Source organism: Trachurus japonicus, chromosome 7, assembly GCF_045865225.1.
Source record: "Trachurus japonicus isolate A0001 chromosome 7, Traja_1.0".
In the NCBI taxonomy this organism is placed as follows: domain Eukaryota; kingdom Metazoa; phylum Chordata; class Actinopteri; order Carangiformes; family Carangidae; genus Trachurus; species Trachurus japonicus.
Genome location: NC_140913.1, coordinates 32,712,339 through 32,856,517, shown reverse-complemented (window position 1 = coordinate 32,856,517; position 144,179 = coordinate 32,712,339). Strand labels below are relative to the sequence as shown.

Sequence of the window (144,179 nt, the reverse complement as noted above, 5' to 3'; positions counted from 1 at the left end):
CATGTTGGATTGGCCGGCCGAGAACCCGCCCACTGGCCTCGAAGCAGCTGTCCACGGAGCTGCTCGGACCTGTCACTCAACGTTTCCGCGCCCTGATTGGTCAGAGTTTTAACCTTATAACAGTAAAACGGTAGAGTTAAAAAAAAATTCACCCCCCTCAGAGTGTGTGCGGGGGTAGAAACTATCGATTGAGACGAAAAAACGTTCTGACACCAGGCTTTTAACATGTTTACTGAGGATGTAAAGTCGGTGATTTTAACATGGGGCTCTATGGGGAATGCTCCCTTCTGACACCAGCCCCCAGAGGAATTCGAGGGGATTGCAGTTTTTTGAACGCGGAAGTGAGCTTCACTTCTCAGACCGACAACTGCCCCCTTGACTGCCGTTCGTGACATGCATGACGTCGTCTGCGTTTTTACCATAGATATATACAAGGAACTCCCTCCCAAGATGGCGGCCGCAACAACGTGCCTGACAAGCCCGAATGCCGCATCTACGTGTATATATCTATGAGCTGAGCTAGTGCTACGCCGAGCTAGCCGGCTAACTTCTGCTTTAGCTCTCGGCTAACTAGATAAAATAATTTAATCGTACGGCTCTTCTAGACTTTCCAAACGTAATTGGACTGAATGGATCAAATTCTGGTAGTGAAACGAGTCGTTTCACGGGGGTTGTGACACTCAAAAAAAAATAATCCACCATTTTACAGCCGCTTCTTTTCCCATTATTGTCTATGAGAAAAACACTAAGTTGTTGAACGGTGACCCTGGAAGTATCGGTGAGCACTTCCTGTCTGCTGTAATGCAATGCATGCAGGGAGTTGCTGTTTCTTAGCAACCCTAACGTGAACTAGACACAAATGAAGCAGCCGGCAGCACTGCCTGCTCGTGTTTGGCGCTCTACTTGTGTTGTGCTTCTATGGCGGCGCAGCAACGTTAAGGTGCATTAGTGCCACCTACTGTGTTGGAGTGTGAACCAATCACCTGGTTATGTGCTGTTGCTGATCCAAACATTTCTTTTTATTTAGAAAAAAGCTCCCGAATAATGAGGAGAAACTTTGGACAGCAAAACAATTCGGGATCAAAGCATTATTCCTGTACTTCTGAATAGCCTACATATTCAGGTTCGGGTATACCCCTAGTTTAAATATTAAATGTAATATAAATATGCACCTCTGGGTCTGTGTGTTGATAGACTACAGCTTAGATTAAACAAATAGACATAGACTGCAGGGAATGACTTCTTTTCTAACTGAATATAACATGGCTGACTGAGAAACCACTGAGCTCACTTCACTCAACTCTTTTTTTCCTTAGTCTGCAAAAATGGAGCCAATATTTTCCGGACTGACAGCTGCCATCTTGAATTTTTTCCAATGGTGTGGAAACTCACTCAAGTCAAAAACATAAAGATCTTTCCCTTCCTCATGACGTGTGTGTGTGTGTGTGTGTGTGTGTGTGTGTGTGTGTGTGTGTGTGTGTGCGTGCGTGTGTGCGTGTGTGCAGCATTTGCCTGGGGGTAGGTAGCTAGTTATTATGGGTGGCTAACACTGCAGACCGAGCTAACATCTCATATCTTTATTTACAATACTCCACATAGCCTACTCTTCTCTGCAAAGGCTTAACACTCAGGATCTGTCAGTCCAACCACAAACAGACTGAGACTGGACCAATGACATGAGTGTTATTGTTGTTGTTTTAAAGCCATTAGTGTGCAGCTTTTTGTTTTAAAGTTTCACCTTCAAGTGAAACTTTTCATACCTCCACATTTAAATCATGAAGCTGCTCTAGCTTCTATATTAATACCGTTTGAGTGTCAAAACCTCAGTCCATAGAGAAATACACACACAGACTTAGCCTTAACGAGGAACTAAGCAGGATTTCTCCCGTGGCTATGCTACATTTTTTACCTTAATTAAAAAGCTCCAGACTAATTGTGATCATTAACTACATGACTTGTGACTAGTTCCAGCGAGGACGGAGGCTCTCTGCCTTCACCTGGCGTCTCATGGCTGAAAACCAACCTTGCAACATCAGAGTAGTTACTCCGTCCCAGCTCCGGTGTCCCAGCTCTCATCTCTGCAGCACCGCCACACAAACGCGCCCCGTAACTGGCAATCTTTTGTTTATGACAGTTAATACTACACAAATACACATGTTGTAACATCGTATAACGTCATCCACCGCTCCATGTATTGATTTTTCGCTGGCTTTGTTGTAAACAAATGCACATGAACGAAAGGAGTGCTAGCAAAACAGCGGAAAAGCGACTTGCATAGTTGCATAGGTGCTTGGGCCCGGATCTGAGTACACTCGGCCCCAAACTCCAGTTAATTTGATCAGTGTGAATACAAATGTACCATGCTCCAGCACAAACAAGGAAGTGTCCTGCTGCTGCAATTTCATGGAGTCATGGGATCGCCACTGGCTCCAGAATCTCACTGCATTGAGATTGCCTTCAATGAAGTTCTGTTCTGGGGATTTTGGCACATTATTTGAGGGCGCTACATACACGTTTAGCTGTGTTGCCCATTCCACAAATGCATGGTCCTTACAAGTTGTACCTCATTGTAAAGGTGACTAATCAGGCTTTCCCGAGGATACAACATACAACACCAATTAGTTTTATTAAAGGGGAGAAATGATTGACTGAAAAAAAGTTTCCAAACTTTTTTTGAAGAGTTTATATAAAACCATATTTTTGTGTATTCCATAAATGCAGCAATCTTCTTCTACTTTGTGGTAATGGCAGACTTCAAACCAAGTGTACTGCCACCTTGTTTACATATGCAGGTGTACTCGAGCGCTGAGCAAAGTTTGACCGGCGGGGGGGCGAGGATAGGGAGAGCAATTGTGCTCGGGCACGGTACAAAACAATCTAACTTAATGTGTATTTTTATTTTAACTTTGGTTCATTTTTGGCTGAACTGCATGTACAACTGACTGACTGACTGAGTGATGCTACATGTACTCTAACAGCAGGGAAGCAGAGGAGCACTTCCAGTACATAGGTCTGAATTACAGAGATGAGACTCGGTGTAAACGAACCTCATTACATGTGTAGTTGCTGCCAAACGAAGCAGAGGAAGAACTGAATGTAGGACAGGAGGGAGGGAGATCCATTGGTAATGAGGCTTTGTTCTAACACTTGTGATATTTGAAAGCAGACATGTATTTCATAATTCATATGGCTTTTCAGAGATGTTAAAAAAATAGTTTTTTTTATTGTTGATCAGTATAAAAAATGCATCAAATCTCCTTTGATTCAATGTTTTAAAACAATGCGGCACAACAACTTTGAGCAGGGGTGAACTACAGTTTTTCACATGCAACACTTGAGTCCAACTGCACATTTCTGTTTGGTTTGTGAGCTTCCTATTTCTTATTATAGGTGGTGTTATACATAACAAAACCTGACGGGGACTTTTTAATCCGTCTGTCATTATTGGACTCGAGGTCTTTCCAGGTGGAGATCAATGACATAGGCAGAGTCTCATCAAAGGATCAGCTCAAGAAATCCTATTGGAAAACATTCCTTTGTCCACTATGTTTAAGGGGCGGGACGGTGAGTGTGTGTGTGTTGATACGAGTGTGTGTCCTGTTTATTTGTGAGCAGGGATTATCTGCAGCATTCCTGTGTGCATTCTCCTCCACCATGAGGCATCTCCTTGTGATATCGTATTAATCAGTGTTGCATCAAGACTGAAGCCATCAGAGCCTATCATGGGAAAAGACTTAATAATATATCTTAAAGCAAACTAACTTCGGTGCCACTTTCCAAAGCAATAACAAAGCGAGAGATCAACATTACACGGTGTGTGTGCGTGCAAACAGGTCTGTCTCTGTTTCTGCATTAGCGCTCTTATTGAATGGGCAACGATCGTGGAGATTAATTGCATCAGGATACCGGTTGCTGCTGCTGCTGCTGCTGCTGCCTATGTGCTGCTGTGTCAGAGCCAGAGGTAGATTTGTTTGGATCATACATCATCATATGCTGCTCATCACTGGCTTGCATAATCACTTTTCATCCCTCTCTCTTCTCGGTAGCACCACAGGAAGTTGCTTTTCTTTTTTTTTTGGCCGTGCCACTGAATTGAACTTCACTGCAGAAGACAACACCTGGCCAATTACTCTGGGTATTAAATCACACAAGTAGCCTAACAAAGCCATATAGCAAGCACTTGCACACAAACAGAGATATCTTATCCTGCACTGTCAATTTGCTGTGTTTTTATAGGAACCTGACGTTATGCAGAATCTGCACTTCCGTATACTGAATAATTGGACAATTATTCGCTGTGTGGTTCGAGAATGATAAATATGTTTCCTCATAAGAGCAGAGCATTAGACCGCAGTGCACAGCAGCAGATACTTACACATAAAAGTACGACAAACAGCGGAGAAAAAATGTGCTAACTGGACTTTAAGTTATAATGCGGCACTGGAAAACGTATAGAAGCATAATTAGTGTCTCGTTATTATTCGAAATGGGGAAATCAAATCGGTTGTTAACCAATGAGTTTGTGTAGAGTCTGTTTACACCACAGTGAACCTAAACATCCTGGATAAATGTTCCAGACGTTATTAAGCAGAGGCTCGTTTGCTGAGCTCCGGCTGCAGTGCGAGAGAGAAAGAGGGGACTGTGGGGATTCGGTCAAGGAAGTAATTGGACACAACAACAACGGAAAAATTGATCACAGCTGTTGTAATTAGGAGGAATATGGGACAATCAATTTTTTTCATGTTTCGGGGCTTGCAGCTGAGACACCCACAGTAACTGCATTTCGATATACTGTGATCCCCTTAAGGTGTAGTTAAGCTGATTGTGTAATATTTTAGTTTTGCATAGAACTAAAAAAGCACAAAACACCTGCCTACACCTAAACCTACAGTATATGACCACAAGGTTAATTTGAGATATTCGTCCTGGTGGCTGTGTTAATAACAAAACACATGGTTGATTCATTAGTGGACTAATTGACAATCCAACAATGTAAACACCCAAAGATGGCATGTGCAATTTAATTCATGTATTAGGAGGAAAAAAAAGAAGAAATATTCTGAATATCACACAATAGATTGACATCAGAATACGAGTTGTCACAGTGTTAATTCTTAGTTATTTCCTCTGTGGTTTGCAGTGAGTGAAAGTCGCACTAATTAGCATAAATATGAGCAAATAATAAATTAGCTAATTTGCAGGTGTCAGTGTTTGTGCGCACCACACCTGGCTTGTTAGCGTATCTAATATAGTATATATATAAGATTAATTTGCTCAAACAACAAAAGACAATACCAAGGAGGATAAAAAATTAAAAAAAAAAAAAAGCACAACGAATGGAGGATCAAACTTAACTTAAGTCAAAACTTAACTGAAACTTAATGACAACAGGACTGTGAGAAAACAAACTGGCAACAAGACAAGGGAGACTAAAATCACACAAAGGGAGGAAGTCAGGACTGGAAACGAGAGGGAAAAGGTGAGTAATAAAACATTAAAGCAGAAGTAAGCGGAATATTTGTGTTAATATAAGTCTTAAATAGTTATATCTTCCGACGGCAATCACTTATATAGAGTGTTTGGTCTGAAACACGGGTCTGTCAGTCACTCTGCTCTGCTGTAAGCCGAGGAGAAAACTTCTTGTATACTTCCTTGTATCCTACAAGCTTTATCCAATGAGGAGAGAGAACGGCATGAAGGGCTGTGTGTGCAGCCAAGGGATGCGTGTGAATGTGGTGACGTAGGGACGAGGTTAGCCAAAACGACCGGATCGCTTACTTCTGCTTTAAGTGCATGACAAGACTGGACATGAGCGACTTAACTAAACATAAAAAACACAAATGACCAAACATGAAACTAATCAAGACATGACAAAACAAGACATTACAAGCCCAGCTATGCTAACAATGTGAACCCTAATGTCACCCAGTCTTGGCTCCAGACACGCCCACATCTTTGGATTAGCAGGAAGTTAGGGGGCGGAGTCGGACGCTGACGCCAAGATAGCGACAGCAGAGCAGTTTACTCTGAACTTCAGAAATATTGGACACGGAGGAGACTGCTTTTTGCTTCAAATTATAGTCAACAATTGCTCCATAATGTGTTTCATTTTAGTCTTGTACCCCTGAGCACTGTTGTCACTTCATATGTATGGCCTGTGCTTTTTTGTAACTGTTGAAAATGTAAATGTTAAGGCTGATTCACTGCAAACACAATTTACCTGAGGGTATGAATAGAGTAACCTTTGACCTTTTACCATGTGTTTAGTATTGTTACTGTGAACCCTAAGAACCTGTCATTTTAATTAAAACGCATAATGTTTCCTAGAGTTAAACAGTCGTTTCATATCATAGAATAGGTGTCAGATCAGAAAACGCATGGATTAATGTGATACAACAGATGCTTTAATCTACTTATTTCGTGCTATGGTGCAGAATGATTTAAAGGTGGGAGCCGCAGTAGGCAGGTGAAAAATGCTGCACTCAATAGAGATAATGTCCAACCATTAATAACTAAAAGAAGACCCAGATGTATTCTTTATCATAGAGGAGACGTATTGAGTCTGGTTGATTGTTGATCTTGATGAGAATCTCTGAAACAGACGCAGTAACCTCCTGATACCTGCGTTTACTCTGTCATGTCTTGTTTTCGTAGTATTTTTTAACATTTGATACTTTGATATCTCCTTTATACAAGCTGGAATAAAATGTTAATCTGCCCCCTACTCACCTCCACCTGCAAATACTTTTCATATAGTCTTTAATTAACACACATTTGACAAGTATAAATCGTAATTCAATATATTTTAGAAATCATTACTTTCTGATGACACACAGAATAACTTCATCATATCTCCGAGGTTCCAGACGTATCGAAGGAAGTGGAGGAAAATAATCCCCTACGTCCACAAATGGCCAGTAGGATGGAGAAACCATTAAAATCCAGCTTTGATTGATCTCTATGTTAACTAAAGACTTTTTAAAAGTTATGTGACAGGGAAGCTGGAAGACAGCGCTTTATCACGCACGTTCAATGAGTCACGGATTAAGTTGTGCTGCAGCGAGGATATCTGGCACGTGTCACGGTGCAGGAGTGAGGAGGGGAGGATAATGTCTCAGTCTGGCCTGATGTGATTTGTGCTTCAAGAAAGAGGGATAGACCTGTTATAGGAAACGGCGAGCGAGGATACAGGTTATACGGCGCTCCTCGCCATCTGTTATGTAACTCCATACATGCCAGCTGCCAGATCAAGACTGATTACACATTTGTTAACTGTGCTGCTGTTTGTTTTTGCTCCGCTGCAGATATCTCAGTGTTATTAACCCTCCCTTGTTGACGTTGTGTCTCCTGAAGCTGCCACCTCCTGTTCTCATTCCGCTCCATTTACATGTATGAACAATACTTTAGCCCCCTGCTGCATATTTCAAAAAAGGGATAGTTAAAGTGTCAAATTAGAGCCATTATTGTCTGGGATGCTGACAGTCTGTGAAGTATTGGCTGGAAGAGAGCGCAGTGGGATGTGTGTATAAATCTGAAAGGCTGTCTGTGGGTGAGCTATATGTATGTGTGCGTGTCTGTGTTTTTCTTTTTCTTTTTCTTTTGTGTCACAGTCTGCAGCGAGCGAGCAACAAGACAAAACACAGTGTGACTGGAGAATGTGCAAGGTGAGATGAGATGTGATCTCTAGAGTGAATCAAATGGTTCAGACGCCAGGTATTGACTGCCTTTGGAAGCTTAATAGGAGATTTAATAGGCCCAGACAGAGAAACAACTTACATTTTTCATGATGCTATTTCTCAGGGGGATTAGTGTTTGGACAGGCTGACAAGCCCCACACCATATTTATAAACAGTCTGTTGTGGACTCTACGACTGGAGTGTCTCTGAGGATCAGTTTGGACTGGATTCGTACTTCTTGAGCCGAAGGGGCCGGAGTACATCTCTCTGAAACTAAAACGCAGAGAGACACCTGCTCAAAGAAGAAAACAGCTCTGTGGATAAATACCTTTTTAACAGTTTATCATAGGGAGCCTGCAAAAATAGATTAGGGCTCAGTGTAAATCTCCATACTCAGTCAAAAAAGAAAAGATGAGACATGTTTAATGCAAAGTGCAGAGATGTGTCGAGTTTTTTGAAGAATTCTTTTGGGGGTTTGTTTTCTTGCTGTCGTATCAGGAGTTTGATGGAGGGTTGACATCGGTGTGGTATCTCTGCTTTCAGCTGAAGATCTCACCACTCACTTACACTGAAGACAAAGACTGATCCCAGCTCTGGGGGCTTTCACACCGACCTTGTTTGGTCGGGGTCATTCCTATGTTCCCACAGCCCTATGTTCCCACATTTCTAACTTTTGTTGTCACTGTAAAATAAGGCCCTATGTTCCCACAGCCCTTTGGTCCCACCATTGGTTGGGTTTAGGCAATGAAGAAAAGAGTTGGTTAAGTTTAGTAAAAAGACCCGGTAGAGGCTAGACAGGCCAGATAGATAGAGTCCAGATAGGTAGAGAGAGTCCAGTGGGAACATAGGCACGCTCCCGTTTGGTCCAGGCTATTGGACTTTTCTGTTTGATCCGAACCAAAGTAACAGGTGTGAAAGCTCCACAGATAGTGGTCCAAACCAAAGACCCAAAATCTGGTCCGACCAAAAGAGTTGGTCTCGGACCACAATGAACCATGGTTCAGACTTTCATACCTTTAACAGGAAGTTGTGGTGGTTAGCCTACACATGTTAGCGTACGTACGCACTACACATCTCCGATCTCTCCTGACGTAACCAGGTCTCAGTAGAGCTTCAGTCATCTTCTCCTTTCCTGCCGGTGAGGATAAAGCCTCCACATGACGAGGACGTTCATCTAAATCTGAACTACAGGCTCTATTATAGACCTGATGGTGTTGATGCTGCTATAGCAACAGGGATAATAACATTACCACGTTGCCACAAACTTGTTCAATCATTTTCCTTTCCTTTGATAACGAGCTAATCTGAGGAGAGCTTCGGTGACTTTGCGACTACGAAAGAAACACCAACCTGGGTTCCGACTTTCATTTCGTTTACTTGTAAAATCAGAACGATGATTAGGAGATTAGGCTGTTTTTCCTTTTCTTTCTTTTTTTCAGCCTTTGGTTTTATCTCAGTCATAGTTTGATAAAGACAGGGGGAAATGGGTAAAGGATTGAACCCAGGCTGTCAGGGCATGGAGCTGAGCCTAACTCACAAGCGCTCCGCCAGGTGAGCCTGAGCGCCCTGAGTCAGACACACAATGTAGTTTAACCTTAATTTACATCCAATTCTAGAAAGTCACAGACTTTTACTAGAGGCAGGTCTTTAAATCTAACTCACGGTGTTTGACAATAAAGAGATGTTCAGAGGTGTTAGAGCAAAACCCTCTTTACATTTGTCTTCCCTCTCTCCTGCTCTTTCTGCTTGGTATGTGTTAGGGTTGATTATTCCTGTTGTTTAGGAGCTGTAGTGGAGGTGAGATAGCCTGGATCAGCCCGCCTAAATACTTCTGCTCAGTTTTCATTTCCCTTCAGTACTCTGCCTGGGATTGAAATGCTTTCTTGGCTTTTCTCCTACGGAGGATTTACAGACTGAGTTGGTAGTTGGATGTTTGCGAAGCCTTTCGTTCCATTGTGGTAACGCTGCTGTCGTTGACGGGCAGCTAGCACACACTCGCTTTGCTCAGCTCATTGCGATGGGGGATGGTCGTCGTCGTTTACGGCATGCAGTGGCTTCATGGCGTTACAACCGATGCAGTGCATGATGCAGGCTATGTCACGACTGAATGTTAGCATTTGGGTAAAAGGCAGACCCAATAGTTTAAACTTCAGAGCTTCCACCTACCAGGAAGTAAACGTTTCTCGGTGGAGAGTGGCCAGTGCCAAGAGACTGGTTAGGACCAGGCTAAAAGTGAGGCTCAGTGTATGGGACGTAGCCTACTCCTCTGCTTCTCATGTAGTGCCTAAACAGCTTGGAAACTAGAGCCACTTAGTCCTATCTTAGTTTCCCAAGCCAGGTTGGAGATATAGGCCCAGTCATCTCTCATCCCTTAACAGTAGCACTTGGTTTGGAGTGGCTTCCAAAGGGAGATGCCCTTTGACGATGAAGTGAGAAATGTTAGAAGTAGAGATCTTACCCTACAAAATGGGACACCACTTAGTGTAGTCGCTGTGTTCACCTACATCACGCATAGCGACGACCTAGGAGCCACAAACGTGTGGTGCGTTTTCATTCAGGTTTGAAAATGCCGAATGAAAACAGAAGACGCCTTGTGTTGATTTTCATCTTACACTACGTTCAAGTCTGCACCTGGCCTCCCTCTGATTTAAGGGGTGGTTTTTAGGATTGAAAAGCACTTCCCCTGGCTCTTGAAAGAATTGGGACACCCCAGCCTTACATGAGAACGTGCAGGGGGGCAACCGCCATTCCGACATCCCACCAGTCCGACATAGACCTCTAATTGTCTAAATGGCAACACTTAATTTTCTATCAAACGTCCCATCATACAATAAAATAATATATATATACAAATAAAATTGCCTTGCCTTGCCATCATTCCAACAATTTCCAAATTCCTATGGTCGGAATGACAGTATTTTTTTCTTTTTTTAAGCATCCCGCCTTTCCGACAATTCCTTCAATAGGGTATTTTTTTCCTCAAAAGATTTTGCGCTGGTTGGGTTTAGGCAATGAAGAAAGGAGTTGGTTAAGTTTAGTAAAAAGACCAGATAGAGGCTAGACAGGCAGACTAGTCCCTGTCTGCGCCATGTGGGTATCAGCATGTCTTAAAGAAGAGTCACCTGTTGAGTAACACACATTTCCTTATATTGAAAGCCTTGTCGGAATGGTGGGACGTTCGCATGTCGGAATAGCGGTATGTCGGAATGGTGGGACGTTTGCATGTCGGAATAGCGGTATGTCGGAATGGTGGGATGTCTAAATGGTGGGATGTCAGAGTGGTGGGATGTCGGAATGACAGCATGTAACCGAACAACCGTGCAAAACTGAGTGCTAGGGCCAAAATCAAGTGGAAGTGGTTAAAATGGGACAAGGCCATAATCTCTCCACCTAGTCCTTGGTCAGCCTGTGGTCTCCTCCCAGTTGGTGCTAGGAACAAGCTCCTTACCTCCCCCTTACCAGATTCCCGAACCACTCGACTGGCTCCTTTCCATGCAAAGGAGCAGCAGAGGTCTACTCTGAGTCTCTCTTTGATGACTGAACGTCTCACCTTAAGTCTAAGGGAAACCCCATGCAGTCACCCTCATGAGAAATGTCATTTCATCCGCTTTTATCTACAGTAACCTTGTCCTTTTGGTCCTGACTCATCGCTCATGACCATAGAACGAGGGTAGGAACGGAGACAAGAGTGGCTTAGTACATGGAAATATTATCAAGTCAGTCAGTTTATAGCAAATTGTACTTGCGTGTTCACAGTTCATTTATTCACAGGAGTCGTGAACCCTTGACTTTTGGCTGTTGGTTGTTGGTTGGTTCCAGTAAAAAAACGATTGGCAAGAAGTTGTCTACACAAACAAATTAGCAAAATTTGAATCGCGGTGCACGTCTGAATCTGGCTGAACGACCAAACCGTAGTAAAAAAAAAAAAAAAACACCACATTAATTACATGTGGTTCACGCCTCCCTGCATAGATAGACAGACACAGACAGGAGGTTGATATCAGGGAAAATGAAATGCATACTGCGTGCAGACTCTGCATCTCTGTGGCTGAGCTGGCAGCAGTCTCAGCCATCCGACGCCCGCTCTCTCTCTCCAGGGGGAATAGATTTAGTTGGATTTTTAATTATCCAACTCTGATTTCTAAATTAGTTTTTTATGCCAAAACTAATAATCACAATAGACAGTGACAGATCTTCGGAGACTTGAATCTGCTTATGAAGAGACAGATTGTTCTCTCTCTCCTAGGCCATCAGGGATTTCCAACCTCACTTAGAGGCCTATAAGCAAATAAAAACACTTGTAAGACAATGAAATGACACAATCACACCAAGGTCTTAATTATTATTCTTGTCGGGCGTGAGCATAAGAACTGCATTCACAGCTCATTGATACTAGCTTTGCTTTAGTTATTTTGCAATTTGAAGCACTCAGCTGGATATTTCCTGCAATTGTTGAATGAAAATCACCCAAAAAAAAAGAAAGAAAGAAGAAAAACGTGTTTTTGGTGTAACTACTGTGTGTACTTGCACAGAAAGCAAATGTGCTGATGTGACATAGACAAATAAATACAAATGCGTTGATGTTTAGGAATCTAACACTGGAATCTGCAAAGAGAGGCAGATCCTGCAAGGTGGAGACAGTGTCTTCAAATCACAGCAATAAGTCTTCCTCTCCAACTCGATGAAAGCCCACCCATCCGTCCACCCACACTCAGACTCACTGTCACCACTGTCACACACACACACACACACTTCTAGACAAAACCTTCATCCTTCATTTACTGGCGCTGGCCCACTGTATAGCCCAGCCACCGCACCAATATCACTAAATTTGACCAGGCTGCACCTCGAGGCCGCCTCCACCGGTGCTGCGAGCCGAGAACACCTGATTATTACCCAAAGACAACACAGTGTGTGGCAGCCGGCAGCCTGGACAGCAGCTCCAGAGGAGAGGAGAGATAGATAGACAGATGGATATTTATTAATTCTGTGTGCTGCACAGAGACTGAGCAGTCGGCCTCACATCTCTGCAGAGTCCTCACTGCGCTGAGACTCTCTGAATAAGCACATCCGCCCGCCACTTGCAGCCGCCTCCTCAGGAGACTTAAAGCAGAAGTATGTAACTTATTTGTCTTTTTATTAGCAAAAATCAAACATTGCTTTCATAAATACGTATTTCACTTAAGTGGAATCACACCCGCATACAAATGAAAGCTTTCTCGTACCTTAGAATGAGTTGTTACAAGTCGTTACAAATACATAAGTGGGCGACGCACCGAACCGAGGCGGCCATGTTGCATCGCCATTTTTTTACATTCAGCGGCAGCGTGACCGTAGGTAACCACGGAAACTCAGCGGAGCTGTCGGCTCTGGGAGAAAGTTTTCCAGGTAGCGCCTGTTAAAACTGTCACCACTGTGTAGTGTGAGGAAGGACGGAGGCACTGGTGTTGCATTCAAGTGCAGTCAGGCAGACGGCCGTCGGCAAACCAGCCGGATGTCATTTTACTCCACCAGAGAAAGACGGTAAAACAATACGACATCACCATGACAACATGTTGTCACGCCTGTATTGTTTTGCCTCGTGCTGGCGGACCACTTGTTTACATACAGTAGACGCTTGTTCATCCTGTTACATGCAGCGTCTGTCTGACGTCTGCCCGATTTCACGTGAATGCAACATCAAGAATACGTTCCGATATGCAACCGGAATTCCTACATATTATACCTTTAATTGTTGCCGGACATTGTTTGTGATTCCTGCCAAGTTGCCAGAAACTCCCCCCCCCCCCCGTTCTTGCAGCTTTCTTCTAACCCCCACACGGCAGGCTCAGCAGCAGTAATGTCGTCCCTCTGCTGTTATTCTCATCACATCATCTGATTCATGACTATGGAAAAAAGCTGATGAGACCAAAATAAGCAGCGTCATCAGTCACATCACCTCCCCAGGGTCAAACAACGCAAAAAAAGCCGGAAAAAAAACTCCACCATGTCCTGGCCGCGCTTACGTCTTAAATTTGCTCCGATCTCCATGTCGGCCTGATGTTTTATACGGTTCATAAACTGGCACCACTTTGCATTGTATTTCATATCTGACTGTTCCTGTGGGGTTTAGTCAGGTTCGGCCCCATCGGAGTGTTTTAGACTCTCAAACCAACACTTTTAATGATTTTTCTTTGCTGGTACAGTGTGTGTGTATCCACCATTTCTCAGACACAGTCACCACAAATGAGTAGAAGTCTATCGATGATGATGAAGCAGGATTTCTGTTGTATAAGTTTGGGGTTTTTTGGGTTTTTTTTAGGAAAAATCCTACAGATTCTACCTTTACGTAAAACAACATGATACAAATATAATCTCAAGGGTTCACTATGTCAAAGCCTTGCTGTAAAAAGTCAAATATAACTATTAAAAAGAAGATGAAGCAGTGAAAATATTCAAAATGAAGTGTACACTTCAACTGATACTGGCCTTTTTCAGTAAGATTTCAATGCAATACTCCTTTAAATCTATTTATATGTCAATATATTGGATTTTTTTTTTGGTGGGCAGGTTTTTTGAGAGTGTGTAAATGGATGGTCCCAATGTTCAGCCACTGTGCCATTCAACAACATGCAATCACAGAGTTTAGCAGGCATCATGTTTACAGTATTGACCATCTTATGATAGCACGCTAACATTTAGTGCTATAGGAAGCGTGGCGAACACGTTCATTCGACTCGCCCACCTGTGCTGCAGGTCACATGCCAGATGAATGTGGGTGCACTCATTCACAGCTGTAACATGGAGCAGATGTTGATATTTCACATCCTCTGTGGTTTCTGATGTCGCTGCAGAATCAGAACCACCGGGGAAACTTTTTATTGCTGTGAAAAAAAAGCCTTGAACGTCGTCCACATTGGAGTAAACAAAAAATTTTGGAGTCACGCCATCACAAACTCATTCAGCTGGATAAAAAGGAACCGATGCTTTCCAGCTGTTCCAGTTGATCTCGATCAGTGTTTCAGTTATGCACTGACAATGGGAAATACACGAAGAATCATTGCGGAGCAGAGTGAAACCGACACGCACTTTTATCTCGTCTCATAAATATCTCTGGTGGAGCGACACAGGGAAATGAACTCTCAGCAGCGCAGTAAATAACAGCGTTCAGTGTCAAACCCGACCTGAATGCACAGAGCTCTGAGCTCAGCAGTGAACCAGACCTGAGGTGGGTTGCTACTGCTTTCTTTTTTATCCCAGAATACCAAGCTTTATTCTCACTGCATACGAGCTAATGTTTCTCTTTTATTGTACAAGTTAATATATGATGAAACTAGAAATACTGAATATTAGCTGTGCACATTGTATTCTTCTCAAAATAAGACTGCATTGACCGCCCTACAGTAACAGCTTCTTTTATTATCTCCTCTCAATGACATGCTGCAGCTGTCAGTGAGAGCGGAGCCGCTGTGGCCTTCACAATGAAGCTATCCAAGTGTAACTGACATTATGGTCTGCACTGTACAAGTCAAATCCCAGTTGTATATTGCCGATTATAACCGTAATAATAATCTGACAATGTGCTTTTTATATTATCTACTATCTTTTTTTTTTTTTTCACCCACTCTGCAGGGAAGCAGGAATTTAGGATGCAGCGAGCTGTTGAAGGACACTTGAGCAGGACGGATGATCGTTAATAATGGAGTCTGAACCCAGATTCCCAGGATGATAGAGCTAACCTGCTGCACTCAGTGTGTGTGTGTGTGTGTGTGTGTGGTATAAGGTAGTGGATGCTATGTTTCTGCCACACTGCCAGAGATAAGGCGCTGTGGACCATTACATTTAATTCTCGATTAAACACAGACTCTGTTTACTCGAGCTTGTAATTCAGTGCATGACGCGCCAGCAGCAAGGTTGCTCTAACAACCCTATAAGGCAAAGAGCAGGGGGGGGAACTTATTTAACCGAATTACAATTGTACATCAACCTGTTTTAAAAGTCACTCACCCGGGCGACAACTTTAAAGACAGACGTCCCCGGGGTGTCTCAGATTGAGACGCTGTCATGAATGAAAGGAGGTATTCATGAGGGGAAAGCCGTCGGCGTGATGAATAAATAAATACTACTGGTTCAGGGAGTAACCTGTTGTGACATGCCCATCTCAGAAAAGGCTGAATAATGATAATTAAAAAGAAAAGGAAAAGGAAGTTGGTCTTTATTACGGAAGCGTATAGAGTCTGCCAGTAAACCCGCAACTCCGTTTTATCACTTCCTGTTCCCTTGTCTAAATGTCAATAAATGTTTTTTTAATTGGATTTTGGTAAAATACCTCAAATCAGGTCTGTGGTTACCAAAAGCTTAAGCGAGTTTCAGGTTTTGTTTTTGTTGTTTTGTTCTATGCCATCGCATTTAAGCTTCAAATACAGTATAAAAGGTGTTCATATGTGAATATTATCTCGCTGAACTAAACTTGTAAGTATCAGAAACTTGTGTTTTAGTCACAGAGCTGGTTTTTGACGTCAGCCCTGGAAACACAAAGCTCTGTTTTTTGGAGTCATTTATTTTCCTGTTTTTCTGAGTACGTTTTTTTTTTCTTTTTTTCAGTTTTCGGAGTAATGTTTTTTCTGACTTAACGAGATTTCAAAATCCTGTGAGAAGCTCATTTAACCGCTGCAGTGAAGCCTCCACTTCATCATGGATCTATTAGATCCACTTCTACATCCAAAAAATACAGTCGAGCTATCCCCAGCATTGTTTTGTGCTTCATGTACAAATGGACTGATTTCAAAATAAAGGTGACCTTCCAAAACAGATTCAACTGCATAATTTGCAAGGTGATGTAGATTTTCAAAGGAAAACCAGAAAACAATGGGGATAGCTTGACTGTATTTTTCGAAGTGAAGCATATTCATATCATGGATCTAATAGTGGGGGCTCGGCCGCAGTGGTTAAATGCTTCTTGCGGGATTTTGAAATCTTGCTAAGTAATAAATAAAATAAAACATTACTCTGAAAAACTGAAAAATGTATTATTAATTACTCAGAAAATCTGAAAAAATTACTCCAAAAAACTGAGGTTTTTTTTTTTTTTTAGTGAATACAATACACTTAAATGCAGATTCGATCAGTTTTAACTCAGCAGGCGCTGCAGAATAATCAGGACTGAACGTTTCTGTGCTAAGGACTCAGTTTTATCTCCCATTAGGAAATAAAAGCAGCGAGCGCCACAGGAAGCAGAAACCTTCGGAGCAGATGTTGCCTGTTAATTGAGAACGAGCAGCGATGGGAGGATGAGAGGGGTCGCCGGTGGTGAAGTGTTTCTTGACTTAAGATTAACGACCTCCTGCGTAAAAAGGTGATTGGAGGCCGTCGTAAATAAGCTACATATAAGTTTATACCTTCATGTTGTGAGTTTGACTCCTTGTGGCTGTTGTTGATTCTTGGTTTCACTCGTTCTGAACAATTTCCAGAGATTCACTCACAGATGTTTTGAAAAGTCCGGTCGGATGCTTCAACTTTGTGTGTCATTGTGAGTTTGTTGCAGATGTAGTTGATGTTAAGATGCAGTGTTTGCATGAAAATGGTAGGTGTTTTCTTGTTGAAATCTGTTCTGTCACAAAAGTCAGACCTTCTGTAATTTTTTTTTTGGAGCACCAGACTTCAGCTGAGCAGAACTCATTTAACATGTTTTTGTGATCCTCAGATTTGCATTTTTCAGAAATTTCGCCTCATGTTTACAGATGGAGCCAGGTTTTAAAAAGGAAGGTGAGGAAGAGGGTCTGGTTGTTATCAAGAATTTAAACCACTCAAACTTGTGTTGCAGTGTTGCCTGAAAGGTTACCTGCATTTTTCAGACATTGGTTTATATTGTGTTGATGTTGTCAGTTCATGTCGCTCTTAAGAATGATTTTAATATGCAGTTTGTTTCCACAGCAGTGCTAATAACCCTAACGATTACATGTGTGAGTGGATCAGAATTAGGTCAGTCAGGTCATTTCCAGAAAAATGTTGCTAACAATAAGCAAAGATATATAAAATAAAAATATATTATTTTTCCACTGGTGACATTCCTGACATAGTGGGTTGCCTCAATGTCAATACTTTAGTCTTTAAAACAATAAATAAATAAATAAAAATTTAACCATTTCTCATTTGTTCAAAAATTATTTAGATCCTGTTTGGAAAATGGGAAAAATATGTTGCAGTGGTTTATATTTCCTTCCTTAAAAATGCAGTTTAAAGCCCCAGTATGTAGGAATTCCCCCCATCTAGCGGTGCGGTTGCATATCTGAACGTATTCTTGATGTTGCATTCACCTGAAATCAGGCAGACGTCAGACAGACAACAGACGCTGCATGTAACAGGATAAACAAGCGTCTATGTAAACAAGTGGTCCGCCAGCATGAGGCAAAACAATACAGGCGTGACAATATGTTGTCATGGTGATGTGGTATTGTTTTACCGTCTTTCTCTCGTGGAGTAAAATGACATCCGGTTGGTTTGCCGACGGCCGTCTGCCTGACTGCACCTGAATGCAACACCAGTGCCTCGTCCTTCCTCACACTACACAGTGGTGACAGTTTTAACAGGCCGAGCTGACAGCTTCGCTGAGTTTCCGTGGTTACCTACGGTCACGCTGCCACTCAACGTAAAAAATGGCGATGCAACATGGCCGCCTCGGTTCGGTGCGTCGCCCACTTACTGTATGTATTTGTAACAACTTGTAACAACTCATTCTAATACGTATTTATGAAAGACATATTTGATTTTTGCTAATAAAAAGCCAAATAAGTCACATACTGGGGCTTTAACTGTGATATTAGTAACAAGGTTTAGTTGTTACAATTGACTTTGCTGAGATTATCTGTGAACATCAACATGAACTGTTCAAATAAAACTTTACGAAGCAGAGCTGTTTTGACACTGAGCTTCTTTTTCAGACTGAACATGATTCTCGTTAATGAGGCATTGAGACTTTTGACGGACAAAACGAGTCAAAATCAGCAACTAAAGCTAAAAAAAACACACACATTTTCCTCTGTTCTGTTCAAATGAATGCACATGATGAGTCAAATCAGTGACAGTTTGATAAACAGCAGCGTTCTCTTGCTAAAGATCAAATGACACGAGCTGGATATCTGTTCCCGCCCTTGATTGAATTCTTCATGGGGAAACGTGATTAATTGCTGGATCTGAGAAATGTTACAGCGATCCACGTATGACTGCTTTTGAACCTTTTCTCTCTGATTTTCAGAGTGATTAAGGCACTTTGAGCCCTCACACACAAGGGTTCGTAATTGCAAAGCAAATGAGAGCGAGTTAGTGTTATTCAGGCCCGAAGCACATACCTTCCTTTATTTTAGACTACGGCACAGTGAGGCAAAGGTTTCAGATATTGTTTTAATAATCTAAACTCCCATCATTAAAACATGACAGATGATGACCTGGCTCTCTGACAGGTTGCTGCCAAACCAAACGCCACTAAAATATCTGAAACTCATCTCTCTGCAGTTACATGTAAATGAGTTTGACTTAAAGAGCTCTGTGTTTTCTGAGTGATCTCATTTCATCAAGGCAAGAGTTGTTTTAATTCAGCCTGTAAAGGAGTGTGTGAATTTGGTACAGATGACTTTGATGTCGGCTAAATGAATGAGTCACAGCTAGAAGTCTGGATGTGTGTGTTTGTGTGTTCATGGCCACGAAACATTAAAAAAAGGGCTTGATTTTAAATGTTCAGGAGTGATATTAAGTGAGTTATTATCACATTAACGCTATAAAAAGAGAGTCTAATTAACCTCAAGCATCAAAGCATCATGTCTGATTGTGAGATTATGGGGAAAAATACTGTAAAAACAAAACATTTTTTTGAAGTTCATGTTGAGTTTACAGTGAAATAACAACATATTTGTGACTTAAAAATTCAAAATTAAAGACTTTATTTGTCCCATGGTACTTGTATTGTATAGCTCCTGTGTGGCAATAAAAGAAAAATATCATAGTAATAATAAAATGAATACAAATAAATTCTAGCAGCAACAAGGTAAAAGGCAAAACCAGAGCCTCCGACCCGGTGTCCCACCTCTCGTCTCCATGGCGATACCGCCACACAAACGTAACGCGCCCCGTAACCCATAATGTCTTGTTGATGACAGATAAGACTACACAAATATACATGGTAACATGGTAGATGATAAATAACGTTATCCACCGCTCCATGGATTGATTTCTCACAGGCTTCTTCGTTTAAAACAGATGCACATGGAGGAGAGGAGGGTTAGAGACACAGAGGAGAAGAGACCGGACCTGGAGAGTTCAGCTTCAAGATCAAGAAAATAAAAGTTTGAGCATGAAAATAATTGAGGCTTCAGGAAATACATTGTCTGTGTCCTCCTGTGGTGATATGACAGACACAAAATGAGATAAACAAATGAGGACAGGTATTAAAAACACTTGATTAAGGAGGAAATATCATAGTTAACGTTAATAATGAACACAGACGATAACTGCAGGTGTGATACCAGAGACTGTCTCCTGTTCCACCTTCAGTCTGACAGACTGGAACAGTGTGGACACTGTGTCTTTCCACCTCCCTTCATAATGCAGACACTGGTTTCTGCTCTGCCACCACTGACAGGCGGCAGTTGACATCCAGTATAAAAATAATTCAGTGTGTGTTGCACGATGCACAGCACTAAATTAGATAATATAGATACCATAATTATCAGCCTCTACTTGCTAAAGCCTACAGTACAAATCTGAATCATGCAATATGTATGAAATTATAAGATCTGATCACTGCAATCAGCTCAAGTTGAACGAGTGGTCTGAGTGTTGTCATCGTGCCAAATGTGTCAGTACACTCCAGACTCATCATGTTGGAGGAGCTGCTGCAGAGTCGAGTCGAGTCGACACCACGGTGGAAAAACACTCACAGGCTGAGGAGATAGATGTTTCATTCCTTAAGATAAAGATGCATTATTGCAGAATATAAAAAATAAATGCTGATTTATGTTGATGTGTAACTGTCGATGGTGGACAAAGACGGCGGTGGCTCAGGAGGTGGAGAGATGGTCGTCCAGGTCCACAAGTGTCCTAGGCAAGAAACCAAACCCAGAGATGAGTCTGATTCATCATCCAGTGAAAAAAACATCTTAATATCTTCATCAAGTTACCAAAACATGTGCAGAAAATACACACAACACCACTGGAGCAAAGATTACAAGCTGCACCAATGATATGAAATGGTTCAGCTTCACTTCCTGTCGTTCCGTCCCTCCCACCTCGTGTTGTGAACGTGTGTGTGGATTTATAAAAGTTGCCGCTAGAAGGAAAGTGAGCTATTTACACAGCTAACAGTCATATTTAACACCGACATTAGGAAGGGCATTTGCAAATGTTAAGGCCTCCGCAGAATATGGTTAATGTGTAGGTACCGTTAATAACGTTACTTTCACAGTGAAAAAAACACTACGTCATATCGATACCAGTAAGCACAGCCAGTCAAATCTGTGTGTGCTAAGCAAAGTAGTTGCAAAAGTCTGTGAAAAAAAAGCTGCACAATACAAGTGGTACTCAAAATATTTTGCCAAGGTTGGCAGGTCTGTGTGTTACCAACAGCAGATCTGTGCCAGATCTTGAGTGTGTTGTTGAGACAGAGACAGGTGTGTTTTCTACTCAGGAATTTGTCCATTTTCATGTCAAAATGTTCATAAGAGATGTGTTTTTCAAGTTCAGGCTCAAGTTCAAGTTCAGCTTTATTTGTGTCCTCGTAGGGCAATTATTGTTGCAGCGAGTAGAAAAAAAAACACAGGTACAAGACACACAATTAAAAGTCCGGGGTAAAACAGTGTGCTGAAACAACAACAGTACCATCGACAAAAAAAAGCCCATAAATGACAGGGAAAGTGCATCATCAACATCACATAGGAACAAGAAACAAGAAGCAACAATAGAACCACAGAATATCAATCAATCAATCAATCAATCAATCAATCAATCAATCAATCAATCAATCAATCAATCAATCAATCAGGTACAACTCCTACACTGTTCAGAATTCAAAAGGGAAATGGCTGTAGGGATAAAGGAGTGCTTGTACCTGTTACTTTTTATACGAGGAAGTCTGAGTCGGGAGCCAGAAGGCAAAAGCTGGAACTCAGAGTGTAAGGGATGGGAGCTATCAGAAAGAATGGCATTAGCCTTCCTGATTATCTGCCCATTGAACAGATCTGTAAGTGTGCACTGTTGAACTCCCAAAATCTTACTGCTTGTTTACTTCAGTGACTATGGAGTGAAAGAATCGACCATAATCTGAGCTCATGTTCACTCAATAGACCTGCTGCTGCTGCTGGTCTCCTAAAGGGGGCGGGGTCACGGTCTACTGGTCTCCTAAAGGGGGCGGAGTCAAGGTCTGATGGTGAAACCCACGAGACACTTATACAGGAAACTGCTTCTAAACAAGAGTCTTTGGCCGTAGTGAGTGTAGATATACAGTAGAAGACGACAGATGACTCACCCAGCGCTGCTGCCCAATGACACGGCGTCGCCACACGGCCGCGCCACACGGCCGCCACGTCAGTGCGTCAGTCCGTCAGTCCGCTTGTTCCCTCAGAGCATTAAAGGGATATTTCAAATATTTTGACATGAAGCTGTATGACATCCCCATTAGCAGTGTTGTGCATCAACAGTGACTTTCCCAAAGCTAGCTAGTTGGCTGGGGTCACAAAAATAGAGCGTTTTGCTTCTCAAAACAAAATGCGTTCAAAAGAGTAACACATTTGCGTCACAAAACCGTCGTCCAAGAAAAAGTTTCACCTCACAATCTCTCCCTTCATATCACTGCAGCCTGTCGACGGCTGTGCACGTTTCCATCACCTGTTTCACTGTGTTACAAAACACACATCAAACTCTGCTGCTCCCTTGTGCAGGGTTGGGTTGCTCTCTGATTGGTCGATTTGTTTTTGCTGTTTGCTCACACACACACACACACACACACACACACACACACACACAGACAGACATCCATCCATCCGTCCCCAGTCTGTGCGTAGATATATTGGGTCTGTCTACTCTGACTGGAGGATTGCTTTATATATTCATTCCCTCTCACAGCTTACATGCTTATTGTCCATCAAAACCACTAATGCACTTTTGATTTGAGTCGTTCTTGAGCTGCCATGCCAGTAAGTACCCCCCACCCCCCTCCTCCTCCTCCTCCCTCCTTCCTCCTCGCTGTCCTGCTCTTCCTTGAGTTTCACTGCAGACAGATGACGATGACAAGACGATGGCAATTCATCTTCATCATGCCGTCCGAATTACCATTAACATGCTGCTTCTTCTCTCTCTTACATAATGCAGCCTCGTCAAACTCACAAATGCATTCAGAAGGAAAAGTACAATATCCTGAGAGGTGGGCACGTCGTTCCTGCTTAATATCATCAAGATCATGTCATAGAAGAGTGGAGGGGAAAATGATCAAATCCTCCTCATATGTTTTTAATAAGAAATTACCTCCTTTATCTATTTAATCATGTGACTAGAGCAGGAAAAAAAAGATATAGGTTTATTCTCAGGTGTGAAATGCAATAATACAAGATAAAATATGGATTTATTCTATGGGGGGAAAAGCATCTGCGACTGCTGCATTCCCACTCTGCTTTCAGATGCTTCACTGTGTGTGTCAGTGTAGGACACACTAGCCTTGAATTTATATTAATTTAAATCATATAGGATTTTCAATCAATATATGTAGGAGTGCAGTATGTATGACTTTGTTTTACTTTGCTGATTTGAGTCGATGTTTTTCTTTTTCTCTTCAAAGTCGTGGATCTGAGGCAGCATGTTTCATGTGTAAATGATGTGTGTGCTTCTGCACCTTAGTGTGAAACAATGAAACACTGGAGGGCAATCCAATATATATATATACACTAGTGTCTTATCTGCATATGCTGCAGTCTGACCAGGTACATTGTAAATTGCAGTGTTTCTTCCTTTCTTCTTCTTTTTCTTTTTTTATACCAAGACTTCTGCAGAGACAAATAAACATCATTCTGTAAACGCCACAGGGGATTGATGGACATATTGTGATTTAGCTCTTCTATTTCTTCTTGTCTCTTCCTGAGAAATGCTTTGCCAAAAATATCCAGCTTCCTCTGCCTCTCCGACGCCACCGCCGCCGCAGCTCTCCGGTCCCTCTGGATACTGACAGCTGCCTGAATTACAAAGGTAGCAATGTGAGTAATGAACCAACTGAAATCTCATCATATAGAGTGACTTGGAGTTACCCAGAGCAGCCCCCCCTGACCCTAAACCCCCGTCTCTGAGCCTCGCCAAATGAGCTTTTCATTTACTATTCACAAATCAGAATGAGGCGTGCAGCAGGCACAGGGGTGCACTGAAGAACTGCACTGCATGCAAACATGGTTTTGCAATCCTTAAGCCCAACAAATCAGCAATTCTGTTCCAAGCTCATTTGCATACAGTGCTCACATATTCTGCCGATGTGCACGGTGTGAAAGCACAAATTTCACAGCAGTCCTGTTTGTCTGATGCTCGTGAAATTGTTTATAACTTATATTTTCGGAGCAAAGTCGAGATACGTGCCTTCATGTAGGCTATACATATATATATATAAGTATATCTTTCCTGTGAAGCAAAACATGTTATTATTTAATGACCCAGGGTTTTGATCCGGCTGATGTATAATGCACCAGTATTAAAGACGGAGTTTAGCAGAGCTGATTAGAGGTGTCTGGAATATGAAACACTGAGCGCTGGATCCAGGTTGTAACAGACTTTAAGGCAGCGGGGACCAGAGTATAATGACAGCATTATATTATTAAACCTTCGCTTCACGACAGCATGAAATATGATGTTGTTTTGGAGTTTGAACAAATAAAATAACATTCTGTTACAATCATGTTATGAGAAGATAAATATACTCCCACTTATACTCGGAGGCTGTGGAGATTCAGGCGAAATGGGCCTTAAACTTTCTAATAAAATATGCATCATCTGAACACCGGTGATGTGTAATTAACACAGAATGTTCTTGTTTATCACCGTGAAGCTTCAGTTAATGTATAGTTTCATCTCTTTGTCCCCACAGACTTAGATACACTCAGGCATATTGTTGCCTGGACACAAAGTTACTGTCACTTAAACTTTAACAGGATTAAGGCCCAACTCACTCACTCACTCATCTGTACATCCAAAGAGGTCGATTGGACTACGTACAGATGTAAAAAACTACGCATAACTCGGTGGAATTTTGACTTTACTTGCATTATGTTACTATAATGTTACTTTTAGGTAATTTTAAGTATGCAGTATCATAACAGCATTTGTGACATTCATAACAAACCAAACCGTTTGAAAATCGGTTTTAAAAAAACGGAGCAAATTCTGGTTATTATAGTAGAACATGTGGCGACGCAGCGCTGGATGAGTCATCTAGTCTTCTTGTATATATCTATATACTGTATATACTGTACACCCACCTACTCTGATTTTATTCTGAAAGGCTTGACAGGAAGTTGAGATTTGTCTCTTTGACATGTCTTTCAGATGTTCGTCCACTCACCGCTACTCATTACCCACAATGTGTTCTTGTTACAAGTCGTGTCAAAACCAGTTTTTATGTTTTTGCTTAGTTCATTTGAAAGATTTGTTTGTGTCTCGACTTCGGCCCGACAGACACATCACAGACAAACGTTCTCTGTTACTGACTTTGAAAAATGTAACTGAGTTACTACATGATAAAAGCGATTAATTGTAAAGGAAAATAACTATTGCGTTACTTTTTTGTAAAATGCTTAAATATGTCAAATCACTTGGACTTCCCTGTTTTATCTAACTACTGCACAAACCAACTCACTCAGTATTCCTCCACACAGTCAGGCTCCACGGCGCGCTGTATCACTCCGCCTCTTCCACACGCCACCAATCCAAACAGCTGATAGGCGGAGTGATACATCGCATCACAGGCTGACTGTGTGGAGGGATACTGAGTGAGTTGGTTGGTTCCAGATAAAATAGTTTTTTTTCCAACCAGTTGGATGAACTGAAAATAATGTGTATATAATGTCCTACACTTAAAGTTTGGCCTACATCGTTTGATAGATGAGTTATTACACTAATTTTATTACCCAGAGTGGGCTTAAATTCAATTTTCTTTTCTGTACAGCTTTATATGGGTGTATTATTATCTGATGAGTCAAGTAACGGTGCATTTTATTGTCAGTAACAGTAACAGCGTTGTTATGTATGTGGGAAACAGTATGTTTTTGATTGAAAAAAGCAGCACCGGTATTCCCATCACTCCCTCCACCGTCCTCGGCTTCAGCTTGTGACGATGGTTCTTCTTGTTGTTGTGTTCAACTGGAGAACTTCACCACTACAACAACAAGTGTGTCGAACCTTCGGAGCAAAACTAAGACGCTCGGCCAGAGATCAGTGTTTGAACAAAGTGCAGTCATCCACATAATAGCTTTGTGAGATCACCTGGTGTCGAGTGTTTTCGACACTGTGGAGCTGAAATCTTTCGCTCAGTTTCCATTCTGACTGACTGATCAGGCAAAACAAAAGGTTGAGAAGTAAAGTGTGTAGACATGCATTTACTTTTTCTTTTATTATGGGGGAGGAAGCTGTCTGTTTTTGTTTCTTTGGTGTTCCCCTTCATGTACATCTGCTGTGTATTGTTCTTGTGTATAATATTTTCCTTATTACATGAATAAAAAACATCTAAATCTGAGTGTACTTCTAAACCTGCAGTAACCGACTGTAACCACTTGGGGGCAGCAGAAACAAGCTGTAAACAACATGGACATGTTAACGCATTGTTTATGCGTGTTTACTTGTTAGCAAAGAGTAGCTAACTATTCACACAAATAGGAGTTACAGTAAGTTGTGTTTTGAAACAAGGCCAAAGTTAATTCTCCTTTTTGCTCTAGTTTTGGCCTCCACCATGATGGACGACGAATGCAAAACGCTCCAATGTTTTACACGATCTATCTGCTAATTGTGAATCAAAACAGCGGCAGGATTTGAAAACCAACATAACAAACTCGAAGATGTTAAAATGAAGTGATAGTTTTACACTGCAAGTTGTTTTTTTCACATCACACTATCAGCTGTTAATTTTCAGAGGTCAGATGTTTATTCCAAAACTATAATTGTCTAGTGTTGATGATAGCACCTTTTTAAATCTGCTCCATCATCAATAGCTACTCACACTCAGGAGGATAAACTATGTAAATGCAAAAACTGTTATGATAATAAATGTGCTTTAAGTGCATGATTATCACAACAGCTGTGAAGCAATGAAAAGAAAAGAAAAAAAACATCCTGGGAGCTTTGAAGAAGGTCAGGAGTTACTGAGGTGAAAACTGTGATTATCCTCTGTTGTCCCGTGCCTTTTTGTTGTTGTTGTTGTTGTGGTTCTGTTGCGTTAAATGCCCCTCTAGTAACGAATCGTCATCTTCTCTGGAGTCGGGTATCGTCCAGGTTGACGGCAGAACAACAGCAGCATGACGGCGCTTTTCTTCACTCTTTACTGAAGGTGGAAATCACAGGCTTCAAATCTCACACCGGCGCCTTCTCTTCTCTATCTGTGAACGCTGCGACGGCTGGCTGCCTCTTGTTTATTTGAAAAACATGTCATTTCTTGTCTAAATGTGTTCAAAATGTTGTTGTTTTTTCTTTTAAGACAAGCAGCTAGCTAGACAGATAGGTGAGCAGTTGTGAAAACAGGAGCTGTTATTGTGTACACAGTGAAGCTGGATCAACTCCTTTCTCCCACTGTCAACACAAACGCAGCTTTATGAGCTTCACGGAGGAAGTTGTTTATTGCAAAGCTTTTATATTAGATTGCATTAAACTACACAGACGTTACTTCTGTTGTCCCACACCATAGAAAACGCTGCTTAAGTGTCCACCTCCCCAGTGTAGTAACAACAACAGTCAGAATGAATGGGAAGATTTCCACGTGTCATCTTTCAATCTCTCGCTAACCTGAAGCACGTTGTTCGTCTTATCTGCAAAGTTGTTTACTTATTCAACACCTGACTGCTGCCTGCAGTCATACAAAGGAGAGGATTATGAGGAATTAACACTGCAGACAGGGAAAAAAATAAAAATAAACACACCAGTGGCATTGTCATGTTTGGATTCAGTGGCTGCGCTTGAAGATGTAACCTGCAGTTAGAACAAACTGACACGATGCTAAAAAAAAAAACGCACATTTAAGGCAACCGTCTCACAGTGTGAAACCAAACTCAAATGTTCTTCATCTAATTAAAAATAAATAAATAAATAAATAAAAAGAAGAAGAAAAAAAAGATGGAGGTAAATTATGTCATTTTTATATAAAGGGATAGTTCAACATTTTGGGAAATTGGCCCATTGCCATAATCCCTATATAGGACTGTAGAGGCAGACTGTCAACATGTCACAAAGCTTTGGGCCACAGAAGCTAACACAGGAGCTAATGCTGCAGCGACCTCCTACTTGAAAAAGTGCAATCGAAGCACTGTATATTTTTATATTTCAATTAATCATGTCAATCGCAACTGTATAGATAAGGCTATATATATTTTTTTACAATTCAAAGAATCATATTCAACCCTCCAGTAACTATGTAAATGTACTTATTCTGTTTGGACTTTTTATGTTAATTGTATTGTTTTTGGGGACTACGGATGTAATTTAGCACTTGTGCTAAATCCGGTGTATTTACAGTGGGTACTCTTGCACTCACTGTCCATTAATATGCATTGTCCCAAAATAACATTATTATGGAGAATTGAGGATATGTACATGTACATGATTACCCTTACCTCTACCCTCAAAGCTTTCCCTTGCTGTTCTTTGTTTGTTTTGTTTATTTGTTTGCTTGTTTTTGTTTTTATTTTGTGTCACTGTCGTGTTCTGTATGATTGGTTGTTGGTTGTTGTTTTGCTGTGTCTATGTTTAAAGCAGAAGTAAGTGGTCCGGTCGTTTTCGCTAATGCTGCGTTCCAGGTAGGCTTTTGAAATCGTAAATTACAGCTTCAAGTCACAACTTACGACTTTGTAGCGTTTCAGGCAACCCACTCGTGTTTTTCCGACCTGTTTTACCGGTGAAAGTCACTATAACGGCCACTCGTAACTTCCGACCGGTGAACTCGTACCAGATCGAACTGGTACCACTTCACGGTCGGAAAAATACGAGTTTCCTTGAACGCACCATAACAGTCCTCGTCCCTACGTCGCCACATTCACGGCGTCCCTTGGCTGCACACACAGCCTTGCATGCCGTTCTCTTTCCTCATTGGATAAAAACTGTAGGATACGATAAATGTTTTCTCCTGGGCTCAGAGCAGAGCAGAGGGACTGAGAGACCCGTGTTTCAGTCCAAACACTCTATGTAAGTGATTGCTGTCGGAAGATATAACTATTTAAGACTTATATTAACACAAATATATCACTTACTTCTGCTTTAATAATAATTTGTATGCACTGTTTGGTGGCTTTTGCACTAAAGCAAATTAAGTAATAAAAAAATAAATAAAAAGTTGATCACAAAAAATATGCATTGTCCCGACTAAATAAACAAATAAAGTAAATAAAGTAAAGAACACTGGAGAAAAAAATCTACCCCGACTAAAATTGTTTTTGTGCCCTAATTGTAATGTTGTTAAGCCTTAGGTGAAGCACTTTGAATGCAAAGTTTGTCCCAGTCCGCCATGTTTTTGGTTATTCTGGCGTGGTGCGTCTTGGAAACGCTTTCAAGTTGGAACTCAGAGTTTCAACTGAGAGATTTGTTGTTGTGAGTTGTCTCGAACGCAACATAACACAGAGGCTAACGCCAGAGCTAACACTTGAACTAGCATTTTGTGAGGCGATTCATGACATTAAAACTGCAGCTACGGCCACTAACACAACTTTTACAATCATTCCTGATCATGTCAGACTCCCAGGGGACTGACTACGTCTTCAGGAGCCAGTTCTCAAAACCATGTATTAAAAGCTCTTTTCTCACTTCCACATCTGAAGTGAAGTGTGTGAATGTTGGATCCCCACTATCACAGTTGCAGAATCTCCATCTTGGTATTTCTATTGCATATAAGTTTTCCAAAAAGCTGTTGAACCATCTGACAGAAGCTCACACAGATTGACACGTGTGGCTGCAGATGCTGAAGTGTAAACTTTAATTATAGCCTAATAATAATACATTTTATTTATAACGCGCTTTTACAAGTGCTCAAAGATGCTTGCTTTACTCAATTAAACAACAGAAGTGCAGAACTGTTGCAGAATATTCACATATTCTGTCTCCCTTTTTGCTGGAGAATATACCATCAAAGATTTCACCTTTAGGACCACTGATCTTTTCCAATGTGTAATGCCTCAAAACCAGACAGTTATCTGAGGGCATGACGGTCTGAAGTAGCTGGACGTGCTGCTATTATTAGCATCTTTCTACAGTTTATCAGACTGTAACACTTGTTACTGTATTTTAATGTGAAGACAAACATTTATGGAAATGCAGAAGTACAAAAAAAGTACTTTGCAGAGTCTGCTCTTATAAAAACATTTTCTTCCAGTTAAAACATTAATGTTTTAGATAAACATGATTTACCTTTTTTATTTTCCTGAGCGCAGGGTTGCACAGTATTAATACAGCATGCAGCTTCCACTTAACAAGATTTTTTAAAATGTAGCCTAATACAGCACATGCAAAACAGTGTGTGTTTTTTCAAGCATGGGTCTTATGAGTACTTTTTTTTGCCACATCTGGGATGAATGTTTTGTTCTGTTTAGAGAAGCCTTGTGTTTTGTTTTTACTTGTATTGCTGCGTTGTAATTCAGTTCAGGGGGTTATGTGTCCCACTGGATGCAATCAAAGTGAACAGCGCTCTGCATATCTCAGAACAAGTGCTGCATGAAGTGCTACAACAGAGACCATACAGTATATTCAATCACACTTGGCTGTTGTCCTCTAAAACGCCGGCAGAAAGGTCAGAGTCAAGTTTGAGATGCCACACACACACACACACACCTGTGGTCGTGTAGCTTGGAGGACACTAAGCAGCTCATGGTGTTTAAATCCTCTCGTCCCTCAGCAACGTGACCGTAAAATCAGCGTGTGTGTTAAAAGTTCTCTAGGTAACCTTCTGCCAGGCGTCTAATAAAATTCATATAAAGTGGAGACATATGGAGTTTACTTAAAATGACTTTCTGCCAGCGAGATTCGTGTCTCGTAAACAGCCTTTAAAACACACCCAGAGACAAATGGAGCCGCAGCGGCATCTGACTCATTAACAGACGTCGTTATCGCTCCTCCAAGACACAACGTGACATCACAGAATCGGTTTCAGCACATTTACTGCTGCTTTAATCTTAAAGAATTAGACCGCGGTGGAGAGTTAAAGGGTCGTTTCAGACCTCGGCTCGTCCATTATTGGTGCTGTATTATCAGTAATGGCACAGTCAGCATATCTTTAATGTTTGATAGGAGAAGTGAAGCGTCACCATGAATGGTAGGAAACTCTGAGATAAAGTCCTGTTATCTCTTTGATAGATTTATTTTTGTAAGAAGTATTCTCTTTTTCAAATTGTGATGCAACTTTATTGATCACCAACACATCCATGCATCCTGAACATAAAGGTCTTCGACCACAGGGGACGTGACGAATAAAAGACAAGAAAATGTGAAATATTTGCCGATGAATATCCAGAGATGGACAGAGTACTCGACCTCAGTACTTGAGTAAGAGTACTAATACTACTGGTCAAAATTTACTCTGTTACAAGTAAAAGTAGCTCAGTCGACATATTACTTGAGTAAGAGTAAAAAAAGTACTTGCTTTTAAAGGTACTTAAGTATCCAAAAGTACATGCTTTTAAATTTACTTTAAGTAAAAGTAAGAGTAAGAGTAAATTTCTTATTTTTCACATCAATGAATTACTATATTTTTTTCTAAATGAATTTAAGGACCTTTTAACTCTTGTTTCTGAGAATTAACTCTTTGAAACCAGCTGCACTGATGTGCTGCTTTTAGGGGTTAGGGTTTCCTTCTCTGACAAACACAGCTTGTGTCCAATAGGATTTTAGAAAAAGACCTGAAAGTAACAAGTACTTTTCAGCCTTCCTAGAAATTAACTCGAGTAAAAGTACAAATATTTGTCTTGGAAATGTATTCAAGTAAGAGTAATAAGTACCAAAGAAATCTAATACTCAAGTAAAGTACAAATCCTCTGGATATGTACTTAAGTATAGTACTTAAGTAAATTTACTCCGTTACTGTCCACCACTGTGAATATCTTATCTTGCCTTCTTCTGCTTTACCTCCAGACTTCCTTTTCCCCTGTACACTTACTCCAGCTCTTCCGGGAGGATCCCAAAGCGTTCCTAGGCCACAGCCGAGTGACAAATCCCCTCCAGAGTGACCTGGGCCTCCTCCCGTGACCTGAACACCTCCCCAGGGAGGCGTCTGATCCGATGCAGACGCCTGAGCCGCCTCACATGGCTCATTTCAGTGTGGAGGAGGCAAGGCAAGGCAATTTTATCTGTATAGCCCGTTTTTACCAACAGTTTGTCTCAAAGGGCTTTACATGGCATCACAACAACATCCTCTGTCCTTAGACCCTCACATCGACTGGGGAAAAACTCCATAGAAAACCCTTTTAACAGGGAAAACTTGGAGAAACCTCAGGGTGAGCAACAGAGGAGGGATCCCTCACCCAGGACGGACAGACGTGCAATAGATGTTGTTACAGACAAGACAACAGTTTATAGTTTATAGCAGCGGCTCTACTCCAGCTGACAGAACCAAAGATTTTCTTGGTCGTCATTTAGGGCGATTAGTCGACTAATCGAGGAAAAAACAAACTGACACCGTGACAGTGAGTGTCAAGACTTCTGGCCCTTCAAATTAAAAGACCAATAGCCTTTCATATACAGTTCAGTCATATTGATTTTCACAAGACAGGGCTCCAAATGTTTTAGTTTTTTTCCTGCAACCAATCAACCAATGACTTTTTGGTCGACATATGCTTGGTCGACTATTTCAGCTGCAAGCCTGTGAATATTCTCATTTGTCCAGGTCATAGTTATCTCAAAGTAATTTAAATTGAATGCAACTGGACTTGGTTATTTGTCTAGGAAGACGTTTCACCTCTCATCCAGACTGGTCCAACGACAATCAAAGACCAGTCTCAGCCTGGTCAGATGCGAACATGAACTGATGAAGCCTCTTGGATGAGAGGTGAAACGTCTTTCTAGACAAATAACCAAGTCCAGTTGCATTTGATTTAAATTTCTTTGTGATCATTTCAGCTGCTTATATAGCCTAGAAATCTAGCTGCACCCTAGCGGCAGCCAGGGCCGTTGCTAGGAATTCTGGGCCCCCTGAAAGAATACTAAAGTGGGGCCCTACCCCCTGATTTTTCCACTTTTTTTTCTTAGACTACGTTTGTATTATCATTTTTTATTTAGCCTACTTTGTTTTGATGCTAATGCAGCATTACTATGAGTACTAGTCAGGGTCTTATGCAGAATAATTCAGTCATACAAAGATTAGACTACTGGGGTTTTTTGTGGGCCCTACTGGTCGCTGGGCCCCTAGAATTATCATCGCCTTTCTCCCCTATACAACGGCCCTAGCGGCAGCAAATATATTTGCTCCGTAGGTGGGTCTAGAAACGAGCCATAGGAACTTTTTGAGTCTCGAACACCGTTTGTGTTCACCAATCACAGCGCTCTATCTGTTTAGAGAGTCGTTGGGCAGCTTAACGCCATGACAACATACATTTTAATTGGCTTGTCAGGCTAACATCATCCTGCTCTTTGCTCTGATTGGTCGTAGCGCTACCCTATTGCGTGCAGAGGCAGTTTGAAAGACAGCCTTCATCCCGCCCCCTGGATTGAGCCGAGGTCTACCGGTCGTTGCCAGACTAGACATGTTAATGAGATAGTCTGGCTTGTCAGGCTACTGCTTATATGCAAGATCTTGTTTTTCCGGTCATGACCCAAAGGCCATGATGACCATAGGTGAGAGTAGGAACGTAGATCGACCGGTAAATTGAGCTTCACCTTTTGGCTCAGCTCCTTCTTTGCTACAGCAGACCGGTTCATCGACCGCATTGGCAGCAAACATTTCATATCAGAACTGTTCATACCAGCAGCGATGTGAATATGCAAGACGCAGCAATTATAAAACAAAGTTTTGCATCGGATTGTTCTTTGCCTCCATGTATAACACACACACATACTGTGTACTCGTTGATTATAAATAATAAACCTGCTGTACCACTGTCGTCTTGTTACCAACTCTACAACCTCAGACACTGCAGCTCACCGTCTGAGGATGCAGACTATTCAACACACACTGTCCTTCATTTCACTGTCTTTGTAATGTTTCTGTCTCTTTGTCAAACCAGACAGGGAGGTGAGAGACACAGGTTGTTGTGTTGTGTAGGATTGTAATGCAACTTGATTGGTTGGTTGACGCGTTTAGTCATCGGGCAAAAGCTATGAAAAATCAACCTCACTCAAAAAATATATGTCGCATTTTTGTTGTGTAACATTCACGGTCTGAAAAAAAAGTTTGAAAAAAGATCAACTTGCAAATTACCCGCATGAAAAATATGTCTCCGATGTGTACGGACCTTATATTAAGTCTGTTAAATTGATTGTGTTTTCCATACTAATGTATATTTTTGTCATGTTGTTTTGCTAATAAAATTTTAAAAAAGCTGGCGCTCTGATTGGCTGATTGAAAACTAAAATTTGTCGTTGATTAAACAATGAAAAGTAAAAATCTCTCTTTTCGAAAATTATGATATTTATTCATCATTAAAAGCCAGAATCCTCCAACACATTAATAAACTGGAACATTTAATGTTCATGTTAAAACATTTTTAACCCATTGATTCACATTTACATCAATTAAATACTGTAAATAAAGCCGTAATAGACCTTTAAATATCTATATCATATAATGTGAGCAGAGAAAAACAAATATAGACCCAAGAGTTTAGCAAAAGAAATATACATATTCTCATAAAAAATAGCAGGGTGGTTAAATAATCTTGTTTTAACAGAGCATTTGTGTTTTCAACCTTGTCTCGTTGTGCAGCCGTTGTAGGAATATAAAGTGTGACACATCTACAGCTGTAAACATTCAGGAGGCTGATTGAGCTGCACAGTTATTTCATTTCTACCTTTTTTTTTACTTCTTTATTCACATCCAAACGCTGCACACACACACAAAAAAAAAAGTAAAACTCACTTCCCGTCAGACGCTTTCATGGTCACGAAGATTGACAGTGATGCCAAGGGCAACTTATCAATCACTGACAGGAAGAGAGAGAGAGGAAACACACACAAAACACTCGCTAACGTGGATTTGACGAGTTAAAGTGAACAACCCAGAGAGGAAAGTGGTGAAGTGTGTTATTATTATTATTATTATTTCCGCTTGAAATGATGATTTCAGAGTAAGCCCTAAAAGAAAACACTTCAAAAAAATGCAGCAACACACTGCAGAGAGGCCGACAGACAGTAACTCATGAACTGGACATGGTCATCACAACAGAGCAACAATTAAATAAATCTATTAATTCATCAAATATCCCTCTGAAACCCCATTAATGCTCAGCCACTGTGACAGACTCTGTTTATTATTATCCCATTAAACTTTATTAAGATCCATAAACCAGGAGTTGACTTGTGTAAGATTTATTATAAATACACAGGTTGAAATATGACATTTATATACCACACTTTTTTTTCCAGCAGCAGCAGCAGCAGCAGCAGCAGTAAGTTATGTTTTTTAAGAGAAATAATAATATAGTGCCGCCCGCCTCAACAAACTGCATTGTTTCAATAACAACATGTTTTATTTGCCCCCCCCTCTTCCCTCCTCCGTCTATAATATCCAACATCTTGCACTTGTACGGTTGCAGGTAAAGCATTGATAACATTTTTCATTGTTGTATTTATAGGCACAATGTCCGGGAAAGACAATGATATCTGTTGAATATTGAAAAAGGCAACAGTGACTTTGAAAAATGATCGACTTTATTAACATTTGACCCCCCCCCCACCCTCCCCACCCCACCCCACCCAGAAAAAGTGATGATCTTTCCCCTAACCTTACACCTACACTGCAAAAACTCAAATATCTTACCAAGAATATTTGTCTTATTTCTCGTCAAAACAAATCTCATTCTACTTAAAATAAGACTCATCACATTAAAAAGTAGCTTGTTTTCAGACACTTTTTTACTTCTTTCAAGCAGATTTTCACTTGAAATCAGTAGAAAAATCTGATAGTGGAGCAAGTTTTTCTTCCTTATTACAAGCACAAAAAACTTGCTTTGACTGGCAGATTTTTCTACTTATTTCAAGTGAATATTTGTTTGAAACAAGTGAAAATGATCTAAAAACAAGTTAATTTTTAGGTGATGAGTCTTATTTCAAGTGGAAAGAGATTAGTTTTGACATTTTAACAAGAAAAAGGACAAATATTCTTGGAAAGATTTCGAGTTTTTGCAGTGTGGAGTTTCAGATTTTCTTTTTTGTTTCTGTTTGTTTGTTAGTTTTTCTTCTGGTCACTTGGAGGCAGCAGAAATGCGGCGTAAACAACAATGACGTGGTGAACTCGTTTAGATGCCTTATTTATTTATTCATTTATTTATTTATTTACACCCCCAGCAGGTTCAGACTGAACGTTGAGTTCACTGTTCACTCGTCGTCTTTCAGCAGTTCTTTTTTTTTTTTTCATTCAGTCTCAACGCTCTCTGTTTAGTTCACTCCAGCTGGTCGCTGTAACGTTTTGGTGCAGATGAAGAAGAAGAAGAAGAAGAAGAGCAGCGACGGTGACAGTGAACTGTTTAGGCCACGAAACCAAAACAAGGAGCGGAGCGATGACGACACGTTGAGCTGAGTGGAAGTGCATAGCTGTGGCTTCATCATCATCACTATGAGCAAAAGAAAAAAAGAGTTCCCAGTTCCCTTCATGTGCATGTGGCAAAAAACAGAAAACAAAGTGGTGGTGGAATAATAAATGCAACATCAAAGAGACGGTGGTGGATGAACCGGCCACGATAACAACTCAGCTGAAGCAGAACACAGCACACAGCAGCAGGAAATGACACTGTGGGCCCTTTGGACATGTAAAAGGCCCCGAACTGAAAGAAACACAAAACGACAACAAAGTCTGTGTTGAGTCCTGTGTTGTGGTTGTTTAGCGTCTTGGTGTCGTCGTTATTTGGCATTTTTTGATGTTGTTTACTGTTCTTGTTTGTTTCTGTGTTTGTTTGGCTTCATATTTTGTCATTTTATATAGCCTATCTCTCCATTTTAATTTTTTTTTTTTACTTTTTCGATGTCTCTTTGTGATTGTCTGGTGTCTCTTTGAAGCTGGGCTCCAAGCCCCTGATATGTGGAGCGTTTTGGAGTTGTTGGATTGTGTATTTGATGAGTTTGATGAGGGAAACCAAGAAATCCCATGAGCCTCCGTAGCGTAGCTCTGAGCAGCTCACGGCTCTGCTCCGCCGTTCTAAAAATAGCTTGCACCAACAATTAAAGGTAACGGACCTACTGCTATGACTATAGGGATTATGGCAATGGGCCAGTTTGCCAAAATGTTGAACTATCCCTTTAATTATGTGGAAAAGGACATAAATGTTTAGATATTAGACTCAGGCCTGGGTGTCCCCACTAAAGACAGTCTGGGTTTTGAAGGGGATCGAGATGCTAAAAAGACTTTGGGCTTTGTGAATCTCACTTCTTTGACAGCAGAACATCCTGTTTTACAAGTGGCTGCATTTCTTTTAAATATTTTAGCACATCCACTTCAAACTTGGTCAGAAAATCCTTCAGACCTTGATGATGTTTCACTGTAGAAAAAAAAGAGTTTTAGTGAAAAGGTGCAGCTGCGGTTTTGAGTATTAAAGCTTCAGTTGGTAACAATTATTCAGTCATATTTGCTGGAACTGTCACTATATTCTGATGATCAGACATTAAATGAGTAATTTAGGACAAAATCCAACTCCTCTGGCTCCACCTACAGCCTGTAATCATATTTGCCAAAATCCACCGCGCCCGACGATTCTCCACCAGTCAGGTAGAGGGAGCAGGAGGAGCAGCCAATCGCCGCTCCTACACGTCGTGCTATGGATACGGTACATCTTCTGTGGGTGCGTTTATGGCTACTTTGTGTGTGTCTGTGTGTGTGTGGGGCGCTTGGCAGAGGCAAAGACGGTTTATAAACTCTTTGGCAGAGGTTCATAAAGGGACCTGACGGAGTATTGTCTTGAAATTTCCGACCAAGTCGCGGAGTTTACTTTCACTTTCGTCAACTTACCAACTGGAGCTTTAAATTGGTTAGTTGTTAGACCTTTCGTACACATTGTGCAAAGTCATCATGGTCTCTTTAACAGCAAGTTAATTTGGGTAAGGTGGAAGCAATCAGGGCATAGCATTTTTGTGATATTTTGCATGACAATATTGTGTCAATATTTGGACGTCAAGTATCGATCGAAGATGTTTTTCTTATCGGAAAATAACAGATGTAACAGAGTTTTCATTTGGAGACATCATTTGCAGTTGAATAAAAGCTAATAAACTGCAATATATCGCAGCATATTGCAATATTATCTCAATGATAATATGACAAGTGTCGTATCGCAGTCCTTAACTGGTATTAGACAAGAGTGTGGGGGTCGACTCAACGCTGCTTTGGCTTTGATTGTAGTTGTTTTGTGTGTGTTTGTGGCCTTTTTGTGTTTGTTCTGCATCTATTTGGAGTCGTTGTGTCTCTGTGCAGCTCTTTTGTATCTACTTGTAGTTGTTTGTGCGTCTTTGTGGTTATTTGGTGTCTCTTTGGAGTCAGTTTGTGTCTCTTTCAGGTTTATTTTGGAGGTGAAACCTGGGGCCCTAAGCCTCAGTCTCACAATAACCCTTTCCCCCTCCCACCAATACATACTGTACTGTAGCAATGTGAAACCTTTGGTGGTGACGAGTCACAGAAATAACACAGGCATCTACAGTTTACACCCAAAAGGCCGACGACGAACTAGAACGCAACAGTTGTCAGATGGAAAAAAAAACAGATCTGGATGTTAAACTTATTATTCCAAAAAGGATTGAGAGTTTGAGAAGTGACGTCCTTCTGGGATGTTTTGGTGTTTTCCTCTCTGAGTGGCGGGAACACACAACAGGGATCATCATCAGGAACGTTCCACGTCTCGACTCGGCTCTTCAGAGTTAACACCAACCGTTTTTTCCAGAAGTCTTTTTTTTTCTTTCTTTTTTTTATTATTTCCATCTCCATCCATCATCTGTCAGGATCCAACCGATGCAGCAGAAATGTTTCGATTATACGGTGACAACACGTAATGAAGAAGTAGGAACAAGAAGTCTTCTTTTCTTTTACAGAGGGAAGACGAGGAAGCCGGAGAAGGTGGAGTACTGCCAGCCGCCCACCAGATTCCCCTTCTCCAGCTTCAGGTAGACCTTGTCCTCCTTGTCCAGGTAGAGCAGAACTCCGTTGGTGGCCGCCTCGCGAGTCACGTCCTTGTCCCCGGCGAAGGCGGAAATGACCGGTTTCCCGTTCAGCATCAGGTTCACCTGGACCGTCCAGAGCAGAAGACAAACAGTCAGAGGTAACAAGAGACAAGAAAACAAACAAGCAAATTGCATCGTTGACATTAGTGTTTCCATTAATTATTTAGAATTATTGTTTGGCATAATTAAATATTCTTTTGTTTTTTTCTGTGTGTTGTGCTGCGAGTTTTTTGTTGTTGTTGTTGTTGTTTTAAAGCCTTTTTGGGGTTTCGCAAATGAACACCCACAGAACAAGTTTTAATGCATTATTGTGTGAATTACGACGGAGTATTAGGGTCACATTGAGAGAAAAAAACAAAAAAACACAGACTTTGAGAATAAAGTCATAAATTTACGAGAATAAAGTCATACATTTCCTACGAAAGAAAGTCATATTACGAGAATAAAGTCATAACATTACGAGAATGAAGTCGTACATTTACGAGAATAAAGTCGTACATTTCCTACGAAAAAAAGGCATAACATTACGAGAATTAAGTCGTACATTTACAAGAATAAAGTCGTACATTTACGAGAATACAGTTGTACATTTCCTACGAAAAAAAGTCGTAAATTTACGAGAGTAAAGTCATAAATTTACGAGAATAAAGTCGTACATTTACGAGAATAAAGTCGTACATTTCCTACGAAAAAAAGTCGTGAATTTACGAGAGTAAAGTCATAAATTTACGAGAATAAAGTCGTACATTTCCTACGAAAAAAAGTCATAACATTACGACTAACTAAATTTACGAATTTATTCTCGAAGTTTGTGATTTTTTTTTTGTCAATGTGGCCCTAATACTCTGTTGTAGTGAATACCTTGTTATTAATGCACAAAAAGTGCAGTTCAGCAACACATGTAAATTGAATGCATCCAATAAAAGCATGAGATAGAGTGAAAATATTAAATAAGGCAATAAGAAAAGGTGCAGGAAACATTTTTACATTAGTTTATTTTTTTCACCTGTTTTCGAAAAAGTAAAATATGCAAAATCTGTGAAAATTGAAAAAATGTCACAAAGTTTGTGTTCACTTGCAGATTAGCTACTTGTTAAAAAATGATCAAAAGACAAACTTGGAAAAATCTTGTTTTCTATTTATTATCATAAAAAACTTTAAGGTGGAGTCTGTGGGTTTGTCTGTTGCAGTTTGTAAAAACAACGTTCAAACTGGGCCGCTCCTCTTGGGTGGTGGGCGCCACCCGAGGTTATGGGCCCGGCTTCACTCAGCTGTATTTGGGAAATTGATGGTAAATGGACTTGCACTCAACAGGCTTTACACTGTGTCACATTCACATTCAGTGTCTTCAGCGCCCAAGGACACTTCGACATGCAGGCAAAGGAACAGTTGGTGAACAACCAGCAGCTCCATCACCTGAGCCACAGCTGCTCTACTTCCTGTGTATCCACCATTTCTCCCGGCCTGACGACGTCAAAGTACAATATAGAACGTCTCTGACGACGTCCAGTCTCTATCTTGAGGGTAATTTATTAACCCTCCTGTTGTCCTTCTGGGTCAAATTGGCCCAGTCTGTTCCCTTCCTCCATCCTTCCTTCTTTCCACAGTCCTTTTTTCCTTCCTTCCCTTCATCCTTACTTCTTCTTCCTTCCTGTTTTGATCCAATTGACCTGATCTGTTCCCTATCCCTCCATCTTTCTTTCCTTCCCTTTTCCCTTCCTTCTTTCCTCCCTTCTTTCCCTTCTTCCTTCCTTGAACAAATCTATTCCATCCTTCCTCTTTCCTTCCTTTTTCCCTTCCTTCTTTCCACAATCCTTTTTCCCTCTCTGCCTTCCTTCCTTCCTTCCCTTCGTCCTTACTTCTTCCTTCCTTTTTAACCCAATTGACCCAATCTGTTCCCTCCCTCCTTCTATCTTTCCTTCCTTTTTCCCTTTCTTCTTTCCTCCCATCTTTCCCTTTGTCCTTCCTTCCTTCCTTCCTTCCTTCCTTCCTTCCTTCCTTCCTTCCTTCCTTGACCCAGGAGGACGACAGGAGGGTGTTACAGTAACACATCCAACTTCACCTGCGCTCTGTCATTGGCTGAGGAAAACACACCGACTACACCAAAACATCTAAATACCGACGGAGGAGATAAATCCCACAGACTCTACCTTCAAAATTGTCTTGGTTCAAAACTAAAAACATTTTACACAACAGACTGAGTTTCAGTGTAGATGAAGATAATACCTGTATGGTTTGACTCTGGTACACTTTAATGACGTGGAAGTTAAAACTGTAGATTCCTTTCCTTGGGGACAAAAACACTGATTCAAACGTGAAGTAGTTTCCTATGTTCACAAGAATCTGTGAGAGGAAGAAAAGAAAACACACACACAAACACACATTATGACAAAAGTTTTTCTCAAGTCAGCACTTTTAACAACGATGTCGGTTTAGGATTCAATATGTAAATGAGCCGTTCAACGCGGGATTCACTGTTGTGACTGCGAGCAGCTTTGTTCAGACTCACACTGAGTGGGACACACTTCACAAAATATTTAATTAAACTCTTTGTCTGGGTGGATTAAACACCCAACATTTAACTCTCCCAGCTGCTTCACAGGAAAACAAAATGGTGTTTGATCAGAGAAATGAGATGAGAAGTTAAACCTAGTCGGTTGGGAGGAGGAGGAGGAGGAGGAGAAGCTGCACTCCTGAATCCTGATGCTTTTTAGAGTTGACTCACCTTGATGACACATATGGACTGAAAGCATGAATGTTAGAGCTGCTGATGCACCGTGGATGTGGCAGTGAGGAAATCTCATGAGTGTCTCTGGTGGTAAATTTGGACGCAGCAGCAGCAGCAGATCTCCTGTTACCTGTGCAGCCTCAGACACTTGAATCCCACCTGTTCGAGCCTCGGCCTCCCCTGCAGCTCAGCTCGTCTCGGCTCACAAACCTTTGACAAATGTTGCTTTCATAGCAACAGCGTGCACATGATCCACACACACACCAATCAGATTACTTGCAGTGCGTTATGACACCAGAGGAGATCAAGTTATGTAATTCACACAGAATGAGAGAGAGAGAGGGAGAGAGAGAGAGATATTAAATGACATAATGTCATTTAATATTGTTGTCGTTTTTTATTATCATTTGTTACTGTCATCATTTAAGAACAATATGTGTATGTAACAACTTGCAACAGTCTAATGATGCCCAATCTTACCACACACACACATATTATATATATATTTTTTTAAGTTTCATGTCATTTAGACTATGACTATGAGAGAGAACTTGATCAGCTCACACACAGGTATAGGGTAAATCATTTTATGTATACTTTTTATTTATTTGTATATTGTTGTATATATTTGGTTTCATGAGTTGTATTGTGTCATTGATTCCTAATGCTTTGGCAACATAGTTCTTTTAACTGTCATGCCAATAAAGCAAATTTGAATTTGAATTTGAGAGAGAGAGAGAGAGAGAGAGAGAGAGAGAGAGAGAGAGAGAGGATAAGTAGAGTGACACCTTTACGCGCGGCCCACCGCTGTGTGACTAATCACATGCTCCTTGTTTCTGCTGCTGCTGCTGCTGCTGCTGGATTTGTTGGGGTGTATTATGATATAGTGATGGGAAGTGCGCGTGCGTGCATGTGTGCGTGTGTGCATGCGCATGGTGGGGGGGGTGGTGTAGCTCTGAGAGACACAACTTGATGGTGCGTGTGCATGCAGAGCTCTGCAGGACGCCTGCCCTCAGACACCGTCTCATCCAGACACTTGAAATGAACCTGCATGTGTCCACCAGAGTGCAAAGTGCAGCTCAACTCCTATAAACTGTCACCACACTGAGATTCAGCATGTATATGAACATTAATAAGTCACACATTACACAGAACAGCAGCGCAGAAATTCAAACTATCAGGTTTTTAAACTGTAGACGCAGGAGAAATAAAGAAAAAGAAACATTTCTATAGAGTAATAAAATAGTGTTTTTTTGACCTGGTCGAAGTAGATGATTCTCGTCTTGTTGCTCATCTCCGACGGCTCGTGGTTGTTGCTCCGGACTGCGGAGAAAGCCACCTTGGAGTTGGCGGCGCGCACCGAGATGCCGAGCGGAGAGGACGAAGCCTTCCAGTCCGTGGTCGGGTTGGAGTCGCACACCACGAGGCATTTCCCCTCCAGGACGATCGGCTCCGTGTCGTTCTGGGCTCTGGCCACCTCCAAGACCATCAGAGTCCAGGTCCAGCCGAGCACCTGCAGGACGAGGGAGTTCACCATGGCTCTCCTTCTCCTTCTCCTTCTCCTTCTCCTACTCCTACTCCTTCTTCTCCGTCTCCTTCTTCTCCTTCTCCCGCTGACAGATGTGCCAGCGCCGAGTCGACCGCTTCTCCTCCTCCTGCACCAAACCAAACCACACAAGTTTCCGAGTCCCCTCCACTGGTCTCTGCGTCTGTCTGACGCTGCTGGTTCCTCTCACTGGATCCACAGATGATGATGATCCATATCCGAGGGAGACGACACCACCATAATGATAATAAAAATAATAATAAACGAATCCCTCCGAAGTACAAACCTTATTCTGAAGTCCGATTGTTTTCCACGCGTCTCATTTTTCAGATTTGGATGAGACGGAACTGAACCACTTAGACGACGTGTTCTTGTGTGTGTGCGTGTGTGTGTTGTTTTATTAGTATTATTATTATTATTTTTAGATGAGTCTGGTCCGATGTGAAAAAGCGAATCAGTCGAAGAATCGTCCATAACCCAGCAGCTCACTCACTCCCACTCCGGAGAGCGCGTCTGACAGCAGCTCCGCTCCTCTCTCCGCAGTGATGTGCTGCATGCATGTGTGCGCGCCCAGCCAGCCATCCACTTTACGCACGCACGTGGTACTAAAAGTTATAATTAACTGTCCTTTTGTAATTTGCCAAAAAAAAAAAGGTGAATAAAAACACCTATATTCCTCTAAATCTATTTTTAAAAAAGCAGTCTCTGAACAAAGTGTAGATTCAGTGGCTGCCACCGATCTGATGGAGGATGCAGGAGCTGAGCCATGAAATAAAAAATGTCTCCAAACACATTTCCTGTTTTGACTGCCTCATACAAAACCAGAATTTGCCCTCAGGTGAGAAGAATTAGACTCTTATTTATATATAAACCCAGAGAGAAGAGCAGCCGTGTGTCCACTGACTGACTGACTGTGGCTGCAGTGACTCATCATAATCTCAGAGCTCAGGTGGGCTGCAAACCCTCAGGTCTGATGTGCAGCTGCACGGTCAGATAGACTGGTTTTCAGAGGTGGTGGAGGGGAGTGGAGGGGAGAGGGGGTGGGGGTGGTGGAGGGGGAGTGGGAGTGGGAGTGGGGGTAGGGTGGGGGTAGGGGGCTCATCTGCAGTGCTCGCTGTCTTTACTGTTTGGAGCAGGACTTGCAGGTGTCCACACAGCTCGTCTCATTAGAACCGGATGTTGAAGGATTTTCACACCTTTAAACCTTCACATTAAATTCATAACTGTAAAACCCTCCTGTTGACCATCTTCCTCCATCCTTCATTCTTTCCTTCCTTCTTTCCACAATCCTTTTCCCCTTTTGTTGTTCCTTCCTTCCTTCCATTTTTGTTTAATATTTATCATGTGGGAAAACCTAATAATTTGGTGTTGCAGCTACATACTACTAATGAAAAGCATGGCTATGGCTCATTTTACCCTGCCTCTACCAAGAACTGAGACACTTAGGAGAACTGTAATGTACAGAGCAGTGACGTATTGGAATAGGCTCCCATCAGATATGACCAACACTGAAAATAAATGGAGATTCAAAAAGAAAAGAAAAGAGGCCATTATTAGTAAAGAACTTACATTTTTTTAAGGTTTTGAAAAGTCAAAGTTGGTTTGTATTTGTAAAATATTTTTTATTCTTATTATTTTGTTTTATTTTGTTGTTTGTCATTTATCTAATTCTGTAAGTTATTGTTACTTCCTTCCTTCCTTCCTTCCTTCCTTCCTTCCTTCCTTCCTTCCTTCCTTCCTTCCTTCCTTCCTTCCTTCCTTCCTCTTTTGATCAAATTGACCTGATCTGTTCCCTATCCCTCCAGCTTTCTTTCCTTCTTTTTCCCTTCCTTCTTTCCACGATCCCCTTTCCCTTCCTTCCTTCCCTTCATCCCTACTTCTTCCTTCCTTTTTGACCCAATCTGTTCCCTATCCCTCCTATTATCTTTCCTTCCTTTTTCCCTTCCTTCTTTCCACAATCCCTTTTCCCTCCCTTCCTTCCTTCCCTTCGTCCTTACTTCTTCCTTCCTTTTTGACCCAATATGTTCCTTCCCTCCTATTATCTTTCCTTCCTTTTTCCCTTCCTTCTTTCCTTTCCATCTTTCCCTTTGTCCTTCCTTTCCTTCCTTCCTTCCCTTCGTCCTTACTTCTTCTTCCTTCCTCTTTTGATCAAATTGACCTGATCTGTTCCCTATCCCTCCATCTTTCTTTCCTTCCCTTTCCCCTTCCTTCTTTCCCTTTGTCCTTCCTTCCTTGAACGAATCTGTTCCCTCACTCCATTTTTCTTTCCTTCCTTTTTCCCTTCCTTCTTTCCACTATCCTTTTTCCCTCCCTTCCTTCCTTCCCTTCGTCCTTACTTCTTCCTTCCTTTTTGACCCAATCTGTTCCCTCCCTCCTTTCCTTCCTTTTTCCCTTCCTTCTTTCCTCCCATCTTTCCCTTTGTCCTTTCTTCCTTGACCCAGGAGGACAACAGGAGGGTTTACAGTAATCTCACTTTTTAAAAAATCTCCCTCCCCTCCCTCAGATGTGTCAATTAGTTTCACGGACTCATCTTCTCATTTAGCTGCTTGCTGGTTTCTCTCTCTCTTGTCCTCTGATGCTGCTAGTTGATGATGAGGATCATCACGTCGTCGTCGCCCAGAGTGTCCTACACGACTATTGACCAGAGATTAGAGCTGTGATCACACCACCTCTGTCCTTGTGTCACTACAGGCTCCAATAAAACAGCACATTGATTTTTATGTCCTTCCTCTGACTTGGACTCTCAACATTGTCTGAACTCCATCGGCTTCAGAAACCAGTCACATTCTCCTTCTTTATTTACACTTTGCTTTTAAAAATCCGTGAATACACTGTTTAAGATACAGTATATAAGGAAATAACAGAGTTGTGACATAAGTACCGTATATCATTAGCTATAATACCTCCTTAGAATACAGTACATGTCTGTCTCTATATATCTGACTCAGTTTATCACCCCCCTAGATAGATAGATAGATAGATAGATAGATAGATAGATAGATAGATAGATAGATAGATAGATAGATAGATAGATAGATAGATAGATAGATAGATAGATAGATAGATAGATAGATGTGTCCCTGTGAATACAAACCCGCCTCTAATTTTACTCATATGTAGTTAAGTTATTAGAAAGAAAGAAAGAAAGAAAGAAAGAAAGAAAGAAAGAAAGAAAGAAAGAAAGAAAGAAAGTTAAATGTAGTTTACAAGAAGGAAAAACAGTTTAACTCTCTCTGGAGCTCTAATAACAACAGGTCGGTGTCAGCCAATCAGAAGAGAGGAGGAGGCTCTGAGCCTCTCTTCTGATTGGCTGACTGTTTTCTGAGTGATCCAATAATAAGTAGAACAGATTTCATAATAAAACACTCAGAGAAACCAAATCCTGCAAGTTGTTGGATGGATGGTGGGTCCAGGTGGTGAGGGGGGCGGGGCTTAGGATAACTGCTGTTGTTGTGACATCACAAAGTGACAGGAAGTCCTGGCGGCTGGTTTTAAGGCTCAGTTTCTGAATACAGGCTGTGTGCATTTCTCTGTGGACTGAGGCTTTGATACTTTCACAGTATTAATATAGAACCTAGAGCTGCTTTATAATCACACTACACATGGACATCTACCTTTATACTGTATGGAGCTTTAACACAAACATCTACCTTTATACTGTATGGAGCTTTAACACAAACATCTACCTTTATACTGTATGGAGCTTTAACACAAACATCTACCTTTATACTGTATGGAGCTTTAATACAAACATCTACCTTTATACTGTATGGAGCTTTAACACAAACATCTACCTTTATACTGTATGGAGCTTTAACACAAACATCTACCTTTATACCGTATGGAGCTTTAACACAAACATCTACCTTTATACTGTATGGAGCTTTAAGGCCAAGTGTTACAGTGTCAGACAGACTTTATAAAATGAGCTAAGCGCTGTTAAACCAAAAATAATCTTGAATCCATTGTGTTTGTTGTTTGGGTTTTTATTTGCTTTCTCATTAAATCCTCACTTTATGAGTGCAGCTCTTTGAAGTTTGTGGCCGAACAACAACAAATCATTAGGTTACAGCGCGTTACGTGATGAAAACATAGAAACAGCCGACAACCAAATGACCCTGAACCCACGCACACACACACACACACACACACATACACACACACATACAGAGAGTGTGTGTCCTGTGCCAGAACACAAATTGTCTCACATATGAGTGTTTCCAAAAACAGGACACAGCGAGAGCAGCTTATCAACAGCAACTGATTTTTTCATGCAGATGTCGTCTGCATGAAACTACATATGAGTAAAATCAGAGGCAGGTTTGTATTCACAGGGACACATCTATCTATCTATCTATCTATCTATCTATCTATCTATCTATCTATCTATCTATCTATCTATCTATCTATCTATCTATCTATCTATCTATCTATCTATCTATCTATCTATCTATCTATATCTTTCTGAATAACAGCCATTTTGCTAGATCTGTGTCATCAGCCCATCTCTGTAACAAGCCTTTTGGTGTCTAATGTCGTGCATGTCAATATGTTTCCATGGCAATAAGAGTTTTCAGAGCTTAGAGGTGATGGCTTGCAATGTGAAGCCGAGAAACACCTTCCTGGGAAATTTAACACGTCTCCACATTAATTTAAGGAGATCGAATAGAAGAAAGAAAGAAAAGAAAAAACTGGAAATACAGTGTTTAACGTTGTCAGTTCAGTTTTCAGTGTCCCTTACGTCTCGTCACTCGTTGCCACAGAAATAAAAAGGGTCAGAGAGAGGGTATGTGTGCATGTGTTTGTGTGTGTGTGAGATCAAGCTTCGATACTCAACTGTGAAGTTAGAATTAGTCATGACAACAGTAAAATTAAGGCTTCATCTTTCACATGATGATAAGAAAATATTTATTATCAGCTAAATGGTTCACTAATATTACAGTTTTAGTTTCAGATACTTTTACTATTTTATGCAACGGGATACTGACACATTGTGGGAAGTGTGTTGTGTTTTCTTTCTTCCTGAGAATTAAATGGGAAAATCAAAAGAGCCGGTAGATTCAACAGGTAGTTACGTAATGTATCTGAGCATAACGACTGGGAACATGTAAGATACAATGAGATGAGATACGTCACGATACGATACGATATGATGCGATGCGATGCGATGCGATGCGATGCGATACGATACGATATGATACAATGATATGATACGATACAATATGATGAGAAGATGAAGTATGACAACATATGATAAGATACAATGAGACAAGATAAGAGAGGATACAATATATGATACGATACGATACAATACAATACAATACAATACGATAAGACAAGATACAATATGATATGATATAATACAAGATGATAAGAGAAGATACGATGTGATATGATAAAACAAGATACAATATGATACAATACGATGCAATACGATATGATATGATGCGATGCGATACGATGTGATATGATGCGATGTGATACGATACGATGTGATATGGTGTGATACGATGCAATACATGCGATACATGCGATACGATATGATATGATGCGATACGATATGATACAATGCGATGCAATGCGATGCGATACAATGCTACGATACGATATGCTGCAATGCAATGCAATGCAATGCGATACGATGCGATGCAATACGATACGACTGGATAAAATATGATACGATACGATATGATATGACATGATGACAAAGATGGACGAAGGAGCTGTGTAAAGCAGTGTAAAAGGACAAAGCTGCACTTTTAAGGTTAAATATGTGGCTCTATATGAAGGCCTCCGACCTCTGACCTCTCTCTCTGAAAACTATCAATCATCTCCAGTCTTCTCTACCTTAACTACTGGGCTTCACCTCACCCACTCTGCAGTTATTTCAACTTTGTTTCTTTTCTTGATAGATTTTCCCCCATCGTTCTCCTTTAGCTCTGGATCAGATCAGCTCCTCTCTGTTTCCTTGCCCTTCCTCTGCTATACATACAAATCTACAAATAACACCAAAATGACCTCTTGTTGTGCACTTGTGGAAAACCCAAAGGCTCAGCCGGGAATACGAACCTTTAACAAACGAAGCAGATGATGACACCTCTCAGATCTTCTTCCTGTCTTCTCTGTGTCTCTCTCTGTCTGTTCGTCTGTCTCATTCTTGTGGACGTGACATCTCAGTATCGATGGAAGTTCTGCAAATTCGGCACAAACCTTCAGAGATGAACTCATTAGACTTTAGTGGTGAAAGGTCAAAGTGTGTATGTGTGTGTGTGTTGCAGTACAAATGTCTCCAAAGCTTCACCATTTAAACTGTTGGTGTGTTGTAGTGTAGTTGGGCCTTTATTTACTATACAAGTCTTTTTGTTGCCTCATGGAAACAACAAAGATGCCAGACTCATGTTTGTAAAGCACACAGAGTGCTGCTGTTCATCTTTTCATCTGCGCTGCATTCATGAGCTCCTCAGATGTTTGGATTTCCCCAAGTTGGAGAGTTGCTCCTCTGACTTTGGTGTGCACAAGAGCTTTTAAGTCTGGATGTGGAAACAACACGGAGGCTACAAACAAAATGAGCTGTACTTTATAGCTCAGAGCATTAAAACACTGGTGCATTCACTGACACCACAGACATATTATTATTCGCATTTTCCTCTTATATGAACAGATCCAACGCAGGTAAAGAAATTGATTCCTTTTCCACTGTGTCCTGATGTTTCCTTAACTCATGTTCCCTCAACAGATGTTCCCTAACTGTTCCCTTATCTAATGTTCACTTATAAAGCAGTACTTAAGAACTTTCAATTTTGGTTGAGTTTGGCGGCGCCAGTGGCTCAAAGCGGTAGTGTTTTGCCTGAAGTAAGACTCCATTTCCCATGAGAACCAGCGCGTAGCGCCGTAAACACAATGATCTCCCGGTGCATGGAAATTAACAGAAGACGTCTAAACTAAGTTTCTGTTACCAGCGGATCATTTCTCAGTAAACACACACACAGTTCCTTAGTGTTGGTTTAAGTTTCCTTAACAGATGTTCCCTTAAGTAATGTTCCCTATAATGTTCCCAGTGTGTAATATTTGGCAAGGTTTATTAGCAAAATCTAAATATACTACCCATGAATATATTTGTGTATAATCGCTATAAAATAAAATCTGTTTGGTTTTTGTAGCCTTACAATTATTCTTTTATAGCAAGGGTCTTGCTTTAGAGAGTGTCGCCATCTTGCTCCGCCATGTTTGTACGGCAGCCCGAATGGAAAATCCAGCAAGTCAGCATAAATAAACCAATGAAGAAGAAGGCGGAAGGAAAGAAGGAGGAGGAGGGAACAGCAGAGAGAGTGAGTTTAGTAGTTAGTTGGTGGATAATAGTGAGAATTTTGAGTTAGAACCCTGAAATGGTTTTGCAAAGTTTTTTTGTCCTCGGAGGCCACCGTCACTTTGCCAATGGGAGGGGTGAGCGCAAGCGAGCACTGCAATCTTGAATCTGGACACTAGATGTCACAGTTTTCCCCCCATTTTAAACACTGGACCTTTAAGTGATGTTCCCTAAACTGATGTTCCCTTAATTGATGTTCCCTTAATCAATGCTCCCTGAGCTGATGTTCCCTAAACTACTGTAATGTTCCCTTAACCTGTGTTCTCTAAACTAATGTTCTCTTAAATGATGTTCCCTAAATCAATGCTCCCTAAACTGATGTTCCCTAAACTACTGTTCCCTAAACTAATGTTCCCTTAACTAATGCTCCCCTAACTGATGTTCCCTTAATCGATGCTCCCTAAACTGATGTCCCTTAAACTACTGTAATGTTCCCTTAACTGGTATTCCCTAAACTAATGTTCCCTTAACTAATGCTCCCCTAACTGATGTTCCCTTAATCAATGCTCCCTGAACTGATGTTCACTAAACTACTGTAATGTTCCCTTAACTGGTGTTCCCTTAACTAATGTTCCCTTAGAGGGATAGTTCAACATATTGGCGAATTATACATTGCCATAATCCCTATAGTCGTAGCAGTAGGTTCGTTACCTTTAATTGTTGGTGCAAGCTAATTTTAGAACGGCGGAGCAGAGCTGCGAGCTGCTCAGAGCTACACTACGGAGGCTCATGGGATTTCTTAGTTTCCCTCATCAAACTCATCAAATACACAACCCAACAACTCCAAAACGCTCAAGGTGGACAAGTTGTGACCTGCACATTCACCACGCTATGAGATAATAACACAACGTTACCAGACAGAGTTGTTTTAGAGGGAAATTCATGCAGTTTTTCGGCCAGCAGTCTCTGCATTTGCCTCGAAAACAACTCCGTCCAAGAAACCAAGAAATCCCATGAGCCTCCGTAGCGTAGCTCTGAACAGCTCACGGCTCTGCGCCGCTGTTCTAAATGTTGAACTATCCCTTTAACTAACGTTCCCCTAACTGATGTTCCCTTGGAGTAGGGAGCACTCTTTGTGTACACTGTTGATCAGATCTCACCTTCTTTGACGGTAACATGTACTTATTTACACATTTACTTCTTCTGAGCCTCACATCATTTTCAAACAGCCCCAGTTTTTCTTTTCTGCTTCTCTTCAAGGATCCATGTTGGAAATGTGAGTGTGTGTGTGTGAGTGTGTGTGTGACTCAGTCCTGAATCACTGGCATATCTGTGCAGGACAAAATGATATTGGCAGGAAGGCAGCCTGTGATTACTGTCATTCACTCCACGCTCTCAGGAACGATTCCTAAATTGTTTGCGAGAATATAAACGGTTACTTATTTTGTTGGACACCCACTTAAACCATCCAAGGGCAACAGCAGCAGCAGCAGCAGCAGCACAGGACAAGAGACTCTGGCTCTTTTTTCTCCATTCACTGTGACTTCTGATTTTGACTGAAATCTCATTTTAGGCCATAAATGCTCCATATAAAACGTATTCTTTCAGACAAATGTGTGCAGGATCCTTTGTCCTTTGTTTAAAAAAATAAATAAATAAAACAGCTCCGACGTGACCTTGTCGTTGTATGTGTCAGAAACCAGGCAACACACTGCTTTATCACAACCACTCGTATCACACACTCGTATGTCAGGCTGAGCTGGAGTTCAGTAATTCAGTGATTAGAAATCTAGTCGAAGGAGAAATCCTTTCATCAGATTGTCTGTCTGTGTGTGTGTGCGTGTGTGTGTGTGTGTGTGTGTGTGTTTGCATGCGTGCGTGCATGCGTGCAGCCAAACCTCCCCTCCAGGTGAAAAGATGTCTCTGAAAAATATTTTTTTTTACTTCTTATCTGATAGGAAACAAATCACATTAATATTTCACCCGATGCCTCCAGCAATTATTTCCCCTCAAAATGCCTCTGACTTCTCTCAGGAATCGTTTCATCGTCTGCTGTAAAATACAAATAAAAAGAAAATTAAGGAGACCCACCACTGGGATGAAAAGAACAACTCTCTAAGGAATTTAATTAGCAGTCGAAAGGAGACTCTGCTGCTCTGACCATGTAGGAACCGCCCTGTTCCTATACATAATGATTGACTTTAGTAATCTTCAAAAAGACAAAGACTGTCATTGTATATACTTTAACACTAATTAAACTTAAATCCAAAGTTGTCAGAGCTGTAAAATAAGCGAAAACCAGCGACTCCGGCCGTCAATCACACACTCACAGGCACCTGTCGTCTCTCAACATTTCAGCTGAGCAGATTTTCTGGAGTTCGTCCGTCCGTCCGTCGCCTCAACAGATCGATAATCAACCAAGACTCTAATTGAATTTACATTTGAGTCTCGAGGCCTTGAAGAAGCGAAGTGGTGGTGGCAGCAGCAGCAGCAGCAGAAAATGTTTGTCAGGTTTGTTCCTTTTGTGAAGCCTGGATTCACAGCAGAACAAAACTCTTTAAAGCAGAGAGAGACATTTATCAAAGCGTCGCCTCGGCCGCTCGGCAGAAGAAGAAGAAGCTCCTGCTCCGTTCGACAGTCGCTGCTCATCGCTCACATCTTCACCAACATGTGGTGAAGTTTACAGCCTGAGAGTCAAAATGAAACAAGCTTTATCTACTGTACTGATGATACTGATATATAATCAATAAATCATTGCATGGCATGCACGCATCAAACCACAGTGAACTACCAGAGTATCTATGTTTCCATCATTCCAGCATTAAAGAGGAACTAAGCAGGATTTCTCCCATGGCTATGCTACATTTTTACCTTAAAGGGATAACGAGGAGTTTCTATTTGGTTATAAAAAAAGTCTCACGTTAATGTGGATGTATCTACGCTACCCACACTTGTTAATGGGCCTATTTTCGATATCGTTTTAGTCCAGTAATTTTAGGCCAAAAAAGGGGTCAACGTTAAACAAATTGCAACAGAAGCAAACTCAACTGATTTTGTATCCTCAACATGTCCTGAGTGAGGGAAAAAAAGCCCCGAAGAATCCCATTAGGGAAAAGTTTCGAAAAACACCCAAACATATCCCATTTATACGCATATAAAAAATTTTTTTCACGTGTATAGGGTAAAATTTTTAACCTTTAGATATCTCCATGAAAATTACTGAGTTAATTACTGACATTAAGACAAACAAAAAATGTATTACAAGTTTTTTGAAATTCTTTGTTAACATGAGCAAATTTGCATAAATGTGTATAAATTTGCATAAATTCCACCGTTTTGACGGCACATGTATATATGAAGTTGCTGTGGTGGTACCGGCATGAAAATTGGAATGAGTTGACTCCATCGGTCAACCGACAAGTTGACCACTTTAAATTTCAAGATGACTGCAATTTTTCAAGACAGCCACATCCTTAGTAGAGCAGGTATGACATGAGCCAACAGTGCATAATCCAATTACATATGGCTAATTTGCATACATACAACACCTGATCTAAACATTGAGTAGAGCAGGTGAAAATGTCTTGTTCAATCTTGTTAACATATAATATGTTAACAAGATTGAACAAGACATTTTTTAACTGTAATATGATATTACAGTTAAAAAAGGAACCAATTTAGGCCCATGAGCATTAATAGAGACGGAGCATGTCATACCTGCTCTACTAAGGATGTGGCTGTCTTGAAAAATTGCAGTCATCTTGAAATTTAAAGTGGTCAACTTGTCGGTTGACCGATGGAGTCAACTCATTCCAATTTTTATGCCGGTACCACCACAGCAACTTCATATATACATGTGCCGTCAAAACGGTGGAATTTATGCAAATGTATACACATTTATGCAAATTTGCTCATGTTAACAAAGAATTTCCAAAAACTTGTAACACATTTTTTGTTTGTCTTAATGTCAGTAATCAACTCAGTAATTTTCATGGAGATATCTAAAGGTTAAAAATTTTACCCTATACACGTGAAAAAATTTTTTTATATGCGTATAAATGGGATATGTTTGGGCGTTTTTCGAAACTTTCCCCTAATGGGATTCTTCGGGGCTTTTTTTCCCTCACTCAGGACATGTTGAGGATACAAAATCAGTTGAGTTTGCTTCTGTTGCAATTTGTTTAACCTTTTCTCATAAAATGACTGGACTATTTTGTCTCTATCGTTATTTTGTTATTATTAGTGGTGGCGGAAATGCTGGTCGAGCCGACCAACGTTTCTTTACTTTCGGTTTTGTGGCGAGTCATGAGAATAACGCAGCAGAATCGCCGTTTATGGTCAGAACTACGACGGTATGTGATCGTCTTCGAAGCTCTGACTTTAATTCTTGATGAATGAAAACATGAGTCTGTCTTGCGCCGGTCAAAGAATTTTACGGTGCGCGCAGAGGCTCATAAATGTAGTGTGAAAGCGCTTCGCTTTTCCAAAACTCCTCGTTGTCCCTTTAATTAAAAAGCTCCAGACTAATTGTGATGGTTAACTACATGACTTGTGACTTGTTAGGAGTGAGAATGGAGGCTCTCTGTCTTCACCTGGCGTCTCACGGCAGAAAACCAACCTTGTAACATAAGTGTAGTTACTCAGCTGCTGCCCCGGTGTCCCAGCTCTCGTCTCTGCGGCACCGCAACACAAACGCGCTCCGTAACTCGTAATCTTTTGTTTATGACAGTTAAGACTACACAAATATACATGTTGTAACATCGTATGTGTTATACAACGTTATCCACCGTTCCATGTGTGGCAAGGTGAAGAGGGCCCGGGCGGGGATTGAACCCACACCTCCCGGGTAAGAGTCATGCGCGCTTGCCAGTCACCCAAAGGGACATCCCTTTGGCCAAGTAGCCAGGGCACATGATCAATTGGAGGCATAGTGACAGGAACCTCAACTGTCACACATGTATTGATTTTTTTCGTAGGCTTCGTTGTAAACAAATGCACATGGCCAGGCAGACGGCTAGCAAAACAGCGTAAAAGCGACCGGGCTTGCATAGTTCCTCTGACTTAAAAATGCCTTATGGAAACAGTAAATCTCGACTAAATGTGATGAATATCAACAAAAGGTTTATCCTGTCTATCTCATCGGATTTTCTTTTGATAGATAAAAGGCTTATTATGGGATAAAGGTGAATCTCGATCACATTTTACGTCAGTTCTGCTGTATGTTTTCTGCTTTTCAAAGACATGACGTGAGTCAAGTGTCTTTCAACCACGATCTCCCAGAACTGTTTGGAGAGCTGCTGTTCCCAAACCACAGGCCGCCTCCGATGTGTTTTCACGGCGCCGTCTTCTGATGACAGCTTGATGTGTCACTAACTTGATGTTAGTTGGCACATGAGCTCTATGGGAATGGCTAGTGGCTACGTCATCACATTCTAAAACATCACTTCCGTGTCCAATCGCAGGATATTCAGTATAGAAACAATAGGCAGAGCCGGGTCAAAAACACCGTGGGAGCTTTCATTTATGAATAAATAAACATATATATTCATGTATATGAATTCAATGCACAATGTAGCATATACAGTATATATATATTTTTTTTTACCGTAAAAAAAAAAAAAAAAGAGAGAGAGAGAGAGAGAGATGAACGTAACGCGGGACGAAAGTAACAAAGCGATTTTCTCCGAGCCCATATGTCTAACTTTGTCAGCATGTACATCATGTATAACCTAACAGAAAGAAATCTTGAGGTTACGTCTCACTTTGACCGAGTTACAGTCAAGAACCAGCTGTTTTCAATGACTGAAAGTGAATTCACTCGGTGATTTATTTCGATCGATCAGCTGTGTTTACCGTTTCAGGTGTCATAGATGGTTAGACAGATTAATTAGTCCTAACACATCCTAAAGTTTGACTTGTCAGAGTTTTTCAGTATAGAAGCAGCTCAGGTTTAAGTGTCGGGAGTCACTGTGGGGACGAAGGAAACAGCTGTAAAGTACCTCGTCCCTCTCTTTTCTACAGTCGTAAACGTAAACAATGCGACTGTATACATGTGTAATACTACCGGAGGAGGCCAGTGAACCAGTGGATCGCGGTGGTCCAGTCACGGAGGTAAACGTTAGTTAGCTAGTAGCTAGCGCTAAATGTTAGCTCATATAACGTCTATGTAACTTATAAATGATTGTGTGTGTGTGTGTGTGTGTGTGTGTGTGTGTGTGTGTGTGTGTGTTGGGGGGACAGCAATGAAGAACATGCATTGCTGTATACGTTAGCAGCAGGAGTTGGACACGGAAGTGACTCGTGACGTCACACTAGCCATTCCCATTATAAATTGTGCAGTATTTATCATTTGTTGGTAGATGCGATCCATGATTGCAAAAAAGCTAAATTAACTTGCCTGGCGTTCGTAGCGATCAGTGGTTTCAAACGGCAACGACTCCTGACAGCGGCTCGTCACTCTTCTGGCTCGTGCACATTCATTTTTGCGATTCAGTGCAAAAATGAATGGAAACACCTTAAAATGCAAGAGATGTATTTGATCCCAAAATAGCGTATAACGTCACTTCGTACAGATTTTTCATTAAAAGCTCTGGGATGGAAACACACTTGCACCGGCTTCATTCACATTAATATTTTTGGAGGTGCCTCAGGTGATTCGATTGACAAGTGGAATATGTTTCCTGTTCTCGAACAAGAGATGGTGTGATGCTGCAGATATGGCGGCTGCACAAACGTCTTGGTTTTCACTTCCCTGCCCAAATTATCAGGTCGCAGCAGTAACACCATCAGCCTGAAGAGTTCTGACTTCTCACCTAGTTTTCACATGATGAGTTCAATTCACAGTGAAAACAGACGGAGAAAAGTTGATGTGTTAGTGTCACATTATCACCACGGCAGAGATCTTAAATACAAAATACAATTAATTACAGTACTGTGCAAAAGTTTCAGGCACTCTAAGTAAGTAATAATGCTTTCATGAGTTGTCTTTACTTATGGATGAACTTCATCCAGAGTTCAGTCGACAGAAGGAACCTGAATCAGATCATAATCATGATGCTTTGTCTTTGCATCTTGGAGAACTTGTTATAGTTCATCTCCTGTGGATTGAGGCTCAGGTCTCAATGTCTTCTCTCTCTTCATGTGATCCCAGACTGACTTATGTTGACTCATGTTCAGATCTGGACTCATTAAAGGGATAGTTCACCCAAAATTCAAATTTCACTCATAATCTACTCACCCTCATGTCGACTAAGGGCTGGGAGAAGTTTCAGAGTCCTCCGTGCCTTCTCTGAGTTACAGCAGGGCTCCGTGCAGCACTGCATGTATTGTATTGTATTATAATTTCAGTGATCCCCATTAGCTGCTGGAAAGTCCAGCAGCTAATGGGAGTATTTAATAAACATAAACATAAACTGCATGTCCATATGACGGTTGAGAACGGAGCTCACTTTTCTTCGTCCAAAAAGACACTCCAAAAAACAAAAGCGGAAGCTCCCAGTGTTGCTCTTCCTGGTCCGTCCAAATCTTGCGCGATTTGCATTGATTCCCAGTTCACGGCTCCGCAAATCGCACGAGATTCCGGCAAAGCAACACTGGGAGCTTCCTCTACAAACAAGCTTAAAACATAGACTTATTTAATTTTTTCGGAACAATTTCTCATGTTGAGGCTTCAATACAAGAGGGACATTACAGACGAGCAGCATGGAGGTATTTGGATGTTTTTTGGTGTGTCTTTTTGGATGAAGAAAAGTGAGCTCCGTTCTCAACCGTCATATGGACATGCATGAAATTTGAATTTTGGGTGAACTAACCCTTTAAGTTCTTCTTGTCGATTAAAACAGTTATTTCTGACACTGGCTGTAATTATAGAATAAATGTGGGACCAATCAGAGGCCTCTCTCTGATGGTGGAGAAAAATTCAAACCTCTAAAGGGCCTACAACTTTTGCACATACTGTAAATACATATATATATATATCTCACCTTGTGATACACCTGGGGTTCTGTATATTTCTGCAGCTCTCTCGACCTTCAGGCTCCTAAAGTTTCAGTTCTGCCCTCTGAAACCTTCAGCGGAGGGATGTTGGTGTCCTGTAGGAAAACATGCAATGTTTGGGGAAAACACTGGACATGAGTAAATAAATATAGATATTTTATACAATTGTTAAACATTTCAATTTGGAGACACTGGAACTCAAAATAAAAATAAGGATTCATTTACAATGAGAAATCCAATATTTGACTAAAAGCTGTTTATTCCTGACATCAGGGTGAGTGTGAACCAGTGAACAAAAACAACGAGTGGAAAGACACTAAGACACTTATAATTCTCATTATTTGATAAGATTATAGTCATATATAACATGTGACATTACACATCGATGATTATTTGATCAAATATCATGAGAAGAAGAAGAAGTGAGTGCAGCAGCTTTTGGCAGGTGAACTGCAGCTGGTGAATTGTGACCGTGAACAACTTTTCACTTTTTTGTTCAATGTGATTTTTTTTTTTTTTTTGCTTTTATTCCCTCAGATGCCAATTAAGCAGCAGAATACTCAGGACAAACAACCCAGAATAGAAACGAATTCCAACATGGCAGCACAAACAGTTCTGCATCAGCTTGTGTCTCTGTGTCCTTTTGTAAGAAAAAACTGTGTAAAGTTGGCTAACAGTTTACAAAGAGTTGTGATTTTCGACTTTGACGTGTGACATTAGGAAAAGTGCAACTTTAAAGGGATAGTTCACCCAAAATTGAAATTTCACTCATTATCTACTCACCCTCATGTCGACTAAGGGCTGGGAGAATTTTCAGAGTCCTCCGTGCCTTCTCTGAGTTATGGGGGGGTCCGTGCAGCAGTATTTGTCCATATAATGGTTGTAAATGGCGCTCACTTTTCTTCGTCCAAAAAGACACACCAAAAAACATCCAAATACCTCCATAGTGCTCGTATGTAATGTCCCTCTTGTATTGAAGCCCCGAAATGAGAAATTGTTCCGCCGGTTATTTGCACTGACACAGGAAGAGCAGTGAACTGAGACACTGGGAGCTTCCGCTACAAACAGTACAGACGAGCACTATGGAGGTATTTGGATGTTTTTTGGTGTGTCTTTTTGGACGAAGAAAAGTGAGCTCCGTTCTCAACCGTCATATGGACATGCAGTGCTGCACGGAGCCCCGCTGTAACTCAGAGAAGGCACGGAGGACTCTGAAACTTCTCCCAGCCCTTAGTCAACATGAGGGTGAGTAGACAATGAGTGAAATTTCAATTTTGGGTGAACTATCCCTTTAATAAAATAAATCTGCATTAATTTATTTAATAATAATAATAATAATGGCAGTGCAGCTGTTTCAGGTCTTTGTATTGTCTCACTGTCATATCCTAATGGGACAGAATACAACGCAGTCACCACTGATGAGCTTTGTAACACCCGTGTGACACCGCTGTATCATCAGCTGATTGGAAACAGGAATTAAAAAAGAGGAGAAGGAGAACAGAAGCAGGTTGTGAGACGCTGGCGTGTGATGAAAGCGTGAAGACACGAACAAAGGCGGAAAAAAGATGAACAGATGGTTTTAAGCAGCAGACGTGAGACATGTTTCAGATCAGGTTCACACACACACAAACACACACATTCAGCAACCGTCTGAGAAGCTGCTGCTGGTTTTTCTGCTGCCAAATCTTTGTTCCCTCAGACGAACAGAGAAGTACGGTGGCTGACGAGGGAGAAGGTAACGGTCCAAAACACTTCGTAAAGGAGAAACGAGACGATCTGAAGATTCATTAACACAAACAAAACAAACACTCTGCAAATCAAAAGATAAAGATAAGCTGCAAGGAACCAAAACAAATGAATTAAAAGCAAATATGCTATAATTAAGAATGTAAACATCTTTGCCAATGAACTTTATCCACAGAAGCACATAAGTATAGTTTAATCATAGATGAGTCATAGTTCTGTATTAAAGGACCAATATTTTACTTTTTTACCAGTGTTTTATTTGAAATGTTGAACCATGAGAAGATCAAGTCTAAAAACCATCTCAGTGTTAGTTTTCCATCTTCCTCTTTCAGCTTCTCTCTGGAGCTTTATAACAACAGGTCGGTGTCAGCCAATCAGAAGAGAGGAGGAGGGTCTGAGTCTCTCTTCTGATTGGCTGACTGTTTTCTGAGTGATCCAATAAAAACAGAGCAGATTTCAGAATAAAACACTCAGAGAAACTAAATCCTGCAAGTTGTTGTTGGATGGTGGGTCCAGGTGGTGAGGGGGCGGGGCTTAGTTGTGACATCACAAAGTGACAGGAAGTCCTGACGGCTGGTTTTAAGGCTCAGTTTCTGAATACAGGCTGTGTGCATTTCTCTGTGGACTGAGGCTTTGATACTTTCACAGTATTAATATAGAACCTAGAGCTGCTTTATAATCACACTACACATGGACATCTACCTTTATACCGTATGGAGCTTTAACACAAACATCTACCTTTATACTGTATGGAGCTTTAACACGAACATCTACCTTTATACTGTATGGAGCTTTAACACAAACATCTACCTTTATACCGTATGGAGCTTTAACACAAACATCCACCTTTATACTGTATGGAGCTTTAACACAAACATCTACCTTTATACTGTATGGAGCTTTAACACAAACATCTACCTTTATACTGTATGGAGCTTTAACACAAACATCTACCTTTATACCGTATGGAGCTTTAACACAAACGTCTACCTTGAGACAATATCATTAGCTTGTTTTTGCACTGATGAAGCAATAAATGCACAATTATTATGTTTCAGTTTCTGTTCTTTGCTTTGAAACTGAAACAAATTGAGAAGAGAAAATGAAATTCTACTGTACAAGCTGATGTGACTTTAATCGTTTTGTGTACATGGTCAATATTAAGCACTATTTTTTATTTCAAAAGAACTTCAAAGTCACTATGTCAAGAAAAGAAAAAGCCTCAACGATCCATTCTGCTACAATTCTGACTAATAGGAATAAAATAAAAAGATGAAGCTCTGTGAGAGAATCAATTAATTTCATTCAATGAAAAATAGTTTTGGTTATTTGCTGCTAATAAGATCACCAAAGTTTTATTTTTCTTTCGTCTCCTGCATGAATAAATGTGCAGCTCCTCCTGCTCAGCACGGCGGCTGCTTCAGGTCACAGTCGGAGTAAATACTAATAAATGTTTTTATGCTGTAGGCTGATTAAACTGTCAAGACTCTGAAAAGCTGTGTGAACACAAAGTGATTTCAACCAGAGCCGAGACATGTTTCCAGTTTCTGAGTGCAGCAGTGGAGTTTGGTGCTTTTTAGATGTACAGATGTGCAGAAGAAGGTTACAAATGTGCAGATGTACAGAAGAAGGCTACAGATGTGCAGATGTACAGATGAAGGCTACAGATGTGCAGATGTACAGATGAAGGCTACAAATGTGTAGAAGAAGGCTACAGATGTGCAGATGTGCAGAAGGCTACAGGTGTGCAGATGTGCAGAAGAAGGCTACAGGTGTGCAGATGTACAGAAGAAGGCTACAGATGTGTACAGATGTACAGATGAAGGCTACAGATGTGTACAGATGAAGGCTACAGATGTGTACAGATGTGCAGAAGAAGGCTACAGATGTGTGCAGATGTACAGATGAAGGCTACAGATGTGCAGAAGAAGGCTACAGATGTGCAGATGTACAGATGAAGGCTACAGATGTGTGCAGATGTACAGATGAAGGCTACAGATGTGCAATTGTACAGATGTGGCCATTGGAGCTTCATCCTACAATCAACACATCCAGAATAATCTCCGATCTGAAGCACCTCAGCTCCAGATGTTCCAGCTGCTGCTCCCGACTAGTTTCATATCCCTCATTAATGATTTTATCTCAGAGTAAACATGAAGTCAAACCCGTCTCTGCACTGATCAGTTTAATTGATTTCAGCTCCTGTTCATGAGCGTCGCTGTACATTTCTCATCTCTATACAATAAATCACATATCTGCACAATAAAACACACAGAAAATATAAAAATCAAAGCAACGTTTTACTCATTATTGTTCTTATATCAAAAAATATTCTTGTTTTTATATGACTCTGATTAAAACTGGCAGGTTTATAGTATCTTCTCTGATCCTCTGCGATCATTAACACGTCATCCAAACTGATTCATGTAGTTTCATTGTGCGTCTTCTTGAAATCGAGGATGAACTGACAGATCAACTCAAAGAGCTCTTGAGAGTCCTGATCGGTCCGTTCTCCAAATTTAACCTGAACAGGAGATGAAGAGAGAGAGAGAGAGAGAAACAAAGTGTTAGAAGTTAAAAACCTGAGTCTGATACTAATTACACCTTCAGACACAATCGAGCTGATAAAATCAGTTTCACAATTAACTGAAATCACTTTTCATCAGCGAACCGCCGCCTGTTCTCCTCAACAATAGTCTTTTGATGTAATTAGCTCATACACTGCCTCAGCATGTAATCCATTCGCTGAGCTCACTCCTACGATGAGGTTGACTTGTGCTGCCGAATTAACACTTACACCCCGGTGGTGAAGGGTCAGCGGCATGAAAATGTTAGTAATTCTCAAGTCAGACTTTACAAGAAAGGGTCGCAGCGGTTAATTGGACTAATTGGCTTGTTGCATGCTGCCGACTGTGCAGCCTCAAGTTCGGGCTCCAGCTGCTGCCGTCGCTCACTCCTCACTTTACTTTATTCTTTATTCACAGTTAAAATTCACATCCTGTATTTCCTTTAATGAATGTGGATGTGATGCTGCTGATGAGTAAACATGTTCCATAAGATGTATAAGTGATGGTATTTTTTTTACGGCCTGAGAGGAAACAGTTTGACATTTCATGGAGTTAAAATGTCACTCAACACAAACAGGCTCATTAGTGAGGTGTGGAGCTGCTAACTGCTTCTCCTCCCGTTCCCAGTGTTTGTGCTGAGTGAAGCTATAAGCTAATTGATTGACAGCTATAGATTCACTCCACAGACATGAGAGTGGCATCGATCCTCTCGTCTGCCTCTCAGATGTCAAACTATTCCTTTATGATTAAAATGTCCATTATCATGTTGGTTCGTTTTGGACAGATTGAGTTTTTCTGGAGATCAGCGTCAACATCATCTTCAGTGAAATGGGAAAAATACATTTTTCCAAAAGGCTCAAAATCCATCAGAAAGAGATTCTTCAGTAGTTTTGTTAATAACTCTTTAGTTAATGACTGTTTTAGGGCTGCAGACACAGGACTGGAGTAGGGGTGCAACAAATAATAAATAATAAAAATCGCTAACAGAATTAGTTGCCAACAAATTCAATAGTCGATTATTAGTTGGTTGGTGTTTTTCAGACAGTGGAGCTGAACTAAACACAGTTCCTTCCAATCTCTGCTGGGAGTTGCACAGTAGCGACCAGGAAGGGACGTCACTGTGTAAAGCAAAGCGAAGCGTAGAGCAAAATGGCGGCGGCCGATGCAACACCATCGCATCCCAAAACATCACAGGGAATGGGACAATTTCACTGTTACAGTAACACAACAACAACAACAAAAAGCTTAGATGCACAATTCATAAAGCGGAATTTGCCTGGCATGGCAACATGTCGACAATGTACAGTATTTGAAACGGAGGCACGTCAGACACATGGACGACATGGACTCAGACTCCCCTTGGTAAGACAGTTAGCTCGTTGGTTAGCTTTTTTTTTGTATCAGTAATGGCCTAATTAGCAGCAGAGTTTATTTAAAATACTTTTTTTTTTAAAGGTACATTGTGTAGGAATTCCTCCCATCTAGCGGTGCGGTTGTATATCGCAAGCAACTCAATCGTATTTTTCATGCTGCATTCACATGAAATTGGGCAGACGGCAGACGGGCGACAGCCGCTGCATGTAACAGCATAAACAAGCCTCTATGTAAACAAGTGGTCCGTCAGCACAAGGCAAAACAATACACGTGACAATATGTTGTCATGGCGATGTCGTATTGTTTACCTGACCCACGTTTTACCGTCTTTCTCTGGACTTCTGTGACTAAAATGACATCTGGTTTGTTAGCGACAGCCGTCTGCCCGACTGCACATGCCTAAACAACCTTAAGTTGAATTTAATTGAGTTGAAAGCCATTGAGTAATTGTACACATCATAATTGGATTAGTCGATTAATCGTTTCTATTATCAACTATCAAAATTGTTGTTAGTTACAGCCCAAGACTGGACATGAAATCTTTAGCATGATCACAAGTCTGCAAGTCGTGAGGTGAACTGGGGCCTTATAATATAAACTTAACTTTAGGAGTGTTGTTTGCTAGTTTACTATCTACAATACTGCTGCCAACATACAGTAAAGTCATGCTAATCCAGTGTCAGTGGTGCAAAAGCTGCTCAAAGAAAGTCAAAGTAATGGCAGCATGTGAGTTCCCATTATGTTCCATTACAGCTGTTTCCCTGCCCATAAATAGAGACGTTTCCACCATAAAGAGATCCAGGGAAGTGATGTAGAACAGTTCAGCAGGATGCAGGAGATGAAGTGTCAGATGCTCAACATTTCCTGGGGGAGGACACCCAGGTCCCTCACTTAACTGTGCCCCCCCACCCCCCTCACCCCCCTCCTCCTCCTCCAGTTGTTCAAACAAAGCGTCCGCCCCTGGCTGACGTCTCTGACATTGACTTTGTTTGTATTTCGGTGTCTTGTGGCATTTTCTGAGAGGTTGACACAGTGTCAGTGTGTCAGTCAGCTGACTGCTCTCTGTGGGCTATTACACATACATATCAGAATACTTGCATGCATTATATACAGTGTATAAATATGTATAGATATAGCAAGAAATAAACAGAGTTCCTGCTGCACAGTTTGTCTCCATTTTAACGAGCGAGGATAAGAAGCATAATGAGACTGACTGCTGGTTGCACTGGTTGCATGATACAGAGGAATAGAAAAGTAAAATAAAATAAAAAGGTTCTGATTATTCAGAGTTATTTTATCTCCAAGCTGACATCAGACATACATAATTAAATCCACCGATGTCTGCAGCAGATGGTATTAAAAAATAATTAAAAGTAAATCTGTTATTTTTACAATTGAAGTCAAACATACGAGCAGAAGTAAAAGGTTATGCTACAGTTCTTGTATTTATGAGCTCTATACAGTTATACAGTGTAAACACATAATAAATGGTCTGTAACACACTCATACATAAAACGTCTCTTTTCATTTGCTCTAAATGGGCTTTTTAAAATTCACGCCTTCAGAGAATCAGCTGCAAAGAAAAAAAGACCTCTTCAAAATCAAGCCCTCAAAAATTTCATGAGTCTCTTCAATGTTTCATAAATTTGCATGTTGGCTGTTCAAGGACGTCGTTTTGAATTCGCCCCCGTGACAAGATGTGACTAAATATGACGCCTTTTCCCCCGACCTGCTGCTGTCTCCCAAAAAAAAAACACCACGTCGTTCTCCACCACTTCCTCCAGTGTTGTGTTGAAGAGGGTTTATTCTAAATTCAAGAGGTCTCACATGCACAAAGCGATTTCACCGTGGGACAGAGACACAGGCAGCATCTGAATTACCCAGTGATCTTCCTGGGGGGGGGGGGGTCATTGTTTGAGAGGGGGGTTCCTGCAACTGGAAACACTACGAGTAAGTATGACCCCGACCAATCATGGATCATGACCCTGTGCAAGTTCAGAGGTCATTGGGAAGAAAAGGAACCAAAAATGTTTGTGGGCCCATAACTGGTTCTGGTGAAGAGGACGATATGGACCGGTTACATCCCACCATTTAGACATCCCACCATTCCGACATACCGCTATTCCGACATGCAAACGTCCCACCATTCCGACAAGGCTTTCAATATAAGGAAATGTGCGTTACTCAACAGGTGACTCCCTTCTTTAAAGGGATAGTTCACCCAAAATTCAAATTTCACTCATTATCTACTCACCCTCATGTGGACTAAGGGCTGGGAGAAGTTTCAGAGTCCTCCGTGGCTTCTCTGAGTTACAGGGGGTCTCGGCGTAGCAGTGCATGTCCATATAACGGTTGCAAATGGATACCAACTGTCTTCGTAACAAAAAGACACACCAAAAAACATCCAAATACCTCCATGCTGCTCGTATGTAATGTCCGTCTTGTATTGAAGCCCCGAAATGCGAAATTGTTCCGAAAAAATTAAATTAAATTAAATAAGTCTATATTTCAAGCTTGTTTGTAGCGGTCCGTCCAAATCCTGCACGATTTGCACCAATATTCAGTGCTTCAATACAAGACGGACATTACATACGAGCAGCATGGAGGTATTTGGATGTTTTTTGGTGTGTCTTTTTGTTACGAAGACAGTTGGTATCCATTTGCAACCGTTATATGGACATGCACTGCTACGCCGAGACCCCCTGTAACTCAGAGAAGCCACGGAGGACTCTGAAACTTCTCCCAGCCCTTAGTCCACATGAGGGTGAGTAGATAATGGGCCCTAGTTTGCTGGCGCAGCGCAGGTGGCGCAAGGTAACGCAGCTGGTCTAATGCAAGTTTCGACCAGCGCAGCCTAGTGCAAAGTCAGATTGGAAGATTGGTAGATCGCGCTGCGCTTAGATAGGCGTGGCCGCGCACCAGGGGGAGGCGTCACAGATTCAGCTTGGTGCAGTGGAAGTTTTGTGCGAAAATGTCCCGCCGAGGTTGCGCTGAAAGCTCGCCACCTCCAACCAGGTCTAGTCTCAGCGCAGCGCGAAGCGTAGCAGGTGCAGTGGAAGTTTGGCTGACTGACCTGCAGTGCACACACGTCACCAAGACCTCACAGGCAGATCTCCACAGTTCCAGGCACATTTCAATGCAATAAATATCCACAATAACCACTATTTAATGCAACTAATGGAATCAACACGTGAATTTATATCTATATAGATTGTCCCGTCACATCTGACGTCAGATCAAAGCAGAGATCAAAGGCTGTTGGCGCGTAAAGGAAACTCCACCTGAATTAACACAGCAGGGACGAACTGGCACTGAAAAGCAGCTGTGGATGTCCCAAGCAGGACTGAGGGTGGATGACTGCATGTCGCTGCCGTGTTGAGATACCACTCTGCCCTTGTGATGATCGCTTTATTTATTTATTTACTTATTAATTCATTAGCGTGAGCGACCGCATCACGCAGCCGTATTGAAAAACAAAACACAAATCATCATCTCTCTTAGTCCACCACAACAGCCTCGGTATCAGATAGTCAGTATATAGCCTACTACAGTATACTCAGCATCTCTATCACAGAAAAAAAAGAGACGGACAGAGAGAGAGAGAGAGAGAGAGAGAGAGAGAGAGAGAGAGCGTCCTTTACGCTGATTTCATCCCGCATGGTGTTTGTTTATGTTGTGATTAGTGTAGGCTACACCTCTCATCTTGCTTACACAGGGTTTGAATAAATGTGAGTTTCTTTATTAGTTTATTAGTTGTTGTTTCTTACACTGGGCAGCCGTTCTCAACTCATTATTGGTCACTCTGAGCTCGGACCTCCGGACCAAAACAGCTGTTTCCTCCTGGGAGAGGTTCGGCCTCTGGCGTCGCTGTCTCCTCCGTCCATGTCCAAGTATAAAATGACAAACTTGCAGCGCGCATCGCCTGCCGCGCAGTTAAAGGTGAGGAGAGGAGCTCATTTGATTGGTGAAGATCTGACTCGGCTGTGTCAAACCCACTCCACGCCTTTCTCTCCTCCTCCTGTCTCCCTCCCGCCCTGTCTCCTCCCTCTTCGCCGTTTGCGCCGGGAGGAGGGACGAGGGGAGGGGTTGCGCTGGTCTAAGTCTGACTGCACGGCCCACCAAACTTGCGAAATGGACCTGGGCCACACCCCGTTGACGTGGCGAAGCTGCCCTGAGGTTAGACTTCGCCCGGTCTACAAAACTAGGGCCCAATGAGTGCAATTTGAATTTTGAGTGAACTATCCCTTTATGCTGATAGAGGAATACCCACATGGTTGTGCATAATTACGCAGCAGAGCACAGACAGGGACTAGTCTGCCTGTCTAACCTCTACTTGGTCTTTTTACTAAACTTAACCAACTAATTTCTTCATTGCCTAAACCCAACCAGTGCAAAATCTTTTGGGGAAAATAATACGCTATAGAGGGTATGCATTTACGTCACGTTGCCCTCGGCAACGCCCCGTTCGATCGGACTGAGTGGCAAAACAAGCGTCCCTCAACATGCTGGCGGATAGCGGTGGATTCATAAACCGGATCAAATATCTTATATCAAAACAAATTGATGTCAAAAGGAATCGACAACCAGCTCCCCAAAACCGTCTGCTCCACTGACACTTCCTGTAACACACAGAGTGACCGCGGCGCCTGCAGAGTGACTGACAGGCTCACTGTTCCTGTGCAGAGGGACGAGATTACAGCTGTTACTGTCGTCCTGACAGTGACTCCTGACACTAAAACACGAGCTGCTTTTATTCTGAAAAACTCTGACCAGTCAAACTGCAGGATGTGTTAGAGGACTAATTTATCTGTCTAAACATCATAACTATGACACCTGAAACTGTAAACACAGCTGATCGATCGAAAAAAATGACCGCTCCAGTGAATTCACTTTCCGTCATTGAGAACAGGTTCTTGAATGTAACTCGGTCAAAGTGAGACGTATCCTCAAGATGTTTAGCAGCTCTGTTAGGTCATGCTGCTTTACATGCTGGCAAAGCTAGACGTGTCAGACTTGTGTGGGCTCGGAGGAAATCGCTTAGTTACTTGCTCGTTTTTAAACTTTGGCGGCTCTGCCACTCGTCTTTTTGCCACTCAGTGGACGTTCCACAGCGACTTCCAAGTACCGTGACGTCATGTGCATACCCTCTATTGAAGGAATTGTCGGAAAGGCAGGATGTTTAAAAAAAGAAAAAAATACCGTCATTCCGACCATAGGAGGCAAAATTGTCGGAATGATGGGACGTTTGATAGAAAATGAAGTGTTGCCATTTAGACAATTAGAGACCTACTGTATGTTGGACTGGTGGGATGTCGGAATGGCGGTTGCCAACCAGCAACTGGTTTAATCTGTATATAAATACCATATTTATATATATAAAAAAACATGATGTTGTGTCTTCTATTTCGCTGTTCAATTATCTTGGGTAAAACGAGGTCTAGGTGTAGAAATAGCACCAGCTTCATTTCACTTTACCACCTCAGAAAGACAAAAGCTGGCTTCTTTTAGTTGGCTCACAGCTAAGGAAACTGCAGCCATGAATTAGCCATCAAATAACTAAATGAAAACAACTCTTTTTAAGAGCCAATAATGGCTAGAATTAACCTCACACAATGACTTTTTCAACACCGGTTACTTTTAGTTACCTAAACCCAGCAGCTAACTAGTCTAAAACTGCAACTATACGTTAGATGTTTGCATGAAGACGGGAAACATTTGAAACAACACAATTAGGACAAAGAGGTCCAACGATAACGTCTTTACATGACTAGCTATAGCTTACATGATTATTCAGTCAATTGCCCCTTGAGGAGGTTCAGAGATGGTACAGTCCACCTTAGGGGGGGTCTGAAAATCATATTACATTTGAGTTACCTGGCAAGGGGCAATATTATATCACCATACATTTACAATTACATAATGATATGATGAATAGGGCCTATTAAAAAAAAATGTTTTTATCGCCTTTTGGGGGGGGTCCATGTCCTAATTATGGAGGTCTAGACCCCCAGATACGTCCCCATAACTCAAGGTACCGTCCATCTTCATGTGCCACTGCTCTGATTTGGACTAAACTTCTGATGAATGATGTTTTATGTCTCTCTGGTATTTAAAGCAAACCCACAATGACCCAACAGGGGGGCAACAATTCAAAAAGTCACATTTCAAACTTTATAGTAAAAAAAAAAAGAAATTAAATGAAGTATATATCAAATCTATCAGGACTGCATCGGTCCGACTTTGGCACCACCGCCTGGTGATTAAAAATCTAACTCCTGGCCTGAAGGGGCACAGTTAAAGGTCAAACTGCTAAACTTTAAAAGGCCACTTTTAATAGTACTTTCTGCTAAGAATAATAAATAATATGGAATTTAACTTGTGGGTATATTTCACTTTTTAAAAAAAAGGTACAGTTTGACATTTTGGGAAATCCAGTTATTTGATTTCTTACCGAGGGATGTACGATCTGTTATGAGAAGAAATAATGGACACTCCTCCTTTAATACTTCTGAGCAGAAAACATCCTTATTATTTTTGTCCTTTCCAGCACATTAACTGGTACAACACAATATCCCAGCATGTCGTCATACCTCAGACAAACGCAGAGAAGGGCAAATGGACTCTTTGTGTGATGATAAATTGTCCATTCAGATATGGGAAAGGTGAGAAAATAGGCACCACTTTGGTATCGATTGTCTTCAGGTAGGGAACATAGCACCTGTTAAGATGTCAAGAATAGACCTGAGCTCTATAAACCTAATCTAAGCAAAGACGGAGTGTAAGAACCAACAGAGGCTTCACTAAACCTGATGATATGTGGGACAGAGAGGAGTTTCATCAGGTTTGAATCAAAGCGCTCTTAAAAATATTTCACATAAACCTCAGGTATGAATCACGGAATGAGGAGGAAAAAAATGAACAACGTCTGTAGAAAAGAAATGAAATAAAAAAATAAAGGTGTCCTTGTGAGCTGATATGATGCTTTTTATTAAAAGCAGAAACCTGACAGGACTTTAATCATTCGTCCACCGTTTATGGAGGCGACGTCACACATTAAAGATGTCCTGACACTGCTCTCAGAGTGATGTGCATGATTATTTTTGTTTCTGGGTAAAACAGGAAGCAAAGGGAGTTGACATGTCACAGATATTGGTTGATGTCTATACAGTAGCCAATCGTGTGCAAGTTAATCAGAGTTGACAGAACCAGCTTGTTAAAGCTGGGAGGTTTATTGTCTTTCATTTCATTTTTTACTTGTTCCATCGATAGACATTTTCAATTCATACGCTATTGACAAAATAATGATAGTTTATAATTTGCACATGCCTTTTCCATGCGTGGAAAGGAGCAGGATAAAGAAAACTTTATGTCACTGTGTCAGGAGAGGGACGAAAAAATTCGGGAAACGATCTTGATTGGATGCAAAATTAGGAACGCCCTCAAGTGCAAGATGAGTCATCAAACGTATGATATTGTTTTACAGGAGGAGAAAATACAGAGATTTAGATGTAAAACTACTCAGATAATAACCTTCTGACGTGAATTTGGAAAATATCAACAGAAAAATGAACAATTTGTATGTGGAAATTAGATTAAAGCGAAGAAAGGACATTTTTTCCTTTTTCATGTGGTCTTCAAGAGTGAAGATGACCTTTTATGTTTCACTCCCTGGCTGCAGGAAACTGTGCAAACTGTTCACTAATCCTGAGGAAAGACATGTTTGAAAGCTGCAAACCAGCTGTTAAATGATGGTGCAAGCAGGACGCAGGTATCCATCCTGCACCGGACGCATTATATCCTCATGTAAGAGCTCAAGGACACGTAGTGCCAAAGATGAAGCCTTGGGGATTTCTCCCTCTGAATATACTGTGTACTCTCCTGGTGAAGGAGGGAGGTTGGGGGGGATCAGATGATAAATAATAGAAGAGAGGGGCCATGCAGACAGTAGTGCAGAAGACCACCATCCATCTCTGAGGCTGCACAACACAGATACTGACATAATAAGTCAAGGATTTACCAGAATGGCAGAGTAGAGTTTCTTCATCTCCTCACAAGTCTTCGTCAGCGCTGACAGATCAGTCTTGTACTTTTCAATCACGTCCTGTGGAGTCAGAGAGGAGACTGTTCATCCATTCATACCGTCCGTCACTTAAGTCATAAAATAATATCGAGATCAGAAATATTATATATATTAATATATTTGCATTGAAGGTTCTGTATAGAAGAGACCTTTACCACAGGCAGCGTATTATCTACCACAAAGGACGACAGAGAAACAGAAGATCACTTGTCTGGAAATGTTTTTATTTCTTCAGGTTTTTAAGATTAAGATTTAATAATGACAAAGTTGTGTTGAGCTGCTAAAACACCAGACAGGGTTTAATTTGGGGCATTTCTGCTGTAGAGAGACTGGGGGAACGACGTGCAGTAGGCTACATCGGCACAGTTGGGAATCGATCCAGTGATCACTGCATTACTCATTGCCAACATTGGATGTGCTTTTCCACCGAGCACCCACCTAATTTGCATATTTTGTATGGAGAATGTTTTTTGAACATGTTTTGTCTTTGTTCTGTATCTGAGCTTAAACTATCCTAGCTGATCTTATCTTAACTTTTTTTCTTCTTCTTCTTCTTATCTTTGCTTATTTATCTTTGTTTATCTTAGCTTGGCCCAGTTTAGCTTATCTTATTCAATCTTAACTTAGCTCATCTTATTTTCTTATCTTTTTGTTGCTTGGTAGCTTATTTTACCCTAACCTAACTCACTTAACTTAGTTTAGTTTAGCTTAACTCAGGAGAAAAACTCCATGGGAGTAACGGGATACATGAATAGGCCTACATAATATTTATATATATTTTACATAATTAGAGTATTTCCAAAAAGGTCTAAATACAGTATAGCCTATAAAACAAATTAAAGGAGAATTTCGGTAATTGTCTAAGTAACGCTCTACAGCTCTAGGTCCCTGAGTGTGACCACAGGAAAAGACCGGAGAAAAATAAGTGCAGCCAGGACCTAGCTCTCCTCCTGCTAGCTGCGTTACACTGCAGTTAATCAGCAAAGTAATGGGGGCAGTTCTTCTAACCGCGACTTTGGCCTCTATACTATGCTCAAAATATCACGTTACTTAGAAAATGACCGGAACTCTCCTTTAACTAACCTAATAATTACATTGTGGAGCTTTCAGAAGTAGAGCAGAGTTTAATAAAATAACACAAACACATATCATAGTTGTATCTGACAAAAGAATCAATAACTTAACCTAACCTAACCCTATCTCATGAATTAACTGGCTGCAGCTAAGCTAATGATGTACAGTAATTTGGGAAGTCTGACCTGTACCTGCAGCAATAATCAATAATAGAATTAACATAAAAAACATTATAATTAGATGTAAAGTGTCTTTTAACTTCTTTTAATGTTTTGATATCTTACTTAGGATTTCAACAGTGTGTTATGTGACTTATACTCTGCTCAGTGAAGTCCCTCGAATTCATTCTGGTGAAAAGCAGCAACGTTTACAAGAAGAAGAAGGAGTAGAAGAGGAACACCAGCTGATGTAAACAAAGCAGGTTGTAAATATCCAGACTGAGACAGAAACACAATGAGCGGCCATATTTGTTGACAAGAAGACGGACGGCGCCTTCGGAGGAACGAGTGAATAAATCAGAAAGTAAAGTGTTTGCTGCCTCACCTTCAGTTCTTTGGAGAAGTTTGGGGGTTGAGCTCCAGCGTATCTGTTCTTGGAGGTTTTTCCATACTGAATTATTTTCTGCAGTTCATTCTTCAGGACTGAAGCGACACACACACACACACCTTGGTTACTATCCATCATATTTGAGCGCTGAAGCAAATAGCTGCTTTAAATCAGACGCCGTCTCCTGAGTGATCCTGTTTGTAAGTCGACACATAGACAATATATTGGATCGAGCCCGGACGGTCTCGGGACAATCAAAAAAGTAAACTGGAACTACAATTACAGGAAGATGGAGCAAACGTTACAAACTGTCACACTTCCTCACAGAAAACTTTGCACTGGAACAAAAACACAATAACAACAACCAAAAAAAACCAAAAGCAGTTGTAACGCAGATCTCAGCACATTTGGACTCAGTAGTAAAACGTGATCTACTCACCATCCACCTCTGCGGTCAGACCCATGATGGAAGCTGTCCAAAACACACACACACACACACACACACACACACTATATGAAACCACACATTTAAAGGAGAATTACCGTTTTTTTACAATCTGGACCTTAAATACGATCATTTCCTCACCCAGATAACTTTGGTGTCATTACAAGTCGTTCCGAAATTAGCTCCAGCCGAGAGCCGCGTATATCCGTATAATGGAGTCTACAGATAACACATTATCTGCAGAGAAACTCCTTCATTTCACCAATATTTAGTTCTGATAGGCTAGTGCTATTCCCCTCTGAGTCCGGGGTTAGCTATCAACATCCGGGGTCTGTAGGTTGACCTACTGACCTCTGACCTGGATGATGTTATCTCTGAGCGCTGCCCAGCTCATTCTGATAATAATCATTCCGCTTCAGCATTCGGGTCCATTTTTATCTCAACTAGCCGGAGCTTTAGTGAGTCCAGGTTGAGGAGAGGAAGCCTGTGGAAGCTGAACTTCATCCAGCTGCTCATTTTGTTCTGACAAAGTCGGAAACACGCAGAAACGAACCGTAGCATTAGCGGTAGCAACAAACCGAGCCGCACGGCGCTCAGAGATGACATCATCCAGGTCAGAGGTCAGTAGGTCAACCTACAGACCCTGGATGTTGATAACAGCTAACCCCGGACTCAGAGGGGAATAGCACTAGCCTATCAGAACTAAATATTGGTGAAATGAAGGAGTTTCTCTGCAGATAATGTGTTATTTAGAGGCTGCATTCTGCTGCCCTGTAGACTCCATTATACGGATATACGCGGCTCTCGGCATGAGCTAAATTCGTAGGAACGACTTGTAATGACACCAAAGTTACCTGGGTGAGTAAATTATCGTATTTTATGATAGAAATAACAGGTCCAGATTGTTAAAAAAACGGTAATTATCCTTTAACTCAACAAAGCCTCAATCTTTCCTTTTTTTCATTCACTTTGATTAAATCTGGATCAGCACATACCTCCAGGGACAGTTTCAAATTCTGCCAGCTCTTGGGTAAAAGAGGCCAAGTGTGCTTCGTGCAACATGATCTGCTCCACAAGGGCATGGAGCAAGGTGAACTTCCTGTCTCTCCCACGGAGCTGGGTGAGCTGGAGGAGGAGGAGAAGAAGTAGAAGAAGAAGAAAAAGAAGAAGAGAAAATGCATAGTGAAAAAATAAAAAAAGAGGGTGCAACCTATACAGAACTGTACTCACACTGCACAAGGACATACAACACAAAGGAAACAAGGCACATTTGGGCGCACGCACACACACATACTGTCCACGCCTGTTTGTGCAGCTGCAAAAAAAAAAAAAAAAAAAAGCAGCTTCTTCCACAGTGAAGGTCAGCGTACAATTCAATGTTTACATGTCCGCTGTACTAATAGTAAAGGAGGTTGTACAATTCCATGAGCGTTTTTTCTTTTTTAAAGATTTATCAGTGACTGTATGTGTTCATGTGTGTGTTCATGTGTGTGTTTTCATATTGTGTGTAAAAATGGTGACGATGACGACGACTCTGAAACTCGAGCTGCTGTTGCTGCACTCGATCGTGCCACATAATTGAAATGCAAGAGGGACCTCGCTAATCCTGTGATAGACGCTCGTCGTCGCCTTTTTCTAGGTTATGTTGTTTACCAATATACAAAGCTCAGCCAAAGCCTCAGAGGGTGTCGGTGAAAGAAAGAAAAGAAACGCCGCCACCGCCGCCCCACCCGTTCTGTAAAAATCTGCAATAACCTGGTTGCATTTTTCCTTTTTGGAAGCAGCAAAGCGATCAAGCCTCTCTTTAATTTGACGAGTCTTGTCTCAAGCAGCAAAAAGTTTACTCCTCTCAATTAGACCTGGAAACACCTCTGAGAGCCGCATGGCCTCGGCTTCATTAAATGGAGCACAGGACGTTTTCTTCCTCAGTGCCACGACTCGAGCGCCGGCCCTTAAACCTTCCCTGAAGATGGTGTTGCACACAAAAGAGTGGTTCAATCTGAATTCAGAGGAAGGACGAAAGAAAATACTCTCACAATAAAAAAAAAAACACACACACACACACAACAGGAATAAAAAGGGGAAATGTTTCCGTAAACATACTTATTACTGATGAGATTGAGATGAGTCGATCGATATCACCCGAGACGTGCTGGTATAAAAAAACAAGCACATACTGCATTGTATGTTCTCTGTTTGAGCAGATTATTAAATGAAGTCTATATATTTTTCACTGAAAGCTTTAATCCTGTATCCACATTGGAATTGTTCATTTATCTAAACCAAATTCTAGCTTCACTGCTGCCTTCAACTATTGACTAAAACATATATACGCTCTGACACCAGATACATCTTCATCATCTAATTGCCCATGTCTTTGAAAGGTTGTGACTGTTTCATTCTGATATAATAGTTTTTATTTTGGATGCACTGTTTTAGCATTTTCCTCCCAGTGCAATATGTTTTACATACAGTAAGTTTCTGAAAAGCATTGTTTTGAAATGAGATCCAGGCTCCTGTTGTGAATAACGAGGAGACATCTTTAAAATATGACTGAATGTGGCCGATGTGGATAGAATCAAATCCCAGGTATGTTGGAAATGTTTTTTTTTTAATTTTGTGTCATATTTTAACATAATGTTATTGTTGATAATGGCACAGTCATTGACAAGAAAGCTATTTACTACACACTAAAAAATGTTGGGTTATCTCTGTAACCCAATTTGTGAGTTATTGGTGTTGGGTTAAATTTTTGGGTTATTTTTCCAGTGTAAGCCATTTTCAGGGTTATACACTGATTCGGCGACGTCACCGGAAATCGAACGGCCGCCATTACTGCGGTGACAACTCACAGTCAGGCAGCTGTTGGCTCTGTGCGCGAAGCGGGCATTTGAATGCAAGTGGACCTTTTCTCTTCCCTTTCTCTTCTGCGAACATGTCCAGGAAGGCTGGGAGGACATGTGCCGTCCTCGACTGCTCTAATATCAGCAAAACACAGCCCCTTACTTCAGGAGGAGTGTCCGTGTTTAGACCGTAACGTTACGTACAGCGTGTCAGCAGCAGCAGCAGCAGCAGCAGCCGCCAGCGATGCAGTCACAGCTGACCTGTACAACCTGGCTACCCTCCCTTCTCACCGTTACCTTCACATCGTGTGGACAGTCTGTTGTGAATGTCTCACTGATCCCTTCAATATGATGTGATCATGGTCGTCTAAAAGCCGGTGTAAAATATGTCCGACCCATCCGGAGCTCAGGTAATTTTGACCATAAATCAGAGACCTGTAATTGACGTTTTTTCTGATCATCGGAGGCCAGCTGGTCAATAAAATATTCTTGAATATCTAAAACAAAGCAAAAGTTGTTGTTGTTTTTATAATCTTATTCATGTAGCCTGTCCACATGATTAAATATCCCGCTGCTGGCTTGCTAACGTCAGCACGCATAACGTACCGGTATGTTATATCGTTTATGATACAGTCTCTTATCTCCCTGTTACTCCAATCTTTCCTGCTAATCGCTCAAACAAATGATTAATTACTAAATGAATATTGGTATTCATGTAAGATACCTTAATCAGTTACTGGGGGGCACTAAACATCACAAATGCAGCCTATTTATGATGCTGTCATAGAGAATCAGTTTACTATGACTGACACATGTCACCGCAGCAATGGCGCCGCCGCAAGATGGCGGCATACACAAAACGTTCTCCGAATTCGTGTATAGGCTATGAATTTAACTCTTGGGTTGAATAATTCAACCCAAAAGTTGGGTCAAAAAAGAGTAACCCAACCTGTTGGGTTAAAATAACCCAAAAAATGGTTTGTCCTTATTGGAACCAGCAGTTGGGTTAAAATTGGGTTATTTTTTAACCCAACTGTTCTTAGTGTGTACTGTAGATGTCACTGCAGGAATTTCGGGGTAATTTTACAGGGGGAAGGGCCATTGGTGCATGTCTCCACTGCAGGAACCGCCCCTGAACCATCACCCTAAACATTTTCGGGGCCTAAACAAGTCCCTGCCTCGGGGTAGTTACTCAGGTACCCCGAGCGTGTCATTCTCCCCCTCTCTGCCTCTTATTTCCTGTCTCTCTCTCAACTGTCCTGTCCATTGGAGGCAGAAAAGCCAAAAAATATATACTTAAAAAGAAAAAAACTCAAGCCCCTCCTCCCTACCAGGAAGCATGTGATCATGTGGAGCTGAATGGGATTCAGAGAGCAACGACTCAGAGCGTCTTTAAACCAACAGACATTAGATCACACAGATGATTTCTGCTCTCAGACGTTTCATGATGGTAAATATTTTAAAAACCGTGACCAAAATAATCGCACACTCTGTCAGTCATTGTGTTATTTATGGACCCCCAGGCGACGCCCTCGAGGGCCCCTGGACGTCCCTGGACCACACTTTGACGACCACTTTGTAGTTGTGTCCCAATTCAGCGGCTGCATCCTTCAGAGGCGGCATTTGGTGACCGATTACCGTCAGCTCAGTTGAGTTTCAGCTCAGTCTAGTTTATCTTATTAGCATTTAACCCCCGCCTAACAGATGAGATTTACTTCCAATAGAAACAAAATGCAATGAGGAATGGAGTTAATTGAAAAGGTGCAGGCTGAAGCTCATACTTGTTATGCATACCCTTTTTACGAAACAAGAAAAAAAACATCTTCATTTCACCATAGGTCTTCAGAACAAACAAACATTCAGCTTCCATAGCTGATTTGTATATTTTATTTAGTGCTTTGGTTTTAAACATATTTTTAAATGAGGAAATTGAACTACACATCTTTAATTCATCATCACAGCTATTCCACAGGTTAACACCTCTAACAGAAACACCTGACCTAATTCAAAGGCCTTCTCCTGCCTGTTGCATCGCACCGCACCTATCCTTCGTGGCCTCCCGTATCCCATGATTCTTTGCATGCTGTTATTACTGCATTAGACACTTAGCAAGCTAGCAATCAAACGTTGAGGCAGCTCCGTGCTGAGGTGAGGAGCTGAGGAGACGTTGGAAGTGTAAAAAAAAGACCCCACTTTAAAACATTAAACGCAATCGGGAAATGCTCTGAAGGCTAGACCGTCCTAATTGGGACACAGCTACTGTTATATTCTGTTTGTTTATTTGAAGCTACTTCTTCTAAAGTGAGCTGGACTCTGACTGTACAGCTGTATACATCCACTGGACAAACACGACGGCGTCGGTATCGATCTTCTCATCTCAGGTCTTGGCAGCAAAAGCCCCTCGATAACAATCACGTCTCAAATCGTCCAAATGCACCTTTAAATAAAGCTGAAAACAAGACTTTACGGCTCAGCTGTTGTCGATGGATCACATCACAGTGATTCAAACACACATGGACAAAGTTTCACTTCTCCTGCGAGACGCACGACCGTCGGAGTTATTGTGTCAAAGACCTGAGTGAAAATTGAGAGAAGATGCTGAGGAGCTCTGGCGTGTATATCAATGAGTAGTCTTATTAGCCTGGTGCTGCAACTCAATCAAAGGTCACACGGTGGTGGAGTCGGAGTCGGAGTCGTACTTTAGTTAAGGAGGAGAGCTGGAATCCCTTGGCCTTTTCCTTCCCGGCGTTCTCGTTGAGGTAATTGCCGATGGCGAGGATGTACTCCAGCACGGAGACAAATGACCTGCAGTTGTACAGCTGCATGCACATCCTGATCTTCTGGTTAATCAGCTGCAAGACAAACACACACAGAGCAAAGTGATTTTGTTCAGTAATCCGAGCGCATATACTGCAGCGGGCTCCTGCATTAACAACTTCATGAAATTTAAGTGGAATGAGGATGGAGCTTGTTTTTTTTTAGGAGAGGGAGGGAGGGTGTGGGGGGGTTTATGGACAAAAATAACTGTGGGCTTTTGAGTATTTTACATTATAAAGATAAACAGCCCTCTCACAACACCTCATCTGACCTCATGAAATGAATAATCAGGGCCTCGTTGTTTGGCGAGATCATTATTTGGTATGCAATTGTGTCAAGTACAAATATCCCTCTAGAATATCACAGAGATTTCCTGTTTAACCAGCTCCGAACTGATCCTGCTGAATATGGATGGAAAACTGGAACTGGAACTGGTTGATTTTACGATTCGCTGCTGCTGGTGCACTGCAAAAACTCAAAATCTTTCCTTTTTCTTGTCAAAATGTCTAATTTCTAGTCAAAACTAATCTCTTTCCACTTAAAAAAGACTCATCACCTAAAAATCAACTTCACTTCACTTGAAATAAGTATAAAAATCTGCCAATGAAAGCAAGTTTTTTGTGCTTGTAATAAGGAAGAAAAACTTGCTCCACTATCAGATTTTTCTACTTATTTCAAGTGAAAATATGCTTGAAAGAAGTAAAAAGTGTCTAAAACAAGCTACTTTTTATGTGATGTTTCTTATATTAACTATAATTAGATTTGTTTTGACTAGAAATGACATTTTGACCAGAAATAAGACAAATATTCTTGGTAAGATATTTGAGCTTGCAGTGTGGTTGTGTGTTGGAGGAAAGAGGAGGTGATGATGTGGGAATCGTCGTCCTTGACAAAGAGTTAGTTTATTCCAAATCCGGTCCGTGCCAGGCTGAAACAACAACAACAACAACAACGCCGCCGCCGCCGCCCCTCCATATGCTGCTGTTCCAGCACAATTAGACCAGAAGAGCTCAGAAAGATGTGACATCCAACTTTATATCAACTGGAACATCTGCACCATCATGGAGAAACTAAAAGCGATAACTGAAGCAGCTCAGCCAACTTTAGTTGAGTTTTATTTAAATGCATCTGAGCAGCTACTAGCTACTAACTATGCAGGGGGCCCAGACCTTTGCTGAGGGACCTTTTCCTTTTCTGTCATTTTGAACATGGAAAAACTAACTTTATGTCTTTTGGAGATCATTTCATCTTCCACTTGATGAACTGTTCACATTAAAAAAAGAAAATGAACAGTAGAAGAAGAGAAAATGGTGGCCATCCGTGAAGTTGCACTATTGCACACACTTTTTTTGGCTTTTGGGTGGGTGGACCGATGGATGGACGGATAAAATGGATGATGGACGGATGAATGGATGGATAGATGGACCGATGGTTTGTTTGGATGGATGGATGGATGGATGGATGGATGGATGGATGGATGGATGGACAGATGGTTGGACCGATGGATGGAAGAATAGATGGATGGATGGATGGATGGATGGATGGATGGATGGATGGATGGATGGACCGATGGTTGGACCGATGGATGGAAGAATAGATGGATGGATGGATGGACGGATGAATGGGTGGACGGATGGATGGATGGACCGATGATTGGACCGATGGATGGATGGACCGATGGTTGGACCGATGGATGGAAGAATAGATGGACGGATGGATGGATGGATGGACGGACGGACGGACCGATGGTTGGCAGAAAAGATTTTGATGAATATTATGAAACAAACTGATTAATCCTATATTGAAGAAGTTGAAGATGAGTCAGAGTTGTTTTTGAATGTATGTCCTCGCAAGAGTGATGACAGTAAGACAGAATCATGCCTTGAGAGCCTTACTGGGGTCATCCCTATGTTCTCCGGGTCCTATGTAGCTGTTTTGTGTGTGACTGGGGAACATAGAACCTGGGGAACCATAGAACTTTTCCCCAAAAGGACCCGGGGAACATGCCATTTTTGGTCCCATACCTGCAGTGGAGTTGTGACTTTGCAGATTTTTGCCTATTTTGGAGTGAGAAGTTGAGTTGTGACTTTGAGTGGGACGTGTAGTTGTCCCATTGGTTGTGTTTAGGCAGTGAAGAAAGGAGTTGGTTAAGTTTAATACAGTAAAAAGACCAGGTAGAGGCTAGACAGGCCAGATAGAGAGAGACAGTCCAGATAAGTAGAGAGAGTCAATTGATCGGCAACAGCGGGGAACATAGGATCCTTTTGAAATAATTAATGAATGAGTTAAATGAAAATTAATTACTTATTCAAGTGTTATTTAAGTGTTAATTATTCAATCAATTCAATGCATTGTTCAGCAGATACGCCCAATATGTCCATAGAAGACTTGGAAATGTTTGGTGCCAAAAGGGCGTATCTGACGTTTTTGCCATATTTTTTTGATTTTAAAATGTTTTAGAACATGTTCATTGTGTTAATATGCCATAAGTTTATTACATAAATACTCATTCATATAAGTATGTCTGTGGTTGCAATGTTGTGGTTTAAGGTTAATGAATACAGTTGATTGAAGTGTGGTCAAAATTTTGTTTTGTCTCTCCTGTAAAGTTTGTCAAAAGCCACTTACGCCCCTCTGGCTCCAAGCCCTCGATTTCATCTTCCACTTGATGAACTGTTCACATTAAAAAAAGAAAATGAACAGTAGAAGAAGAGAAAATGGTGGCCATCCGTGAAGTTGCACTATTGCACACACTTTTTTTGGCTTTTGGGTGGGTGGACCGATGGATGGACGGATAAAATGGATGATGGACGGATGAATGGATGGATAGATGGACCGATGGTTTGTTTGGATGGATGGATGGATGGATGGATGGATGGATGGATGGATGGACAGATGGTTGGACCGATGGATGGAAGAATAGATGGATGGATGGATGGATGGATGGATGGATGGATGGATGGATGGATGGATGGATGGATGGATGGATGGATGGACCGATGGTTGGACCGATGGATGGAAGAATAGATGGATGGATGGATGGACGGATGAATGGGTGGACGGATGGATGGATGGACCGATGATTGGACCGATGGATGGATGGACCGATGGTTGGACCGATGGATGGAAGAATAGATGGACGGATGGATGGATGGATGGACGGACGGACGGACCGATGGTTGGACTGATGGATGGAAGAATAGATGGATGGATGGATGGATGGATGGACGGACGGACCGATGGTTGGACTGATGGATGGAAGAATAGATGGATGGATGGATGGATGGATGGATGGATGGATGGATGGATGGATGGACTGATGGTTGGACCGATGGATGGAAGAATAGATGGATGGACGGATGGATGGAAGCATAGATGGATGGATGGATGGATGGATGGATGGATGGATGGATGGACGGATGGTGTGTGATTGGTCCAGTTTTGGTCTCACTTTTCATGTTGTGATTTTTGAAACACGTCGGGACATTTCAACTGATCCAGTTTGATGAGGATGTTGTTTGCAGCTTCAATAGTTATTGGTCAGTTCTGCACAAATATAACGATCAGTAGCAGAGCGTTATGAAAAAAAAAACACTATTTATTTGTCTAATAATTGTAAGAATGAGTCATGCGATGGGTCTGCTTCAGACGCAGCCTCCAACCAGAGCCGAGCTCAGTCTTTTCTGTGTAATGACACCAATTCAACAGGCTGATAACCGTCAAACTAAGTGTCTCAGTTTAAATCTTTTATGTCGTACTACAGCCTCGACCGGCCACACGCTGAGTCTCATAAAGAGAGATGTGACATTTCAGAGGCTAACGATGCTCTAACTTCTGTGTGACTGTGACTTTTATTGGAAAATGGAGCAGCGATTAACTAAAGTGCTGCAACCAAAACTTCATTTTGTACATCAGAGCTTCAGGATGGGGGGAAGGGGAGGGGAGGAGAGAGGGGGGGCAGGACCAGAGCTCGTCCTGTCTCCTGCATCACTGCCTTCGGTTCTGTGTCTTTGATTCTTCTTCTTATTTATGTTTTGGAAACGCGTGCAGACAGCAAACAGCTGAGAGCGAGCAGCCGGGTCAGGGTGGAGAAAAAAAAAGAAGAATCTGTCATCCTGGCTGTGAATCTTTGTACCAACAAGCGCCACTGCAGGTGAAAAACATTCCCCAGGTGGTGACTTGCTCCTCTTTTTCTGCGCTCAAGCCGCTGCCTGTCAGGTGGCGAGTAAATCCTCCTTAACGTTGTGCGCCTTAAGAAGCCTGTCATGTCAGAGAATCAAAGGATTTAAAGCATTCGGCATCAGCGGCGGCGGCGGCGGCGGAGAGAGGAGAGAAGACCCTCACCTCTCAAAGTCTGAACATGTTGTTACTGTGAGACTGAGGCTCTCCACACTGTGGATTATAGAGAACAGCAGGCTGTTGTCAGAGCACTTGCACGCAAAATATCAAAGTTCGATACGAGAAAAAAGAAAATAATACAACCACAGCAGGAAGAAAACACAACCAGGAGTAAATTGAAACTTAATGAAATTTGCTAATCTTTCTTCTCGTCTCCACAACATGTTTGTCTTCGCAGTTTTTTTTACACAAAGAAGAATTACTGTCGCCGTCGATGGATTACAGTTCCATCATTCATCCTCATCCATTGTTTCTGTCGGTTCGCAGACAAGTCAGCAAGACAAGAGATTACAGGACTGAAGCAGTGATGCTGAAAGAAACACAAGCTGCAGAGAATCAAATAAATAAAGAAATAAAGAAATAAAAGAAAACAAGAACAGGAGCTCGGAGGTGTTGGTGTCTGTCTGCAATATCTTCACACCCTGCAGAGCTGCAGCGCTGATAAACAATAATCCTCTATCAGAGTCTTATCAATTAGTCTGACTAACGATATTTATATTGCAACCTTGTGTTCTTCGTCTTCACGTATTCATTTAAGAAAAAAACTGAGAGTGCAGAACTTTGCAGAGTGAAGGGAAACTGTGAAAAACCCCCAAAGTGGATTTTCATCGAGTTTCTTATGATAAGATAAAACTTGTGCATGTTTTATTTTATTTTATTTTATTTTACACCACCTTCAGGAAAATGGGAACTTGATTTGATTAAGATTCATCTATTTCTTCTCTCTCGGTCAAATGAAGAGAGAGGTGTCTTAAAGTGCCTCTCAAAGCTTTTTTTTCACTTCCAGGACACTTAACCAACCTGCAAATAGAATAGAAACGACTTCAGGCGCCACTTCAAACATAAAAACTCAAACCAGGAGGAGGGAGGAAAATTTGCTCGTGTATTAATGTCACTTTTCCCCCAGATGTTCTTTTCTGAACATATCTGAACATTAGTATTTGCATTATAGAATAAATTTGCATGTTCGTGTTTTATCATCAGGGGCCTGTGGTTGGTTTTAGCCTGATGGGCTTGTGGGAGAGAGGGGACAGACTTAAAAGCAGCTCCACATCTGATTAAAAACCTTTGACGTCAACGTTTACCACCGCAGCAGGTGATGGGGAAAACTCACGGGCTGCAGGTCGTTCATGCTGATGGGAAGCTCTCTCAGACTCAGCAGCAGGTCCAGTTGTGTGCTCAGGTAGGGGATGTTGCACATCTGCATCAGAGGGGGGTAGAGAAAAAAAAAAGATGTGAGGTATACACTGTAAAAACTCAAATATCTTACCAAGAATAGTTGTCTCATCTCTAGTCAAAATGTCATTTCTAGTCAAAACAAATCTCATTATACTTAAAGGGACAACGAGGAGTTTCTATTTGGTTATAAAAAAGTCTCACGTTAATGTGGATGAATCTACGTTACCCACACTTGTTAATGGGCCCATTTTAGATAAATATATCATTTTGTCTCTATCGTTACTTTGTTATTATTAGTGGTGGCGGAAATGCGTTTCTTTACTTTCGGTTTCGTGGCGAGTCATGAGAATAACGCCGCCGAATCGCCGTTTATGGTCGGAACTACGACGGTATCTGATCGTCTTTGAACCTCCGACTTTAATTCTTGATGAATGAAAACATGAGTCTGTCTTGCGCCGGTCAAAGAATTTCACAGTGCGCGCAGAGGCTCATAAATGTAGTGTGAAAACGCTTCGCTTTTCCAAAACTCCTCGTTGTCCCTTTAAAATAAGACTCATCACATACAAAGTAGCTTGTTTTTAGACACTTTTTACTTCTTTCAAGCATATTTTTACTTGAAATAAGTAGAAACATCTGATAGGGGAGTACATTTTTCTTCCTTATTACAAGCACAAAAAAACTTGCTTTCACTGGCAGATTTTTCTACTTATTTCAAGTGAAAATTTGTTTGAAACAAGTGAAAACTGTCTTAAAACAAGTTAATTTTTAGGTGATGAGTCTTATTTTAAGTGGAAAGAGATTAGTTTTGACTAGAAATGAGACATTTTGACAAAAAATAAGACAAATATTCTTGGAAAGATTTTGAGTTTTTGCAGTGCAGCAGTGTAATAAGCTGTGTGGAAACAGACAAAGCTATTTCCATGTGATTGTTGAGAATTATGTAGAGAAAACGACAGTGCTGCAGGGGGGGAAAGCTGCTGCAGCTCCTTCTTTCTTTTTTTCTTGCTTTCTTTCTTTCTTTCTTTCTCTTCTCACACATTCACTCTCCACTCAGCTCTTTGGGCGAAGATTACCTCAGGAGCGCCGTGGGGCTGTCGACAGGCTGATTTAACAGAGAAACTTAAGGCCTGACACCTCGAAACGATTGGCTGAGCTGCCTAGTCGACCTTTGTGTCGGTGCTAACCTCTAATAAATCACTCCACGTTGTCAGGCCCGGTGCAGCTCGCGCACTGATAACCAGCTCTTAAAAAGCCAAAAGGCCACTCGGGTCTGATGGATAGTTAAAGAGAGGTGTGAAGAGCGCTGCGAGAAATTCGGACCGTGCAATCATTTAGCTATTACAGGGAGGAAAAAAATACAAAAATGTCCCACTGTGTGTGTGTGTCATCCTCCACGCTCTCTGCACGGCGCATCTTGTCACATTTTCTGACACATTTTAAATCTGTAATGTGAGTTTAAAATGTCATGGTAACACCGTCATACTTTAATTCCTCCTGAGCTAAAACTGTGTGTTCACACATTACTCACAGAGTTTAAAGTAATCACATTATTAGCAGTTAGTGTTTGTTCTATCACAGGTGTTTGACCTTTTTTTTTTTTTCTCCTCTCTCTCTCTCTCTCTCTCTCAGATCCAGAAATGAGAAACTTCCCCCCCAAAAAATCCGTATTCTGTTCATAGGATTTCTGCAGGATTTGAATTCCCAGACCTCACATGGCTAAACGTGTCGGTGCACTTAAACCTCAGTGAAAACAAAAGCTCTGTTCTTCCTCACAAGCGCTGAAATTAAAAGCGTTTTTTCTTTTTTTTTGTCATGCGCGGCTTCACCTCCCTCTGGTTCCCCACAGAATAAAAAACAAGACGCCGTGAAAAAGAGCTGAATTATTTGCTTATTCTACAAAGAAGGATCTTCTACAATGGGGGTGGTGGTGGGGGGGTTGTCTGTGATTGACAGCCGCAGACAGAGCTGTGGTGATGAATCAGTGATATTGTCTTAAATTAATATCACAGGTGTCTTTCAATCTCATAGTCGGCTATTCAGCCTGTTTTAATGAAGAAAGATTCCTCTTTGTGCTGTTTGGTTTCGACGTGTTCATGACACTGATCATGGACAAAAAGAGGAAGAGAGAAAAAAGAAGATGAGGATGATGATGAGATGTCTGAGGAGATAAGGAGGAAAATAAGAGATAAAAGAAAAAATCTGAGCAGCTCAATGCTCCAGTGTCCATGGTTGCTATGATGTTAACTCATTGACTGCCAGCCATTCTCACAGCAGCTTCCTCCAGCTTGCCAGGCATTTTCCAGCTTTTTGACTGATTTCCGTAGACCCACCATATATTATGTACTGTTACTACATACACATTCAACCCATCAAAGGAAAGATGAGGGTCTCTACTTTCCAGCAAAAAACCTGTTTGTTTCTATCTTGTTCCAGTCTTGTGAAATTGGCGGTTGAATATAGGTTAGCTTAGCCCAAAATGCCATTTTGGCACCAAAATCTTGAGAAAAAGAGGTTTTTGTGTTGGCTGTCATTTTCAGGTGAACCAGTGCAATTGGCTCCTTTATATTTTGCTTTAGTGATGCCTCAACATCTGTACAGTTGTTCTCTTGTAAACAACAACAAAATCAACACTGACAAATGACTTTTGATGACAAAAGACAAAATATTTAGCTACTGACACACACTACTGCAGCCTTTTTTCCTTCTTTTCTTTGAGTTACAACTTTTTCTTTCCTTTTTTTTAGTGTGTGTGCGTACGTGATGTGTGCGTGTGCATACGTGTGTGTGTGTGTGTGTGTGTGTGTGTGTGTGTGTGTGTGTGTGTGCGCGCACGTGCACGGATCAGTTTGACAGGTTATTGTAGCCGAAACACGGCACTTTAGATCAGATCCAGCTTCCTCTGGTCAGCAGGCAGCGGTCACTCACTCTCTCTGTCTCACACACACATCTACACACACACACATACAGCAGCTCTGGCTGACATGCCCCCTGAACTCACAGCCACAGACATGTACGCTCACAACAGACACTCCCACCATCTTTAGCTCTCCTCTCGTCACGTTCGCCGGCGCCGTCCGCTCCTCATCCACACTAGATCGGGGATTTTCAAGCTGCTATCTGAGTGATTTCTCGCAAAATCTGGCGACTTTCCAAACGCTCTTGACGACTAACGACGAGCGATCAACGGGGTTGTTGTTACTAACGTTTGTGCTTTGTATCACGAAGCTGCACGGAGCTTAAACGAGCTGCCGAGCTGCCATGAGCCCCGCCGCCGCCCCCGAAGCTCTCACCGGCGGCCAGAGTGTCACGGAGCGGCGGCGCTGCAGTCAGACACCCACTCCGCTCCGTGAGGGGGGAAAAACACGCTATATTTTTTATATCTCTCAATCCAAATGTGTTTTTCTGCACTTTATTTTGATGATACAAGTCTGATCTTCACAGAGGAGTAGGGCAACACATTCAACATGGCGTTGCCATTAAAAAAACGCTAAGACGAGTTATCTCGTCTTTGGCAGACTATGCTTGGATTCGCTAAGACGAGATAACTCGTCTTTGGCAGTGAAAGAGTTAATGAAGGTGCCATATTTTACAATTTTCCATAGTTTAATTTGCTAGTTTCACATTAATAAGAGGATGTATCCAAGAAGCAAAAAACATCTCCTCTGATTTCAGGTAGAAACCTGCAAAATCCTCTGGAGCTCTAGTAACAACAGGTCAGTGTCAGCCAATCAGAGGAGAGGAGGCCCTGAGCCTCTCTTCTGATTGGCTGACTGTTTTTTGAATGACCCAATAAAAAATAGAGCGGATTTCAGAATAAAACACTCAGAGAAACCAAATCCTGCAAATTGTTGGTTGGATGGATGGTGGGTCCAGATGTTGAGGGGGTGGGGCTTAGTTGTGACATCACAAAGTGACAGGAAGTCCTGACGGCTGGTTTTAAGTCTCAGTTTCTGAATACAAGCTGTGTGCATTTCTCTGTGGACTGAGGCTGTGATACTTTCACAGTATTAATATAGAACCTAGAGCTGCTTTATAATCACACTACACATGGACATCTACCTTTATACTGTATGGAGCTTTAATACAAACATCTACCTTTATACTGTATGGAGCTTTAACACAAACATCTACCTTTATACTGTATGGAGCTTTAACACAAACATCTACCTTTATACTGTATGGAGCTTTAACACAAACATCTACCTTTATACTGTATGGAGCTTTAACACAAACGTTTATACTGTATGGAGCTTTAATACAAACGTCTACCTTTATACCATATGGAGCTTTAATAGAAATATCTACCTTCATACTAGCTTTGACAGGTTTAAGCTCCTCAGGACTCCTCAGGAGCTTAAACCTCCCTGGACATGAACACAGGAGGAAAATCGACCTCAGACAGATCAGAAAAATTGTGTTGAAAAAAGAACCAAGAAAAACTAAAAAGAAAAAAAAAATTGATTCAAGCTAAATTCCAGGATCTGAGCACCACAGTGTCTTGTTGCACCATACAACAGTTTATGACAGAAAGTGGGCTCTGTGGAAGGAAACGCAGGAAAACTCCACTTTCAGAGGAGAAACATTAAAAACACTCTGTCTGGACTTTGATAAATTGCATGTTGACAAGCTGCAGTGCTTCTGGGAGAAATATCTCTGGACAAATAAAACAAAATTAGAGCTGTTTGGTCACATCAGCTCCATGTTCACAGAAGGAGGGGAAAAAGGAAAGTAAAAGAAATCAGTTTTTCATCTCTGCTGTGAAACATAAAGGATGCTCAGTTATGTTGTGAGATTTTCTCTTTGAATCTGAGGAGACGCACTTTGAAAATCAGAAGATTACGAAGGTGTGCTGCAGCAAAAACCACACTGTCCATCACTCACAGAGCTGTGTCTCAGTCACAGGTCCTCCAACTGGATAAACACACACGGTGGGCATCTAAAAGGCATGGCTGAGGAGAAAACAGCGGTCCTGTGGAGTGTCCTAACTGCTCTGAGTCCTGATTAAACGTCTATGGAAGAAGAAAAGCATCAAAACCTGAGAGAAGTGGAGCTGTTTGGAGACTGTAATGAGACACAGCTCAGACCACAGTGTGATACAACCTGTAAAGCATGATTAGCATTTGACTGGCTCATTTATAGAGAAAAGGTCACTGCTGCAACTCTTTATATAGTGAGATGTTTTTAAGATGTTTTTCCAGAGATGGCGGTGATGATTTATGTCAATTGCCGCGTTTCCACTACGTGGTACCGACTCGACTCGACCCGCCCATCTTGCGGTGAAAGTCTCTGGAATCTGGTTCTTCTTTTCTGGTACCACCTCCCAAATCAAACCAGATTATGAGGCACTAAAAGGTGACATGAACACACTGCAGACTAGGGGTGGGAGAAAAAATTGATTAACATAAATATCGCGATATCTTTTTTGACGATTTTTAGATCGATTTTTTTTTTTTCAAAAATCTATTTTTTTTTTTCTTTTTTTAATTTTTTAAATATTGTGCAATGTGCATTTGTTCGCCTTTTTTACATACAGAGAGTACAGGTTTTGAAAAGGGTTTAAGTTCACTTTATAATGGATTATGTTAATTTATAGGCTCCTTGTATTTGTGTGCAGATAAATGTTTTTATGTACAGATAAATGTTAAAAAAATGCAGACTAAAAATCGAGAGAATCGGCAATACCGTAGAATCGCAATTTAAATCGAATCGCCATCCAAAAAATCGTAGAAGAATCGAATCAGGAGAAAAGCATATCGTCCCAGCCCTACTTCAGACCACTGATTGGTCAGAGAGAATCGTCATTGCGTCATTGCATCGTCTCAATTTCTGCCGCTGTGAGAATCCCGGTCTGCAATTGGCTGCTGCTTTGGTGGCGGCAACACTAATCATGAGCATAAAATTGAGCTTCTCTCAACTTCACTCTGGATGCTTGCATCGCAAGCTCACTGTGCCAATGTGCCTTGATGCTTTTGGTATGAACGCACGATAAAAGCTGTTTTAATTCCTGGTGTAGGGCTGTTAGGATGTCACCTTATTTAGTTTTCATATTTTTCATGTGAGAAAGCTTGTTTAACAGTTTATCCAGATGCTGAGAGCCGCCGATGGGACCAGCAGGTCAACCTCCGTCGTCATCCCAGGGGAAAAAACGATCTAGTAAAGCTACCTTCAGCTCTTTGGAGGCTCTGGAGTAGATATCACCACATTTCAATCAATAAATGTTTTAAAATGAACAGAGCAGTCCATCTTTTCTGTCTACTCTTAAGGTGGTACTATCCTGTTATGGACTCAAGGAACAACAGATGTCATGCTGACATCAGCAGACCAGCCTTGACAGTTTTAACATGGTAGTATTTAGCATATAAGCAGTAGTAGTTAGGGATTAGACCTTTCACATTTGAACCGATACGGTACTCGATACCTGGGAACCGGTACCGGTTTGTTTCAGTCGTGATTTAAAACGATGGCCTGGCGGTCCCACTCCTCTGGTACCGCTTCTCATTTCAAATGACAGAAGAGACTAGATAGACTGTGGATGGACTGTATCAACTCTCGCTAATGCACACAACGCAAAGGTGCGTTCAGGTACCGATATGTGGAACCATTTGACTTTACGTGAACCGATACTCTGTACTTTGGTGGGAATTCGGTTGGTATAAAAAAGTACCGAATTCGGTCCCCATCGCTAGTAGTAGTAGTAGTGAGTTATTAGTGCTGCAGTTTATGATTATTTTCATCAGCTAGAATAAAATAGTGAAACACAGAGTGTGTCTTTAATAATTAAGTGGGTTTTAGTGGCTGAGTGTGTTGGATGATTTTATACTGCGGAACAAAAAAATGGGAAAAAAAAAAAGAAACTCAAAGGAGTGAGCAATCATCTGTGATCCTTAACTTCTACTGATGACATCTCACTTTTTATTAAGTGCTGTATCTGAATAGCAGCAGCAGGAGCAGCAGCGAAGAGGCCTGTTAAACGTTGTCTCTTTAGCAGCAGCATCCAGGCTGATGAGCTCAGCGCTGCTGCACAAACACACAGACGTTCTGTAGACATTAGAAGCCGCCCTGACATCCACGTCCTACATATGGAGGAGCTTATGTGTGGTGTCAGAGCCGCTGTGGGCTGATCCTGCTGTTCATCTGCTGCTGTTCATCTGCTGCTGTACGCTGCAGCCTGCAGCCCAGACCACCGACGGGTCAGACAGCGACTGCCAGGCATGCTGGGAGGTGATAAACAGATGAATGGTGACGGTGCTCGCCACGACACCCACGTGAGTGACGCTCGTTAAAAGGAGAGCATTTGGTGTTGCATTCAAATCAAAAAAGGAAATTATAGTTAGATTCTAACTCTAACATATGAAGAAGTTAGAACTGTACCTCCATCATGTACTGGTCCACAATGTGCAGCTCTGCCACTGGTCCTTTGTGGGATTTGTACATTTCCACGTCATCCAATGTGGGGACGTACCTGCAACATGAACACAAACAAACAATAATATTTAGATATTATATCATTATTATAACTAGGTTTGTACCAAATCCTTATTTTTTGGGTTCTACAGAATACCAAATCCACTATTTAAAGATTCAGCCAAATCCAAACCGAACACCGAATCCTACTCCCGTCACCGGCCCACACAGTAAACACATGATAAATGCAGAAAACATTATACACTGTGTTTTATTCTAACTGTGTAAAACAATGGATTTCACCTCTATTTTGCATTTGAACCGAATGCCCACACACAACATCACCAAACATTTAACCTTCAAGTCATTCAGGTTACAGGCTTTAGTATTTTTTTTCTCATTCAAAACAAGAAAGAAAAAGACCAAAAAGTTAAATAGAAGAGAAAATATCTGATATCTAATGTGTTACTTATGCCATGATTACATGTTTATGTTAAAATAACAGCTGATTGTTGGCTTAATTTATTTTTATTTTTTTTAATTTTTACAGTGATGGTTCGGGTTCGGTTGATGATCTAAGGTTCGGCAGAAACTGAACCCGATCAAAAATCCCAAAATCGTACATTCCCAATAATAAGAGTTCTGAAGTGATGGGTTTTTTACATTTCCTGCCAGTGTAAGTTGTGTTTTTGGGCATTAATTGATATTTTCTGCTCCTCTCTGGTGACAGTTGTTGGGATCGACTGGTGGTTGGATTGATTGGTCGCCTGTCAATCAAATTTGATCAAACCACCCCCATCACCCCGTCCAGTCCAGTCCTGTAGTGGTTAATGGAGGTGAATGTGAATGAAGTTTGTAATATTTCAACTCTGATGTTGTTTATTCAGTCACAAACACACCATATTTCTTTACGCCGTGCTTCTTCCACACTGTGTCTGTATTTGTAAAGAGAAAATTATCGCACAGCTGGAACACACTTCAGACCGGTTCACGCTGCTTCCTCTCAGCTGTGATGTGTATCCAATGTTTTGTCTGTTTCCACCCATTAAAGTCTGCGGTGTACGATTATATTTTCCTTTACAGCACTTAAAGACCTAACGGAGCCAAGGACAAACCCATTGAAACTGGTTAAATAGTGGGAGGCTAAAGGTACAAACAGGCTTTTTTTTAAGTCATTAGTCTGCACTTTTTGATTTTCCAAGACAACACCTGTAGATCAGCAGTTGAGGAGTTTCATATTTCTGGTTTATACTGTATGACACAGTGATAAGGCAGTAAGTCTAGTTGTGAGTTTTCTGGTCATCAAATGTAGCATCGCCTTGTCCAGGAACTGGACATGTAAATTAGCGTTGTCTGGCCAATTATGGTTTTAAATAAATGTGTTTTCCATTATTAAGTTCATTTTTACGTAAAAGCAATGTATAGGTTAAATAAATATAATTAGGTGGTTTTTCAACCTGCAGTAACTAATTTTGACCACTTGGAGGGTCGGTAGGACAAAAAAAAGCCACGTACACATGACTTTGACATATTATCACCATGGATCTATTAGATTATTATTAGATTATCACCAATTATTAAAATAAAATTGATGAAATAAGATTATTAGATTAAATAATTAAGATTATCACTGTGTAACTTCCTGTTATGATTATATGACTAAACAGTTATTTATTTATTTACACATCCAGCACGTTCAGGTCATTATATTCCCACACAGCTGAATTTTTGTCCACTTTTTATTTTCTTTTTTCGGTCTCCACCAGCTCCAGAGGGAAATATCTTTTTTAGGTTTTAACCAGTTTGACTGAGTGTTCACAGGCCACTGGCTCTTTGTGTGTGTGTGTGTGTGTGTGTGTGTGTGTGTGTGTGTGCTGCTTGGTGCCGGGCAGGTGATGCACTGATGCTTTGACTGTGAGTTTTTAGAGCCGTTTCAATGAAAAACAGATGTGACTGAAAACAATGGCGGTGACAGCTGTGAGAGAAGCTCTGAGCAAAAAAAAAGAAAAAAAAAATCAAAGCTGAGAGTGTAAAAAAAAAGAAGAAAAAGGTCTTTTAAGCATGAGCCAGGACGGAAAACATTAAATTCTGGTGCTGGTTAAAGTGTTGAATACAGGATTACTTTTTATTTATTGATGTTGGTGTTGAGATCCATTAGTTACGGTTTGGATCTGATGGTGTGTGTGAAAGTGGTTTGGCCTTGGCTGTTCAGAGCGCCCTCCTATAGATTCATAGATTCACTTGTTGTTGTTGTAGTAAAGTCACTTTTAGGGTCGACGTCAGACAGAGCACAAGGACGTCGTCTGTCACATAGTTCAGTAGCTAATAAACACAATGACAATCTGAGCTGAGCTGCTGTAGTGAACATTTCATCGCTCTAAGGAGAAAGATGAACTGTGATGTTCTCCAATAAATTCAGTTTGTAGGAGAAACTAATGATCGGTGGAGACACTGTGGGTGAACAGGTGCTGGAAGTGAACACCTGGGTCATGGAGCAGCCCACACGTTCATCCATCCTCAGACTGCACTACAGCTTCTTCTCAGTGTGTTACCACTGATTCATCACAGAGAAATAGGCCTACATTTACTTAAAATTATTAGTGAACATCACAGTTACATCTACTGTTGGCTGGAATTTCTGATGTTTGATTTATGGTGTGTTCCAGTTGCACTTGGAAGTTTAATCTTTAACGCCCCCTGAAGTCGGACGAATCCAACCAGCCCCGACATAAAAATCCAAGATGGCCGCTGCTAGCATCAACAGTAGTGAACACTTTTATTGTTTATTTTACTTCTCTAGGATTTGTTTCACATTAAGGGCCATCCCTGGATATTTTCCTACACCTTTTGTTTGTGTAAAAACCTCCTAGAGTGTTGTTAGCTTAGCTATCAAAATAGTATTGCTATATGGCTAGCAGTGGCTAACGGCTAACAGCTTGTTTATTTTGGTGCACGTTGTACGGCTTTTTAAAAAATTATAAATTGTTTGCATTGAAATTAACATTAAAAGCAGGAAATTGTTTTTGTTGTTAGTTTTATATTAATCGTTCAGTTTTCTGACTTTCGTGTTTGTTTTTCAACTGGACAGAGCTCAACTCAGGGCTACGACTTTCAACTTCCAACGCACCATATCTAATTTTTAGGGGATGTTTTTTTGTTTTGTTTTTTACAAATTTTCTTCTTGTGTTTGTTCATTTTATGTCATTTTTCAGTTTCTATGAAAACATAAATGAGTTCAGGTTGGATATATCAGTCCAAAAAACACTTTAAAATAAAGCTTTATGGATTTATAGCTTTATAGAAGAAATTAAGCTACGATTAAGATGTTTCTTCTTCCTTAATGTCATCCCCTCCTCCCTCTCTCCCTCTCTCCCTCCCATTGGACTGATGCCACAACGCTGATTTCCAGTGTCCTGGAGAAAGGCGAGTGATTAAAAGCCAAGTAGCGCTGATGGTCCTCGTCAGCTTCTATAAAGCAGCAAGACGTTGATGGGAACAGCCATTTACTCACATGCACTGAGTCTGAACCCCGTCATCTTAAACTGGTCCTTCCTCCTCCTCCTCCTCCTCCTCCTCCTCCTCCTCCTCCTGTCATTTCCATGACCTCAAACCAAAGACATTCACTTTTTCATGAGCCCGGCTCTGTGCCACTGGAGTAGCACCGGCACATTAATATTGCAGCACCTGTTGGGAGTGGTTTTCTCTCTCGGAGACTGTATTCCTCAGGCTTACGCGACGACAGCGCATTAAAATATATATTACGTTTTCATAGAATAAATAAAAGCCCCTCCACACAGTACATTAGATCGCTTGCCTTCCAGGAGGGTCAGCGTCCGGGGGGCCCGTTGAGTAAACGTCAGGTAGAAATCAGAAAGCATTTTAACCGCTTTCACTGTTATATTCCTGAGGGCATGTCAATAGTTTCCCATCTCCACGAATAACCCAAAATTAAAGTTTTATCAGTAAGCTGCTGTGGTAAAAGGTTCTGGCATCTGCTCTTTAGTATTAGAGCACAGTGAGGACTGTTGTGTAAACCATGTGTCTCCCTCAACAGAAGGTTTCCCCAGCTCCACATCGTCCCATCGTGTACTGACAATTTGCTGTTGCAACGCTTCCAAAGAGGTTTTTTCTTTTTCTTTTTTTTTATCATTGCCAGTGAAAGAAAAAAGAAAAAAGAAAAAAAACACATCAACCACCCACTGACTCGGGCAGGAAGAGTCATTCACCTCTCAGCTTCACTTGTGACACAGTGAGGAGTGAATACAAATCAGTGTTTTTTTGGCTCAGAGTGGAAGCCTACCTCCTCAGAGAGGTGATGTGCTCATCAGACAGGCCTCCGTCTTCCTTCTTAATGACGAACAGTTTGTCCTTCAGCTCTCCCGGCTGCACGGGGAAACTTTTGAGGAAAATGTCTGGAAGAACAATAGATTATGAATTTAAAAAAAAAAAAAAGTCAACACACTCAATGGTACATGAAAGCGTTCCTCTTGACAGATAGTCTTCTTATCCTGCGATGAAATGACTCAAAAAGCATTGTGAAGACAAAGGGTCCTTTGCTTAATTACTCTCTCTCAAATGCCGAAGGGAAATGCACAAATTTGCATTCAATCAAGTCAAAGCTGATGTGATTTTTCTTTCTTTTCTCTATTTTTTTTTTTTTTTACAGAAAATGCCTCTGCATAATTCAGGAGCTGAGAGGAGAATTCATTAGCAGTCTTCGTCGAGAGAGACATGTATGTAAAATAGACATTGTGAGTTTTACAAAATATAGTCTGTGCTGTTTTTCTTTGGAAGTATCACATCCATCTTTCTCTTTTTCTTCAAGTGCTAGTTAAGTTGTTTTAAAACTTTCTGAAGAAATGTTCACATTATGTTTTTTTTCATGTATTTGTCTTTAGTCGTGATCTAAAGGAAACACACACAAAGAAGTTGATGTTCTGTTGTCATTCTTGTTCTATAGCTTGTTTTTAAGCTCTGCTAACACTGCATAGCCGACGTTGGCATCAACAGTGGTTTACTTAAAGGGATAGTTCAACATTTTGGCAAATTGGCCCATTGCCATAATCCCTATGTTACCTTTAATTGTCGGTGCAAGCTATTTTTAGAACGGCGGAGCAGAGCCGTGAGCTGCTCAGAGCTACGCTACGGCGGCTCATGGGATTTCTTGGTTTCCCTCATCAAACTCATCAAATACACAATCCAACAACTCCACAACGCTCTGGTGGACAAGTTGTGACCTGCACATTCACCACGCTATGAGATAATAACATCTGTCAACATCTGGATGCAGCAGGACTGAACTTAGAAAAAAAAAAAACTTATTGTTTTTAAATGTCAGCTGGAGATAAAATGTGTTAAATTGTGAACTGTTTGTCCTTGTTTTTGCTCTTCACACAAAGATCAGATCCTGCTTCATATCGAATCGAACATATTGACATATTTAAGAGTGAAATCAATTTCTGCTTCTCTCTGTAAGAAGTGGACGAACATACTGTATCTCCTAAAATACCAATCCTTTAACAGTCTAACAGAGTTTCCAGGAGCCGAACAGTCCTATTAATGAATAAAACCCCTCCGGCTCATTGAAAATCTACTCATGATAAAGTGAATAAAATAATTATGAGTCAGAAACGAGGAGTGTTTTGGAGGTAGCTACCACCAGGCTGCAGCAATCAACACGACTCTACATCCTTGACGCGAGACAGTAATTCCCTGGTCGGAGCCGAGGACCGAGGACGTCGTGTCACATTTTCAAAAGAGGAAGTCACGGCAACAAAACGTCAAAAACAATGTGGAGCGCTGCTGCGGCGTCCTCCAGAGCCAGGGTTCAGCTGGCGGATCTGGCCTATTGGCAAAAAATAAAAAATGAAAACACATACAAGTGCAAATCAAGCCTTTTGGTTTTCCTGGCACTCAGACTGGGGGACGTCGCCAAGGCAAATTAGACGACAGAGATGGAGAGCGTTTCCCAGTGGGGGCACCAAGACACAGGTGCACTGTTAATTAGAGAGAGCGGCATTTCCACATCTGATCCAGAGGTGGAGAAATTTACCTAAAGTTCTGTTATTTTTACTTTTTTTCCACTTTCTGCTACTTTATTTCTCTACAGAAAAACCTATTATATGTTTTAATCTGATTATACTATGAAAAAAGTTTCAGATTTCATGTGAAGATTTTACATCACGCCCTCGTGAGGGGGTCTCTCATCGTATTTTATATGTATATTTCTTACTCGTTCCACTAAAGGAACAGATGGTTTCATTTCAATGATTGTTCGAGGCCAAAGGAGGTAAAGATTATCCAAGACTATAAAAACAAAACAAATACGCAGCTCAGAGTCTAAATTATGGAACCAATTTGTGCGGCACGACAGTGTGTTGTTTCATCTTTCCTGCTGAATTAATCATCTCAGATTTATTTTGTCATCCACACTACAACTCGTTCAGTCCAAACTGAAATACAAACTTTATCTGAAGCAACTTCCACCTCAAACAGACACAACTGTAGGAATTTACTATTTACACTACACATTGACCCATTAATAGAAATGATCAATAACAGCTAATATATAATGATAATAAAGCAACAGGTCCTCTTTTTATTCAGATCTCATTTACTTCAGTGTGTCCTCCACACTTTACATTTTGCACTGCTTAGTTTAACTATGTGTCTATTTCTATTTATTATTTTAATGTATCTTAATTACTCATTATTATTAATGTCATTATCCTGTACACTGCTGGACCTGAGTAATATATTTCATTCCTTCATGATGAATGAAAATAATTAATACTACTAATCAATTACAGAGCGTCCATATTAGCATTTGGCTACAACAGACCTTCATCGGTCGCTATGGTTACTATGGTTACTAATAACAGTCATGGTTTGGTTGGTTTGATTTGATTGGGTTTGGTTTGGTTTGGTTTTAAGATTTTGGGGTTAAAATCAGTCACTTTTCTCATCATCAATCAATCAATCAATCAATCAATCAATCAATCAATCAATCAATCAATCAATCAATCAATCAATCAATCAATCAATCTCTGTTGTCATGGATACAGTAATAACAGGAGGGGTTAACTTTGTGGTAAATACCTGAAATAACAGGAACGACCAACTGCTACTGTCACACAGGGAATCGAACGCCACACTCTCCTGCTTTTTATTTTTAACAACGTCTACATTTCTACCAAGTGTTGTAGTCAAGACCACGTAACCTGAGACCAAGTCCAAGACCATCACTGTATCCAGTCCTAGTCCTCATAATAATCCTGTGTCTTGATATTTACATTATTCCTCCTCATCTAAAAAAGAAAAGATGATTTGATGTAAAATCTAAACCATATTTAATGTAAACAAAGTTTGTATTGAACAGAAGAACACAGCACAGAACCTGCTGAAGTCTCCTCCCACTGGTGACACCAAGTTGTTCAGATGGTTTAACACAAGCAGATACTTTAGTACAACTAGTTGAATTATTTGAAACTTATTGAATTACATCACAGAAACCAAAGTCGGACAGAGACATAGAGACATTTGTGGTTAAAGTCCAGCTCCACTGAGATTGAGACAAGACCAAGACCAAGACCTTGAATATGTGGACTCAAGTTCTACAACACTATTTCTGCCTCAGAGGGATAAAGGTATAATGCAGAGAGTCTCATGAAAACTTCTTCCACCACTGATCTCATCATAAAGTTACAGGTGAGTGAATTAAAACCTCCAGTCACATCCATTAGCGCCGTAACAATAATAATCCCATCACAACACACCAACTGTCGGCTTCTCTCTCACCTTTTCAACTGAATACAAATCAATCAAACGCATCAAGACGAGCCACATTACTCTAGTCAGTGGTCGATTGATTCCTGCGCAGCACTTAAAATACTCTAAATAAATAAACACACACATCATTGCATTACAACTGCTGTTTTTTTGGTGTTTGTTTGCCCACAAAAGATCATGATGATGTTTTTTTGTTTTTTTCCCACAACAGAAACACAACCACCTGCTCCAGCTGTCCAGCTCCATCTGCCTCAGTGTGCAAACTGCAAAACACGGCTCTCTCACCGCTGTGGACGGAAACACGCAGCGGCAGCTTTTCTCTCTCCGCCTCGCGCTAATTAACAGCTCTGAGTTTATGCATTCATTATTGATCACATACTTGACATATATGTGATATTATCTAATGGAGGTGGAGTCTGCAGAGCTGCCGTCTCTGTGAAAACAATGAGACTTCTCTCATGCACACTGGGGTTAGGGTTGGGGAGGAGGCTGCCAGTGTAAATGAAATCAGAAGAATAAAAAGTGTAGCAGTAGAATGAGATATGAGCTGAATAAACAACACAAATTTAGGGAGGTTTGTGGCGATAAACATGCAAAACAAGCTCGGGGAGGGAGGGAGTGTGTGAGTCCTATTAGCAACTGATTTTCTTTTTCATATCTGGCTTCAATGAGAGCTGAGACCCGAGGGAGCTGCAGTGTTTTCGTAGAGTAAACAGGCATGGAGTCACCTCTGGACTCACCCACAACCCCCATCCCCAAAACCGCCCAAATAAAAGCTCCTATTGATTAAAATGTCCCATTAAAGGGATAGTTCACGCAAAATTGAAATTTCACTCATTCATTATCCACTCACCCTCATGTGGACTAAGGGCTGGGAGAAGTTTCAGAGTCCTCCGTGGCTTCTCTGAGTTACAGGGGGTCTCAGCGTAGCAGTGCATATCCATATAACGGTTGCAAATGGATACCACTTTATACACACCAAAAAACATCCAAATACCTTCATGCTGCTCGTATGTAATGTCCGTCTTGTATTGAAGCCCCGAAATGCAAAATTGTCCCGAAAAAAATTAAATAAGTCTATATTTCAAGCTTGTTTTGTAGCGGAAGCTTCTCGAAGCTCCTCTTCTCTGTCCTCTTCCCAGTTTGTCCAAATTTTACGAACTGGGATGAGGAGCTTCTAGAAGCTTCCGCTACAAAACAAGCTTGAAATATAGACTTATTTAATTTTTTTCGGGACAATTTGGCATTTCGGGGCTTCAATACAAGACGGACATTACATACGAGCAGCATGGAGGTATTTGGATGTTTTTTGGTGTGTCTTTTTGTTACGAAGACAGTTGGTATCCATTTGCAACCGTTATATGGACATGCACTGCTACACCGAGACCCCCTGTAACTCAGAGAAGCCACGGAGGACTCTGAAACTTCTCCGAGCCCTTAGTCCACATGAGGGTGAGTAGATAATGAGTGAAATTTCAATTTTGGGTGAACTATCCCTTTAATTCTGTGCTGTGATATACGTTTATTTATCCATGTACCACTGCACTCAAGTCCAAAACTGAGATACTTGTTCTATACTTAACTATTTCTACTTTTTTTTTACTCTTCTGCAGCTCAGCACTTTAGATATAAGTGTTGAACTTGAAATGCATGTCTGAAGTAGGTACAGGAAGCAGATGAGACTTACAATACAATGCTTAAAAGCCTATAAAATATGATCTAATAATAATAAAAGTTGAACCCTTTTCTGGTCTGTGAATACTTTTACCTTTTTAGATGCAGTCGGCTCTCAGACTTTCATGCTTTTAAACTCAGTTGTCATTTCTAATACAAGATTCTTCTTTGTGAAGGAGGAGAAATATACGTATTAGAAAGACTTAATGGTGACAAGCCAAAAGCTTCAGCTGCTTTTTGTGTGTTTACAGTGACAAGAGGTTTGAATATTTTCCTCCTGATAAACACTTCTTCATCACCACTTCTTCATCCTTTCACCCTGAACCAAGGGCAGCGACTGTCTGTGACTCACACGCTGGTTCGTATCACGCTAACTTCAGTAGAAGAAAAGGAGAGATAGAAATAGTGTTGTAGCCAGTCCTCATAATAATTATGTGTCTTGATATTTACATTATTCCTCATCAGCTAAAAAGAAAAGATGATTTGATGTAAAATCTAAACCATATTTAAAGGTACATTGTGTAGGAATTACTCCCACCTAGCGGTGCGGTTGTATATCACAAGCAACTCAATCGTATTTTTCATGCTGCATTCACGTGAAATCGGTTAGATGGCAGACGGACGACAGCCGCTGCACGTAACGGCTTACTAAACAAGCCTCTATGTAAACAAGTGGTCCGTCAGCACGAGGCAAAACAATACACGTGACAATACGTTGTCATGGCGATGTGGTATTGTTTACCTGACCCACGTTTTACCGTCTTTCTCTGGACTTCTGTGACTAAAATGACATCTGGTTTGTTACCGACGGCCGTTTTTCCGACTGCACCTGAATGCAGCATTTAGGTGCAGTCCTCACAGTCCTCACTGCGTTACCGCGGTGACTTTTCACAGACGCCACCTCGACCTGAGCTGACAGCTCCGGTGTCTCCGCTGAGTTTCTGTGGTTTCCTACCGTCACGCTGCCACTGAACGTAAAAACATGGCGACACCACATGGCAGCCAGCACCGAGCTTACCCGCTCCATGTAGATATGAATGATATGAACGGCTAATTCAGAGCTGAAAGGAACACTTCAGTTTGCTGATGGGGGGGATTACTGGTTAATGAAAAACAGAGTTTTGAACCAAATAATCGATTTTCGTGAATAGATAACAGCTAGGAGAACTTACACAATGTCCCTTTAATGTAAACAAAGTCTGTATTGAACAGAAGAACACAGTACAGAACCTGCTGAAGTCTCCTGTCGACACTGGTGACACCAAGTTGTTCAGATTAGTCTGGAGAAAACATCCAGAGTCCAGCTCGACTGAGACCGAGACAAGACCAAGACCTTGGAAATGTGGTCTCAGGACCGGTCTGAACTACTACTGTACAACACTAGGGATTCTTATAAGTTTAGACTTCGACCTACTGCTTTTTGGACATTGAGAACTTGTGTTTGTCGTGTTTGTTATTAAAATCTAAATCTAAATCTAAATCTAAATCAATAATCAGAGATACTGGTGCAGTGCTTCTCAAATCTGAAGTGAAAGAGACAAAAGAAACTCCTAAAAAAAAAAAGTTTTAAATGTTATTTCAGCCTAACCCTAACCCTGCCTTTACAACGAGGTATGACTTGTAAAGATCCACATTTGTGGAATAAGCAATACAGCTAAACGTGTGGGTACCGACCCCATTGTGTTTTTGCATTAGCTACATAGTAATGCTGCTGTCAGAAACCGTCATCACTCTTTATCCTGTTGTGTAAAACTGTGTCACATTTATGCACAAAAAAACATCTTGAGAAAAAGTCCAGCGAGACAAGACCAAGACAAGAAAATGTGGTTTTAAGACCGGTCTTACTACAACACCAGATTGAAATACATAGAAATCAATTAAAGCAGAAGTAAGCGATCCGGTGGTTTTGGCTAACTTCCTGTCAGCCGATGGAGTTAGCAGTCCCCGCCCTCATCCCTACGTCACCACATTCACGCGCATCCCTTGGTTGCACACACAGAGAGGACCGCCCCTTTATGCCGTTCTCTCTCCTCATTGGATAAAGGTTGTAGGATACAAGGAAAGTTTTCTCCTCGGCTTACAGCAGAGTGACTGACAGACTTGTGTTTCAGGCCAAACACTCTAGTATATAAGTAAAGTTTTTAATTGTCATTTCGACCATGCCATAATTCAATAAAGGCATTTTAGAGTTAAGAGAGTGCCTTGGAATTTTTCTTTTGTCTTCCTACATCCTCGATCCCTTTCCAATGAGCACCTCTGTTTTAAACAACAAGTCCACGAAGCACTCCTTTTTTTGAACATTTTTTGACTCTATATAAGTGATTGCTGTCAGAAGATATAACTATTTAACACAAATATTCCGCGTACTTCTGCTTTAAGCAAACAGCTGCTAATGCTAAATCTATTCTGTCTACTGAGCAGGATCTGAGTGTTGTCCTCCTCCACCACTGCTGAAATATCACTTTCTATCTCGGTGTTAAAGGACCAAAGTGGGACAGGTGTGGGGGAAGAAAAAAAAAAAAAAAATCAGAGTCTCCTTTATTCTACAAACGTCTGAAATCTTCCATAAGGATCTCAGCAGAACGACCCGTGGCCTTAGGTTTCCTGCAGGCTGTCATCGCTCGGCTGCTGCTGCTGCTGCTGCTGCTGCTCCTGACACAACCGTCCTAAAGTTTCCAGGTCAGGGAGGAGCGACAAACTCCGACTGCCAGTGTCGCTTAGATCCCCTGATCCATATTTGATGAACGTGTGAACTCTAATTATGTTGCCAGTCTGCACATTCCCCCTGATTCTGTTTAGCAGCTCGCCACCACCACCACATCTGTATCACTTCACAGCGTCTGGGGAGGAGGAGGAGGAGCCGAGCCGGGAAGAGGAGGACGAGGGGAAAGGGAAGGGAAGCTTGTGGAAGTCTCTCTCCCCTGGCTTTCTTTGGCTCTTGAAATATACAAGCCACATACACTCAGTTAATCAAAAGTGAAAACGCCATTAGATGAGAAATAGAATATGTTCCACTTCACAATAGCTCTAGTCTGCAGCTGCAGGGCAAGTTGTGGGTCGGTGACATACTGCCCCCTGCAGACGCACAGGAGGAATGACGGCTTTATACACCAGCCACGGTGAAGCCCTGAGTGTGTTACTTTGAATTTAAAAAAAAAAAAAAAAAAGAGCAAAACAGCAGCGTTTATAGACCCGACGACACTGAAGAGCTGTCGGGGCAGCTTCCTTTTAATTGGGCTGTTAAAGTGTAAGTCAAGAAACCACACAGACACCGGCTCCTCTCTCTCTCTCTCTCTCTCTGTCTCTGTCTCTGTGCAGTGCTTCCCTCTGGTGGTGGTGGTGGTGGTGAAAAGAGTGAGTTTCATTTCACACCACAGTTTTTTTCTAATCCAAGTCACTGAAGATGCAGTGACCTTTATTTGACTTAATCTAAAGCAGGGATTCCCAAACCGTGGCGCGTGTCCCCCCCCTGTGGTGCACAAGCTGCTGCTAATGGTGACGCTATGGTGTTATATTTAACTTATAATTAGGGTTAGGGATAACTCATTCACTGTTTCAAATGGGGTTTTCACAGTGTAATAGTAAAAAAAATTCAAGAAAATCATTTGTAAACCTGAATTATAGATATTTTAATCAATCGTTTTGATAAAAAATAAATAAATAAACATACGTATATACCAAAAATGCAGTTGATAAATTGACCATGTATCAGATAGGTCAGAAAGTGGAAGCGGTTTCATGGCCTAAAAAGTTTGGGAACTACTCATCTATATATATTTCTGTGGATGTCATCTTGGATGGTGGAGGAAATTAGCATAGCATTTTTTCTGGCCTTTTTTTAAAAAATCTATTTAATCAGTTGAATATTATTCTGTTGATGATTTTGATGTTGATGTTGTTATTGGTTTGCATACATTTATGTTTTTTTTCTGGTCATTTACTTAAAAAGTCACTGAGGACGATCTATCTATATCTATTTCTATATCTATATCTATATCTATATCTATCTATCTATCTATCTATCTATCTATCTATCTATCTATCTATCTATCTATCTATCTATCTATCTATCTATCTATCTATCTATCTATCTTTGCATGTTGACCCTGGTCTAGTCTGTTTTATGTACACTACCTGGATTGGGGCAAATAACAGTTTTATCATAATATAATGAACCCTGATCTGATGGATGTTGAACAATTGTATCACTGCCTCTATTCATTTGAAAATGAAAACAACCAATTTGATCCTAAAAAGTTGAAATTCATCTGTTGCATTGGACAAAACAACTTCACCACAGCCTTTGTTGTTGTCGTTGTTGTTGTTGAGCTACTCACTGAAGTTGTGTGCGATCTTCTGGTTGAGCAGGATTTCCTGGACGTTGTTGCTCTGCTCCGTCGTTCCAAACATCCCCACATCCCGAACGGCAAATTGCTCGAATAAGCGCGACGTGTCGATCTCAATCCTCCCGGCGCTTTCTTGTTTCCAAAATGATTTTGCAATCTGCAGAGAAACACAAATTAATTCAGTGCCGAGGCGGCGACTACGTTTTACTGGGAAATCAATGTTAATATTAGAAAGGGAGCAGTCGACTGAAGAAGCGACAGACAAAAACAAAGACTAATTCCCAACAACGATGCAATACAGAGGAATAATGAAGAGAAACTGAGCTGAAACTGACCTTTCAGTGTGTTTGCCAAAATAGTAAAAGACGGCATTTAAATATGAGTAATTCACACCAGTGACGCCGTTTGTTAAGTTTTACACTTAACTGTGAAAATATGCTAATTTAGAGTCTTCTAATCAATAAAAGTTTGAACTAGTGTTACCTTTTCTGAGCCGACCGTGTCCCAGTGGAAAGCCTTGGTGCGGATTTTTCTCAACTTTGTCTTGGGTTTACAGGGTAAAGGTGGAGCCACTGGGATGAACGGGCGCTGAGGAGGCACTGGGACGGAGGAGGAGGAGGAGGAGGGTGAGGTGGGTGAGGATATGGGAGAAGTTGGAGACGGGACAGGAGGCAAAGCGTCTCGTCCCCTAACTTGAGTATCCGCCGTCTTGCAGCTGCGAGGTGCAGGAACAGGAACAGGCTTTGAATAATCAGCAGGGGGATAAACGTGACTTGTGGTTTGAGTATTTACATAATCAACCGGAGGATAAATGGTGGAGCCGTCGCCGCTAAATCCACCGCTTGACTCCAGATCTGTACCGGTGTCCTCGGCATCTTCTGCGTCTTCGGCGTCTTCTGCGTCTTCGGCTATGCTTACACTGTGTAGACTTTCTGCAAATAAGAATTTGCCCCCCTTGGACTTCCTCTTCCAGTCCGAACACAGCCGGTGAACGGCCGCCACCCAGCTGTCTCGCTCCTTCTGAACGGCTCCGGGTTGATCTGATGCAGGAACCTTGAATCTGCAATGAAATCACCTCTTTAATACAAGCAGAGAGAGATCTGTCTGGCAATAAACACTTCACATCTACAGCTCTGGGGTAAATCAATCAATCAATCAGCTTCTCTACATGTATGGCAGCCATTCGGTTCCAGTGTCTATTGAATTTCAACAGAAGCACAGCTCACTCTATTTAAAAGAATAGTTCACCCAAAATTGAAATTTCACTCATTATCTACTCACCCTCATGTGGACTAAGGGCTGGGAGAAGTTTCAGAGTCCGCCGTGGCTTCTCTGAGTTACAGGGGGTCTCGGCGTAGCAGTGCATGTCCATATAACGGTTGCAAATGGATACCAACTGTCTTCGTAACAAAAAGACACACCAAAAAACATCCAAATACCTCCATGCTGCTCGTATGTAATGTCCGTCTTGTATTGAAGCCCCGAAATGCGAAATTGTTCGCGTCAGTAATCACACTGACGCCGGCGCAAATCTCGCGAGATTTGGACGGACCAGGAAGAGGAGCTTCCGCTACAAACAAGCTTGAAATATAGATTCATTAAATTTTTTTCGGAACAATTTCTCATGTTGGGGCTTCAATACAAGACGGACATTACATACGAGCAGCTAGGAGGTTGGTATCCATTTGCAACCGTTATATGGACATGCACTGCTACGCCGAGACCCCCTGTAACTCAGAGAAGCCACGGAGGACTCTGAAACTTCTCCCAGCCCTTAGTCCACATGAGGGTGAGTAGATAATGAGTGAAATTTCAATTTTGAGTGAACTATCCCTTTAATGAAGCACCGATCACCTGAACTAGTAAATCATATTTAATGAAGATTATAAAAATCACAATATTGGGTTCATTCCGCCAATGTTGATTTCTGAACTCTTCCCAAGTTAAAACATGATCTAATGTTGTTTTAAAATGAATATGAACGTGTTTTTTTTGCATTATTATTATTATTCAAGATCTGGAAACACTAGAACTTTTTTGTCATTTTGACCAGTTGTCATTTAATAGATGCTCTAAATGACAATATTTTTATTTCAAATTTGGGAGAAATGTTGTCAGGAGTTAATAGAATAAAACAAAAGTGTTCATATTCACACATACCTATAAATAGTAAAAAAAAAATAAAAAAAAAGAACAGAGAACCTTATCGTTGTTTTAGAGAGCTGCCTGTATATTCATGACTTAAACACTTCGACAAGGCTGCATCACAACTGCTACAATTAAAATGAATGCACTGTAACACACACTGCTGCAGGGCTGTAAATGAACGTGAGAAGAAACACGGCTGATGTGACGGACCGAATTCATTAACCCCCCTCGCATCCCTGCCCCCCCTTTCTGTTATGGTGATAAGACCCCACACTCACTGGTACTTGTTCTTGTGTGTGATGAGGGTGAAGGCGTCCGGGCTGGGGGGTTTCTGCACGCTGGTGTCACCGTCCGACAGGTGGATCACAATGGACAACGGCGCGTTGCTGCTGGCCGCCATCTCGCCGTTGGTGGAGGCGGCTCGACTCCTGAAGGGGGTCAGAGTCAGCTGGCCGGGGTGAAGCTGCACCTCGTATCTGGAGTAAAACACACAGTATGTTTGTTGTTGTGTTACTTTGTTATAGTTAGGGATGTCACGATTATAAAATGTCTTGGTATGATTATTGTCAGAGAAATAATCACGGTGTTACGATTATCACGATTATTATTATGCACTAATTAATTTCACAACACTATGAATGTGTAAAATCAAATGTAGTCAAAATATAACTACATTACACATTGTTTACACAAAATATCTCAAGTATCTATTAATATATGACCAATTATTAATCCCAGAGGGGAAGTGTTTGAAATACAGGACATAAATTGTCATCTATACCAAATGTTTATGTTTATTTTAATAGTTTTTTGTTTTGTTTTTGTTTTTGTTTTAATTACAAATGACACGCTAACATTTAAATTCCTACCAATTCAATGTTACGTATATTAAATGGACCAGTATCTGTACCTTTATTTTGGCGCACACATTTCATTTTTTTGTGAAAGTAACGGTATTTAGGAATCTTTACGATTAATTAATTGTGGCGTTTAATACCACGATTAATTGTGAAAACGTAAGTAATCGTGACATTCCTAGTCATAGTCCACCATTAATGCAGTGAAGGTGCTTGAAACCCCCCCCCCCATACATTTTAATGCCTCCTCTGCTGCTGCTGCACATTCACCATAACAAAGAGATTAACAAAAACACTTACTAGACACTTTCACCTATTTGCTTCCACTGACATAAAGCAGTCTGGATGTTGACCGTCATAATCGTCTTCATTAAAAATACATGAGTGTTGGATCAGAATTAATGCCTCTAGTCACAGATCTGCACAAAAAGCTGATCATTAATCATTAATGCTGCCCCCCCCCCAAACCCCTCCCACCTTGTTCAATGCACCAGTGTGCAAGTGTTCACCCAAATAAATCAACACGTCTGGCATGAGGAACTTTTAGGAAGCGTGTGCAACCAAAGGAATGAGTGAACTGAGCCGCAGCTGCTTGTTGCACCTGTGGCCACAAGGAGGGGGGCAAGAGCGCCTGAAATGCCCCATAGGCTACATATACAGTGCCATGCAAAGGTTTGCCCCCCCTGCATAGTTAGTAGCTAGTAGCCCCCCCCCACCCCCACCTCTGATACCTTGGTCAAAGTTCTCTGAGAGCTCAAGTCTCCTGGGTTTCCCATTCTTTTGCAGGCTGCTGCTTTGTTTCCCTTTTTCACTCTGAAACTGTAGAAAACTAAAATAATACACTGATATTGATTAAAATATTGAATTAAAGAGTGTTTCATGTTTAACTTTATGTTTTTTGGAGATCATTTCATCTTCCACTTGATGAACTGTTTTAACATTAACAGACATTTTAGACCAGGGGGGGACAAACTTTTGCATGACACTATGTACATAATTATATATATACATACTATACGATAGAATTTGTACTTTTTGTGACATCCAAGAGGTGGAGAATGAAATGCATTTTGTGTTATATACTGTCTTAGTAAGGTAGATCCAAATAAGGAATGTGTGTGGTTGGACGATGCTGAGAAGCTAAAACATCTTTTTCAGTTGAAAATGTATTTGCATTTTCTTTATTTCTTGAAAAGTCCTGGGCAATGAGACGAAGAGCGACTTACAGATGAGAACTGAAAGTCATCTGGAGTTGTTAATTTATGTGTCGCACTTGTGTGGCGGGTAATACCAACAGGAAGGACTGTCTAGTTTTTGATTTGTCAGTAAATGTGTCTTGTAGTCTCATAGTAGCGGCAAGACACAAAGATAAATATTCATTCATTCATTCATTCATACTGTATAGGCCTATATGGTTCTACAATACAGGCCTATACAATGGCTGCCTAAAATGATTGGTATTAGCCCTGGGCTGGCATATTGGTATTGGGACTGAGTGACAGGATCCCTAGAAATTATAGTTTTTTAATCTCTGTCCATTCAGTTCAGACTGGAGACACTGCGGTTCGGTCAAAAAGTCAGAAACTCAGCCAGCACCTCTACAGCTCACTGATTAACACCTTGTGGGTGGACAGAGTGTATAAGGAAAGCAACAAATAAAACCTCCTTCCGACATCGTCTCTCCACCTCTTCCCTTGACTAGTCTGTGTTTGAACAGTGTCGCTGCCTTCACTGCTTCACGGCTCTATAAAGGACACAACCTTTGTCCCCGGCGCTGTTCAGCTCCTCAAAGTGCCTCCATCCCCTCTGCTCACCCTGCTCACCCTCCTCCCCCCTCCTCCCCCGACACTGACCGGGGTCGTGCACAGACCGGTCTGCAGCGCTGATTGCATCATTAGCAGTAAATGTGTTGAAAAGGCCCACGATGCCCTTCATCCTGTTTATGGTCAAAGACGTTATCAGGAAGGTAAAAAGGACGGATCTCTGGATGTAGGTCGGGTTTAAGTGACGTTATGATGTTATTTACTTCTTTGTGTATTCAGTTAATTACTTAGATTAATTAATTTGACAGAAAAAAAGTCTGTTGAATTGAATTATGATGCATTTTAAAGGGACAACGGGGAGTTTTCTCCGTCGGCAGAACGAAAAATTCCGCAACAATAAAAAAGTCTCATATTAAAGTAGATGAATCTACGTTACCCACACTTGTTAATGGGCCCATTTTCGATAAATATATCGTTTTGTCTCTATCGTTATTTTGTTATTATTAGTGGTGGTGGAAATGCTGGGCGAGCCGACCAGCGTTTCCTTACTTTCAGTTTCGTGGCGAGTCATGAGAATAACGCCACCGAATCGCCGTTTATGGTCGGAACTACGACGGTATGTGATCATCTTCGAACCTCTGACTTAAATTCTTGATGAATGAAAACATGAGTCTGTCTTGCGCCGGTCAAAGAATTTCACGGTGCGCGCGGAGGCTCATAAATGTAGTGTGAAAACACTTCGCTTTTCCAAAGCTCCTCGTTGTCCCTTTAAACAAGAATTAATGCTTTTAGATTTTTTTTTTTACAAGTTTGCAAGTAAGTTTTAATCAAATTTGGAAACAACATATGTCCAATTTATGACAACTGTGTGCATCATGAACATGCAACCGTGTTGTGTAGCTGTTTTATCATAAGGAAACAACCGTACTTGACCCATTTGAATGACGCCAGGCCTCCTCTGTGTAGTAACAACACTCCCTCCCGAAGGCTCTTCGGTGACTGAGGCTGATGATGACGAGTTTCTTCATCTCCCTCCTCAGTATCACTGTAGATGTTCCCATAAATGATTTGGTTCACAAGCTGCATTATCTGTTCATCGAAAGAAAAAAGAAAAAAAGACAATAAAGAAGAATAAGAAAAGGGCTGTTTTTGAACATACTGGTTTACTTTTAGAGTTTATTTGTGTTTCTATTCACCTTGTGTTTGTCCTCCAGTGACGTGGCCTCCAGCTCATAGTCGTGGTGTCCTTTGAAGGAGATGAAGAACCTGGACCCGACGCCGTCGTCGCAGCTCTTGACCATGGTGAAGGGGAGTTGCCGGTTGACGATGCCTTTCTCTATGCTGCACAGCATTTTGGTCTTGAAGTTAATCTGCACCGTCATGACAAACAGTGTTTTTGATTAATACATTATTATAAGGACAGGCAGGTCGGTGATTGTCAGTTCATTAGGTGCTGATTTATCAGTGATTACAGGTTGTTTTGTTTCCCACAGAAATAACTATGATAAATGTTCAAATGAAGAAATAAAGAAACATACTTTACAGTGGGATTCGACATAAACAGTTTCATATATCCAGAGGATGTATAAGGTCAATGATGTGATGCAACCCAGTGTCAAGTGGTGTAACTGGTATTTTTTCATAAATATCTGACTATATACAGAAAAAAGAAATCTGACTCAGATGTGGAATAAATGTAATTCACTTTTACAATGCAACACTATGTTTATTGTCAGATTTTACATAATTTGTCACATTATTTAGGAGGGGGGAAAGCTTTTTTTTTTAAGTCCTGCCAGTGTTGCTAAAATGCATTAAATTTTAAATATAGAAATACAGCAACAACAAAAAAAACACTTTAAGTGGATCAAATATTTAATGTTTAATGTTTAATTATCATCATGACCTATAACTAAGTGCACAGACCTGTAGTAGCACCCTGAGCAGGTCTGTTCACTTAGTTATAGGTCACATACCAAACACACCTGCACTCAGGTACAGTATAGTATAGTACAGTATAAATGTCCTACCTACACTCAACTGTCAGTCGGTTGCCGTAACAATTTAAGGGGTTACCATGACAGGTCCCAGACAGAGGCTGTCAAAAAAAGAAAAGTAGCCTATGTGTGCCGCATGGTCTCACATTTGGGCTTATTGTGACAAAACGGTAGCTGCTATCAGAAAAAGAAGCAGACAGTGAGCGGGCAGAGACCTTCCTGAACACGTTGATGTGTTTCTGGGGTTTCTAGAGTAAATATCTTGGCCATTTCTGTGAGGAAATGTTCTACTTTGTATGCAGTCCTGCATTTGAAGGATGAAAGCAATGGTATTACTGTAACAAAACCTGCAATATGTGTATATGTATATTTTCAACCATGGATGGATGGATGGATGGATGGATGGATGGATGGATGGATGGATGGATGGATGGATGGATGGATGGATGGATGGATAGATAGATAGATAGATAGATAGATAGATAGATAGATAGATAGATAGATAGATAGATAGATAGATAGATAGATAGATAGATAGATAGATAGATAGATAGATAGATAGACAAGTTTGTCTACAACTGTGGAAAAAATCACGTGTGTAAGTGTAATCTGTGGCCAGGAGCAGTAGGTAAAGACAGAAACTTCAATTTCAGACGTTCCCCCCAAACTCTAGCCGATGATGTCACACTTCCTCCATGCTACGTGTAAATACGACGAAGGCCTACACCGAGAACAGGAAGTACGGATTAAGATGCAGTAATTAAAAAGCATCATCATATTTTCATCGACCGACCGTGCTGTTTGGTAGTCGAGGAGGCTGAAACGATGACTATGTCCTTTGGTCCAAAACGTCCATTTTGACGTCTGCGTTGGGAACATTTGTGTGTCTCGAGACGTCGTCAGGTAAGCTAACCTTATTAAATGTTATACAAATAAAATGAAAATTTAAAAAAAATAAGAAGAAGAAGAAAGGAAAGAGATAACGTGTAGCTATGTGTGCCTTGGCAGAGATGGGGACTCGAGTTTGCGACTCGAACTCCAGTCGCACTTAAGTCGCACCCACAGAGACTTCAGACTTGACTTGGACTCGTGCCCTAAAGACTTGAGACTCGTGAACAATCATTATTTTTTTTGGCTCGTGCCTCCCTCCTGACAGGACGACCGACGATCTTTTTCCTTTTTTTTTTGCCGTTAACACACCACTAGCGGAGCAGCGCCACATGGCCGGTAACGTTATTCAGATGGAGGTTAGATCTTCATATTGAACTCCTACAGAGTGCAGCCAAACACCAGTGTCTAAAGAGAGAGGAAGCAGAGCTCCTCTGACAGCGCAGTCAGCTGCGGGTGAGTGACAGGTGACTGTGAACTGGCTTTTTTTTTTTTTTTTTAATAGCGGCACCGTCCGTAGCCTACATGTGAGGTAGGCTAGATGTCCGTTTGTTGTCAGACCTTCCTTCACGGGGACTAGCTGCTGCATAACTGGCACATATCAGGCTACTGTAGGCAAAGATATTCAATAAATGGAAAGATACTCCATCAGCGGCTGCTCCAATGATATGAAATGGTATACACTTCCTGTCTCTCTAAGTGGGCGTGGCCAACCGTCACCCCACCTCGTCTGTGAACGTGTGTGTGGATTTATACAATTTTTAGGTAGATGAAAGTGAGATATTTATATTTTCTTATGATAACATTAAATATTTACACTACTAACAGTAATATTTAGCATGCCAAAAATAATTTAAATCATTTTCACGGGAGTTCGCGGCCGTTTGTTTGACGTTGCCTAGGAGATCTGTGCCAAATCTCGCGAGAGTGTGTCGTAGAGACAGAGACAGGTCTTGAACAAAGTGGATTTTCTCCGGATCTCTCCGTCTGAAAATTACCATTTTGGTGTCAAACTGTTCAGAAGAGATGTGGCTTGTGAAAAATGAGTCCAAAATTTGCTTCAGTGACCGTGGGGAGAAAGGCCCGATCATAATCGGTGTTCACATTAAATTGTCCCATAGGAATCAATACACTCCAAACTGCCTCTGGTCTCTCTAAAGGGGCGTGGCCGTGCAGAAGCCCACGTGACATGCATACAGGAAGCTGACTCGTCATGAAAGGTCTTGGTTTATAAACCGTCTTTGCTGTAGGCTAAATCCTCCTGTTTATTTATGTTTTTGCTGCGCAATATGACTGAAGGCCCGTATGGAAGTCTGGATGTGTCGACAGACACGCCCCCATGAGTTGACGGAGCTAATTAAAAAAAATAAATAAATTATAACAACCAGTTCTTCTCTCAGAAACATGCGGTTCCAGAAAGGTTTTGCTGCACATAAAGATGTGAGCTATACCATCCACATCTAATGACCTATAATTAACAGCCTAAATCATTTTCCATGTTGTTCATCTGGGTTTTCTGAATTCAACAAAGCAAAAAAAAGAGAAAAGGCCAGTGCAGAGGGGCAGAGCAGCCTTGATTCTTTCTTGACTCAGGACAGTTTCCTTTAAAGGAAAGCTTTCATTGTGTGTTTTCTTCATATTGCATTGCAATATCCTGTTTAAAGTGATCATATAATAAACAACTAATCAATACTGTATGCTAATAGATAAAGGAGTGATAATAACCTACAGTAAATGCTTTGAATCTCTTAGATATAGCTGTGCAGTATCCTTAGTAGACCGGATAGCAGCAGATGATAGAAGGGTCATTACAACCAGAAGAGACAGGAGACTTTTATTTTTTAGAGATTTGAGACTTGACTTGGACTCGTGACCAAAGACTTGAGACTTGATGAAGTCTCACCCCTCAAAGACTTGAGACTTGACTCGGACTCGTGACCAAAGACTTGAGACTTGACTTGGACTTGCAAAAAAAGACTTGTGAACATCTCTGTGCCTTGGTTTTCAACATCCTCAGGCATTTGGACACGGAGCTTCAGGATGTTGGTGACTCTGTTTAGCTGTTTGGCAACATGTCCGGTAGGTGTGTGCAGTGTTGATTTACCGGTAGTATTTGGAACAGTCCATTTGAACAGAGGTGGGGGGGGGGGGGGTTCGCGGGTAATTTCAAGTACTAACGGTGATGGAAATTTACCACAAAACTACAGGTGTTACTAATGTCACCTTAAAATAATAATAGGCTATCGTGATTTGGATGTTTTTTTTCTTTAGGTACATTTTGTGTCAGCCATGGGAAGAAAGAAAATCATCTATATGTCCTGTATGGTTCCCCTCCTGGAAACTGATTTAATGGTATCACCCATATTTAAACAGCTGAAGAGGCATTATTTTCTGTCATCCTAAGACCAACAAAATGGCCATCCAAACAGACATTTTGGACCAAACAGCACTCCAAATGGTAAGACCCAATCTGTGATCAACCACAGACACCTACATCATCATTTCCAAAGGTTTGTTTTTTGCTCATTCTTAACGACTTTTTATATTGAAGTAGCCTATGTCGTTTCCAAAAGGACTGGTGGGTGGTAGGTGAAAATATATAGAGAGAAGCACTTTTAAAACTAAAATTGTAGGCAGTTGTTGTGGACGTGGTATAGGCTTCACTTTACTATAGCCTACTATTTGTCCCTTCTTTTTTATACAGTCTATGGTAGTGTCTTAACTCACCTGAAGAACCCTCTTATGCCACATGTAGCGACCGTGTTTATGAACACTGAAGTTGTACTGTGATGGCTGATCCTCCTGCTCCCCCTAAAAAAACCAAACACAAATGCCATGTATCAACAAGTGGTTAAAAAAAACAACCAAAAAACAACTTCTGATAAACAACAGGGTAATTTCAAGGAAATCATTTTTTGCCCTTTCACTGCTTCCTGTTAAGACGTAGAACAAAACCTTCATTCATTCCTTCATGATGATACCACTGGGCAAATCAGAGTGGCCGGCATGTGACAGTCATTTTTAAACTAACCCAACAGGCTGAGCAGCTTATTAACATGGCAACACAATGGGGCATATAGCTAGTATGTGGGAAATTGGTCATTTTGAAAGCCATTGCCTCCTCCGGTTTCAGTTTCTAAGGAGTTATTGTTTCTAAATTGCGACTTCATCCCACGGACGCAAAGAAAGTTATTAATAATCAATTAGTCATCAATGACAATAGTCATTTTTAGGAAGTCCTGTTGTTAAAACCTGCAACTTTTGGACCAATGAAACAAGCTTGAAATAAAATAGCTATTTTAAAGTTGATATGGTGCAGTTTTTTTTAGCATAAGTTGCCCATTTATGGTATTTTCTGACCATTTTCTATTTTTATTTTTTTGGTACTGGGTTGTTAGCATGGAGTGATTTGTTAATCTTACTTTTTTGGCAGCTTTTTATTGCAGCTAAAAAAAAAAAAAGACAAAGTTGTCATGTGGGTCATTGTTATATGAAATATTGATCGTAACCACTTTTAGCAAGCAACACTTTATCCATCACCTCGCTGGTTCCCTGACAGCCAAGCCTAATGTGCTATTGCACCATATTTCTGCTTGTGTACACATTCAACAAAGAGCTGATGTGTTAATTAGTAACTCGTATGAGTGTTGTATGGATCTCAGGCGGAGGCTTCAGCTATCAGACTCCTCTCCTGTTGGATCAGCTCCTAGTTTGGGTTCAGGTGGCAGATTTAGAAGCTTCAAACTCTCGTCTTGGATAAAGCTCATTGGCTCTGAACCATCCCTTCATTATGCTGCTGTAGGCCACAGGCTGCTGGGGGAAAACCATGCTGCCACCATCCCCTAAGTGCCTTTAGATAATGTATGTTATAATTTGGTGATATAATACTGAATTGAAATAGGACCATTATATTACTACTGGATAATCTCCTTTAAAGGGACAACGAGGAGTTTCTCCATCGGCAGAACAAAAAATTCCACGAGAATAAAAAAGTCTCATATTAAAGGGATAGTTCACCCTAGAATGATATTTCGCTCATTATCTACTCACCCTCATGTTGACTAAGGGCTGGAAGAAGTGTCAGAGTCCTCCGTCCCTTCTCTGAGTTACAGGGGGTCTCGGCATAGCAGTGCATGTCCATATAACGGTTGTAAAGGGACACCGGAGCTCTTCGTAAAAAAACACACACAAAAAAACATCCAAATACCTCCATGATGCTCGTATGTAATGTCCGTCTTGTGCTGAAGCCCCAAATTGCGTAATTGTCCCGAAAAAAATTAAATAAGTCTATATTTTAAGCTTGTTTGTAGCGGAAGCTTCTCGAAGCTCCTCTTCCTGGTCCGTCCAAATCTCGCGTGATTCGCAGTAACCGCACTGACGCATGCTGACGCCGGCGCAAATCACGCGAGATTTGGACGGACCAGGAAGAGGAGCTTCGAGAAGCTTCCGCTACAAACAAGCTTAAAATATAGACTTATTTAATTTTTTTCGGGACAATTACGCAATTTGGGGCTTCAGCACAAGACGGACATTACATACGAGCATCATGGAGGTATTTGGATGTTTTTTTGTGTGTGTTTTTTTACGAAGAGCTCCGGTGTCCCTTTGCAACCGTTATATGGACATGCACTGCTATGCCGAGACCCCCTGTAACTCAGAGAAGCCACGGAGGAATCTGAAACTTCTTCCAGCCCTTAGTCAACATGAGGGTGAGTAGATAATGAGCGAAATATCATTCTAGGGTGAACTATCCCTTTAATGTGGATGAATCTACGTTACGCACACTTGTTAATGGGCCCATTTTCGATAAATATATCGTTTTGTCTCTATCGTTATTTTGTTATTATTAGTGGTGGCGGAAATGCTGATCGAGCCGACCAGCGTTTCCTTACTTTCGGTTTCACGGACGCTGCCCGGCGATTCATGAGAGTAACGCCGCCGAATCGCCGTTTAAGGTCGGAACTACGACGGTATCTGAACCTCTTTGAACCTCTGACTTTAATTCTTGATGAATGAAAACATGAGTCCGTCTTGCGCCGGTCAAAGAATTTCACGGTGTGCGCGCTCATAAATGTAGTGTGAAAACGCTTTGCTTTTCCAAAACTCGTTGTCCCTTTAAAAAATAAAATGAAACATAAATATAAAACATAATATAAACAGCTCATAACTCTATCAACATGATCAATACTGTCTCCAGACTCAGACATCAACTTTGGGACAACAGATAAAATATCCAGGAAACTTTAAAGGTTGAAGTGTCGGTACCTCTTCAGCCAGACTCGGCTGTTTGAGCAGCTGGTCCTGGTCCTTCCGAGCCAGGTACAGAGCGTCGTCGATGGACAGTTCTCCGCTCTTCACCTTGTTCATGATGCTCAGCTGCATCTCGTTGCTCAGCTGAAATCACAACAAGCCGGACTGAGCATCGACTTAAACTTAAGCCTCTGGTTGCATTTTCTCAGTATCATCATTTGAGACTTCACTCCGTGTATGTACACGTATGTGAAGAGTTTTGGTTCATTTCTCCCCAAACAAGTGATAAAACATTACAAATATTTAATAGATGATCACTATGAAAACTTTGGTTTTCTTCCTCATACTGTATTTTGCATAACAAGACTTGCTGAGAAACTGAGAACAGATTTCCTCAACAGATGTGTGTGTCACTCTCAGCCCAGCTGAAAGAGGAACCAAAGCAGCATGAACAAAGATCAACATCTGTATCTGTTACAGGAACACATGCCTTCCTTAAATCAGTCACTGTCACATTTCTGAGCGAGTAGTAAATGCTCCTGTTGTGGGAAACCACAAAGAGCAGGCAACTCAAGAAGAATTGAGGAAGTAAAAAATGCTCGAGAGACTCCCATAAAGTGCACAGAAACTTTTTCTCTTTTCTTGCTTGACAGACCTGATGCTAATGAAAGTGAGAGAGCTGTTTTCTCTGGAAACTAAGGGTACCAAAAGCTGTTGTTATTTAGTGACTCATCTGCAGATGCATTGATTTTACGCTCTCATAAACAGGCTAAATTAGTGTCTGACACTTGCGGTTAAAAAAAAAACTTACTGCCTGATGCCGGCTTCCTCTGCCTGAGCACATAAACTGGAGTCTTACCTTCGGTAAGTCCTCAGAGGGTTTATCCATCCTGGATAGATTGTCTTTCTTCTTGGTTCCTAAATTTGGCATCGTTTTTTCTTTTTAATATGTCTCACAAAAATCCATGCAACCGCTCAGACAATGAATCTGTTCCTCTGTTGTTGTTGTTGTGGCAGAGATGCAAATGATAATTGGGTTTTTAGTGAGACAAATCTTGAGCAGAGAATTGCTCTTCTGAGCGGAGAGAGGGAACATTGCTTGGATTTGTTGTCACTTTCTACACCTCCCACTTTGAGCTCAGGTTGCACCAAGGTAAAGACCAGTCAGGTTTCTGCAGCCACACCCACAGCAGCTCAGCGCCCTGCACCACGCTCTCACCTAGTTCACATGTCTGCACTTGTAAGACAATGTGCATTCACTGTAGGAAGCCTGTGGCCCCTTCACAGTCCCTAGAATAACTCAGGGCAATACAAAAAACAATCTATATGTCTCATTTAAAGACTTTTCCCCAGTAGTTTTACAAAAACTTTACCCTCAATCAGAATGTAATTGTCTTTAACAACAACAGGAACAACAGCACTGCCTTTACAACAAAACTATTTCAGCATCTTATGATAAAGTGCTTTCCCTGGTAAACTAAATTATAATCCTCATGCTGCTTTATAAAAGCAGAGCATATTTTCTAGCTGCCACACAAACTGCAGAACAGATAAATAAAAATCTCAGCCTGATTATTTCATCACAAAAAAGTACACTGCCATACAAAGACCAAATAAAAAAAACTGCAGCAGGAAACAGCAGCCACAAAGAAAATTAAGTAATTTTGAGCTTTTCACATGGTAAACATCCAACAGGGATAATTATATTAAAATGGTATGTGTATGTGGAGCGGTGCCTTAACAACAACGTCAACACTAATCATTTCTCATTACTGGTGACGCTACACATCTGTTGCACAGCTGTCATGTGCTGCTAATAGCCTGGATTTTCATTTTGGGCCCATTTGGGACACACAGGCAGCACAAACTCCCCAAATCCCCTCCATATATAGGTTGATTCTGCTTAGTTGAGTTAAATACAAATAAGTGGGAAACAACAGCAGCAGTAGGGGAGAGTGGGGTAATGTGAGACTCCGGGTAATGTGAGACACCCCCTGTATCTAGAAAACGGAACACATTTATGGTCATCTGACCATTATGTTTTCAAGCCCCTTCCATTTCCCCATGGTCATGAAGGAGAGGACCTCATGATGCTGTGGAAAGCATGTTTTTTTCACAAAAATATGATTTTTGCATGTAAAAGTAAATTTTCTTGCTGTCAACAGCCTGCCACACACATAAAGATTTTATAAATCTCAACCGATTCAGCGCACGGCTCCCTATTGGACAGCCGCTTGACTGCTCGGTGTCCGGAGCCACAGACACACAGACACACACAGATGGAATCGTTGTAAAGGCTGAAGTGTCCCGCTTTCATTAAAAAAAAAAAATTACGTCGCTCTCATTGTCCATTCCGGAAATAGACCCGAAAGAGTAGCTACAACGACACCCCTGGTATCGCTGCTGATGCCGGATTGTTTTCTGACCAGAGGGTCAAGATTCTGAAAAATCTTAATGTGTGTGGTGAGCTGTATTTGGAATATCACAGCACACCACACACAATACGATCAAAACTGTTCAATCACAGATTTTTTATCTTCATGTGTGGGGTCTCTCACAGATAATAAATCGGTTGAGATTTATAAAATCTTTATGTGTGTGGCAGGCTATAATCGTAAATATTGAACATGTTTAATACTTACGATTATCGGCGCCGAACGTTTTCCGAGCCGATTGTCGGGGGAATTTTGACTCTTAACACACCACACACTACAAGAGAATCTTATAAGATAATCTTAAGATAATCGGGCGGTGTCTGTCCGTGGTCGGAAGGGGGAAAATCGGGGCAAAATCAGCCCGATTATCTTTATGTGTGTGGCAGGCTTAATCAACTGTTGTGCCAAAGCAAATTGATTCAGGTAGAAAAACGTATGATACATGATGATGAACTACCAACATATAAAACCATGTGATGATGCTGGCTGAAAATTAGCCTGAATTTCTAAGAGAGGTCGTTTTTTCTAAAATGGGGGTGTTGGGGTAAAGTGAGACAAATGCTGCGGGGTAAAGTGAGACCATGGATGTATTATAATAAATCCATGAGTGAGTCACTGTGAGCACACCACACACAAAGATTTACACTAGAATCTCGTCCCCCAAGCCAGAAATCTTGCGTGATCAAACATGATCTGTAGCCACACTGCTTTGTTATGATGTGCTCTTCAGTCAGCTCACTTCCTTATTGCATACTTTCAATTTTAGTCACATTCCACTTTGTCAGCTCCCCCCACACACAAGAAGACTTCAAAATGGTCACAATTGTCGGGACCTACAATCTGACCCCCAGACTATCTAACTGGTTCTATCTGTCATTTGAATGTTAATTAAAACATTTTGTGTTGTATTTGATTTTGTTCTTGAGCAGAGGTGGCAAGTAACGAAGTACAAATACTTCGTTACTGTACTTAAGTAGATTTTTCAGGTATCTGTACTTTACTTGAGTATTTATTTTTCTGACGACTTTTTACTTTTACTCCCTACATTTATACGCAAAAATATGTACTTTCTACTCCTTACATCGTAAAAACAGGCTCGTTACTTTTTTTTTTGACACGACGTAAAAGCACCGGTAAAAGAGGTGACGAACTAGAGAGGGAAAGAGGGAGAAGAAGAGGGAGGAGGGAGGGGGGGCGGTAGAGAGAGAACCGAGTTACCAACTTGTACTGTAGCAGCGACATGGAGGCAGCAGCATGGAGGAAGGAAGCGGTGGTGGTCGGACTATCCGACGGGGGGGTTGAACACTGTACAATCTGCGCAATATAGCGCATTTATCGTTTACGAGCGGCAAAGCGCAACCTGTCCATGTGCCCGTGTCTGTGTGTACGTGTGCGCGTACGTGTACGTGTGGTGCGAGAGAGACGGCAGGTGGCAGAGATGAGAGGTGGTGAAACGCTGTTTAAAAATTCTTATTGTTATTATTTTGTGAGAGTCTGTGGCGGCCCAAACGTTGAGAAACACTGTCTCTGGTCAGTTCAATCTTGATAATTCTGTCTGAACTTTTTTTGTTTAACAAAATTATCAAATGATGTAGGTTTCATTAACGGCCTGTACTTTCTTACTTTTATAAGTCTTAAATAGTTATATCTTCCGACAGCAATCACTTACATAGAGTGTTTGGATCGAAACACGGGTCTGTCAGTCACTCTGCTCTGCTCTGAGCCGAGGAGAAAACTTTTCTCGTATCCTACAAGTTTTATCCAATGAGGAGAGAGAACGGCATAAAGGGGCAGTCCTCTCTGTGTGTGCATAACATTGATGAAATGGATTCAAGATGAATTATCGTGTGGTTATTTGCTTTGCAGTGAATCGTGCAATGGAAATACTTTTTACTTTTAATAATACTTTTGAGTAAATTTCAGAGCCTGTACTTTTTACTTTTAATTGAGTAGATATTTGGATCAGTACTTTCACTTTTACTTAAGTCGTTTTTTACACAGGTACTTTTACTTCTACTCGAGTAAAGAATCTGGGTACTTTTGCCATCTCTGTTCTTGAGTCACTTTGTGTTTAGAAAAAAAAAGTGCTTAATTGACCAATCCCCATGATTCTGTTACTAGTCCGACATTAGTTTTGGGAAGTGTGGTTGTCAAGCTAGCTGTCAGGATTCTAACTGTTACAACATGTGTTGTTATGGTAGTTTCAGAGTGAAAAAAGTAAGTGGATCACTTTACCCCATTGATTTATCTGGTTTGTCTCAGTTTACCCCTTAGCTGGGGTAAAGTGAGACACAAGACCACTTTTTTTTAAACTATCATATTTTCACTGTCCTTCATCCTGAATACATTCTGATAATTTCCATTGCTAGGAAACATCCTGAATTAATGGGAAATGTGTAAATTTTACTGATAAATCATTTTAGCTCGCTTAGAGGGGAGCAAATGTAAAAAGTGTCTCACTTTACCCCACTCTCCCCTAGGATGTAACACGTCCCATTTTCATCGTCTGTCTGTCTCGTTCTGGTCTCATTTAACGACTTTAATTTTAAGGTCTCACCTGTTTACAAGTCAATTCAACTCATTAACACAGAAAACTTCAGACACGTTATCATTCATCTGTGAACTGGATAGATAGACATCTATAGATAGAGTTGTTTTTGTGGTAAATACAGAGACTGCTTGATGAAAAACTGTCCCTGAAGGCGCATCAGCGGTTTTGCATGAATTTCCCTCTAAAACAACTCTGTCTGGTAACGTTGTGTTATTATCTCATAGCGTGGTGAATGTGCAGGTCACAACTTGTCCACCAGAGCGTTGTGGAGTTGTTGGATTGTGTATTTGACTAGTTTGATGAGGGAAACCAAGAAATCCCATGAGCCTCCGTAGCGTAGCTCTGAGCAGCTCAGCTCTGCTCCGCTGTTCTATAAACAGCTTGCACCGACAATTAAGGGTAACGAACCTACTGCTATGACTATAGGGATTATGGCAATGGGCCAATTTGCCAAAATGTTTAACTATCCCTTTAACAAATTTTAATTCTTTAATGGTATTTTTGCTATTAAAATGACTTCAAACAATCGATCAGCCATTAAATAAGAGTCGCTAAGAGCTTTGTTGTCGATCCATTAAAGGCAAGGCAAGGCAAGGCAATTTTATTTGTATAGCCCGTTTTTACAAACAGTTTGTCTCAAAGGGCTTTACATGGCATCACAACAACATCCTCTGCCCTTACACCCTCACATCCACTGAGGAAAAACTCCCAGAAACCTTTTTAATAGGGAAAAACCGGGGTGAGCAGCAGAGGATGGATCCCTCACCCAGGACAGACAGACATGCAATAGATGTTGTAGATGTATACAGCCAAGAAAACAGTTTATAACACAGAATATGCAAAACATGGAAATGTTAACAAGAGTTCAAGGAGGCAGCTTAGGGGAGGCAATCAATAATCCGTTTATTATTTTATCTTCAGGGTACCAGTGGGTTTCTGGAGCCTGGAGAGATAAAAAAAAGAAAAAGAAAAGTTGTTAAGGTACTTATCAGGCTCGACAACAATGACTTCACTTCATCTTTACTTCACCCATCTGAAATTTTTGTGTTACCTTCAGGCTCCAGATGAGTTTCTGCATTTCCCTTCCTTGCGGTCACTGTATACAGTATGTTCCCAATAAATGATATGATTCACAAGCTGCACCTAAAAAAAAGCGACCAAGTGAGATCATCAATCAAAACTACTCACAATTACAGTCTGACTTCCCTTTATTTGCCTGGAAATGAACAGGGAAGAAGAGTCGTATCACACATATAATACTGTCGTCACACTGAGGAAATTCACACACTGAAGGTTCATTATCGACCCGAACTACCACAGCAGCAGCAGCTCAGGGTCACACAAGTTCAAGTTTAAGACAATTTCTACCAAACAGAGCTTTCAATGACTTTAATCGGCTTTTAACCTCTAAACATGGATATTTCCTGTCGTGCAGGAGCAGAAAAACACACAATGGATTTCACGAATAGATTTATTATTCAAGACGATCGGTCTGAAATGAAAAATGCCACCACAGAAGAGGAAAATAAAAGTATTAAAAGCCTCCAGGTCCTGTTGTGACTGTAGAGGTCAGAGATGTTCATTGATAACAAGTTACCAACACTACTGCAGTATAATGGATCTGTGTGTGTGTGTGGATCCTGTGTGAAGTTGCTAATTTTACACATACAGGGAAAAAACCTGACATGTTTAATGGGAATAGGTCTATGGTAAAAATGCCTTTATTGTAATAGTCTGCTGGGGACTGGATCCATTGGAGTTTCCAACGAGGAAATGGACTCAGTGTTTTTTTTAGCTGCAGCCGTAACTGTAGGAATAAACGTGCACCACACCACTGGAGTTTAACACAACTATGAACAAGAGGGAAACATATTACACTATATACGGTAATAACAAGACCGAGGGAGGAGGGAGAGGCTTTATTAGCTCTGTAATAAGAAGAAGAATGAACAGCTGCTTCATGAGAAGTTTGAGGGAATTCCCACGGTGAGGCGGAGTTTTACTTTTTACCACAGAATGTGAGAAGAACAATGAATAAAAGAATAAATGTGAGACTGCGAGAAAATACTGAATAAAGTGATACAGAGTGTGAATAACACACGGACACACACTGTTTAGTCTACTTTAGATAAAATATCAAGTCCACATGTTGTTTAAGACACTTTATTCCCTTAAACAGCTGTTTTAGACTTAATGAAATGCAATGAAACAACATTTTAAATGCATGATGCTAATATAGGTAATACACTTGCAGTATATAGATGTAGTTTTTAGTTGCATTAGCCTTTATTGCATTAAATATGAAGAAGAAAAAGACACTTTATAGCACATTTCTTGTCAGAGACAAGAAATGTGCTTCACAATATAAATACACAAAAATATAAAAACACAGATAACAATTACATTACCTTGCATTAATTTAACATGGTGACTTTGCATTAAAATTAAAGAGCTGCTTACACGTTATAGCATCACTGATAATAATTAAACATTAGTTGTGCTCTTACTTTTGATATTTAAAGGGATAATTCAACATTTTGGCAAATTGGTCCATTACCATAATCCCTATAGTCATAGCAGTAGGTTCATTACCTATTTGTCAGTGCAAGCTGTTTTTAGAACGGTGGAGCAGAGCCGCGAGCTGCTCAGAGCTACGCTACGGAGGCTAATGTTTTAGAGGGAAATACAGAGACTGTTGATGAAAAACTGTCCCTGAAGGCAACGCGCATCAGTGGTTTTGCATGAATTTCCTTCTAAAACAACTCTGTCTGGTAACGTTCTGTTATCATCTCATAGCGTGGTGAATGTGCAGGTCACAACTTGTCCATCAGAGTGTTGTGGAGTTGTTGGATTGTGTATTTGATGAGTTTGATGAGTTGAAACCAAGAAATCATCCATGAGCCTCTGTAGCGTAGCTCTGAGCAGCTCACGGCTCTGCTCCGCCGTTCTAAAAACAGCTTGCACCGACAATTAAAGGTAATGAACCTACTGTACTGCTATGACTATAGGGATTATGGCAATGGGCCAACTTGCCAAAAATGTTGAACTATCCCTTTAACAGGATGAGGTTAGGATCTCTGTGGGGAATTTCAGGGACATGTCCAGGTTTAAATGTGGAGACCTGCAGCGTGGAGACAGGCAGGACAGGAGTTTACAGGAAACGGTCAGAAAAAAAAAACCGTGGGAAATACCCCGCGCGCAGCCCCCAGCGCGCAGCCCCGCCCCCCCGCCTTAAAGACGGACGGTGCGTAACACGGCAGCTGCACAGCGCGCGAGGTGTGTGTGAGAGAGACATCTACATTAATTAACACAACATCAATACAACAGGACAAGACACCGAGATGCGTCCACCGACGATGATGATAATGATGATGATGATGATGGCGGTCTTTACTTTAATGGTGAGTGAGCTCATTGATGCATTTCACTGTAGAGAGGAGAGAGAGATTTGGATCAAAGCAGCTCCGTTTCGGTCTCACCTGTGTCTCTGGATCATTAAGTTTATTCATAAGTTAATTATATGTAACTATCTTCATCCTGTGACTTATATTCATGTGCAGTTTGATTTGATCCGGATCGGTCTTAGTGCGCAGCAGCTTTTTTCTGCCACATACGCAGCATTGCGCACCAACTCTTCATGTTTTAGTTTCACTTTCGGCTCTGAGTCACTGCGACAGTGGGAGGTGGCGGCGGCGGCGGCGAGAGCGCGTGACTCTGTCTGTCCCAGTCATACATGTTAAAATAATGTCAGAGGAGCTCCATAATAATGTCAGAAGAGCTCAGTTTATCGTGTTAAGATAAAAGGAGAGAGAAGTGGTGGTGGTGCAGCAGCAGGTCTACGGCTGCTGCTGCTGCTGCTGCTGCTGAGGCCGAGGCAGAGATCAACAGCTCGGGCTGAATGTTTGGGACTTTCCGTCGCGCCCCTCTCACCCGCCCGGGCGGAGGAAGTGCGCCAACTGTCAATAACCCACAGAGAAAACATCCCCACCATGTTTATCACATACACTGTGGAGGGGGGATACCAGGTCTAACTAACTAGTTAACTAACTAACCAGTCAACCAGTGTTAACTAACAGGAGTGTGTGTTTGTGTTGCAGGGGACGACTGCAGCTCAGCCCCATTGTGACCCTCAGACTCAGTATGAGCTGCAAGGACAGTGCTGCAAGAAGTGCAGTCCAGGTATCTATCTATCTATCTATCTATCTATCTATCTATCTATCTATCTATCTATCTATCTATCTATCTATCTATCTATCTATCTATCTATCTATCTATCTAACTGTCTAACTGTCTTTCTGTCTACTGTATCTATCTGGCTGTCTATCTGTGTGTCTCTATCTATCTATCTATCTATCTATCTATCTATCTATCTATCTATCTATCTATCTATCTATCTATCTATCTATCTATCTATCTATCTATCTATCTATCTATCTATCTATCTATCTATCTATCTATCTATCTATCTATCTATCTATCTATCTATCTATCTATCTATCTATCTATCTATCATCCATCCATCTTTTATGAGTCATGTGATGCAACCCAGTGTCAAGTGCATCTTGTACAATGCAACACTATGTTTATATAGTGTTGCAATGTCATTTTACATCATTTGTCACATTATTTAGAAGGAATTTAAAATAAGTCGTGCTCAGTGTTGCTAAAATGCATCAAATAGAAAAAAATACAAATGTACATTTTAACAAATCTGCTCGTCTTGCCAACTTACAGTTTTTCTCAGTCGCTTTGGTGCTTTTCTCACATCACTCTTAACATTTGCACAACAGTTAGTGCATTTCTCAGAACAATTATCACAAACTGCAAAACCTAGTGGATGACCAGCAAAAGCGCGTCACTTGCTCAAAATGGATTGTCCATCGCTCAAAAGTAAGTACTCATGTCAATGAAACTGTCAGTGTCGTCAAAATGAGAAGTCCTGACACCATCATTCATGAACAAGATAGTCAAACGGCTTTGTCATGTTTTCATTAGGACACTTTATTCTCTAAGTGTTTTCCAATGCAAAAAGTCATGATACCTGAAAATGCTCCAGACAGCACTATACACTACTAGTACAGCCATGTGAAAACTACAGTAAAGTTACACATTACTGTATTTAGTGGAGATACTGAATATGTATGTTTCACATTTCTACTGCATACAGTAATGCTCTTTGCAATTCTGATTTGTTCACAGCGTTGTGCAAAGGAAAAATACACTACAGTCATCTACAACAAACATAAGAAACACTCTTTGGGTACAACTTTACGTAAACAATGTTGCAGTACATATAGTAACTGAAACCTACAGAGTACTGTTAAATCATTCCTGCACATCCAGACGTTCCAGTCACATTTTCATCTACATCACTCTGTCAACTGTAGCGATATTCAATATTCAATATTCCCAAAGATACAGTAATGTCATCCTTACATTGTATCTCTTTCAACCTTATGCCATTGTTTGTAATGGGCTCAGTCTCTTCCAGCTCTGTGAGGTTGTCTTGTAATCCTATGTGATGCAGAGTAAAGTACAGTAATGTACAGTACATGTACTGCATCAACCATTATTACTGTAGTGTACAATACTGTAAAAGTGCTTCCTACTTGTAAAATGCTGTAGTACAGCACCGTACTGTAAAGATGTGGTTGCTGTAATACATTACAATACAGTAAATCTGTTCTCTAGTGAAGCTGTAAGTCTAAATGTAAATTACATTAAAAAAGTTCTCATCCCACTGTATCTTACAGTAATGCCTGACACAATGACAGCAGTGCAGATTGTTTAGTGCTGAATTACTGTCCAATACCATACATACCTGTTCTTCCTTACTCTAAATGTTTGAATAATTGAATTCACAGCTTCTCCCAACATTTAAAATTAGTTTGAAAACTAGTTCAACAATTTTGTATGTAATGACTCAAGCAATGAAATGAGGACTAATTAGTTTATAGGGGAAAGACTATTCAGCGTTCAAAAGTATAGTTCATTTTGACTGACATGACATAAACAAATGATAATGTTGTAAAACAGCAGAGAATTGTATGAGAGCAACTGATACATGTCCAAAAGCATTTGCACTTTGTTCAGAGGAAGGAGAAACTGCTACTATGATGTGGACAAATGACTACATGTTGTGGAGGTTGAACTAATAGTTATGAGAACTTTCATTCTGATCTGAGAACAGCACCAAAGCGACTGAGAAAAACTGTAACATGTTCAGTGTCTCGAAGACGAAGGTTTCAGTTTGTTTCCCTCTCTTCCTTCACTTCTCTGGATTCATCTTCACTTCTGTCCATCCTAAAGTCATCACATCAGCTCTCTGAGGGTTTAAGAAATGCACTTTGTAACAGTTTGATAGCACTTAAGTGTCTCTCTGGTCAATATGAAGCTCTGCAGCCAAGTGTATAATAGGGAACAATCAGATGACATAATTGTCAGCTGGATCGATCATTTTCTGACTCTTATGTTGTTGGATGTCAGGTTGGAAGTAGTTGGAGCTGCTGTTTTCCTACAGTATTATCCAACACCTCAGGATTAGATTTATGTGCAGTTTAAATAAATCAAACACAATGATCTTATTACTGTAATGGATCTAAGGAGTCAGGTCAACTTCACTGGATCTGTATGTTCCAGTAATCACACGTTTGCATTTTCTTGAGATAACAGTACTTCCGTGTCACTGTTTTGTCCTTCCAGGCACCCGTATGATGATGAACCACGGCTCTTGTGAGGAGCCGAAGTGTGAAGAGTGCGGAGAGAACGAATATCAGGACGAGTACACGCACACAGACAGGTGTAAACGTCAGCCGTACTGCGACCCGAGTAAGAGCTTGTCACAGATCAAACATCCAGACGATTTTTGTTTCGGTGCAGCTCGACTTGAATAAAAACTCTTTTTCTTTCTCTCTCTCAGATAAAAACTTCCAGAAGTCTGTTGGTCAGAACAAGAAGAAGGAGTTGCCCTGTCTGTGTGAGATTGGATTTCACTGCACTACACAGTGTTTGACTTGTGTGCCGCACAAGTCCTGCGAACCTGGATACGGAGCTGTATTCATAGGTATTACACACACTTCATCCTACTGATGCAGAGAAATTCAGTTTTGCAGCATCGCAAATCTTTTATGACTGTTTTTTTTTTCTTCAGGCAACCAGATAAATGACACCGTGTGTCAGAAATGTCCTGAAGGAACGTTTTCCCAAAACGACTCATGGATAGAACCCTGTCAGAAACATCAAGAGTGAGTACAGGAGCTCCAGCACATTAACTCTCGACCAAGAATATATATTTATTTTGCACAATTAAAAAAAAAACATTTCTTTTGATTCCTCACCGGACTAAGAGGAATAAATGTCCAATATTATTGGAAATAATAACCACATATTCACCATTTGAACCTTTATTCTTGTTGGTCTGACACATTTCACAAACAAGTCAACAGGTTTAACTGGATATACAGTGACAAAGATTACCCAAGTAAATATAAAATGCAGTTTTTAAATGATGATTTCATTTAAAGCCTCTGGAAACCCAAATCCACCAAAGCCTCCTAACCATGTATTTTAGGGTCTTATGTACATATTATTAAACATGTAAAAATAATTAGAAAAAAGTTTCCATCCAAATTGAAAATATTTGTCTTTTAAGGTTTTGTACAGTAGGTTTGAATTGGGCGGAGTTATCTCTGGGATTTATCACGCAATAAATCCTACCCACTCATAAATCGCCACGTCAGTTCTCTCACCCAGCCCCCCAGTGGCGGCGAACAAAACCGTTCTGCTAACGGTCGCTCCTCCACTCCTCTCAAGTCCTCACAACCAGAGCCATGTCAACCCGAGTTGTGTGTGTGTGGCGATTAGCTTTTAGCATTCATTAGCTTTCCAGCGCGACCTGCCCTGTCTGTCTGTCTGTCTGTATGTCTGTGCCAAAACCCCTCACATCTCCAGCCGATACAGCCGTTTCTTTTATGTGTGTGTGTGTGTGTGTGTGTGTGTGGGGGGGGGGTGTAAATCCGCGATCAGCATTTAGCCTTTATTAGCTTTCCAGCGCGACCTACCTTGTCTGTCTGTCTGTCTGTCTGTGTGTGTGCCCACAACTCCTCACAACTCCTCTCTACATACAGCCGATACAGCCGGTTTTTTGGGGGGGTGAGGGGAGGGAGGGAGGGAGGGTGTGTGTAAATTGGCGATTAGCTTTTAGCATTTATTAGCTTTCCAGCGCGACCTGCCTTGTCTCTGTGTGTGTGTCAGTCAGCCCCTCCTGGCGCTCACACAGACATGAGTGACGGTTAAAATCTTTTTTTTTTTCTGTGAGACTACGACCAAAGACGGTTATGACGCTCCAAAACGAAGCTGGTAGACTAGTTAGCTGCTAAATAGCATCAATCAATCGATGCACGTCCTCCGGTGAGGACTTTTTTTTTTTTTTTTTTAATGGTCGCCACTGACGTGTTGCTATGACAATGGAGCTGTCAATCATAGCGTTATCTGCCACGCCCACACTGTCCTGACCAGTGGCCTCAATAGTGCCTCAATAGCAAAATGAGCTGTTTTTAAACAAGGTTTTCTAATAGTTATGAATAGTTATTGTCACTCAGACTTTTGTGGATGCTTAATGAGGCACTTGACTTTGATATAATATAAGCATTTTTACCATATATAGCTAGTCAGGTTTCCAAAGGCTTTAATATTAAAGAGATAGTTCAACATTTTGGCAAAGAGGTAAATTCATGCAAAACCGCTGATGCGCGTTTTAGATTTTAGTCAGGTCTAAGTGGTGAGACGCAACCGGCCGCTACCGCCTTGTGTTCAGACACTGTGTGGTTGCGGTTTGGTTGTTTAGTGTAAATTGACAGGTTGATCATTCACAGTTCACACATTGCTTTTTGCAGTCTTGGTCCAATGTCTAACATTAGTTCAGTTGTGGCCAAAATCTTTGAGAATGACACAAATATTAATTTTCACACAGTCTGCTGCCTCAGATTCTATGATGGCAACTGGCATCTTAAACTCCAGAAGAGATGTGATGAATTGAGGAGAAATTAAAGCTGAACTCTCCAGGTGTGGTGTCTCCTCCTCTGTTTTGCTAACCCTCCTCTCCTCCATTGATTGACTGTTTTTATTTCGTATGAATGACATACATACATACGGATAGGTAAGAAGCCAAAGGCTTATGAGGAACCTACCTTAACTCCATGTGCATTTGTTTTCAACAATGCCGGTGAGAAATCAATCCATGGATGATTTCTTGGTTTCCCTCATCAAACTCATCAAATACACAATCCAACAACTCCAAAACGCTCTGGTGGACAAGTTGTGACCTGCACATTCACCACGCTATGAGATAATAACACAACGTTACCAGACAGAGTTGTTTTAGAGGGAAATTCATGCAAAACCGCTGATGCGCGTTGCCTTCAGGGACAGTTTTTCATCAAGCAGTCTCTGTATTTACCTCTAAAACAACTCTGTCTGGTAACGTTCTGTTATTATCTCATAGTGTGGTGAATTTGCAGGTCACAACTTGTCCACCAGAGCGTTTTGGAGTTGTTGGATTGTGTATTTGATGAGTTATATGAGGGAAACCAAAAATTTCCCAGCTTGGGATCAATAAAGTGTACTGTATCTAAATCCCATGAGCCTCTGTAGCGTAGCTCTGAGCAGCTCGCGGCTTTGCTCCACCGTTCTAAAAATAGTTTGCACCGACAATTAAAGGTAACAAACCTACTGCTATGACTATAGGGATTATGGCAATGGGCCAATTTGCCAAAATGTTGAACTATCCCTTTAAGGGGAAGGCCCTGAGTTAGCTCCATGTGTCCCTTGTCTCCAGCTTCAGAGTCCTAGTTCTGGTTAAATCAATGACTTGTAACTAGTTCCAGGGAGAATGGAGGCTCTCTGCCTTCCACCTACTGTAGCGTAAGACCAGAGCCACAACCTGTCTGACAAAGTGAAGTAGATGATCACTCAAATATCTCAAACAGCGAGAAATTCAAGAACAGATGAAAACATAAAATCTTTATAAAGTGGTTTCTAAAACTTTGGGACAGTGAAAGCTTCAATTTCAAATGTTTGAATGGACTTCTGCCTCAGTAAATGAAATCACATCACAATTACTTGGGTTGTCATGAGAGAACATGGTCGATCGTCTCTTCGTCACTCTTGACGTGTGAAGTCTTCAGTTCCCTTTTTTTTCTATAATCTGTCCGAGACACAGCTGACCTCAGACCAGTCGGACCACACCCGTCCTCCTTCCCTCTCAGTCTGACGTCAGTTTAAATTGTCCTCGTTCACTTCCTTCTGTCTGGACACGAACTTGTACAGTAGCTTTGCCTCAGGTTTGTCTGTAGGAAACTCAAAGATCAAGATCTGATTCAATGAAAATCATTTTGAAAGACTGGATCATAGATTCATTCTCTTATAAATAGTAATAGCAGTCCAAACATCAGTAATAACATGAATATTTTTTATAGTCACGGCTGTGGCTGATAAAATTAAAGGTTTCGCCTGCGTTGACTTCAACACAGTACATCCAGTAGTTTTTTTTTTTACAGCTTTAAACCACAAACATAATTCCTTCTTGTTATTATTCATTTAATTTTTCGGGTCATGACCACAGCTAACAAAACTCTCCTCTGGACGCTGGACTGTTTCATTTTCTATATCAGTATTTTTTTTTAAATTGCATGATAACAGTGTTTATTGATATTACAACACAATCAAACAGAAACAGGTCTGAGTAAGAGAGAAAGAAAGAAAGTTCACACGCTGTCCCTTCACGTCTGTGTAATCCACCTCTTCCAGTGAAATTTAAAATAATTTCAATGGAAAGTTTCAGTTCAATGTTTGTTTCCCTCTTTTCACTGGAAAAAAACCCTAAATACCAGTGAGTCCAGTCCAGCTTGTTACTGGGGATTTTTTTTTTTCATAGATCCAGTTAAATCGTACACATTTTCTTTCTTAAAGGGATAGTTCAACATTTTGGCAAATTGGCCCATTGCCATAATCCCTATAGTCATAGCAGTAGGTTCGTTACCTTTAATTGTTGGTGCAAGCTGTTTTTAGAACGGTGGAGCAGAGCCGTGAGCTGCTCAGAGCTACGCTACAGAGGCTCATGGGATTTCTTGGTTTCCCTCATCAAACTCATCAAATACACAATCCAACAACTCCACAACGCTCTGGTGGACAAATTGTGACCTGCACATTCACCACGCTGAGATAATAACAGAACGTTACCAGACAGAGTTGTTTTAGAGGGAAATGCAGAGTCTGCTTGCTGAAAAACTGCCCCTGAAGGCAACGCACATCAGTGGTTTTGCATGAATTTCCCTCTAAAACAACTCTGTCTGGTAACGTTGTGTTATTATCTCATAGCGTGGTGAATGTGCAGGTCACAACTTTTTGGAGCATTTTGGAGTTGTTGGATTGTGTATTTGATGAGTTTGATGAGGGGAAACCAAGAAATCATCCATGGATTGATTTTTCACCGGCTTTGTTAAACAAATGCACATGGGGGAGAGGAGGGTTAGCAAAACAGAGGAGGAGGAGAACCAGACATTGGAGAGTTCAAATTTAATTTCTCCTCAATTCATCACATCTCTTCTGGAGTATAAAATGCAGGTTGCCATCATAAAATCTGAGGCAGCAGACTGTGTGAAAATTAATATTTGTGTCATTCTCAAAGCTTTTGGCCACAACTGAACTAATGTTAGACATTGGACCAAGACTGCAAAAAGCAATGTGTGAACTGTGAATGATCAACCTGTCAATTTACACTAAACAACCAAACCGCAACCACACAGTGTCTGAACACAAGGCGGTAGCGTCTCACCACTCAGACCTGACTAAAATCTACAATCTAATCTTGTCAAAGTGAATGTTTTGCACCAAATTTGAAGAAAAATTAGAGATGTTGTGTTCATGATGAGGCAAAATCATCGTGGCCTCAACCTTTGGCCACAAAATTGGAAACAGTTCGTCCTTGGGTCCATGTGAGTGTTTAGTGCCAAATTTGAACCGATTCCCTTGAGGAGTTTTGAAGATAAAACCTTCACAAGGCCGAGATTTCACTTTGTAAATCACTGTGACTTTGACCTTTTCATCTTTAACCATTCAAATCTAATCAGTTCTTATTGAATCTTAGTGAAACTTTGTTCCAAATCTTATTTTAAAAGAAAGTTCTCCCAGGGTTTTACTAAAGCTACAGGGCACAAAGTGCTGATTCTCTCTTTCATTTGCATACTGTAGCTAACCAGGGATTTGAACAGATTCTTGTGTTATTGTGCAGATGTCCGGACCGATACCGGGTCAAAGAAAGTGGGACGGACCAATCCGACAACATCTGTGGTGAGTAGCGAGTGGGATGATGAATAGTCAACGTGTCTGACTCGCAGCTCGTCTACGTACAGTCGTGTGGTTTCGAGGTGTTTTGTCTTTTCCTCAAAGTGAAACTGCCAAGGCGCTGAGACGCTGCGTCTCATGAAATGTATGTCGGTCTGTGGTTGAATTGTGGGATTCACGGCTTTCACCTACACACGATATATACACACGACACTACACTGGTGGTGTGTGAACTCAACACAAGTAAAAGCATCAGCTTCTTTTTTGTGTTGTAGTATCAAAACGTCAGCGTGGACTAAAAGTCCTTTCCACTCGACAGCTTCTCATTTTGTGCTTCCTCTGCTAAAATGCAAATTAGTGACAGATGCTACATGTTTCCTGTTTCCTGTATTTATTGAAAGTTCTGTGTTCTTCAAAATGAATACTCATGTTACACTTAAATTGACTTACAATGAACATTTATATTGGAGATTTAACACAGAATTTCTGCAAATTTTTCTCTTTATCTTCTTGCAGAGAAAACGCGAGACCACATCTTGGCCATTGTTATTCCGGTGGTTTGTGCTGTGATTGTCGGTGTAGTTTTGGTCACTTTGTGCTTCTGCAGAGGTGAGTTGTTGCTGTTAAAGCTTCTTTTACTTCATGTTACAGTTTCATTGATGTAATCTAATCACTGTGCTTTCTTTTTGTGTCGGGGTTCATAGGAAATGCAAAAGGAGTCAAGGTAAATGTGATTTTCTTTCTTGCTTTGTTGACTTTTGCCTATTCAGTATTTACAGTAATAGTTGTAACTATTAGTTACAGTCACACACACAAAGAAATCATGTTGGGGTCATAGATGTCAGGATAATAATCCTAAAATGTTGCCACCTCTCAACTTTAGCGCCTTTTTCTTTAAAGAAATAAACTTTATCAGGATCAGACGAGATGACTGACATCAGTTTTATGTTTTATGTCAGTGTGAAGCTATAACTCTGTCCAGGTTTAACATAATCTGTATTGATTAGAACAGGAGTGTCAAATGTGGGGATGAATTTGCCAAGTGTTAAAAATGACATAGAAGACAGAAAAGGCGTAATATTGTTGAAATGTTACATATTTTTCTCATGAAATTTTAGGTTGTTCATAGAATAGAATAGTACTTTATTAATCCTCCAATCGAGTAGAGTAGATAAACTTTATTGTCAATCAGGTACACATAGAATGAAATGTCGTTGCATTGAATGATCAGTCGATCAGTAAAAGTGTTTTATGTGCGTATGAAAGTGCTTCATGTGAATATAGTTACAAAATAAATATATATAAAATTGAGTTTAAAAAGTGACAATGTATAGTAAAAAAAAGTAGTTCTGGCAGCAGTTATTGAGAGTTCAACAGTTTTATGGCCTGGGGGGTGAAGCTGTTGCAGAACCTGGTTGTCCTGCTCCTCATACTGCGGTGTCTCCTAGAATAAAACAAATAAAGATAAGATTACTTGGAAGATATAAAATAACTTAGGCTAGCAATAGTATTAAAAGAAAAGAAAAAGAAAAAGTAACAAAATCTGTATGAAATTATAAAGGAGACATGAAACATATACTCAGGATGAACAATTGTGTAGGTGTGCACTGTGCAGCTCTAATAATAATAATATGTTTTGTAAAAGGAGAGTTCATTAACTGTTCTTAATAATGCACCTTTGTCTTTGTACTAAAACAAAGGTAAAAATATAGATTTCTTTATTATTTATAACATTATATTATTTCACTGGTCCGGCCCTCTTGAACTGAAATGAGTTTGACGCCCCTGGATTAGATAATTAGATGCACATACAGTATGAACGCAGTAGAGATCCTTTGTGGATTCAGCACAAGTACTTAATAAAAAAATAATGATGAGTTTTCTTATTTTGCCTTTTGACAACTGTTTCCTTTATGCCAGGGGCGTCAAACTCAAATACGCCGCTGGCCAGAATTTTAAAAATGGTACAAGTCGAGGGCCACATGGTTTTTTATTGACAACTTATTGAAATGACCTTTTTGCACATATTGAACCTAAAACTAATAAAGCTTGTAAGTTATTTGCATATAAAACAACAATAATCATTAAATAAAAAAAATAAAAAAATATGTTGCATTCATTTCTAATGGCTCTATCTGCAGCTTTCCATGGTCATTTCTAATTAGGGATGCACATGATTAACCATTAACCAATATCAAGAACTTTGACTGATTAATATCGATTATTTTTTTAACTTCTATGTGTCTTGAGTTTGACACATGTGCTTTATGCTGATGAAAACCTGGCTCCATATTTTCCATGTATTTAATCCTGTAATGTGTTGCTGTGCTGCAGGGCTGTGTGGAGTCGTGCCGTGGAAAATCGTGGGAGATCCACAGAGATCCCGTCCCCATGACGCCAGAAGACGAGGAGGACGGCGGTAAGGACGCGGTGTATCCGGTGCGGCTGCTGTCCCAGGTGGAGGAGGAGGTGAGCAGCATCCGGACGCCCGTGGAGGATCTGGACGAGCTCAGCGCCGCCGAGATGTCGCTGGATCCCTGTCGCACCGAGAACGGGAACTACGTGGGGCAGGAGATGGGGAAAGCCGAGACCCTGTCCCGACAGGAGTCACAGACGGAGCCCATCACTCGACAGCTGTCCGCCACGCACACGTACACGGGCTGAACGTGGCCCTGAACGCCTCATTCTTTGAGAAAAAAAAACAAAAAAACATCTAACTGTGAATGTAAGCTGTTGCGTCCCATTGGAATTGCACATTTCTCTAAGTAAAACCTAAAGTTGTACATAAGTTTTCAATTATACTGTCTTTTTTTAGGCTTTTTTGCCTTTATTTGACAGCACATAGTAGAGCTAGACAGGAAAGGGGGAGGCAGAGAGAGGGGGAATGACATGCAGAAAAGGTCTGCCCGACGCGGGACTCGAAGCGGGGACGCCTGCCTTGAGGACTGCAGCCTCTACATGGGGCGGCCGCCTTAACCACTGCGCCACACACCGCCCCTATACTGTCTTAAACTTTCAATTGATGTAGTTGTTTTGTTACAGTAGTAGATAGCACGACTTTGTTGTAGTATTGGCTCTGGTACTAACTGGCTGTTATGTTGTATATTGATGTAATGATCAGCTGCATGTTTACTGTTTTTTTTTTCTTTTATTATATATATTTTTGTGAATGTGTAAATTCTGTAATTTGGAGTGTGTAGCATGTAATTTAGAATATTTTGCATTAAATGTGTTTGTTAGTGAGTAGCCTAAGTGTTTGTAAAGCTGTGTTCAGAGGGGGAGAATCACGGATGTATTATAACCTATTGTTCTTTTTTTTGTAACTTTATTCATCAAATAGTATGAACAAGTGAAAAAGGAACAAAAAAAACAAAGCGACAGACATTCCGAGACATGACAAGGGTACCGTACACATCGAAATGATATAAGGACAAACATTATCAAAATATTTAGATGAATAATATAAGAAATATAGAAATGACGAAATAAACAAGTTAATAAATAAAAGAAATAAATAGGTCTAATAAAAGAAATAAATTATAAAAATGTATTATATTTTTATTCTTATAATGGATCAATGAGGGGGAATCCGTCATCTCAGGTGTAGAAAGTACCCATAATCCCCCGGGGGGCGATCTAATCAGGAAGTGAAGTGACATGTGAGAGACATGGGGGGTAAAACGCTCCTTCATTTGAAGCGTGTGTTTGTTTGTTCACATTTAGAGAAAGTTGCACTAAATGAAAATCAGCAGAAACTGATGAAAATATGAATAAGGTGCATGGAGCGTCTTTTTTTCTTTTTTCCTGTTTCTGGTTCGGACACCTGAGCGTTTAACCACGCTGGACGTCGACAGAGTGAAAGTGTGAGTCAAAATATGTGTTCGTGTGTGTGAGTTCAGATTTGACAGAGTTGTAATGACTCAGAGCGCACCTGTGTTTCCCCCCTTCAACCGGTTGGAAATCCCCCCGCCCCACCCGGCACCCACCTCTCCACTGCTCTCCTCTCCTGGCAATATGGCTGCAGACTGCACAGTCAGACCTGCACCTTCAGGCCCCTTAACGCCACCTAGTGGTTGACTGTAAAATTGCAACTGCACAGTCTGGACCCGCACTATGGTTTTTTGACAGGGCAAAATCCAAATAAAACGCCAAGATCTTATTGTTTATAAAGCTTGGAAAACTTTTTTTTGAATAGCCTATAATGAAATAAAATGCTTTTAAATGTTCTATTGCATGGGGTTACTATTGGTTTTGTATGCTAATGTATACAGGTATACCAAATATGGACAATATGGATGGCAGTAGGAACGTGAGTAGCCTATCCAATGTGAATCACATTGTTCGTTTAATGTGAGTTTTTGGCGAAAATATATCTGACAGTGTGGGCCAACGTTTCCACAAAAGTATAACATTTTATATTTTATAAGTTGGCCCACACACATAGCCTGTAAATGTATTTCTGTATAATTCAAGCACACAGTATTAAAAGTATCTCGGTTTCATTAACTGAAACAAAATGTGCTGGCCAAGAGAGCTTCCAAAAAGATCAATATTAGGCTATTTATAGTATTAATGTATTTGACGTGCATATAAGACTATCGTAGTAAACGTATTATGGTCAAACGGTCGTTACACTGTCAGATACATTTTTGACAAAAACTTTTATGACATTAAACGAACAATGTGATTCACATTGGATACTCAGGTCCCTACTGCCATCCATATTGTCCATATTTCGTATACATTATCTGTATCCATTAGCAACAAAACAGGTGGCGCTGTAAAAACCAAGCGGTCTGACTGTGCAGGCCTACGGGTCTGCAGACACATGCTGGTCTGATCAGGATGTAGTTACACTGTTGGACCACAGGGGAGCGCTGCAGGAACAGAGTTTATACAGTGACACTGGATGAAAAACACAAAGTAACAGAAAAAAAGGTGTAGAAATGTTTTTTTTATTTTTTAAGACATTTTTCTTTTGTTTTCATCTGTTTGCTTCAGAAAATCAGAGGTCAATCCCTCTCCCTATGTGTGTGTGTGTGTTCCTGTTTGTAGGGATTATTATTCTGCATGTGGATGTTGAGCTGCGGCCCGGTCCAGAAGAAGATGCTGCATCACAACAGGAGCTTCCTCCTCTCTTCTTCTTCTCTTCATCCCTGGATTAACGGAGGTAAGTGACTCCTTTGAAAGTTGCAATGAGCCCAGAGTGGCTCTGATGTCACACAGAGAACTAGCCCTTTAATGATCGCAGCTCAGGCGTGCACGCTGCTGCAGAATAACATCTGTCAACAGCTGGTAGCTACACATTATACATCTGATGAATCTGAACTGAGGTCTGAAAGTTTAGTTTCCAGGATTCAGTCAACGTTTGGTTTGATATGAACTCTCTCATCAGGTTCACATGATGGAGAAACCAACTTCTTTACATAGGTTTCACATCTGGAATGTGGAATAATATGGATGAAATAAATGAATAAATAAGAGACTGTGTTGCCTTTAAGGATCGGTGCGATAGCCACTTCACCTTCTGACCAAAGAAATGATCTTCGACCTGCAGGGAAATGAAAAGTTCATGACCCTGTGACTGTGAATGACAAATTAAATTGAGAAAGTGACTTCCTTCAAATATTATTATATTATAAGAAGATAGATAACAAGCTCATGCTCATTATCTCTCCCCTAACACTCCACTTCCTACGGAGACTCTGTCAGTTTTCTACAAAGCAGTACTTGAAAGATATGGCTCTGGACGGCTGCATGGTTTTGTTCAGCATCAAATGAACGTTACCAGGTGATGGGGAACAGATCTAAATCAACCAGTCCCTTTATGAAAGCATGTGTGTTGTCAAACAAAATAACATGGAGAATCCATGTTCCACTACCTCGTTTTATTTATTCCGAACACGAGTTAGTTGTTGCTTTCAGGAAGTTCGTTTCAGAGCCATTGGATGCAAAGGTAACCGTGTTTAAACTCTGCTTCATCCCGACCTCTGTGTCGCAAGTAGATTGAGGCCTTTTCATCTACTCATTTGCCTCCGTTGCTCTCTTTTTATGTTATTCGTTTTCTACTATCTTCCCTTACTAACATTTGATTTACACTATAAAATGCACAAAGCCTAATATCTCATTACTTGAACTCAAACTACACTGGTGTCTGTGACTATTTACTGGTATGTAGTTGTCAGTCTGAACCTCTGCACCATGCACTTCATGCCTGAGACAAATGTCCCTGAATGGGACAATAAAATACATCTTATCTCATCTTAATCTCCTGTGCATGACTACAAACTATTAACAGTTACACTGCTTGTGCCCGTCCTGGGTGGGGGATTCCTCCTCTGTTGCTCACCCTGAGGTTTCTCCAATTTTTCCCTGTTAAAAGGGTTTTCTATGGAGTTTTTCCTCAGTCGATGTGAGGGTCTAAGGACAGAGGATGTTGTTATGATGCCATGTAAAGCCCTTTGAGACAAACTGTAAAAACGGGCTATACAAATAAAATTGCCTTGCCTTGCCTTACTTTTATATGATCACAAGCGAGGCCCAGTACAAATGTCATATAAGTTCTAAATGTCACTTTAATAGGCTCTATGCACAGCTCCACTACTTCCTGAACTTAAACAAGCTCCTTTATTTCCTGTCTTACATTATTGGACAAACTTATTCATCCAGGTGTGACTGACCATTGTGACCACTCAGACACATCTGGATTAATCAATTTGTCCAATAATGTAAGACAGGAAATAAAGGAGCAGCATTAAGTTCAGGAAGTAATGGAGCTGTGCATAAAGCCTATAAGCAAAGCAAAGAGATGATGATGAGTAAAGTGTATAAAACGATAAATCAGGATTTCTGGCACGAAGCTGGACTTTATTTAAGCAAAAAT

The 144,179-nt window shown here is 41.0% G+C and overlaps 3 protein-coding genes across 3 annotated transcripts; 1 reads left to right on the top strand and 2 right to left on the bottom strand.

Annotated features, from left to right (window-relative positions):
• Window positions 1-38,951: 38,951 nt before the first annotated feature.
• cbln4 (cerebellin 4 precursor) lies at window positions 38,952-43,500 on the bottom strand. The gene is made up of 3 exons (XM_085783170.1): window positions 43,196-43,500; window positions 41,436-41,552; window positions 38,952-39,272 (listed from the first exon to the last, which is right to left on the bottom strand). Exons 1-3 carry the CDS (start codon window positions 43,472-43,474, stop codon window positions 39,075-39,077), a joined length of 594 nt encoding a protein of 197 aa, XP_085639296.1. The 5' UTR covers window positions 43,475-43,500; the 3' UTR covers window positions 38,952-39,074.
• A 19,210-nt stretch (window positions 43,501-62,710) lies between these two features.
• LOC146985154 (uncharacterized) lies at window positions 62,711-120,935 on the bottom strand. Its single transcript, XM_085782906.1, has 17 exons — window positions 120,828-120,935; window positions 119,984-120,112; window positions 117,446-117,520; window positions 113,030-113,203; window positions 112,762-112,922; window positions 109,492-109,689; window positions 107,549-108,125; window positions 107,057-107,222; window positions 97,558-97,669; window positions 93,225-93,315; window positions 85,789-85,875; window positions 80,159-80,311; window positions 75,612-75,741; window positions 74,611-74,643; window positions 74,169-74,266; window positions 72,489-72,572; window positions 62,711-63,054 (listed from the first exon to the last, which is right to left on the bottom strand). Exons 1-17 carry the CDS (start codon window positions 120,897-120,899, stop codon window positions 62,953-62,955), a joined length of 2,442 nt encoding a protein of 813 aa, XP_085639032.1. The 5' UTR covers window positions 120,900-120,935; the 3' UTR covers window positions 62,711-62,952.
• A 7,251-nt stretch (window positions 120,936-128,186) lies between these two features.
• cd40 (CD40 molecule, TNF receptor superfamily member 5) lies at window positions 128,187-139,980 on the top strand. Its single transcript, XM_085783169.1, has 9 exons — window positions 128,187-128,355; window positions 129,052-129,133; window positions 131,657-131,782; window positions 131,874-132,017; window positions 132,105-132,198; window positions 137,244-137,302; window positions 137,813-137,905; window positions 138,001-138,020; window positions 139,631-139,980. The coding sequence occupies exons 1-9, from the start codon at window positions 128,296-128,298 to the stop codon at window positions 139,958-139,960; spliced, it is 1,008 nt and encodes a 335-aa protein (XP_085639295.1). The 5' UTR covers window positions 128,187-128,295; the 3' UTR covers window positions 139,961-139,980.
• The last annotated feature ends 4,199 nt before the right edge of the window (window positions 139,981-144,179 follow it).

Bases quoted from the DNA above. Each gene is read 5' to 3' on its own strand.
- cd40 (XM_085783169.1), top strand. From the start codon at position 128,296: ATGCGTCCACCGACGATGATGATAATGATGATGATGATGATGGCGGTC. The intron at 128,356-129,051 runs GTGAGTGAGCTC...TTTGTGTTGCAG, and splicing joins TGGCGGTCTTTACTTTAATG to GGGACGACTGCAGCTCAGCC. The intron at 131,783-131,873 runs GTAAGAGCTTGT...TCTCTCTCTCAG, and splicing joins TCAGCCGTACTGCGACCCGA to ATAAAAACTTCCAGAAGTCT.
- cbln4 (XM_085783170.1), bottom strand. From the start codon at position 43,474: ATGGTGAACTCCCTCGTCCTGCAGGTGCTCGGCTGGACCTGGACTCTG. The intron at 41,553-43,195 runs GTCAAAAAAACA...TTCCTCTCACAG, and splicing joins GAATCATCTACTTCGACCAG to ATTCTTGTGAACATAGGAAA. The intron at 39,273-41,435 runs GTATTATCTTCA...TGGACGGTCCAG, and splicing joins ACCAGAGTCAAACCATACAG to GTGAACCTGATGCTGAACGG.
- LOC146985154 (XM_085782906.1), bottom strand. From the start codon at position 120,899: ATGCCAAATTTAGGAACCAAGAAGAAAGACAATCTATCCAGGATGGAT. The intron at 120,113-120,827 runs GTAAGACTCCAG...TTGTGATTTCAG, and splicing joins CCTCTGAGGACTTACCGAAG to CTGAGCAACGAGATGCAGCT. The intron at 93,316-97,557 runs GTAGGCTTCCAC...TTCATGTTGCAG, and splicing joins CACATCACCTCTCTGAGGAG to GTACGTCCCCACATTGGATG.